Source organism: Oncorhynchus mykiss, chromosome 12 (genome assembly GCF_057628025.1).
Source record: "Oncorhynchus mykiss isolate SJ-2025 chromosome 12, ASM5762802v1, whole genome shotgun sequence".
Lineage (NCBI taxonomy): Eukaryota > Metazoa > Chordata > Actinopteri > Salmoniformes > Salmonidae > Oncorhynchus > Oncorhynchus mykiss.
Window position 1 is genome coordinate 63194325 of NC_143033.1, and position 106058 is coordinate 63300382.

At 42.7% G+C, this 106058-nt stretch overlaps 2 protein-coding genes and 1 pseudogene across 3 annotated transcripts; 2 read left to right on the forward strand and 1 right to left on the reverse strand.

Moving 5' to 3' along the window:
• Positions 1-6529: 6529 nt before the first annotated feature.
• On the reverse strand, positions 6530-29673 carry jpt2 (Jupiter microtubule associated homolog 2). Its single transcript, XM_021624348.3, has 5 exons — positions 29337-29673; positions 16937-17085; positions 8854-8999; positions 8688-8736; positions 6530-8457 (listed from the first exon to the last, which is right to left on the reverse strand). The coding sequence occupies exons 1-5, from the start codon at positions 29390-29392 to the stop codon at positions 8219-8221; spliced, it is 639 nt and encodes a 212-aa protein (XP_021480023.1). The 5' UTR covers positions 29393-29673; the 3' UTR covers positions 6530-8218.
• A 1225-nt stretch (positions 29674-30898) lies between these two features.
• Positions 30899-84953, forward strand: cramp1 (cramped chromatin regulator 1). 2 transcript variants are annotated; one of them, XM_036937925.2, is made up of 20 exons: positions 30899-31140; positions 32828-33198; positions 35373-35578; positions 50755-50908; positions 51370-51453; positions 51805-51853; positions 53499-53584; positions 53838-53961; positions 56618-56699; positions 56964-58118; positions 58592-58766; positions 61666-61829; positions 65437-65511; positions 65630-65711; positions 66011-66121; positions 72511-72677; positions 72884-73076; positions 73194-73358; positions 77572-77717; positions 83112-84953. In XM_036937925.2, the coding sequence occupies exons 2-20, from the start codon at positions 32829-32831 to the stop codon at positions 83223-83225; spliced, it is 3702 nt and encodes a 1233-aa protein (XP_036793820.2). In that variant the 5' UTR covers positions 30899-31140; position 32828; the 3' UTR covers positions 83226-84953. The 2 variants fall into 2 exon arrangements, with proteins under 2 accessions (XP_036793820.2, XP_036793819.2); XM_036937924.2 differs by lacking the exon at positions 30899-31140 and adding an exon at positions 32064-32455.
• On the forward strand, positions 41855-42601 carry LOC149979240 (uncharacterized; annotated as a pseudogene).
• Positions 84954-106058: the final 21105 nt, after the last annotated feature.

The following is a 106058-nucleotide window of genomic DNA, read 5'->3' on the forward strand; positions in this document are numbered from 1 at the left end:
AGGGACAGGGAATATGGTTAAAATTGATGGGAAGATGGATGGAGCCAAATACAGGACCATTCTGGAAGAAAACCTGATGGAGTCTGCAAAAGACCTGAGACTGGGACGGAGATTTGTCTTCCAACAAGACAATGATCCAAAACATAAAGCAAAATCTACAATGGAATGGTTCAAAAATAAACATATCCAGGTGTTAGAATGGCCAAGTCAAAGTCCAGACCTGAATCCAATCGAGAATCTGTGGAAAGAACTGAAAACTGCTGTTCACAAATGCTCTCCATCCAACCTCACTGAGCTCGAGCTGTTTTGCAAGGAGGAATGGGAAAAAATGTCAGTCTCTCGATGTGCAAAACTGATAGAGACATACCCCAAGCGACTTACAGCTGTAATCGCAGCAAAAGGTGGCGCTACAAAGTATTAACTTAAGGGGGCTGAATAATTTTGCACGCCCAATTTTTCAGTTTTTGATTTGTTAAAAAAGTTTGAAATATCCAATAAATGTCGTTCCACTTCATGATTGTGTCCCACTTGTTGTTGATTCTTCACAAAAAAATACAGTTTTATATCTTTATGTTTGAAGCCTGAAATGTGGAAAAAGGTCGCAAAGTTCAAGGGGGCCGAATACTTTCGCAAGGCACTGTATTAGAGCCTAAATTAAAGTGTGTGCCAAAATATATTATTGAAGAATACGGGTGACCTAATGTCTTATTCTAGTGTTAAACCTCAAATATCACTGTTGTTGACAACACACATTACCAAAATTATTCACTGTTGTCTTCCTATTTCCACATAATCTGTCACCGTTCCCCGCCACAACAGGGCATAAACCAACCTCTCCTTTATTGCTACTGCTAACACACAAATCATATTCAAACAATTTTCGAATATCTCCTTGCTTTTCTAACCATGAATGTGGCTCTCCTCCAGAATTTATTGGCAACCTTTTATCACCATACACATTTCCACTCACTGACAATGTTTAATCTTTAAGCAAATATTCTCAGATATCTCCTATTCCCCACCGAACTTCCTACCTTTGTCCCTCTACATGGACTTCTCTATAACCTATATTACTAGTACATGGATGCGCCAATACTACAGACACTCCAACCCCTAACCTAACCTATTAATTGTTCAGCCTACAATTCTCATCTCCCCAAGATGTCGGAATGAGTGGTAATAGGTGCAGGAACTGTGCCTACCTTGTTTTTGATGCCGGCTAGTGACACTGATTCGGACTCTCTAGTTTGACTAACTCGTGGTGAACCCTGCTCACAGCGCCAACTGTTAGGTTCTAAATAAACAAAATAAAAATTCACCTATATTTAACCAGGTAGGCCAGTTGAGAACAAGTTCCCATTTACAACTGCGACCTGGCCAAGATAAAGCAAAGCAGTGCGACAAAAACAACAGAGTTACACAAACGTACAGTCAATAACAGAATAGAAAAATCTATACACAGTGTATGCAAATGTAGTAAGATTAGTGAGGTAAGGCAATAAATAGGCCATAGTGGCGAAATAATTACAATTTAGCATTAACACTGGAGTGATAGATGTGCAAGTAGAGATACTGGGGTGCAAAGAGCAAAAGTAAATAACAATATGGGGATGAGGTAGTTGGGTGGGCTTTTTCAGATGGGCTGTGTACAGGTGCAGTGATCGGTAAGCTGCTCTGACAGCTGATGCTTAAAGTTAGTGAGGGAGATTTAAGTCTCCTGCTTTAGAGATTTTTGAAATTCATTCCAGTCATTGGTAGCAAAGAACTGGAAGGAAAGGCGGCCAAAGGAGAAAATGGCTTTGGGGATGACCAGTGAAATATACAGTTGAAGTCGGAAGTTTACATACACCTTAGCCAAATACATTTAAACTCAGTTTTTCCACAGTTCCTGTCTTAGGACAGTCAGCATCACCACTTTATTTTAAGAATGTGAAATGTCAGAATAATAGTAGAGAGAATGATTTATTTCATCTTTTATTTATTTCATCACATTCCCAGTGGGTCTGAAGTTTACATACGCTCAATTTGTATTTGGTAGCATTGCCTTTAAATTGTTTAACTTGGGTCAAATGTTTTGGGTAGCCTTCCACAAGCTTCCCACAATAAGTTGGGTGAATTTTGGCATATTCCTCCTGACATTGCTGGAGTAACGGAGTCAAGTTTGTAGACCTTGCTCGCACACGCTTTTTTCAGTTCTGCCCACACATTTTCTATAGGATTGAGGTCAGTACTTTGTGATGGCCACTCCAATACCTTGACTTTGTTGTCCTTAAGCCATGTTGCCACAACTTTGGAAGTATGCTTGGGATCGTTGTCCATTTGGAAGACCCATTTGCGACCAAGCTTTAACTTCCTGACTGATGTATTGAGATGTTGCTTCAAGATATCCACATACTTTTCCTTCTCATGATGCCATCTATTTTGTGAAGTGCACCAGTCCCTCCTGCAGCAAAGCACCCCCACAACATGATGCTGCCACCCCGTGCATCTCGGTTGGGATGGTGTTCTTTGGCTTGCAAGCCTCCCCCTTTCCCCTTCAAACATAACGATGGTCATTATGGCCAAACAGTTCTATTTTTGTTTCATCAGACCAGAGGACATTTCACCAAAAAGTACGATCTTTGTCCCCATGTGCAGTTGCAAACCGTAGTCTGGCTTTTTTATGTCGGTTTTGGAGCAGTGGCTTCTTCCTTGCTGAGCGGCCTTTCAGGTTTTGTCGATATAGGGCTCGTTTTACTGTGGATATAGATACTTTTGTACTGGTTTCCTCCAGAATCTTCACAAGGTCCTTTGCTGTTGTTCTGGGATTGATTTGCACTTTTCACACCAAAGTACGTTCATCTCTAGGAAACAGAACACGTCTCTTTCCTGGGCGGTATGACGGCTGCGTGGTCCCATGGTGTTTATACTTGCGTGCTATTGTTTGTACAGATCGTGGTACCTTCAGGCGTTTGGAAATTGCTCCCAAGAATGAACCAGACTTGTGGAGGTCTACAATTTTCATTTCTGAGGTCTTGGCTGATTTCTTTGGATTTTTCCATGATGTCAAGCAAAGAGGTACTGAGTTTGAAGGTGTGCCTTGAAATACAGCCACAGGTACACCTCCAATTGACTCAAATGATGTCAATTAGCCTATCAGGAGCTTCTAAAGCCATGACATCATTTTCTGGAATTGTCCAAGCTGTTTAAAGGAACAGTCAACTTAATGTATGTAAACTTCTGACCCACTGGAATTGTGATAGTGAAATAATCTGTCTGTAAACAGTTGAAAAAATGTATTCTGTCACAAAGTAGAAACTATAGCTTGTGAACAAGACATTTGTGGTGGTTGGAAAACTAGTTTTAATGACTCCAACCTAAGTGTATGTAAACTTCCGACTTCAACTGTACCTGCTGGAGTGCGTGCTACGGGTGTGAGTTGCGAAGGTGACTGAGTGAGCTGAGATAAGGCGGGGCCTTACCTAGCAATAACTTATAGATGCCCTGGAGCCAGTGGGTTTGGTGACGAATATGAAGTGAGGGCCAGCCAACGAGAGCATACAGGTCGCAGTTGTGGTTAGTATGTGAGGCTTTGGTGACAAAATGGATGGCACTGTGATAGCAAATTGGATGCAGTCTGAGTAGAGTGTTGGAGGATATTTTGTAAATTACATTGCCGAAGTCAAGGATCAGTAGGATAGTCAGTTTTACAAGGGTATGTTTAGCAGCATGAGTGAAGAAGGCTGTGTTGCGAAATAGGAAGCTGATTCTAGATTTAATTTTGGATTGGAGATGCTTAATGTGAGTCTGGAAGGAGAGTTTACAATCTAACCAGACACCTAGGTATTTGTAGTTGTCCACATATTCTAATTCCAAACCGCACAGAGTAGTGATGCTGGGCGGGCGGGCGGGCGTGGGCAGCGACCGGTTGAAGAGCATGCATTTAGTTTTAATGCATTTAAGAGCAGTTGGAGGCCACGGAAGGAGAGTTGTGTGGCTTAGAAGCTCATCTGGAGGTTAGTTAACAGTGTCCAAAGAAGGGCCAGAAGTATACAGAATGGTGTCGTCTGCATAGAGGTGGATCAGAGAATCACCAGCAGCAAGAGCGACATGATTGATATATACAGATAAGAGAGTCGGCCCAAGAATTGAACCCTGTGGCACCCCCATAGACTGCCAGAGGTCCAGATAACAGGCCCTCCGATTACACTCACTGAACTCTATCGGAGAAGTAGTTGGTGAACCAGGCAAGGCAGTCATTAGAGAAACCAAGGCTGTTGAGTCTGCCAATAAGAATGAGGTGATTGACATAGTCGAAAGCCGATGGTCGATGAAGACGGCTGCACAGTACTGTCTTTTATCGATGGCAGTTATATAGTTTAATACCTTGAACGTGACTGAGGTGCACCCATAACCAGCTCGGAAACCAGATTACATTGCGGAGAAGGTACAGTGGGATTCGAAATGGTAGGTGATCTGTTTGTTAACTTGGCTTTCGAAAACTTTAGAAAGGTAGGGCAAGATGGATATCGGTCTAACAGTTTGGGTCTAGAGTGAATAAACGGAGTAAAAACTCACACACGACTAGTAAAATTCAAACCAAGTTTATGCACCCACTGGGTCACAGAACTGCATTAGACAAAGACATGTCCCCACCAGCACAAGTATTTATAACCCCCTTTAGGTGGTCTCCTCCTTTTCTCTAAACATTACATATTTGTTGCTATGCAGGAAGTTAAGTGATGTGGTTAAACTGTTCCTTTTCCCTTCATGTGACCTGACCTCGGCCCCCATTGCTCACTAATCCACAGCTTTCTACCCTTATCAGTGACCTCAACCATGCGACTGTCTGTGACCAGGCGAAAAAAATCTTTCCAAGCTAAACCTTAATATCATGACTGCTACACATAACCAACATCGTTTACCCCTCAGTCAACATAGCTACTAGGACTAACGTGTTAGTAAAGCCACTACAATCAGCAAGCAGTTTAGCAATTACACCTGCGGACCCCAGTGGTAATAAACTAATAGAACCAAAAGCTTACCTTGGGAGTTCCAGTATTGGATAGCCATAGCCAGGTGTTTGAGTATGCTAAACTAGCTAGCTAAGTGAAAGTATTTTTTCTATAGCTAGCTCTCCCTCTTCTTAATTTGGATGAAATTACACCGTTCAACTCCTGTCTTTCTCAGAGTCAACTACTCACCACGTTATGCACTGCAGTGCTAACTAGCTGTAGATTATGCTTTCAGTACTAGATTCATTCTATTATATTTTGATTGGGTCCACAACATGTCAGTTCATACTGTAAGAGCTCTGATCGGTTGGAGGATGTCCTCCAACCTTCTTTGGAAGAGGGTGAGAACCAAGAGCTTCCTAGGTTTTGTATTGAAGTCAATGTACCCAGCGGACAGAAGCTAGCTGTCATCCAGCTACACCATGGAACTACCCTGCAGTGCTATTGTAAACCATAGCAAAAGTGTGTTTTAATAATTTGGTGCCATGTGAATATATTTAGTATAGTTTTATTTAAAGAAAGTATAACTTAATGTTTCACTATTTGTATTAAATTCCCTGAGGACGGAGGACCTTCCTCCTCCACTTGAGCAGCCACATTTGTTAAGTCCAAGTTTTATAAAAGCAGTGTAGTTAAGGAAAGCAGCACCCTCTGTTGGCCCGTTGGAACTATCCTCCTTGTGGCTAGCCAGGATACCTGTCTGTTTGTGCCATCATGCAACACCTTGTCATGCCAAACATGTACAATGGTACCTACAGTAAACGGAAATAAGATGTAAACTCTCTCAATTGATCTAGAAAGCAGCCCAAATTCCTAAGGCCAGGCAGATGTATTAGACTACCTCGATTCACGAGGGTGGCCGGCATAGCGCCATTTGGGTCATGTGAGAGGAACCGTCTTACTCCAACAGAAGTCAATGGCCATGAGCAGAGCCAAACAAAAGGGATCACTAAGTGTGGTGCAAATATGCATGTGATTATGTAAGTGATAAATGCCTAGTTTGTGTTTAGAATATTAAAGCATGCCCTGACACTACACACAAGGGTAAATTAGACTTTAGCAACCACCAAAGGGGGAAATTAGCATATAGCAGCCATAAACACAGCAATAAAAATCACATGTAAATTGATAAAGCACTTTAATTTTATAGTTGTTAAAGGTTGATTGAACATATCAACTGTGAAGAATAAGTGAATGGAATTTCAAATCATGACATTTCTTGCATTCAGAGTGTTGACAACGCCTACAATAAAAGGGGTGCGGTCGATATCCTATTTCAAAAAGCTAACAGAGGATGAACCCTCCCAACGTATTCGTCTGGGTTGTATTCACTAAACACCAGAAAGAAAAATGGGCCAAAACAGGAAGGGACCACCTGAACTTATCCAATAACTAGTTTTTCACTGCAAAACCTTTGCTATTGTGCACCAACACTATGCTGAAATTGCAAATTGTGATGATTCACGATTCCATGATTTAATCAATATATTGACACAGCCAATAACTAAGCCCCGGAAACAGCAAAATAGACAAAAGACAGTCAGAAAATAAGTTTTATTGCAAGACACAGGTTCTTTTTGCTTTTCCTCTGCTGTGAATTTTGCCTGCCAACACTCCAACACTCAGGGGTTAAGATGGCACCAGGAGACCTTTTGCGTTCCAGACTGCCTGCAAACCGGCCACACAACACAAATCAATTTAATACCGGGCCATCTAGTCAGTTGATGCCGTTACTAACCAGGTTTCCACCTTTTTATGCAAGTAAAGTAGGTCCCATTTAACGTATTTTTTATTCAGTACATGGGAATTTAATAGCAAAATAAATATTTATGTGCAGTACGACATCACGCACAGTCTTTTATCCACAACAAGTCAATTTGATAGAAACATCGTGGGAACATGCAAATATTGTTTTTATGCAGATTGAATTATTCGCATGAAAATCGGTTGAATCTGTTATCCGGGCTAGGCCAAAAGCTAACACCCTCCAAATATATGCTGAACCAAAGTGTTAATTAAAAGGTGTATAAGTTGACGAGAAACTAGTCATACTGGTTACTGACATTAAAAGGCTTATCCAGGCATGGTAAGATTTGGTGTGCAACTGCTACGTAGGCAGCCTGGAACGTGGTGCGGTGTGTGGTTGGCTAGGGGTGACTTAACGTCTCCAAGTCCCCACCCGTATTTTGCCCGGTCATGTACTATTCCAGAGTTCACTTGTGTACAGCAGCCGTTTTAATTTAAAACATAGAGGCCTCCGAGTGGACACCATCCTCTGATAACAGCAAGCAATGGTAACAGAGCAGGAAACAACCACAACATACAATACATTCGGCCATTTGCATGGGCGATATATAAAATCATAATGGAATTTATTCCGAACAACAAGAACTTTGGGGGTGGGCAATACATAATGGGTACTTCCTGTGGCTCTTTGCTTTGCACTCACTAGTTAGTCGATTTTTTGCTTTTTTTCTCCCTGAACAAGAGTTTGTTTCTGGCTCCAGACAGAGACTCAAGATAGGTTTGATTATTAGAGGAGAGAGAGAAAAGGAGTGGGATGAAATGGAGGACAGAATGAACATAATATGTGTTATTGTCAACAAAGTGACAGTAAAGAGTGATTGTGATCACTTAAGGGCTTACTATGACAACTGTGTGCATGGGCAACAGCGGTCTCAATGCCGACACAAATACACTGAATTCTAAATGGAATTTATAATTTAATTATAAATGTTTTTGGTATAACTTACTAAATGAACTCACCCTGCCTTTGTAATCAACACAACATTCAAAACCATGTAATAAAAAAACATTTACAGCAGGAAATAGAACCCTTGCAATGAAACAAATGTAACCATTTTGAATGATTGGACAGGAATTTAGCCTGTAAAAATGATTGTTGAGAATTTTCTTCCAGCTTCATAGCCACGGAAAATAAAATGAAAAGGGAGGGAAGGACAGAGTGAATAGGGAAAATTAAGAGAACAGAGAATAATAGTGGGCATAGGTTGTGCCCCAAATGGCACCCTGTTCCTATACAGTCCACAAATTTTGACCAGGGCCCATAAACTAGCGTCCTGTCCAGGGGATGTACTTGTACATCAAGCAGCCTCACGCAACAGAAACAAGAGATCCGTTCTGGCTCGGACATGGGTTACTTATATAGGGAATAGAGTGCCTTTTGGGATGCATACATGAATAGATGGGATGGAGGAGCTGGTTCAGTAGAAGACCACGCTAGACTTCCCTCCTGGGGGGTTAAGGACCTTGTTGTGGGAGCGGGGGCGGGGGCCGAGGTGGGGCTCGTGGTCCTTCAGTGAGAGCTCACTAAGGGAGGCCTCTGGCTCCTTGGCCAAGGGAGCAGGTACAGGTTCCACTGCTACTTTGGTGGGTGTGGGGGGAGGGGAGGCAACGTTCTCTTCCTTCACCTCCTTGGCCAGGCTCGCCTTTGGCAGAGGAGCTGAGAGCAAAACGGAAAGAGATAAAAGAAAAAAGATGAAACCAAGAGAGATTTACCTGGTACATTAGACTTGGAGTCAATGCATCTTAAAGAAACCGATGTGTAGTTAATTACTATGCAATTATTAGGTCATTATTATTAGCTCGGTCAACAAGTAATTTCTAGTAACTGCCCGGTTGACAGCGGGCTGTAAAGTGTTAGCCATAACACATTATCAGTGTCAAACTCACCTGGGGGCTCGGGTATGGGCATGGAACTTTCACCAACAGAAATATTGTCCTGGGAATAATAGGGATAACATGTCAATATAGCCTACACATCGTGTAAATTAGCAATCCATAACCATTAGTAATCTGGAATGGGAGAGACAAGGGGGATAAGGGTGGTCTGGATTACCTTTGGCTTGTTGGAATGGGCCTTGACCGAGGGAGGGGCGCTCTCTAACCCCCCGAATATGTTGCTGGTGTTGCCGCCTGAGGGTACGGGTCTCCGTTGCTCGGCTGGGGCATCTGGAGAACCAAATATCCCACTGCTTTTACCTCCTGCAGTAAGGACAGCGAGTCAAATATTATTATTATTTTTTTTACATTCACCAGGAATTTTACCTGGTGAAATGGCTCTGTCTACATCTTACATTAAAAAGTGAAGATTATTGAAGGCATTGAGGAAAAGGACGAACAAGTCAAATCTCTATACTCCAACCACTTTTTTTGCGATTAACATTTCACCTCTTATCTGACCCATTACTTGCAACATGACGACTACACCCCCTCCAACCAAATTGAACCAGGCCACAAACCTCAACATACACACAAAGCTCAGTCCTACTTTCACTATGCTACAGCTATGGTTATTGTGAAGAGCTTGTTGCACAGCCTGGACTGACATGAGGCAATACATTTCACAGTAACATTTGAATATCTGGGTGTGTGCTGTCATAATTATACCTAGAACATTCTACCACAGGGGCAGAAAGGCTGAAAGCTGGAAGCCAACCAGCTCAATGTGCAGAGAAACAATAGAAACTCATAACATTTTAAATTTAACCATCTGAACCTTGGCCTCAATTCAGACATATTGATCCAGTCATGTGATGTCATTAGATTACATGTGGTCCAAACTTCTTTTAACTAATGAAAATCTCGGTCGCGGGTTCCATCAGGAACATTTTTGCAGCAGAGATTTTAATTAACCGGATATCCATATGCATCCAGTGTGTACCGCATTAGGGCATCCACCCACTATACTCAAAATAACATTTAGATTGTAATTAATCTTAACAGAATAGAAATTAGCCTGTAACGATGTTTCGCTTCCAAGTGCTACTGAATAAGCTCGATTTAAAATACACCAACTGTGCATGATACACATCATTACTCTAGTCTATCAATCCATTCCAAATCTTTATACTATACGACAGCATATGTAGTGTATGTTGATCTTGCCTAGGGCGGCAGCAGAACTACTAAGGCCGGGCCTGAAATAATTTTTATTTATCTAATTTACTCGCATTTGCGGCGGACCTTGGCCTGCTCAAAGTTAGCCGCTGCTGTTGGAAGTCAAAACTGTCCAACTCCTTGGAGCAGCTTGCGATGAGCATCAGCCTCGTTACTTTGTCCTCAAGAAGGTGTGATCTTAAGGCCATCTATACTCTGTTTTGGAGAAATAATTCCGTCTCGGTGTGAACACTATAAACGGGGATAATCAATATTGTTTTGCAATGGATTATTTTTGAAAATTCTGACAATTTGGCTGGCAACCATTTCATTTATTGGCTTTTCACTTGTTTATTTTTTGCCAAAAGACAGCATTTACCGGCTAACGGAATCCCTGACCAGGGTGTAATCCTACACTGGGATCAACAACGAATAGGTTGGGCTGTGGCTCTTAAGCATTCAGTTATTTCACTGCATGGAATGACAATGGCCTAACACTGATCGATACTAGGCTAGAATAGTTCCTCGGCGTACACAACTGACAATTTGAAATGGTCCACCCACACAGACAGTGTGGTGAAAAAGGCGCAACAGTGCCTCTTCAACCTCAGGAGGCTGAAGAACCAGCTTGGCACCTAAAACCCTCACATTTTTCCAGATGCACAATTGAGAGCCTTCTGTGGGGCTGTATCACAGCCTGGTTTGGCAACTGCACCGTCCACAACCGCAGGGCTCTCCAGAGGGTGGCGCAGTCTGCCCAACACATCACCGGGGGCGAACTACCTGCCCCCCAGGACACCTATACCATCCGATGTCACAGGAAGGCCAAAAAGAACATCAAGGACAACCACTACCCGAGCCACTGCCTGTTCACACCACTATCATCCAGGAGGCGAGGACAGTAGGGGGCAGCATGCATCAAAGCTGGGATCGAGAGACTGAAAAACAACTTCCATCTCAAGGCCATCAGACTTAAATAACCATCACTAGGCGGCTTCCACCCGGTTACGTAACCCTGCAAATTAGAGGCTGCTGCCCCATATACATAGACTTGAAATAACTGACTACTTTAACCTCTCGGGTAGGCAGCATTCTGAATTTTGGATGAAAAGCATGCCCAAATTAACCCGCCTGCTACTCGGGCCCAGAAGATATGATATGCATATAACTGGTAGATTTGGATAGAAAACACTAAAAGTTTCCAAAACTGTTAAAATAGTGTCTGAGTATATCAGAACTGATTTGGCAGGCGAAAACCTGAGAAAAATCCATTCAGGAAGTGTTCTTTTGTTGTTGGTTTTGTAGTTTTCCATTCAATGCCATTACAGTATCCATTGACTTAGGACTCAATTTGCAGTTCCTATGCCTTCCATTAGATGTCAACAGTCTTTAGAAATTGTTTCAGGCTTGTATTCTTATAAATGAGAGAGTAAGACCAGTCTGAATGAGTGGACCCTACCGTGTCGCAGAGCTTTTTCATGCGCAATCCCGAGAGAGTGCATTTCTTGTTTACCTTTTATATTGAAGGCGTTATTGTCCGGTTGAAATATTATAGATAATTTAGGCTAAAAACAACCTGAGGATTGAATATAAACTATATGTTCTATGTTCTGGGCTAGGTATATTAAAATCAAATTTTATTTGTCACATACACATGGTTAGCAGATGTTAATGCGAGTGTAGCAAAATGCTTGTGCTTCTAGTTCCGACAATGCAGTAATAACCAACAAGTAATCTAAGTAACAATTCCAAAACTACTGTCTTGTACACAGTGTAAGGGGATAAAGAATATGTACATAAGGATATATGAATGAGTGATGGTACAGAGCAGCATAGGCAAGATACAGTAGATGGTATCGAGTACAGTATATACATATGAGATGAGTATGTAAACAAAGTGGCATAGTTAAAGTGGCTAGTGATACATGTATTACATAAGGATACAGTCGATTATATAGAGTACAGTATATACGTATGCATATGAGATGAATAATGTAGGGTAAGTAACATTATATAAGGTAGCATTGTTTAAAGTGGCTAGTGATATACAGTGCCTTGCGAAAGTATTCGGCCCCCTTGAACTTTGCGACCTTTTGCCACATTTCAGGCTTCAAACAGATATAAAACTATTTTTTTGTGAAGAATCAACAACAAGTGGGACACAATCATGAAGTGGAACGACATTTATTGGATATTTCAAACTTTTTTAACAAATGAAAAACTGAAAAATTGGGCGTGCAAAATTATTCAGCCCCCTTAAGTTAATACTTTGTAGCGCCACCTTTTGCTGCGATTACAGCTGTAAGTCGCTTGGGGTATGTCTTTATCAGTTTTGCATATCGAGAGACAAATTTTTTCCCATTCCTCCTTGCAAAACAGCTCGAGCTCAGTGAGGTTGGATGGAGAGCATTTGTGAACAGCAGTTTTCAGTTCTTTCCACAGATTCTCGATTGGATTCAGGTCTGGACTTTGACTTGGCCATTCTAACACCTGGATATGTTTATTTTTGAACCATTCCATTGTAGATTTTGCTTTGTTTTGGATCAGTGTCTTGTTGGAAGACAAATCTCCGTCCCAGTCTCAGGTCTTTTGCAGACTCCATCAGGTTCTTCCAGAATGGTCCTGTATTTGGCTCCATCCATCTTCCCATCAATTTTAACCATCTTCCCTGTCCCTGCTGAAGAAAAGCAGGCCCAAACCATGATGCTGCCACCACCATGTTTGACAGTGGGGATGGTGTGTTCAGCTGTGTTGCTTTTACGCCAAACATAACGTTTTGCATTGTTGCCAAAAAGTTCCATTTTGGTTTCATCTGACCAGAGCACCTTCTTCCACATATTTGGTGTGTCTCCCAGGTGGCTTGTGGCAAACTTTAAACGACACTTTTTATGGATATCTTTAAGAAATGGCTTTCTTCTTGCCACTCTTCCATAAAGGCCAGATTTGTGCAATATACGACTGATTGTTGTCCTATGGACAGAGTCTCCCACCTCAGCTGTAGATCTCTGCAGTTCTTCCAGAGTGATCATGGGCCTCTTGGCTGCATCTCTGATCAGTCTTCTCCTTGTATGAGCTGAAAGTTTAGAGGGACGGCCAGGTCTTGGTAGATTTGCAGTGGTCTGATACTCCTTCCATTTCAATATTATCGCTTGCACAGTGCTCCTTGGGATGTTTAGAGCTTGGGAAATCTTTTTGTATCCAAATCCGGCTTTAAACTTCTTCACAACAGTATCTCGGACCTGCCTGGTGTGTTCCTTGTTCTTCATGATGCTCTCTGCGCTTTTAACGGACCTCAGACTATCACAGTGCAGGTGCATTTATACGGAGACTTGATTACACACAGGTGGATTGTATTTATCATCATTAGTCATTTAGGTCAACATTGGATCATTCAGAGATCCTCACTGAACTTCTGGAGAGAGTTTGCTGCACTGAAAGTAAAGGGGCTGAACAATTTTGCACGCCCAATTTTTCAGTTTTTCATTTGTTAAAAAAGTTTGAAATATCCAATAAATGTCGTTCCACTTCATGATTGTGTCCCACTTGTTGATTCTTCACAAAAAAATACAGTTTTATATCTTTATGTTTGAAGCCTGAAATGTGGCAAAAGGTCGCAAAGTTCAAGGGGGCCGAATACTTTCGCAAGGCACTAAGTATTTACATCATTTCCCATCAATTCCAATTATTAAAGTGGCTGGAGTTGAGTCAGTGTCAGTGTGTTGGCAGCACCCACTCAATGTTAGTGGTGGCTGTTTAACAGTCTGATGGCCTTGAGATAGAAGCTGTTTTTCAGTCTCTCGGTCCCAGCTTTGATGCACCTGTACTGACCTCGCCTTCTGGATGATAGCGGGGTGAACAGGTAGTGGCTCGGGTGGTTGATGTCCTTGATGATCTTTATGGCCTTTCTGTAACATCGGGTGGTGTAGGTGTCCTGGAGGGCAGGTAGTTTGCCCCCGGTGATGCGTTGTGCAGACCTCACTACCCTCTGGAGAGCCTTACGGTTGAGGGCGGAGCAGTTGCCGTACCAGGCGGTGATACAGCCCGCCAGGATGCTCTCGATTGTGCATCTGTAGAAGTTTGTGAGTGCTTTTGGTGACAAGCCGAATTTCTTCTGCCTCCTGAGGTTGAAGAGGCGCTGCTGCGCCTTCTTCACAATGCTGTCTGTGTGAGTGGACCAATTCAGTTTGTCTGTGATGTGTATGCCGAGGAACTTAAAACTTGCTACCCTCTCCACTACTGTTCCATCAATGTGGATAGGGGGGTGTTCCCACGGCTGTTTCCTGAAGTCCACAATCATCTCCTTAGTTTTGTTGACGTTGAGTGTGAGGTTATTTTCCTGACACCACACTCCGAGGGCCCTCACCTCATCCCTGTAGGCCGTCTCGTCGTTGTTGGTAATCAAGCCTACCACTGTTGTCGTCCGCAAACTTGATGATTGAGTTGGAGGCGTGCGTGGCCACGTAGTCGTGGGTGAACAGAGAGTACAGGAGAGGGCTCAGAACGCACCCTTGTGGGGCCCCAGTGTTGAGGATCAGCGGGGAGGAGATGTTGTTGCCTACCCTCACCACCTGGGGGCGGCCCATCAGGAAGTCCAGTACCCAGTTGCACAGGGCGGGGTCGAGACCCAGGGTCCCGAGCTTGATGACGAGCTTGGAGGGTACTATGGTGTTGAATGCCGAGCTGTAGTCAATGAACAGCATTCTCACATAGGTATGCCTCTTGTCCAGATGGGTTAGGGCAGTGTGCAGTGTGGTTGAGATTGCATCGTCTGGACCTATTTGGGGGGTAAGCAAATTGGAGTGGGTCTAGGGTGTCAGGTAGGGTGGAGGTGATATGGTCCTTGACTAGTCTCTCAAAGCACTTCATGATGACGGAAGTGAGTGCTACGGGGCGGTAGTCATTTAGCTCAGTTACCTTAGCTTTCTTGGGAACAGGAACAATGGTGGCCCTCTTGAAGCATGTGGGAACAGCAGACTGGTATAGGGATTGATTGAATATGTCCGTAAACACAGCTGGTCTGTGCCTTTCTTCTGACGGCGCAGCTGGGGGTGCCGTCTGGGCCTGCAGCCTTGCGAGGGTTAACACGTTTAAATGTCTTACTCACCTCGGCTGCAGTGAAGGAGAGACCGCATGTTTTCGTTGCAGGCCGTGTCAGTGGCACTGTATTGTCCTCAAAGCGGGCAAAAAAGTTATTTAGTCTGCCTGGGAGCAAGACATCCTGGTCCGTGACTGGGCTGGATTTCTTCCTGTAGTCCGTGATTGACTGTAGACCCTGCCACATGCCTCTTGTGTCTGAGCCGTTGAATTGAGATTCTACTTTGTCTCTGTACTGACGCTTAGCTTGTTTGATAGCCTTGCGGAGGGAATAGCTGCACTGTTTGTATTCGGTCATGTTACCAGACACCTTGCCCTGATTAAAAAGCAGTGGTTCGCGCTTTCAGTTTCACGCGAATGGTTTCTGGTTAGGGAATGTTTTAAATCGTTGCTATGGGAACGACATCTTCAACGCACATTCTAATGAACTCGCACACCGAATCAGCGTATTCATCAATATTGTTATCTGATGCAATACGAAACATGTCCCAGTCCACGTGATGGAAGCAGTCTTGGAGTGTGGAGTCAGCTTGGTCGGACCAGCGTTGGACAGACCTCAGCGTGGGAGCCTCTTGTTTTAGTTTCTGTCTGTAGGCAGGGATCAACAAAATGGAGTCGTGGTCAGCTTTTCCGAAAGGGGGGCGGGGCAGGGCCTTATATGCGTCGCAGAAGTTAGAGTAACAATGATCCAAGGGCTTTCCACCCCTGGTTGCGCAATCGATATGCTGATAAAATTTAGGGAGTCTTGTTTTCAGATTAGCCTTGTTAAAATCCCCAGCTACAATGAATGCAGCCTCCGGATAAATGGTTTCCAGTTTGCAAAGAGTTAAATAAAGTTTGTTCAGAGCCATTGATGTGTCTGCTTGGGGGGGGATATATACGGCTGTGATTATAATCGAAGAGAATTCTCTTGGTAGATAATGCGGTCTACATTTGATTGTGAGGAATTCTAAAATCAGGTGAACAGAAGGATTTGAGTTCCTGTATGTTTCTTTCATCACACCATGTCACGTTAGCCATAAGGCATACGCCCCCGCCCCTCTTCTTACCAGAAAGATGTTTGTTTCTGTCTGCGCGATGCGTGGAGAAACCCGTTGGCTGCACCGCCTCGGATAGCGTCTCTCCAGTGAGCCATGTTTCCGTGAAGCAAAGAACGTTACGGTCTCTGATGTCCCTCTGGAATGCTACCCTTGCTCGGATTTCATCAACCTTGTTGTCAAGAGACTGGACATTGGCAAGAAAAATGCTAGGGAGTGGTGCACGGTGTGCCCGTCTCCGGAGTCTGACCAGAAGACCGCAATTCTTTTAGGTTGTGTGCATTGTTGTGAATGGTTAGATATTACTGCACTGCTGGAGCTAGAAACACAATTATTTCGCTACACCCGCAATAACATCTGGCAAACATGTGTATGTGACATATTTCAATTTTATTTGGCTGGTTGAGTCTTGTGACACAGAAGTGACCACATAAGAAATGACCTGTTGCCCTTTTCAATACACACACACACACGCCAATACAATCCAAACAGGTTTTGGGGAAGAGATTGTGAATAAGTTCACACTCAATGTCTCCTTTTCTGAACCTAAAAAAGGCTAACGTAGCACCTTAGTGGCAGTTTTCACACCACATAGACCTGAAAAGGCTCTGACAGCTCCAGGACCAGGGAGCCCTCTAGACTTGTAGGAATAATCTTCCCTTTCCACTATTGTGCTGACATGAACTGTACTTTCCTGGCTCAGATATTTTCCTTTCACATAGTCCTTTCTATCATGGTTCCAGCATCTATGGTGGATGCGTAAACTTTATTTTGTATTAATGACTTAAAGAACAGACTGCCACCCATGGTTTGGAACCATAACCAGGCCAGTGCAAAGCAGCTTTGATCAATTCAGCCCAGTAGTGTGAAAAGGGAATTTGTATGCACAGTAAGGGGCCTTTGATTTCTCACCTGGGGGGTTGGTTCGTCTGATGACACCCTGGGGCTCTGGCGGGGCGAAAAGGTTGGAGGCCATCTTGTGGGGCCGTCTCGACGCAGCTGCTTCTTCCTCGTAGCCACCGAACAGGTCGCTGGAGCCACCTCCGGGGGGACGCAAGACTCTGAAAAGAAAACATCAGAATCATGTTGGTTCACGTAGAGTAGTGGTTTCCAACCTTTTTTGGTTACTGCACCACCAAATGGATTTTGCTCTGAACGGAGTACCCCCTCATGTGTTTTATCAGTAGGCCTATGGTCTCATGAGTCTTCGCAAGAAACCCCTGTGGATAGGCCAAATACACCAGGGCTTCCTTGTACTCCTGGTTGGGAAGCACTGATGTAGACTATATAGCCTGTCGGCCAAACTCCACAGTCAGCATTCATCATACACAAAGGAAGTCAGTGCCTGGGGTTAATAAAATTAATAGAGATGTTTCAGATCCAGACATGTCATTATACATCATCAGAGCGCACAACAGGACATTGTATGGTCTACTCTCGGTTTGTTGTTTACATTAAAATCGATTTTATTCCGAACTAAAGTTCTGTTGCTAAGGATTCCACGACACGGTTAGTCTTTACGGCTGGGACTGCAAGTTTGTGTGTGGATTCTGCGAGTGCAAGCTGGCTGTACTACAGACACCTGTCATCATCGTGGGAAAGACTCATTATCTTTTCGTAAAACAACCGGTTGCAGTAAAGAGCCAATCTGGATACGAAGGAGATCCTGAGGGAAATCGACAAGTACCAACAGTTTTACGCTATGGAGGAACAACATAGTCCATCATGGAAAGATCTGACCACTTCAAAATAACTTTAAACCCAACAATAAAAAAAAATAAAAAAAGATGAATCTACAGACACGGATGATTTACTTACCATTGAGGTAGAGGCTAGTGCTCTGGCTGGAATCCATGCAACACTGAAAAAGTTGTATGAGGAGGTAGCAGGGCTGAGGGGGAGTTTGGACTTCAGCCAGAGTGAAATTCTCATGCTCCAAAGAGAAAACAAGACACTCACATCCAAGGTAAAAATTCACGATTCCAACATTCAATAAATATAACATACTGTTTACAGGAAACTCACTGTACATCAGATGAAGTTCTGTGGAAAACAGGGTGATGAAGGAGTCGCTACTAGATATACAAAGTTGTAGCATGCGTGAAAAATCATTTTTTTCCTGGGATTCCTAAAGACGCATTCAATAATCCAGAGGGCGCGATCAGAGAATTCATGCAATCCGCCTGGAAACTTCCTATAGAGACTGAACAAGGTGGTTTTCCACCAAGCACACAGACTTGGAGTGACAAGACCAAGTGTCCCCGACCGATCACAAAATTTGAACACTACCAACAAAAGGAGCTGATCAAAAGCAGAGGAATGGAGCTCAAAGGGACTAAATTCGTTCTCAATGTCCAATTTCCAAGGGAGATAAACGAACGTTGTAAGAGACTATCTGGTGCAAAGACAACAAAGGAAGGATGGTAGGCGTGCCTTTGTCATTGTGGACAAACTCTTTATAGATGGACAGCTATTCCGAGACAGCTCCATAACACCGTGGCTGTACTAAATTCTACAGGGACTTCAGGTTACGAAAAAAAAGAAGGTATGGGAACTGCAAAAATATCTGAACATTATGAAGTGGATATGAACACACGTACTCAATTACATGCTTGCTTACACATACACACACCTGATCTCGCTCTCTTCTTTCTCTCACCATTGTCAAGAACTGTTTTATAATTTAATGTGTTTATTGTTTGTCTATCTTTCTTATGTATTTGTATACAAGTTTGTGTGTTTTCAACAAGCAAGGGGAAGATATCAGAATAGGGGCATTGGGGAAAAATAACATATTGTACGGAATACATTTGTACTGTAGTGAAGCCATCTCTAGAGTAATGCAAGGTCTCTTTCATGATCATGTGAAATGTCAATTGCTATGGGAATGCTGGGATGTTTTACCAATTATGTTATAAGTAATTAATAGGCAACTATGATGGTGATACGATATGGATTACAATTATCATCATGAATATTAAGGCTATACGCACTACATGTTACATACAGACACGTAACCATACAAATTGGCAAAGTTATTATGTATTTGGATTATTATTTATCACACATTGTTATTATTTATCACACATTACAGACATCGTACACACTCACTATTTCACATCCAATATCATACACAACCTACTTAGATTTGCTACAGACAATATCTGGTCTCAATTTTCTAACATCTGTGGCATTGGCTCACAGGTAAACAGGCAAGGGAATAAAACAAATATTACTAGAACCTATTTCTTGAATTCTAAATATCAGACATTTGAAAGCTCTAGATTTGACATTCATAATACCTCTGATGGCAGTAACTTTACAAGCACTAATTATGGTCAATTTAGACTGAGAATAGTATCTAGTTATGGTAACGGGTGAAATAGATATAGCCAGTTATAATTGTAACGCTAACGGCAGATTATAAAAAATAAGATCGGTCTTTACATGGCTAAAAGAAAATGAATATAACATACTGTTTACAGGAAACTCACTCTACACCCTTAGATGAAGTTCTGTGGAAAAAGGAATGGGGTGGTGAAATAATTTTCTGTCATGGACAAAGGAACTCAAAGGGTGTGATTATATTAATTCAGAAACATTTCGATCTGAATGTGCAAATAGTCAGGATTGATTCGCAAGGAAGGTGGATCCTTTTGAATATGAAAGTGGACGAAAAAGACATTTAGCTCATTAATCTATATGGCCCAAATCAGGATGATCCACACTTCTTCGAAAACATTTATTGAACTTACAGGCAACAAATGATCTAATCATTATGGTAGGAGACTAACAGTGTTAAGTACCTCAATGGACCGTAAAGGAAATCACTCTACAAACTATCATCACCGTGCCCTTAAGGAAATCACAAATATTATGGACATTAGAAATAGTGGATATTTGGGAGACTAAAAAACCCCGACCTAGTGAGATATACGGAGGAGACTTAATCAAGCTAATCGTCTCGACTACTTCATCTCTCTCTTGCATCAAAGGATAAAACAGTTTTAATAGGAGACAGAATGAGATCAGATCATCTAATTGGCATTCACATAACTCTTATAGATTTCCCACGTGGACAGGGATATTGGAAATGTAATCAAAGTTTACCGGAGGACAACTTATTTTTAACTAACATGCTGACCAGACCGGACACATCGCGTGCGCTGCAAAATAACTGTAGAAATCCATGGTATTCAATTATTGCACACACACTGCTCGCACGCACCAACGAGCGTCTGCATTGCCACGGGCTAAAATAGAAGTCACTCCCATTTCTGACACAGATCGAGCTGCAAGTCCTGCCTCTCCCATCTCCTCATTGGTTTATAGAAGTAGGTACCCACATGGCATCTACTCTGGTTGTACCTACGTGGGTGATTGAAAGACTAACTGTTTTGACGGTTGTCGTGGTAATACTATGAAAGTGTAGATGCCAATCACCATATAAGTTCAAAGATGAAAAGGCCTGGAAGGAGGAGAGATGACTAGAAACGATTCGGTTGACCGTTTTATGTGTGGATTAATTGTCGGAGTAGAGGACCTTGTGAATTTCAGGTAAAATAACAACTCAATGTTTATATCCCAGGACAAATTAGCTCGCAACAGCAAGCTAGCTAAATAGGACAAAATAGCTAGCAAGTGCAAGCTAACTAGCTAAATTGCCATACATGTTTAATGCTTTTTGACCTGTCCCCAAATTAATGTAATTGGTTCAGAGTTTGTTTTGATATGTTAACCTGCGTGTCGTGATCGCGTTTGGTGTAGGTGGAAAAAAATACATTTATGCACGATCAAATGTACCTTCAGGGGTCATTCAATTCAACATTCATCAATAATAACAAAACAGTTTCTGGCTAAAGAGACAAGACTAACAAGGGAAATCCATGAACTAATAGCACAGGTAGATAGCAATAAAAACAATACTACAGAGATACAAAATAAGTTAGAGGAAAAACAAAAAGAACTTGAGAGAAACTTATTCAAGAATTATCTAATGTAATCTATTGCAAAAATAATGCAAACTGGATGGAATATAGAGAAAAATGCTAAATTCTACCCTACTCTCCAATACAGGAACGCTAACAAAAATAATTTGTAGAAACTAGTTACTGAAGACAGTCGCCTATGATTCTCTGAATTATATTTTAAAAGAGGAAGCTAATTATTTTAGACAGATGTTCTCTTTTCCGTCTCATCCTCTCCCACAATGAAGATTATGGTAAGGAGTTCTTTCCAAATAATATAAAAACAGGTTAACGCAGGTTAACATATCAAAACAAACTCTGAACCAATTACATTAATTTGGGGACAGGTCAAAAAGCATTAAACATGTATGGCAATTTAGCTAGTTAGCTTGCACTTGCTAGCTATTTTGTCCTAATTTTCCTAAATGGAAAATTAACAAATGTACAGAAAGATGCGAAGGCCAAATTACAGAGGAAGAACTTTGAGTCTATTAAATCCTTAGTCTGGAAAAACCCCAGGGCTTGACGGCATAGAGGTATATCAAGTATTTTTTGATATACTAAAAGCTCCGTTGTTAGATTGTTTTAACTACTCCTGTAGAAATGGTAGTCTGTCAGGTACTCAGCAGGAAGGTCTGATTTCTCTATTATTAAAACAAGACCCAGATGGCAAATATAAAGACCCAGTCTAAAAAACTGGAGGCCCCTTACACTTCAATGTTGTGATGCAAAAATACTACAACTACTAGAAATAATAGAACATCATGAAATATAAGAAGCCAAGAATGGTATTTATAGCAGATTTTGAAAAGGCATTTCATAAAGTAAGACTAGATTTTATTTAGAAATGCCTGGATTTTTTCAATTTTGGTAATTCTCTTATAAAATGGCTAAAAATTATGTATAGCAACCCCAGGTGTAAAATAGTAAATAATGGCTACTTCTCAGAGTTTTGAATCGTCAAGAGGAGTTAAACAACGGTGTCCGCTGTCACCATATCTATTCGTTATGGCCATTGAAATGCTAGCTATTAAAATCAGATCCAATAACAACATTGGGGATTACAAAGCCAAGGCTTAAAAACAAAGGTGTCCATGTATGCCGATGACTCAAGTTTTATATTAAGTCCGCAAGCTAGATCCCTGCAATGTCTCATTAAAGATCTAGATGACTTTTATGTACTCTCTGGACTAAAAACTAATTTTGATAAGTGTACAATATTACCAATAAAAATGGGCTGATGGTGAAGTAGACATTCTCTGTATTCATATCACAAAATATATAAATAAGCTCTCCACAATGAATTTCAATAGAAAACTTGTGACAATAGACAAGATCCTGCAACCATGGAGAATATGAATACCTGTCTATTTATGGAAAATTCCCCTGATTAACTCTCCTTAGTCATACAGTGGGGCAAAATAGCATTTAGTCAGCCACCAATTGTGCAAGTTCTCCCACTTAAAAAGATGAGGCCTCTAATTTTCATCATAGGTACACTTCAACTATGACAGACAAAATTAGAAAAAAAAATCCAGAAAATCACATTATTGTGGAAAATAAGTATTTGGTCACCTACAAACAAGCATGATTTCTGGCTCTCACAGACCTGTAATTTCTTTAAGAGGCTCCTCTTTCCTCCACTCGTTACCTGTATTAATGGCACCTGTTTGAACTTGTTATCAGTATAAAAAGACACCTGTCCACAACCTCAAACAGCCAAACTCCACTATGGCCAAGACCAAAGAGCTGTGGGAGCAATTATTAGGAAATGGAAGACATTCAAGACCACTGATAATCTCCCTCGATCTGGGGATCCACGCAAGATCTCACCCCGTGGAGTCAAAATGATCACAAGAACGGTGAGCAAAAATCCCAGAACCACACGGGGGGGACATAGTGAATGACCTGCAGAGAGCTGGGACCAAAGCCTACCATCAGTAACACACTACGCCGCCAGGGACTGCAGTGCCAGACGTGTCCCCCTGCTTAAGCCAGTACATGTCCAGGCCCGTCTGAAGTTTGCTAGAGAGCATTTGGATGATCCAGAAGAAGATTGGGAGAATGTCATATGGTCAGATGAAAACTCAACTCGTCATGTTTGGAGGACAAAGAATGCTGAGTTGCATCCAAAGAACACCATACCTACTGTGAAGCATGGGGGAGGAAACATCATGCTTTGGGGCTGTTTTTCTGCAAAGGGACCAGGACGACTGATCCGTGTAAAGGAAAGAATGAATGGGGCCATGTATCGTGAGATTTTGAGTGAAAACCCGCTTCCATCAGCAAGGGCATTGAGGATGAAACGTGGCTGGGTCTTTCAGCATGACAATGATCCCCAACACCCTGCCCGGGCAACGAAGGAGTGGCTTCGTAAGAAGCATTTCAAGGTCCTGGAGTGGCCTAGCCAGTCTCCAGATCTCAACCTCATAGAAAATCTTTGGAGGGAGTTGAAAGTCCGTGTTGCCCAGCAACAGCCCCAAAACATCACTGCTCTAGAGGAGATCTTCATGGAGGAATGGACCAAAATACCAGCAACAGTGTGTGAAAACCTTGTGAAGACTTACAGAAAAACATTTGAACTCTGTCATTGCCAACAAAGGGTAAATAAAGTATTGAGATAAACTTTTGTTATTGACCAAATACTTATTTTCCACCATAATATGCAAATAAATTCATTAAAAATCATACAATGTGATTTTCTGGATTTTCTCTGTCATAGTTGAAGTGTACCTATGATGAAAATGAAGTGTACCTATGATGAAAATTACAGGCCTCATCTTTTTAAGTGGGAGAACTTGCACAATTGGTGGCTGACTAAATACTTTTTTTGCCCCACTGTATCTCAGTTTACTCATTTATGGCACTGCTTAACTCTGATAATTAAGTTTTTCAAATCATGAGCAAAAAATATTTTGCTTTATCTGGGACGCTAAACCAGACAAAATAAAACGTGCCTATCTATATAATGAGTATGAATAGGGTGGGTTGAGATGATTAAATATAAAAATCACTAAACCCCCTCTCTAAAAGCTTCACTCCTTCAAAAGATTTATTTGAACCCTAAATGGTTCTCAAGTAGATTACGAAAAGCTCATCCGTTGTTTAAAAAAAAATGCCTTTTTGCAGATGGCCATGTGTCAATTACGATTAATTGAAAATAATACTTTTTCAAAGTATCTCTCTTTCAAACAAGCATTGCAGAGCTGGCTACAATTTCACCCCCCTGAAAAGATAGAAAAAATATTATGGCTGAACTCAAATGTGCTGGATGATAAAATACCTGTATTTATGGAAAATATGTTTGAAAGGGGTATTTTGTTCTTAAATTATATTGTAAATTGGAATAGTAGAGTTATGTCCTTCATGGAGTTAGCAGAATTGTACGGAAAGGTCTGCTCAATCCAAGAGTACAACCAATTGATTACAGCATTGCCCCAAAAAATGGAGGCGGGTGGCAGCGGGAGGAGGTAGGGAACTGGTCTGTCTGTCCAATATAAAGGATCAAAACTGGCAGAGGAATAAAAATAGCATAAATTGGAAAGTATTCAAGTTTCAATTGAGGACCAGGATGTTGACAACTGTGCCAAACAGATTGCAAAATAGTTGGGAAGAGATTGTTGATGTACCGATTCCATGGTATGTGTTGATATATAAAAACGCAAGATTCAAGACTCCGTGTTTTTCAGCTAAAATGATTATAGAGAATTCTTGCCACCAACAAAATGTTGAATATTTGGGGCATAAAATCATCAAAGCTCTGCAGATTTTGTGGAGAGGGAGGATACAGAATCAATAGACCATTTATTTTTGTATTGCCCTCGGGTAGCCTGTTTCTGGTCTCAGGTTAAGGAATGGCTGAAAATGCATAGCATTGATCTAAAATTGACCCTCGAAATAGTACTGTTAGGAGATCTGGAGAGACCGGGTCAGTCAATTACTAATACTCTTAGTAAAAGTATTTATCTTCAACTCACAATCTGTGGATTCTATTCGATTAGATAGATTGTACGTTAAACATCACAGCATATTTGAAAGATGTGTTGCGTAGAAACCCAAAGTGGGTGGCCAGCAGAGATAGATAGAATGGGCTGAGGGAAGCTGAGGGTTGATATATGGAATTGGAGACAAGAGGGAGTGAAGTTGCTGTGTGAGAGATTGACCATCATTCTAAGATAAAAGTACAAAAAAAAAAAACATACTAAAAAGTACATTTGAATTACACGAAGTGGCAGTGTTTTTAGAACTAATGCCAGTTTGCCTGAGGCTGATGCCGTGCAGGTGTTTGTTCACCTGCATATACACTAGAGGTCGACCGGTCGAACGCCGATGCAGATACCGATTATTGGAGGACCAAAAAAGCCGAAACCGATTAAATCGGACAATTTTTTTCACTGTATTTGTAATAATGACAATTACAACAATACTGAATGAAAACTTAATTTAACTTAATATAATACATCAAAATCAATTTAGCCTCAAGTAAATAATGAAACATGTTAAATTTGGTTTAAATAATGCAAAAACAAAGTGTTGGAGAAGAAAGTAAAAGTGCAATATGTGCCATGTAAAAAGGCTAACCTTTAAGTTCCTTGCTCAGAACATATGAAAGTTGGTGGTTCCTTTTAACATGAGTTTTCAATATTCCCAGGTGAGAAGTTTTAGGTTGTAGTTATTATAGGACTATTTCCCTCTATACCATTTGTATTTCATTAACCTTTGACTATTGGATGTTCTTATAGGCACTTTAGTATTGCCAGTGTAACAGTATAGCTTCCGTCCCTCTTTTCGCTCCTCCCTGGGCTCGAACCAGCAACACAACGACCACCATCAAAGCAGCGTTACCCATGCAGAGCAAGGGGAACAACCATTCCAAGGCTCAGAGCGAGTGACGTTTGAAACGCTATTAGCGCGCGCTAACTAGCTAGCCATTTCACTTCGGTTACACCAGCCTCATCTCGGGAGTTTGATAAGCTTGAAGTCATAAACAGCGCAATGCTTGACGCACAACGAAGAGCTGCTGGCAAAACGCCCAAAAGTGCTGTTTGAATGAATGTTTACGCGTCTGCTTCTGCCTACCACCGCTCAGTCAGATATTGTATGCTTAGTCAGAATATATGCAACGCAGGACACGCTAGATAATATCATCAACCATGTGTAGTTAACTGGTGATTATAATTGTTTTTTATAAGATATGTTTAACTAGCTAGCAACTTACCATGGCTTACTGCATTCGCGTAACAGGCAGTCAGTCTCCTTGTGGAGTGCAACGAGAGAGAGGCAGGTCGTTATTGCGTTGGACTAGTTAACTGTAAGGTTGCAAGATTGGATCCCCCGAGCTGACAAGGTGAGAATCTGTCCTTCTGCCCTTGAACGAGGCAGTTAACTTCTTCGATATAGGGGGCGCTCTTAATTTTTGGATAAAAAAATGTTCCGTTTTAAACAAGATATTTTGTCACGAAAAGATGCTCGACTATGCATATAATTGACAGCTTTGGAAAGAAAACACTGACGTTTCCAAAACTGCAAAGATATTGTCTGTGAGTGCCACAGAACTAATGCTACAGGCAAAACCAAGATGAAATTTCATACAGGAAGTACCCCAGATTTTGAATGCGCTGTGTTCCAATGTCTCCTTATATGGCTGTGAATGCGCCAGGAATGAGCCTACACTTTCTGTCGTTTCCCCAAGGTGTCTGCAGCATTGTGACGTATTTGTAGGCATATCATTGGAAGATTTACCATAAGAGACTACATTTACCAGGTGCCCTCTTGGTGTCCTCCGTCAAAATTATGCCTATCTCCAGCTGCGTGCATTTTTCCATTTGGTTCAGAGGAGAAACCAATCTGCCACAAATTATTTATCATTGAATAGATGTGTGAAAAACACCTTGAGGATTGATTCTAAACAACGTTTGCCATGTTTCTGTCGATATTATGGAGTTAATTTTGAAAAAAGTTTGGCATTGTAATGACTGAATTTTCAGGTTATTTTCTTAGCCAAACGTGATGAACAAAATTTCTCCTACACAAATAATATTTTTGGAAAAACTGAACATTTGCTATCTAATTGAGAGTCTCCTCATTGAAAACATCCGAAGTTCTTCAAAGGTAAATGATTTTATTTGAATGCTTTTCTTGTTTTTGTGAAAATGTGCACATGCAACACACACATACATGTAATAGCGCCAGACATGCACACAAATGTATAAAGTTGGCATTGCGGTTATGATTTCAGTTGTCGTTAATGTCCTTTGTTTTAAATAAAAATACAAATGTCTTCATTGTTTTCTTTTGTCTTTTCTTTTTTAGTTCATTCCCTTGGTTGTTGGTGCATTGGGAGGGGGTTATTGGGGGGGTGGGAAATGGAATTAACTGTATTTTATTTATATTTTCTTCCTGGGGGGGGTGGATCTTGGAGGGTTCGGGTTCACGTTTTTTTAGCCTGGTGGGAGATTGGTCAACATGCCCTTGAGCAGGGAATTGACCCTGGATGCGTCTGTGTGTCGCTCTGAATGGGAATCTGTTGGATGACTGGTATGATGTAGTTATTGAGCGGCTTCACTGCAAGTACATTGTATGTTTCAAATGTTCAATAAAGTGTTTTTTTTTTTTTTTTTTAAATGGAGAATGTACCATAACGAAAAGGTGCATATAGCAAAATCTAGGAATAGAATATGCTGCATGCACAACTTCTTATTTAACCCTCCTGTTGTGTTAGTTTCATGTTAAATAATTATGTGTCCCCGGTCCAAAATGACCACCTCATTATAGCTGATCATAAATCCATAAAAATCCATACATTATCACCTAATGTTGTGTTAAATCTTTATCAACTTAAGTTCTTGTGAACATTACAGGTTTTGAAGTTCTATTTGCCATGTATGGCCTTTAGGCCTCATTGACCTGAGCTCATATGACTCGTTTGAGTTTTAAAAAAGCATAATGTATGGATAGTTTTGACTATAACAAATACTCAGATGAAAGTGCTATTTATCACAGACTTCTTTGTGTCAAAGTTTAACAACCACTCTCTCCTCCTCGCCAGTGTCATGATCAAAGATATGATCAAGAGCCTCAAATACAGTATATTGTTTGGTCATTGCGCTGCCAGAATGAATTGTGAGCAAGGCCTCAATAAAGCTTTATATATCAGAGCTGCGAGAAAAGTTATAATATTGAAACAATGTTCTGATTGTTTGTGAGAAAACCAACAGGTGTGGTTCCTGTGGGGGAAAGATTCTATTGGGGAAAGGTTCACGTGGGGGTAGCCATGAAAGCCAAGAAGGAGAGTGAGGTGTGTGTGCTCAAACACGCATGCATGTGGGAGTCTGGGAGAGGAAGTGTCCATATCTGATGGGCATGTGCCTGAACTCAATTTTATACACTAATTGTAGTCTCACCCATTCATTTTTGACCAGGAACACCACAGGTGTACAAAAGTTAAATTAAACAGCTAAAATTTAATGATAAGCATCAAAATGTATTTTGTGTGTTCAGATGCCCTGTGTGGACAAAGTCATGGAACCTTATGTCAATAAGGTTTAATTAACTACATTTTTTCTGAGAGAAAACTTGTAAATCGGTCCAATTCGACCGGAACACAACAGGAGGGTTAAGACAGCAGTTAAGACAGTTAAGACATTAGCTGTGGCTAAAGACCAAATAATCGAGTTATCTACTAATTGTACCACAGTATGACTGCAGGCTACATAGGCCTACTGACTTAAGTACTGTTTAAAAGTCACATTTAGCTGTGTAGCTGATCACACAACTCAAGAGTGACAGAAGCCGTATTTAGCCAGTTAGCTAGCTGGCTGTTCTTGAAAAGTTCGCAGTGGGGCTAAACAACCATAGTTCAAAGATAAAAAAAAAAAAAAAAAGTGAAATATATCCAATTACCCAAACTGTTTAGAAATAGGTTGTTGTAAACTGGGTGTGGATGATCGTGCCCATTTTGAAAATGCAAGCAACAGAACAATGAGCGTCAAATAAATTAGCTGGCTACGCTGCAACAACAAAAAAAAAAAAGATTCCACGAGCTTCCATTTCCGCAGCCCCCAAAAAACCTCGCCCTGCTACGTCGGGACCAAAACCCATAGAAGCTAACTAACTACCTGTACCAGACTAAAAGTTAAGTACTGACAAAACGTAATATTCTATCACTAACTTGTCTTATAACTAGTTAACGTTACTCTCATCAGTGTCATCTAGCAAGCTACATTGCTTGCGGGCTCGCGGCCAATGAACATACGGTAGTTTTCAAAAACATCATAGCTAACATTAGCTAGATGCTTGAATTTTGCCTGCTGCAAATAAAACCTGTGGGCGCAATTCCATGTTACCTTGAACTTGGCTTTGCGCCATTATCGAGTCCTGAAAACATGTTCGTCGAAGTCATTGTGATGGCTGTCTTCGTGTGGGCGAGATAGATGTCGTAGCTAGCTCAATTTAAAAAAAGTTTTGTTGCCTTTCAGAAACCGGGCAAAGCCCCCTCCCATTCAATAGGATGAGCCAGCAATGGGAAGAGCCTCAATGGTCAAAAACATGATCAGTCTAAAGGTATGACTAATTTCATTGGTTAAATTACTAAGGCTATAACGCCCTCTTTCAATTGTGATTTGGCTTTCCGCATGTCTGTCAAATTGGGTGCACGAGGTTTTACTCGCCTGGAATGGCCCAGTCTTTGAGCGGCATTTCCATAACTGGAAAACGAACCAACATTAAAAGTTGAAACGGTTCCAGGTATGCAGTTTTCATTTAACTTTTGTTTATTTTATGTCTTTCACTTGCTTTGACAAGGTAAACATATGTTTCCCATGCCAATAAATCCCCTTGACTTGATAGTAAATTGGTGGCGCATGTCAAATCATCTATCTATCTAGACTAGATTATATTTATATGGCCCATTTCTATACCCAACCTTGCAGATGAAGGGGTTCGATTAATCTCACCCGGGTGCCCGTGTAGGCGTGTTATGCACTGACAAAAAGGCAAAAAGTTGATTGCATTCGATTCAAGCAACTAGCTAATGTTAGCTATGATGTTTTTGAAAACTACCGTATGTTCATTGGCCGCGAGCCCGCAAGCAATGTAGCTTGCTAGATGACACTGATGAGAGTAACGTTAACTAGTTATAAGACAAGTTAGTGATAAAATATTACGTTTTGTCAGTACTTCACGTTTAGTCTGGTAGCCTCCCGGGCTTGAACTAGTAGGTTCCGGGCTCTGTCCGGCGACAGCGAAGTCGGCTCAATTAAGCATGTGTGGTAATTTGTATAGCGCTTTGAATTACAGCAAGAATCTCAAAGTAGCTCGTAAAACAACAAAACATTTCAGTGAGCCCATTTTACATTTTTGTCTGGAAGATCTTCCACGGCCATCCACAGAGCAGAGGCAGGTGAAAGTCCCCACTGGGTCCACGTCTCTTCTGACTGAGGCCCAGATGGACGGTTGAGCAGGGGGGAAACAAGTCAGAAGCCAGTTGGTAAAATAACTGACTTTACAGTCTTGCACTGTTGTGGATCAATCAATCAAAACATAGCTGGCAAAATAAGAGTTTATTTAAAAAATATTCCGTCAAAAAACACCCAAAACGATTAAAATATGTACAATATTTAGAGCTTTCTGCCTTGGCGACCTCACGGCTCCAATGGCAACCATGGATTCTGGGTGTTCCAATGCGAAAGTGATTGCTTTTGATAAAAACGTTTAATCTGTCTTCCCTATGAAAACTAGCGAGAAAATGCAAACGTTTATTTTAGGATTTTTTGACGATGCACCTTGTTGTCAAAATGACCGAATGGCGCAGATTACTGTTCGATTTGAGAAGGGCACTCCTCCCTGCTTTCGCCCGATGACGTCACATGTTTTGGCCCGGTTTAACCCGGGCGAATGTAAAATAACTCCCTGCTCACTCAACAACGTATGTAGATTGTGATATCCAATTGGTTCATTTGCATCATGCTTCTCATCAACAATTTGAGCTCTTGGATGTCAATCATATGTCTTTCTCCCTCAACTGACCAATCAGGAGGTTTGTTTTCGAGTTGAAGTGGGCGTGCTTGTGCAAGAGAGGGACTGTCAATCGGAGTTAGTTTAGCTTGCAACGTTTTCTTATGAAGACGTGAACACTAAAGTCAAGAAAAGGTAATGTATGAATTGCTTAAATTCTATATCTCACAAAAACTGAATTCAATACTGTGCATAATGTCGTGTGAATTTGTGCTTGAGACTTTGTTTGCTAGTAAGTAACGTTAGTTGGCTGGGTTTTGGCCGCACATCGCTAGCAAACGTGGCCAAAAAAAACGTAGCTATCTAATGTTAGCTAGTAGCTAGCACCCGTGCAGCTGCTTTTTGGAGTGTGTAACCCGCTCCTCCTAAAATGTACCTATCGAAATGACACGGGTTACAAGAGGAAAGATAACAGCTGATTCTGTCTACTGATTTATCATCTGAGGAGGTGAGGATAGCAACCACAAAATAAAGCAATCAATCAATTAGCTACTGCTATACTTCTGCAGGAACATTTTAGTTTGATAAGTTTGCTCACTATTAGGTTGGACAATCATGATTAGAGAACACATCTGACAGTAATACGACATTATTGTTTGTGTCTTGTTTCCCTTAATGTGAATGTATTTCAAATAATTAAGGGTGCTTATTCTTGAATATGTGAGACGTGCCAGTTGTTTTAAAGGTGTAGGCACAGTAGTAATGTTCCTGCCCTCAAAATATTTGGAGATGGGTGAATCATAAAAAGGATGAAACACCTGTGTCCGTGCGTGTCATTATGTTAGAAGTAATATGTTACTTGCAAATTATAGAGACGTTAAATGCAGTGTTCGATCTATATGTATATGGTATGACATTATTGTAGTTGAACACTCATAATATTCTATTGATTCGAATGCTTGTGGTTAGTTTCTCCAAGTGTACTTTATTTAATATGATGTATAAGGTATCTGTTTTTGCTTTATGAAGCTGAGTTAATATCAGAAACAACTTTTTGATGCAGTTAACATAATGTCGTCGAACATCTTAATGATGAAAACAATTCTGGTGATGATGACGTAGTGATAAGCAAAGTTGAGGCTGCGAGCGTTCTCTGCTCTTTTGTGGCTGTAATAAAAACTAAAACCAGCTAGCTTGTTATTCAGATTACTTTTAGCGTTTAAAGTGTGTTATATAGTTACATTTTGGTCAAATATTTCAGCCTATACCGATAATATTCACTTTGTTTAAGGCAATAAATTGAGTAATATTGTGGTACTCCGATAGTGAACAGTTGAGCTGCGCAGAGAGTTCAATTCAGTCGAAGCTTGAGCGAGGAGAAGACAGTCGCGGCTAGACCCTGTTCGTGCTTTGAATATGCCCAATTTTATATACTGTTGCATACCAAAACCGTCGGTTCGATGGTGAAAAGAAAGAAGACATCATCTGCTGTCGAAGAGCATGAAAATGGGTAACCTTGTCTGATAAAGAAGCACTTTAAATAGAGGTCGAATGTATCGCAAGGTTTTACGTTGTCGTTTCAGCGGGCGCTAAACTCAGGGGCGCTCGTATTTGAATTTCGGATAAAAATAAAACCATGTAAACTGTTAGAAGTTTAAGATAACTAACAAAAACACACGAGCAATGTATATTCATATTTTGGCTTTCAAAATGTAAATGAAAACACAGACCAAATTTTCGTGTTTCGATGGGACGGTGAGAGGGGATTTGAAACAAACAGCGGCGGCCATGTTGAGAGAAAGAGAACGTCGTCTTTTTTAAGTTGATTTACGTTGTGATGTCTTTTAAATTTCAATCATGTGTGTTGATTGTGTTTTGCCAGGATGACAGTTGGGCTGAGAGACGGCATCGGTGTCGATGGCCCGAATAATTCGGGCAGAAAGCTTGAAGGTTGTGACGAGGAGGAGAGCGGAGATCAGGGGAGCGAGGAGCGTAGTACAAAGAGAGACGAAGTGGAAATTCTTAATCCTTCAACTACGGGTTGCTCCAGTTCAGCACCGGTTATTACCACCTCCGTATCGAACCCATCTGGACCTTGCTCGAGCCGACAGCCCCCGTCCTCGACAACACCCACCCCACCGAATCACGACCAGCATCATTTTTTGAGATCCAGCGTTCGACCGCCGAGCAAACGAATCCGGAAGGATTCCATCGCCCCAACTATCAATGGTCACAGCGGGGCAAAATCGAAAGGTATGGCGTGAAAGTGTTTGTGCTTGGGGGTCACATGTTACAGGAGTACCCCATCCCTCGTCTCCCCGTTGGTAGTGGACTTAGCTACTTTTGCTAATCCATTGATGATGGTTGAATATGGTCAGTGTTTAGAATGCAGGATATTGCAATTATGCTGGCACTATCTAAACAAAACTGAGACATTAATTGTTTCTAGGCAGGAGCCTGGAAACCATTATTAACTGCATTCAAGTTGCGAGGCCATCCCATATTATTGCTTATGAGAGGGAGCTCATATAGGATAACTCTTTATGAGTTGTCAGCATTAATTAATATTTTATTAAATGCTAATTTTGTGTTATTGGAATAGTACTCAACTCAGTACTAATTATGACTCAACATATTATTTTTAGAAGCAGTGCTCACTCTGTTGAGGATTGGGTTGTGTCTGTCCCCCCTGACCTGCACATTGTGAGGTGAAGGCCAGTGTTGCTCCAAGCCAGCCTTGAGTGTTGTTTTTGGAACTTCGCTCCACTCCTCGTTGCAGGCCTGGCAAATGGAACAGACTTGTTTTCCTGCTGCCTCACTTTGCCAGCACTTCAGCCACAAGAGGGGAGGGTCTCTGTGGTGTGTTTTTGTAGGACAATGATGTTGTATGTGACACACTGGCCTCTTTTTTTTTTTTAAAAAAAGCTATTGGTCTCATTTTATTTGTCACATGCGCCAAATACAACAGGTCTGAGTGAAATGCTTACTAGTCCTTAACCAACAATGCTTTAAGATTTTTTTAAGATGTATTATTTTTTATTAAGGGTTAAGTTAAAAACAATAAAAATAAAGTCACAAATATTTAAACAGCAGCAATAAAATAACAAGCGAGGCTATGTACATGGGGTACTGGTACAGAGTCTATGTGCTGGGGCACCGGGTAATTGAGGTAACATGTACATGTTGGTAGTGTTAGTAACTATGCATAGATAATAAACAGAGGAGCAGCAGCGTAAAAGAGGGGTCTGGGTAGCCCTTTGATTAGCTGTTCAGTAATCTTATGGTTTGGGGGTAGAAGCTGTTAAGAAGCCTTTAGAACGTATAATTGGCACTCGGGTACCGCTTGCCGTGTGGTAGTAGAGCGAACAATCTATGACTAGGGTGGCTGGAGTCTTTGGCAATTTTTAGGGCCTTCCTCTGACATGGCACACTGCCTGGTATAGAGGTCCTAGATTGCAGGATGCTTGGTCCCAGTGATGTACTGGGCCGTACGCACTACCTTCTGTAGTGCCTTGCGGTCAGAGACCGAGCAGTTGCCATACCAGGCGGTGATGCTCTCGATGGTGCAGCTGTATAAATCCTTTTGAGGATCTGATGACCCATGCCAAATCTTTTCAGTCTCCTGCGGGTAGTAGGCTTTGTCGTGTCCTCTTCATGACTCTTGGTGTGTTTTGGACCATGATAGTTTGTTGATGTGGACACCAAGGAACTTGAAGCGCTCAACCTGTTCCACTACAGCCCTGTCGATGGGAATGGGGGCGTGTTCAGTCCTCCTTTTCCTGCAGTCCACAATCATCTCCTTTCTCTTGATCACGTTGAGGGAAAGGTTGTTGTCCTTGCACCACACGGCCAGGTCTCTGACCTCCCTATAGGCTGTCTCATCGTTGTCAGTGATCAGGCCTACCACTGTTGTGTCATCGGCAAACTTAATGATGGTGTTGGAATCATACCTGGCCATGCAGTCATGAGAGAGAGGAGGGGACTGAGCACACAAACTGTCACAAACCATCTCAGGGAAGCTTGTCTTGCATACTCGTCGTTCTCACCAGGGTCTGGACATGAGTTTGGCGTCGTAACTGACTTCAGTGGGCAAATGCTCCCATTCGATTGCCACTGGCACGCTGGAGAAGTGTGCTCTAAATTGATAAATTCCTGTTTCAACTACCTGGCAGATGGCAGACAGTGTGGATGGTGTCATGTGGGTGAGCGGTTTGCTGAGTGCTCCATGGTGAGGTTATGATATGGGCAGGAATAAGCTACAGACAACGAACACAATTGTATTTTATTGAAGGCATTGTTGGTTAAGGGCTTGTAAGTCAGCATTTCACGGTAAGGTCAACATCTGTTGTATTCGGCGCATGTGATTGGTTGCATTTGTATTTATGTTAATTGTACTTTTCCTCACCTTCTTTCCCTTTTTCACACAGGGTCAGAGAATGGTCCCTCTCACCAAGTGTCAGCTGGTCACTCCGGCTCCACGTCAGGCTCTATGGGGCCCTCGGGTAAGGCGGCCCCTAGAGGCCAAGGACCCGGGGTCAAGGAGGAGCCGGTGGGCAGCCAAAAGAGACCCCGGAGACAGTGGGAGTCCTGGAGTGCAGAGGACAAGAACAGCTTCTTCGAAGGGCTCTACGAGGTAAGTCAACTTTGAGTAGTACGAAATATAAATCAACTCAGCAAAAAATAAATGTCACTTTTCAGGACCCTGTCTTAAATGGATAATTCAAAAAATCCAAGTAACTTTGCAGATCTTCATTGTAAAGGTTTTAAACACCCTTTCCCTTGCTTGTTCATTGAACCATAAACAGTTAATGAACATGTGTCTTTGGAACGGTCGTTAAGACACTAACAGCTTAGACGGTATGCTTTTAAGGTCACAGTTATGAAATCTTAGGACACTAAAGAGGCCTTTCTACTGACTCTGAAAAACACCAAAAGAAAGATGCCCAGGGTCCCTGCTCATCTGCATGAACATGCCTTGGGCATGCTGCAAGGAGGCATGAGGACTGCAGATGTTGGCCAGAGCAATAAATTGCAATGTCCGTACTGTGAGACACCTAAGAGAGCTCTACAGGGAGACAGGACGGACAGCTGATCGTCCTCGCAGTAGCAGACCACATGTAACAACACCTGCACAGGATCGGTACATCCGAACATCACACCTGCGGGACAGGTACAGGATGGCAACAACAACTGCCCGAGTTACACCAGGAATGCACAATCCCTCCATCAGTGCTCAGACTGTCCGCAATGGGCTGAGAGAGGCTGGACAGAGGGCTTGTAGGCCTGTTGTAAGGAAGGTCCTCACCAAACATCACCGGCAACAACGTCGCCTATGGGCACAAACCCATTCTCGCTGGACCAGACAGGACTGGCAAGAAGTGCTCTTCACTGACGAGTTGTGGTTTTGTCTCACCAGGGGTGATAGTCGGATTCGCATTTATCGTCGAAGGAATTGTCGTTACACCGAGGCCTATACTCTGGAGCTGGATCGAGGTGGAGGGTCTGTCATGGCCTGGGGCAGTGTGTCACAGCATCATGGGACTGAGCTTGTTGTCATTGCAGTCAATCTCAATGCTGTGCGTTACAGGGAAGACATCCTCCTCTCTCATGTGGAACCCTTCCTGCAGGCTCATCCTGACATGACCCTCCAGCATGACAATGCCACCAGCCATACTGCTTGTTCTGTGCATGATTTCCTGCAAGACAGGAATGTCAGTGTCCTGCCATGGCCAGGGAAGAGCCCGGATCTCGTCTGGGAGCCCGGATCACGTCTGGGACCTGTTGGATCGGCGGGTGAGGGCTACTTGCAGGCGCCTTGGTGGAAGAGTGGGGTAACATCTCACAGCAGGAACTGGGAAATCTGGCGCAGTCCATGAGGAGGGGATGCATTGCAGTACTTAATGCAGGTGGTAGCCACACCAGATACTGACTGTTACTTTTGATTTTGACCCCCCCTTTGTTCAGGGACACAATCAATTTGTCTTAGTCACATGTCTGTGGAACTTGTTCAGTTTGTCTCAGTTGTTGAATCTTGTTGTGTTCATACAAATATTTACACGTTAAGTTTGCTGAAAATTAACGCTGTTGACAGTGAGAGGACGTATCTTTTTTTTTTTTGCTGAGTTTATATCAACCTTATTACTTTGGTGTGTGTGTGGGGCAATTGGATCACAGAGTAATTCATCACTAAGACTACTACACTACTATGTACTCTCCTACTAGAAAACCACAGTATATGCAAACTGAAGTACTTACTCATAAGGAATTAGAACATTTTAGGCTATCACTTGGGGAGAGAAATCTGATGGTGCCTGTTAGTTTAAGTATAGACGTTTGTTAAAACCTGTTACAGTCTAAGCTGTGGGCGTTCTGCTAGCATATATGGAATTGTTTTAAGAAGGTCATACCAATGATCATTTTGCTATTTGATTTTGAATTAAAACACCTTTTAAGTATTAAAATAATTTGATACATTTTATTTGGCCTTACTGCCCATTCAAACGCATTGAATAACAGATTCACAACATGGAACAACAGTCCCCCAAAATTATCTAAGTGATGTTTGCTCTGAAGTATCTGACATATTCTGAGAGATGCATGAAAGGTCAGGAAACCGATATTTTTGCGTGTATATATACACTGCTCAAAAAAATAAAGGGAACACTTAAACAACACAATGTAACTCCAAGTCAATCACACTTCTGTGAAATCAAACTGTCCACTTAGGAAGCAACACTGATTGACAATAAATGTCATATGCTGTTGTGCAAATGGAATAGACGACAGGTGGAAATTATAGGCAATTAGCAAGACACCCCCAATATAGTAGTGGTTCTGCAGGTGGTGACCACAGACCACTTCTCAGTTCCTATTTATTTTACCTTTATTTTTTTCCTATGCTTCCTGGCTAATGTTTTGGTCACTTTTGAATGCTGGCGGTGCTTTCACTCTAGTGGTAGCATGAGACGGAATCTACAACCCACACAAGTGGCTCAGGTAGTGCAGCTCATCCAGGATGGAACATCAATGCGAGCTGTGGCAAGAAGGTTTGCTGTGTCTGTCAGCGTAGTGTTCAGAGCATGGAGGCGCTACCAGGAGACAGGCACATCAGGAGATGTGGAGGAGGCCGTAGGTGAGCAACAACCCAGCAGCAGGACCGCTACCTTTGCCTTTGTGCAAGGAGAAGCACTGCCAGAGCCCTGCAAAATGACCTCCAGCAGGCCACAAATGTGCACGTGTCTGCTCAAACGGTCAGAAACAGACTCCATGAGGGTGGTATGAGGGCCCGACGTCCACAGGTGGGAGTTGTGCTTACTGTCCAACACCGTGCAGGACGTTTGGCATTTGCCAGAGAACACCAAGATTGGCAAATTCGCCACTGGCGCCCTGTGCTCTTCACAGATGAAAGCAGGTTCACACTGAGCACGTGACAGAGTCTGGAGACTCCGTGGAGAACGTTCTGCTGCCTGCAACATCCTCCAGCATGACCGGTTTGGCAGTGGGTCAGTCATGGTGTGGGGTGGCATTTCTTTGGGGGGCCGCACAGCCCTCTGTGCTCGCCAGAGGTAGCCTGACTGCCATTAGGTACCGAGATGAGATCCTTAGACCCCTTGTGAGACCATATGCTGGTGCGATTGGCCCTGGGTTCCTCCTAATGCAAGACAATGCTAGACCTCATGTGGCTGGAGTGTGTCAGCAGTTCCTGCAAGAGGAAGGCATTGATGCTATGGACTGGCCCGCCCGTTCCCCAGACCTGAATCCAATTGAGCACATCTGGGACATCATGTCTCGCTCCATCTACCAACGCCACGTTGCACCACAGACTGTCCAGGAGTTGGCAGATGCTTTAGTCCAGGTCTGGGAGGAGATCCCTCGGGAGACCATCCGCCACCTCATCAGGAGCATGCCCAGGTGTTGTAGGGAGGTCATATACAGGCACGTGGAGGCCACACACTACTGAGCCTCATTTTGACTTGTTTTAAGGACATTACATCAAAGTTGGATCAGCCTGTAGTGTGGTTTTCCACTTTAATTTTGAGTGTGACTCCAAATCCATGGGTTGAATAATTTGATTTCCATTGTTCATTTTTATGTGATTTTGCTGTCAGCACATTCAACTATGTAAAGAAAAAAGTATTTAATACGAATATTTCATTCATTCAGATCTAGGATGTGTTATTTTGGTGTTCCCTTTATTTTTTTGAGCAGTGTATATTTAACCCATTACTTTTGCCACTTCACTTTGGGCTCGGTGTTCCGCTAGTGGGACAACTTCCAGTGAAACTAGATGGCGTGCAATCCGAATAAATAATCGTAAAAATTATGGATAGCAAAAAAAAATGTACTATCCATAATTTATACGATTATTTATATCAGTTAAAAGCTTAAATTCTTGTTAACCTGTTGGTACTAGGGGGCAGTATTTTCATTTTTGGATAAAAAAAACGTTCCCGTTTTAAACGGGATATTTTGTCAGGAAAAGATGCTAGAATATGCATATAATTGACACCTTTCGATAGAAAACACTAACGTTTCCAAAACTGTAAAGATATTGTCTGTGAGTATAACAGAACGGATGTTGCAGGCGAAAGCCTGAGAAAAATCCAATCCGGAAGTGCCCCAGGTTTTGAAGCGCTGCGTTCCAATGACTCCCTATTTGGCTGTGAATGTACCATCAACGAGCTTACGCTTTCTACGTATTCCCCAAGGTGTCTACAGCATTGTGACGTAGTTTTACGCATTTCTGTTGAAGAATAGCCGTAGGCGGCCACATTGCGTGAGTGGTCACATGGTGGCTCCGAGAGAGATTCTCGCATAAAATATTGTTGTCCCGACGGATATATTATCGAATAGATATTAGAAAAACACCTTGAGGATGGATTCTAAACGTTTGCCATGTGTCTGTCGATATTATGGAGCTAATTTGGAATCTTTTTCGGCGTTGTGGTGACCTCAATTTCCAGGCGATTTCTCAGCCAAACGTGAAGAAAAAACGGAGCTGTTTCGCCTACAAAAATAATATTTTTGGGAAAAAATTAACTTTGGCTATGTACCTATGAGTCTCGTGAGTGAAAACATCTGAAGTTCATCAAAGGTAAACGATTTAATTTGATTGTTTTTCTGATTTCCGTGACAAGGTTGCCTGCTGCTAGCGAGGCATAATGCTATGTTAGGCTATGATAAACTTACACAAATGCTTGTCTAGCATTGGCTGTAAAGCATATTTTGAAAATCTGAGATGACTGGGTGATTAACAAAAGGATAAGCTGTGTTCCAATATATTTCACTTGTGATTTTCATGAATAGGAAGATTTTCTAGGAAGATTTATGTCTGTTGTGTTATGCTAATTTGTGTCAGGCGATGATTACACTCTCGGATCCGGGTTTGAGAGTCACAATAAGTTTTAATCTAACTGCACTGTCCGATTTACAGTAGGCTTTACAGCGAAAGCAAATGCAATTGTTTGAGGACGGCACCCCACATCAAAATATTTTCCCACCGGCACAGGCTTCATAAAATCACAAATAGCGATTTAAATATTCACTTTTTGAAAATCTTCCGCTGATTTGTTATCATGGATGTATTTCAAGGCCTACCTTCAAACTCTGTGCCTCTTTGCTTGACATCATGGGAAAATCAAAAGAAATCAGCCAAGACCTCAGAAAAACAATTGTAGACCTCCACAAGTCTGGTTCATCCTTGGGAGCAATTTCCAAACGCCTCTGAAGGTACCACGTTCATCTGTACAAACAACAGCACGCAAGTATAAACACCATGGGACCACACAGCTGTCATACCGCTCAGGAAGGAGACTGTTTCCTAGAGATGAACGTACTTGGGTGCGAAAAGTGCAAATCAATCCCAGAACAACAGCAAAGGACCTTGTGAAGATGCTTGAGGAAACGGGTACAGAAGTATCTATACCCACAGTAAAACAGGTCCTATATCGATGTAACCTGAAAGGTCGCATTTCAAGGAAGAAGCCACTGCTCCAAAACCACCATTAAAAAGCCAGACTACGGTTTGCAACTGCACATGGGAACAAAGATCGTACTCTTTGGAGAAATGTCCTATGGTCTGATGAAACAAAACTAGAAATGTTTGGCCATAATGACCATTTATGTTTAGAGGAAAAAGGGGGAGGCTTGCAAGCAGAAGAGCACCATCCCAACTGTGAAGCACGGGGGTGGCAGCATCATGTTGTGGGGGTGCTTTGCTGCAGGAGGTACTGGTGCACTTCACAAAATAGGTGGCATCATGTGGGAGGAAAATTGTGTGGATATATTGAAGCAACATCTCAAGACATCAGTCAGGAAGTTAAGGCTTAGTTGCAAATGGGTATTCCAAAAGGAGAAGGACCCCAAACATATTTCCAAAGTTGCGGCAAAATGGCTTAAGGACAACAAAGTCCAGGTATTGGAGTGGCCATCACAAAGCCCTGACCCGTAGAAAATCTGTGGGCAAAACTGAAAAAGCGTGTGGGAGCAAGGAGGCCTACAAACCTGACTCAGTTACACCGGCTCTGTCAGGAGGGATGTGCCTAAATTCATCCAGCTTATTGTGGGAAACATTTGACCCAAGTTAAACAATTTAAAGGCAATACTACCAAATTCTAATTGAATGTATGTAAACTTCTGACCCACTTTGAATGAAATAAAAGCTGAAATAAATAATTATATTGTTCTGACATTTCTCATTCTAAAAATAAAGTGGTGATGCTGACTGACCTAAGACAGGACATTTTTACGAGGATTAAATGTCAGGAATTGTGCAACTGAGTTTAAATGTACTTGGCTTCGGTGTATGTAAACTTCCAACTTTAACTGTAGATGTTCTTGAGTCCATCATCCAGGCATTCACCCCACTCCTAGAATTCGCAAATGCTCTGTCCGGTGAGTCATGCCAGTGGTTCTTACCTGAAGCCAATACTACACCTGTTCAATACAGAGGTCATGAAACCTGATGATGGCGAAACAGAGCTCACCCAAATCATCAAAACGATAGTTATGGCCTCTGAATGAGAAATATGATGGCCTCGTTGGTCGACCCTCGGTTTTAAACACATTACCTCCAAGAGGAGAAGGTGGGCCACATAAAAGCAAGAGCTGTCTCTGATGGTCAATGAAGGACATGAAATCCCAAGCCCAGCACAGGGAGATGTTGCTGCTCCTTCACCACAACTGCCAGCTAAAAAGAGAGTCACTGGGCAGTTTTTTTTCAAAAAGTCATGCTCCACCACCACAGGTCTTACTGAAATCCAGCTGGTAGAAAAGGAACTCAGCTGCTACTTTCTCTTGATGCTGACCTTGAAACCAATCCACTGGACTGGTGGAAGATCCACCCCCCAAAACTTTCCCCAAGTCAGCAACCTGGCAATGCGCTACCTGTGCATTCCTGCAACCAGCTCCCCCTCAGAGCGTGTTTTTAGCACAGGTGGCAACATGGTGACCTGCCATAGGGTAGCTTTAAAGCCAGAGACCGTAGACAGACTTGTCTGTCTTGCTTCTAACTTGTAAGACAACTACTTCAACTGTGATGTGCCATTAGTCTAACAGTGCAAGTCTGTGTATTATAACTATTTGTTTTTACATTTCCTGTTCTACTTCTGTCATGGCCTACCTCTTCCAAGATGGCGTAGCAGTGGGATGTTTTGATTGTCTTGTCCTTGTATCTATTGTATATATTTTTAAAGAAAGAAACGATCTCATTTTTACATCTACGGACTGAACATACACTCCTGCAACCCGCCTCACCCAATGTGGTATGGATCTGCAAATTTTTTTTATACTTAAGAACCATAACCCCCGTCAGAAGCTAGCCAGCTAACTAGCTAGTAGTCAGTTAGCCACTCCTAACGGTCATCACCGCTAACTCTGACATTTTCCAGCTTCAGCCCGATCAACTCCTGCACAGCGCGATATCAACCCAGAGAATTTCGGACTGCTTTTCTCCACAGTATCTCCGGATTCCTACCGCAAGCTCTGAACCTTTACTCTGGATCGTCTGTTAGCTAGCTGCTATCCGAGTGGCTACTCCTTACGTGTCTGTCCCAACACAAGCACCAGTTAGCCTGGAGTTTGCCTCGAGCTAGGCCCATCTCCCGGCTAGCTGAAGAAATCCATCAGATAATCCCTGGGCTTCAATTACCGACAAAGAGCCCCGCCGATCCATCACGACTGGTCTGCCGACATTACCGTCCAAGGGGGTTTCAACAGGCTCCCCCGTTGCGACTTCCCCGAGGCCCATCTGCTAGCCCCGGCCTGCTAGTGGTCTGAATCACCCTATGATTACTTGGCAACACATGCCTCTCCCTAATGTCAATATGCCTCGTCTATTGCGGTTTTGGTTAGTAGTCTTTGTCTTATTTCACTGTAGAGCCTCCAGCCCTGCTCAATATGCCTTAGCTAGCCCTGTTGTTCTACCTCCCACAAATGCGGTGACCACACCTGGCTTAAGTGGTGCTTCTAGAGACAAAACCTCTCATCGTCTCTCAATGCCTTACCTCCACTGTACTCACAACCTACCATACCCTTGTCTGTACATTATGCCTTGAATCTATCCTTCTGTGCCCAGATACCTGCCCCCTTTTACTCTCTGTTCCGAACACACTAGACGACCAGTTCTTTGAACCTTTAGCTGTACTCTTATCCTACTCCTCCTCTGTTCCCCTGATGTAGAGGTTAACTCAGGCCCTGTGTGTCCCCAGGCGCTCTAATTAGTTGACTTCTGTAACCGTAAAAGCATTGGTTTCATGCATGTTAACATCAGAAGCCTCCTCCCTAAGTTCGTTTTATTCACTGTTTTAGCACACTCCGCCAACCCGGAAGTCCTAGCCGTGTCTGAATCCTGGCTTAGGAAGGCCACCAAAAATCCTGAAATTTCTAACTATAACATTTTCTGACAAGATAGAACTGCCAAAGGGGGCGGAGTTGCAATCACTTGTAGAGAGGGCCTGCAGAGTAATGTCATACTATCCAGGTCTGTGCCCAAACAATCCAAACAACAAAAATCCACCGTTCCAGAAACAAGTCTATCACCGTTTCTGCTTGCAATAGACCCCCTTCAGCCCCCAGTTGTGCCCTGGACACCATATGTGAATTGATCACCCCCCATCTATCTTCAGAGTAAGTACTGTTAGGTGACCTAAACTGGGACATGCTTAACACCTCAGCCGTACTATAATCTAAGATAGATGCCCTCAGTCTCACACAAATTATCAAGGAACCTATCAGGTGCAACCCTATATCCGTAACCATGGGCACCCTCATAGATATCATCCTGACCTCCTTGCCCTCTAAATACACCTCTACTGTCTTGAACCAAGATCTCAGCGATCACTGCCTCATTGCCTGGGTGCGTAATGGGTCCGCGGTCAAACGACCACCCCTCATCACTGTCAACCGCTCCCTAAAACACTTCAGCGAGCAGGCCTCTCTAACCGATCTGGCCCGGGTATCCTGGAAGGATATTGACCTCATCTCGTCAGTAGAGGATGCCTGGTTGCTCTTCAAAAGAGCTTTCCTCTCCATCTTAAATGAGCATGACCCATTAAAAAAATTTAGAATTAAGAACAGATGGTTCACTTGGTTCACCCCAGACAGGACTACCCTTGACCAGCACAAAAACATCCTGTGGCCTTCTGCATTAGCATCAAATAGCCCCTGTGATATGCAACTCTTCAGGGAAGTCAGGAACCAATATACTCAGTCAGTTAAAGCAAAGGCTAGCTTTTTCAAACCAGAATTTTGCTTCCTGTAGCACCAATTCCAAGAAGTTTTGGGACACTGAAAAGGCCATGGAGAATAAGAGCACCTCCTCCCAGCTGCCCACTGCACTGAGGATAGGAAACACTGTCATTACCTTTTTTAAATCTACCAATATCCCCCTGCTTCTCCTTCACCCAAATCCAAACAGCTGATGTTCTGAAAGAGCTGCAAAATCTGGATCCCTACAAACCAGCTGGGCTAGACAATCTGGACCCTCTCTAAGATTATCAGCCGCAACCCCTATTACTACCCTGTTCAACCTCTTTCGTATCGTCTGAGATCCCTAAAGATTGGAACGCTGCCGCTGTCATCCCCCACTTCAAAGGGGGAGACACCTTAGACCCAAACTGTTATAGACCTACAGTTGAAGTTGCAAGTTTATATACACCTGAGCCAAATACATTTTAAACTCAGTTTTTCACATTTCCTGACATTTAATCCTAGTAAAAATCCCTGTTTTTAGGTCAGTTAGGATCACTTTATTTTAATAATGTGAAATGTCAGAATAATACTAGTGTGCTTTAATTTCTTTCATCACATTCCCAGTGGGTCGGAAGTTTACATACACTCAATTCGTTTTTGGTAGCATTGCCTTTAAATTGTTTAACTTGGGTCAAACGCTTCAAGCTTCCCACAATAAGTTGGGTGAATTTTGGCACATTCCTCCTGGCAGAGCTGTTGTAACTGTGTCAGGTTTGTAGACCTTGCTCGCACATGCTTTTTCAGTTCTGCCCACAGATCTTCTATAGGATTGAGGTCAGGGCTTTGTGATGGACGCTCCAATACCTTGACTTTGTTGTCCTTAAGCCATTTTGCCACAACTTTGGAAGTATGCTTGGGGTTGTTGTCCTTTTGGAATACCCACTTGCGACCAAGCTTTAACTTCCTGACTGATGTCTTTAGATGTTGCTTCAATATATCCACATAATTTTCCTCCCACATGATGCCATCTATTTTGTGAAGTGCACCAGTCCCTCCTGCAGCAAAGCACCCCCACAACATGATGCTGCCACCCCCGTGCTTCACGTTTGGGATGGTGTGATTTGGCTTGCAAGCCTCCCCCTTTTCCTCTAAACATAACCATGGTCATTATGGGCAAACAGTTCTATTTTTGTTTGATCAGACCAGAGGAAATTCCTCCAAAAAGTATGATTTTTGTCCTCATGTACAGTTGCAAATCGTAGTCTGGCTTTTTTTTATGGCTGTTTTGGAGCCGCGGCTTCTTCCTTGCTGAGCGGCCTTTCATGATATGTCAATATAGGGCTAGTTTTACTCTGGATATAAATACTTTTATCTGTTTTCTCCAGCATCTTCACATGGTCCTTTGCTGTTCTGGGTTTGATTTGTACTTTCCACACCAAGTATGTTCATCTCTAGGAGACAGAACGTGTTTCCTTCCTGAGCGGTATGACGCCTACTTGGTCCCATGGTGTTTATACATGCATACTATTGTTTGTACAGATGAACGTGGTACCTTCAGGCGTTTGGAAATTGCTCCCAAGGATGAACCAGACTTGTGGCTGTCTACAATTTATTTTCTGAGGTCTTGTCTGATTTCTTTTGATTTTCCCATGATGTCAAGCAAAGAGGCACTGTGTTTGAAGGTAGGCCTTGAAATACATCCACATGGACATGTCCAATAGGCTAATTGACATCATTTGAGTCAATCAGAAGTTTCTAAAGCCATTACATTTTCTGTAATTTCCCAAGCTGTTTAAAGGCACAGTCAACTTGGTGTATGTAAACTTCTGACCCACTGGAATTGTGATAGTGAAATAATGTCTGTGCATCAGACAAGTCTTTTTTCCAAAAAATGTTTACAAAGTAAATGTCCTAACCAACTTGTCAAAACTGTAATTTGTTAACAACAATTTTTTGTGGAGTGGTTGAAAAAGGAATTTGAATCACTCCAACCTAAGTGTATGTAACCTTCCGACATCAACTGTATATCCATCCTGCCCTGCCTTTCTAAAATCTCCGAAAGCCAAGTTCATTAACAGATCACCGACCATTTCTAATCCCACCGTTCCTTCTCCACTATGCAATCTGGATTTAGAGCTGGTCATGGGTGCACCTCGGCCACGCTCCAGGTCCTAAACAATATAACTGCTATCGATTTAACGACAGTACTGTGCAGCTGTTTTCATCAACCTGGCCAAGGCTTTCGACTCTGTCAATCACCACATTCTCATTGGCAGACTCAATAGCCATGGCTTCTCAAATGACTGCTTCTTTCAGTTCACTAACTACTTCTCAGACAGTTCAGTGTGTCAAAACAGGCCCTCCGCCTGTTGTCCGGACCTCTGGCTGTCTCTATGGTGGTGCCACCGGGTGTAATTCCCGGGCCTACTCTTTTCTCTCTACATATCAATGATGTCATTCTTGCTGCTGATGATTCTCTGATCCACCAGACGATACTATTCTGTATACTTCTGGCCCTTCTTTGGACACTGTGCAAACAAACCTCCAAGCGTGCTTCAACGCCATACAACACCCCTTCTGTGGCCTCCGACTGCTTTTAAATGCTAGTAAAACGAAGTGCATGCTCTTCAACCGATTGCTGCCCGCACTCCCGCCCTACTAGCATCACTACCCTGGACGGTTCTGACTTAGAATATGTGGACAACTACAAATACCTAGGAGTCTGGTTAGACTGTAAACTCTTCTTCCAGACTCATATTAAGCATCTCCAATCCAAAATTAAATCTAGAATCGGCTTCCTATTTCACAACAAGGCATCCTTCACTCATGCTGCTAAACATACCCTTGTAAAACTGACTATTCTACTGATCCTTTACTTTGGCAATGTAATTTACAAAATAGCCAACACTCTACTTAGACTGCATCCAGTTCGCTATCACAGTGCCATCCGTTTTATCACGAAAGCCCCATATACTACCCACCACTGCGACCTCAATGCTCTCTTTGGCTGGCCCTCACTTCATATTTGTCGCCAAACCCACTGGCTCCAGGTCATCTACAAGTCTGCTAGGTAAAGCCCCTTATCTCAGCTCACTGGTCACCATAGCAACAACCACACGTAGCACTTGATCCAGCAGGTATATGGCACTGGTCATCCCCAAAGCCAACGCTCCCTTTGGCCGCCTCTCCTTACAGTTCTCTGCTGCCAATGACTGGAATGAATTGCGAAATTCTCTAAAGCAGGAGACTTAAATCTCCCTCACTAACTTTAAGCATCAGCTGTCAGAGCAGCTTACTGATCACTACCTGTTCACAGCCAATCTGTAAATAGCACACCCGACTACCTCATCCCCATATTATTATTACTTGCCCTCTTGCTCTTTTTGCACCCCTGTATCTCTACTTGCACATCATCATTTGCATATATATTACTCCAGTATTAATGCTAAATTGAAATTATTTGAGCTTCTATGGGCTATTTATTGCCTAACTCCCGACTCCTCTACATTTGCACACATGGTACATAGGTCTTTCTTTTGTGTTATTGACTGTACTTTTGTTTAACTTTTTTTTGTCGCACTGCTATGCTTAATCTTGGCCAGGTTGCAGTTGTAAATGAAAACTTGTTATATACTGGCCTACCTGGTTAAATAAAGGTGAATTAAAATAAACATAGCCTTTGGTTTATTCAGGCATTCTTATTCTGAAGCAGAAGTGTCTCTTGTAAACATTATTTTATTCATTTTGTGATAATTATCGTTATTGAATGAGAAATTATCTTTATTTTATTTGCCATATAGCCCCAGCCTTATTGTGGAGGCCAGGTCATCTGATACAGCACTCCATATTTCCCCCAAGCTAATGTCCATTGCTCGTGTTTCTTGACCCAAGTCACTTCTTATTGGTGTTATTAAATAGTGGTTTCTTTACAGCAGTACGACCATGAAGGCCTGATTCACGCAGTCTCCTCTGAACAATTGATGTTGATGTCTGTTACTTGATCTCTGTCAAGCATTTATTTGGGCTGCAATCTGAGGTCCAGTTAATTCTATTGAACTTATCTGCAGCAGAGAACTCTGGGTCTTCCTTTCCTGTGGCGGTCCTCATGAGAGAGAGTTTCCTCATGGCACTTGATGGTTTTTGCGACTGCACTTGAAGAAACTTTCAAAGCAATGATGCACCGTCATTTCTCTTTGCTTATTTGAGCTGTTCTTGCCATAATATGGACTTGGTCTTTTACGAAATAGGGTTGTCTTTTGAAAACCACCCCTACCTTGTCACAACACAACTGATTGGCTCAAACACATTAAGAATCGACTTTTAACAAGGCACACCTGTTGCTTGAAATGCATTCCAGGTGACTACCTCATGAAGCTGGTTGAGAGAATGCAAAGCTGTAATCATGGGAGAGGGTGGCTACTTTGAAGAATCTTAAATTATATTTTGATTTGTACATTTTTTTGGGATAATACATGATTCAATGTGTTATTTCATAGTTTTGATTTTTTTCACTATTCTACATTGTAGAAAATGGTACGAATAAAAACCCTTGAATGAGTAGGTGTTAACTTTTGACTGGTACTGTACTGCCATTCATTTTTTAAATATTCAACTCGTACCGGTGGACCTTCATTATTTTCTTGTGAGGCCTGTGGGCTTCCTAGAGCAAAATAACCGACATTTACGTGTTTGAGAGTCTTTCCATAGCGGCGTCATAACCGTTAGGACGATGCGGACTATTTTGTGAGAAGACCGGTATTTGGGATGTCTCATGGTCTGACGAACACCGCTCTTACCTTTCACCTCAGACGCATAAGTGCGACATCAACGATTTGAGACATCCAATGCAAAAAAACTCTCTTCCTTATACCTACTGATTTTAATGGGGATTTTTCTATGCTAATCTGAAGGTGCTGGTCCCTGAAGGCATTCAAAATGCAGTTTGTGCATTCACTTTTTGATGTGGCAACAGTGACGGGTAGAGGAGAGCCAAGAGTGTTGTACCAATGCGTGTGGACAGAGTTGTAACTCGTTTGAAGGCCAGTTGTGAGGGTTTGCATCCGGAGTGTACGCAGGGCAAAGAGTGGGAGATGTATAGAAACCTCCTTTCAGTGTTCGTTGTGCCTTTGCAGGATGGGTCTGTACTTTCAGAAGTTCCATGACATGCAGGCAAAATGCAAACCCTAAATTCAAACTGCACGCAGAGACATACATATGGTATCCACAAGTTCATCTGACTCTGGAGAAGAATATAAAGTGCCTCATTGCCAAAATCCAGAGGTTTCCCTTTAAACAGCTGTTAAGTTTGATCGGTAGCAGATAATTCTATTTCGATTTTAAGATTAAAAGTAGCTGATTTTTGTGTCGAGTTACATTGTTTACAGTGAATAGAATGCGATGTTTGGCGTGACTATCACAATGGAACCTTCAGAATGCTGAGAAATTCCCGTACGTGGATGGAGGACAAAAATGGCAGTTTAGTATTTTAAAAATAGCTCAAACTATTCCAGACTAGTCTACACGTTTTAAAGTTTGAACAGCGTTTCTAGCGTAAACAGTGTAAGAGGATTAGCTTTGTATAAAAATAAAAAAAATTAAGCTATAAGTCCAAAATAATTCTTAGAATATCTAGTGTTGCTGCTGTCGCAAGCCTTACAAGTCGAAGTTTGTTGGAGATTTAAAGTGGGGACTCTTTCTTTGCAAGCCCCACTATTAATAATTGATTGCATTTTATAAAGCAACTTTCCACCTACAGTAGGTGCTCAGTGCTTATCATTACAAGGGGGGAAACACCTGTTCCACCACACATGTAGCACTGCAACCATTTTGTGCCAGAACACTCAGCATAAATCAGTTATTATGGTGGAAATGCTAGGAGTGTTGTATGCCAATTGGAAATTTAAGTGGCCGTGATTTGAAAGGGGCCAGGTTGGGAATTTAGCCAGGACACCAGGGTTAACACCCCTGCTCTTACAGAAAGTGCCATGGGGTTTTTAATGACCACCGAGACTGCACTTTATGTCCTATGTTCTCCCATAGACCGGAGGGAAGAGTGCCCCCTACTCCAACACAAGTTCCATATCTCTAATAGTGTCGGTCTTTCTCTCTCGCTCTCTGTAGCATGGGAAGGACTTTGAGGCGATCCAGACGAACATAGCTTTGAAGCATAAGAAGAAGGGGAAGCCAGCCAGCATGGTGAAGAACAAAGAGCAAGTTCGACACTTCTACTACCGCACCTGGCACAAGATCTCCAAGCACATCGACTTCGCCAACGGTAAGCTAGCTTGTCTCTCTGTTTCGCTCCCTTCTCTCGTTATTTTTCAAATAGAACTCTCCACTCACCTCTTGCTTGTTTACACAGTATTTTCTTTTTTTATGCCCGTGTTTCGGTTTGTTGACTAAAACATTGACCTTCAAAATCAGTGTGAAACTTTGCCTGCGACCGTATGCAAAGTTTAATTTGCGAATGCCAACTGGTCTTCATAAAAAGTAGGTTGCTTGGTATCTGCGTTCATTTCTTCTTTTGAATCCTATCATGTTTGATACACACACACACACCCACACACACACCTGCAAGCAACTCATTAAATGTGCAAGAGCGAAACTGTCTTTTGATCTCACCATCAGTGTGAGACCTGTCTTTAAATTGGTTGTGGCGCACCCAAGATCACTGGTGTGCTGCAGTTTTCTTTTCACTTTTATCCCATAACATGCCCAGTTCCTCCTGTCCCACAGTGTACTCTCGTGTGCTGAAGAAGTCTTCTCAGGAGCTGTATGGTCTCATCTGCTACGCTGAACTCAGGAAGAAGGTTGGAGGATGTAAGTCAAACAGGGTGTGTGTGGGGTGGGGGGGCTGTATCCGTCTTGTCTTGGATGGTGTGTTTGACACTGGCCTCAGTCTGGCTCTGTTTCTGGGGCTGGTTGGCCACAATGGAGCTGATTTTAATTGTTGCGCTGGACAGGGCCGGTGTCATGAGGGACAGTTAAGTGTGGCGAAGGTCATGAAGGATGTGATGTTTCTATGTCTGTGTTAATCTTGTGTCCAAAGATAGAAAAGCTAGCTAACTCCTGTTGGAGGACATTTTTAGATATGTTAATGTTTGTGTTGTCTTCACAAAGCAAGAGCAAGGAGGTACGCACTAGCTTTTCTAACTCTGTTGTTGTTCATAGTGATGGACGATAAGAACGTGGCCAAGCTTAACGAGCTCATCCAACAGGGGTAAGACTGAGACCAAAAATGATAACAATGTAACCACAGCTTTTAGAAATATACCACCTCTTTTCTCCAAGACTTTAGGGTTAAAAGTAGTTGATTTGTTTATAAATAGTTTACACATTTGAAATGAACCATTATATACACCTGTTTTTTATGTACACCCATCTAGTACCTCGTCGGTACCCCCTTTGCCTTTAGAACAGTTTGAATTCTTCAGGGCATTAGTTTTACAAGTCGGAAACGTTCCACAGGGATGTTGGTCCATTTTGATGCGATGGCATTGCGCAGTTGCTATAAATTGGACGGCGGTACATTGCCGCCACCAATCTGTATTGTTGACACCAGGAAGAATGGGTCCATGGACTCATGCTGCTTACGCCCAATTCTTCCTGTGCCATCAGCATGATGCAACAATAATCGTGAATCGGGACTGGCACTGTCAATGTTTTTTGTCCCACCATTCTCGGGAAACCCTGGAAACAGTCTTGCATGAAAAGCCCATGAGGGTGGCTGTTTCTGAGATACTGGATCCGGCGTGCCTGGCACAGAAGATCATACCACGCTTAGTCGCTTATGTCACTCGCTTTGCCCATTCTAATGTTCAAACAGTAACTTGATGCCTGTTTGCCGGCTTTATATAGCAAAGCACGGCCACGTGACTCACTGTCTGTAGCATCGAGCCATTTTCATGAACAGGGTGGTGTAGGTAATAAACTGTAATGCGTTGGTTTCATGGGCTGAAATAAAAGATCCCAGAAATGTTAAATATACAAAAAATACGTATTTCTCTCATTTTGTGCGTAAAGTTGTTTCCCTCTGTGTTAGTGAGCATTTCTCCTTTGCCAAGATAATCCATCCACCTGACAGGTGTGGCATATCAAATAGCTGATTAAACATGATCATTACACAGGTGCACCTTGTGCTGGGGTCAAGAAAAGCTGCCTCTGACTTCGTTTTATTGAATTTGGCAGTATGTCCAACCGGCCTCTCAACTGCAGACGACATGTAATCAGAACAGCCCAGATCCTCCACATCCTGCTTCTTCACTTGCGTGATCGTCTGAGACCTACCAACAGGACAGCTGATGAAATTGAGGAGTATTTCTGTCTGTAATAAAGGCCTCTTGTGAAAAGAAAAAATACAAATTCTGATTGGCTGGGCCTGGCTCCAAATTGGGTGGGCCTATGCCATCACAGGCCCACCGATGGCTGCGCCCATGCCCAGTCATGTAAAATCTATAGATTAGGGCCTAATTTATTTATTTAAATTAACTGATTTCCTTACTGTTAAATTCGCTAATGACGGATGGTAGCTTATGGTAAAGAAATTAACATTAACATTTCTCTCTGGTGGACATTCCTGCAGTCAGCATGCCAACTGCACACTCCCTCAACTTGAGACACCTGTGGCATTTTGTTGTGACTAAACTGGACATTTTAGAGAGGCCTTTTGTTGTCCCCAGCACAAGGTGCATATGTGTAATGATCATGCTCTTTAATCAGCTTCTTGATATTTCGCACCTGTCAGGTGGATGGATTATCAACACTTTACATGTTGAGTTTTTGTTCAGTGTAGATGGTTGATATTTTGTAATTGTCATTTTTGTTGTAGTTTGTGTTTATCTCATGTTTCTGCTCTATTCTCCCAGGGCCACCACGGTGCGTTCTAAAGGCAGGAACCTACGCATCAAAGCTCCCATGTGCCGTGCGCTCAAGAGGCTATGTGACCCAGATGGTGAGTATACACACGCACAAACACACACGCACAAACACACATTGACAGACACTCACACAGCAGGGAGAGGGCGGAAGTGTATGAATGGGGACGTTGAGTCATACATGTGGGTAGGAGGGGATGGATTTCCATGGCAATAATCGGAAGGGGGCGGATGAGTAGGGGAGAGTAAGTGGTGGTGGTAATGATGCTGATCATCTTACAAATGTTATCCCTCTTTCCTTTACACCTCCCTCTCACTCACTCTCTCTAGGAGTGAGTGATGAAGAAGACCAGAAGCCTGTGCGTCTACCTCTGAAGGTTGCCGTGGAGCTGCAGCCGCGTAGCAACCACTCCTGGGCCCGTGTTCAGAGTCTTGCCCATAATCCCCGCCTCAGGTCAGTGTCAGCTAACTATAAAGACTATCATTTCAGATATTTTTTTGTGATAACTTCCTGTATATGAAAGGTGTACTGCAGGGTCAGTATTGGTACCAGTTCTCTTTTAATATTTATGTAAATAAAACTGTGTTGAAACGTGATATTAATCTGTATGCAGACGATACTGTTATGCATGCTATTGCCCCAACTGTAGATGGTGAGCTGCAATCTGACTTTGTTGCCTTACAACAAGCACTGATTGGTTTAAAACTTGTACATAATGCGGGCTAGACTAAATGCATGTTCTCTAATTCTTTCAGATGGACTACATATTTATTCATTGAGTGTTTTGCCCATAGATCGGGTTCCCGCCTATAAATGTCTGGGCATTTGGATTGATCAGCACTTAATGTTGAAGAAACATACTGATGAAATCCATGGCGTTGTTTTGTTTTATAGTATGAAGAGTACAGCTTAACGTAGCTAAATAAAATCAAAAGGATATTTTCTCCAAACGATATGAGGGTGTGTACATGCAGCTATTGTGTTGCACTGTTAAGAAAGAAACAAGTCTTGCTATATGTTTTGATTTTTAATACATTCTAAGGCTGCATGACGCGTCTAATAATTTGGGAAAAAATAGCATGAAAGGCATGAACTCTGCTTAGTTTTTTTGCGCCGGCTAAATATCCGGCTTGATCCGTCTCATTCACATTTTGACAAGTACTTGATAATGCCTCGAATTTCCCGCCGGCATCCCCTTTTTGTGGCCGTAATGCTCCCTAAAAAATTTTTTGGGCCAGTTGTGCCCCTGGCCTGAAAAATAATAATTCCCTTCTCCCGGCTTCGTGCGCCGAAGCACCTCTCGGATATCTAAATTCTTATTAGCCAATGCCAGTCACGTGATCGGGTCGTTCTCACAGGCTACAAGTGAAGACCGACACGTTGGGGACGCAACTGTGCGTGTCCTTATCGAATTCCGAGGCGCATGTTGAAGATGTTGGAAGAACTGTCCACATTAACTTTTCGTCAGCTAACAAGATGAGTAGGCCCAACAAACAGCAAAAGCACTAGCCTATGTCAATCTACTATGCCCATAGTACAAAAGTTTACCTATTCTGTGCGATAAATAAATATTTCAAACATAATCTGGGACAGTTGTGGGATGCGATAGATCCCAAATTAATACAACTACTAGCTTCAAAAAAGCAATGAGGGTGACACAACAGATCAGAACATTTAGCTTAAAATGTTGATAAACTATTAGGCTAATTCTTCACATTAAAAGTGCAGCAATGTGCACATGGCAGTAGGCTATAAGTGTGAATGTTCCAAAATGCAATCAATTAGCAGGAAACGACATTCTGAAAAATCACCACACATGCGATTTATAATAAAAGCATTACATGCATAAAGGTGCATTTTTATTTTTAAAATGATCTTCCCCAAACTTGAAACTCACGTGCTGCGTGCGTGTATGTATGCCAGTTAGGCTAAATACCCGTTGTAAAGCAGATTAATATTCTTAATTTTAAGTTACTTGTCCACTTAAATTGTGACACAAACCTTATCAAAAAATATATGCCTAATGGGCTAGGCTACATGATGTGTGCGACTATGAGTTGAAAAAGTTTTTTTTAAGGAGTGCTGTTTCTTGCTTTACTGCACACAAACTGGGCGTCATTCACAAGTGATAATATTGCCACCCATCAGACTATTCTTAATTTAATCTTGTCTTTACATATAATTTAGTATATGTGTGAAATTTGTTTTGATTTAGAATCGGCTATTATCATGCACCTGTCTTGGAACAGGGGCAGGGGGAAAAATACATGTCATCTATGCACTTAAATAGTGAATGGAGGATGCTTTTCCCGTGGTTCATTTTCATGCCATGAGGTAGGCTATACTGTTGTAAAGAGAAGAAATGTGCTTACTATTAGAACAATTAAATAAAGTAGGCCTAGCCTATAGAAAGTTGATGGTATCCTCTTTTTAATAGAGGCTATCAAAACTGTTTTCTCACTTAATTGCATAGCCTATAGAAACATGAGCATAGACTCAACAAAATTTTTGTTTTGATTTTGCATTGATGTCAGAGTGATTAGAGGGACAACTGTGCTGAATACCAGGCAGTTAGCAAGTTTGGTAGGCTACTAATGCAGCATCAGCGCTTGGAGAAGCCTAATTACCGTGACTAAACGGTCATGACCCGTGACCGCTGGTGTGGCTGTAATACGGTTACGTGACAGCGCTAAATCAATTTTTTTTCCCCAAATTCTGTGTTGTGCTATATTTTTATTTTACATTTGTATTGATTGCTTTTTCCTTTCACATTGCATTTGATTGTTGTATTACTGTGATCAGGGCACCCTTGAGAATGAGTGCCTGGTCTCAATGGGTTTTCCTTGAATAAATAATAGATTTTTAAAAAATCAAGATGGGCAGAAAAATCTTTATGCTTTTGGGACACCCAACCCTGACTGTTTGGATCCCTAAACATAGCGGCCATTACATGAAGCATATTGTCATTATCATATTGGGTTTTGCTAGGTTGTGTCGTGCTGAACATGCCCCTGTCAGTGTTTTGAGGTGTGTGTTGTCTACAGGAGTTGTCTTTGCTGAGAAATTTTGTATTTTCTAACATTGTTTGTTCTTCTGTGTGGTGATGTAGGATGGTGGTAGAGCTACATAGGAAGGTGTCCAGCCTGATTGAGTTCCTGAAACAGAAGTGGGCCGTCCAGGACCAGCGGATCGTATCCTTCCACATCACAACAGTTATGTCATGTCCGTCTTATAGCACTTAGACCACAACCTAACTGATTCTATTTTTTATCTGGACGAGTATAGAATCGCATGAAATTAGCACCAGACACAACATGCTGGTAAAAAAAAAAGTCTCAAATGAGCTGATCCATAGAACTTCAAGAGATAAACCGATAATATTTAGCCAAGTTGATGCTCAATTCTTGTTTTTGTTTGACATCTCTGCTGACCCTCCTTGACCGTACTGTGTTCAGCTGAAGAGCCTGCAGGAGCGCGAGGCGTTAGGGGGAACCCAGCAGCACAGTGGTAGCGGCAGCCCTGCTCTCCCCTGTAGAGAAGATGAGGACCTGTTCCTATACCCAGCTGAGACCAGCACCTTGACCCCCCTGCCCAGCGTAGCCCGTGTGGTTCACTCCAAGGCCTCCTGCACTGTCCACTGGCAGGAGAGTGGCAAGCCCCGGCCCGGCCCCAAGGAGTTGATCCCCACCGCCCAGATTCTGGGCATCCAGGGGGCCCCGCTCCTCCTCCCCCGGGGGGGCGTGGCCAAACCTGGACGCGGCGGTGGTGGTGGGGATGCTCGGCGTGTTGGGGTTGAGACCCCCATATCCACACCTGAAGGAGGAACGTTGGGAGGGGGAGCAGGGCCAGAGCACAAGAATCTGAACCAGATAACATCTCCTATACCTCCACTTCCTCCTCCTTCGTCTTCGCTGCTGTTGTCTATGACTCAGATACAGGAGGGTGGTGTAGCCGCGGGGCAGGTGGAACAGGAGAAGGGGCTGGGGGAAGGACCAGGGGTAGGGGAGGCCTTGGGGGCCAAGGGAGGAGATGGGGACTCCATTTCTCAGGACCAGGGGGGTAGTTCTTGCTCTGCAACTGTTCCGTACAGGCTTGAAGAGCGGACCACAGGGGTAAATGGCAGTGACGGTGCCTCTCCAGAGAGGAACTCCCTCCCCCTGTTGGACCCCCTGGTCCCCACCACACCTCCACCGGCACTGCGACAGGTGGAGGACGTCCCTCCAGACCAGGGGCAGGGGAGCGCAGCAGCCCCAGGAAAGGAAGAGTCTGGTGGGGTTGGTGGTGGAGGAGGAAGCAGCACACCAACCCTGGTGTCCTGTGGTCGGTCGGCCCAGCGGATCTGTGATGAGGGCTGGAGCTCGCGAGGGTCAGACAGCAACGTGACTCTGGCAGAGCTGTACCTGATGCTGGGGAAACCTGGGAAACTGCAGCTGGAGTACGAGTGGCAGCCGGCTGCTGTTGCAATCCCGGAGATGGGGGACGAGGGGCTACAGGGACCAGGGCAGACATGCCCACAGCTACAGTCACCACGCCCCCTGCCCCCGCCCTCCACCCACCGCGTCCTGCGCTGTCTGCTCCGGCTGGTGTCATCAGAGGTCAATCCCAAACCTGTGAGTCAACACCGCCTAGTGATGCAAATTCTTCATAGCCACTGGCCACATTTGAATTCTCTACACTTCGTCCGAAGTGTGCACTCCTGCACTCTCCCTCATGGATTTAAAAGTAATCGACTGGAAAGGGAAAGGGGGATACCTAGTCAGTTGTACAACTGAAGGCATTCAACTGAAATGTGTCTTTCGCATTTAAACCAACCCCTCTGAATCAGAGAGGTGTGGGGGGCTGCCATAATCGACATTTAAGTCTTTGGTGTGAGGATTATGGTGCAAACGCCCTCTAGCCATGCTTACACCAAACATTTAAATGCATGAGGTGGAGGGATCGAGTGCACACTTCTGGAGAAGGGTAGAGAATCGGAATGCAGACACTTTGTAGGAGACTTTGTAAACAGATTATGGGATTTAATAGCCTTAAGTCATTTTGTTTTCTTCTAATGCCCTCTCCCCTCTCCTTTCCTCTCTTTCAGGCCCCAGAGCTGTGCTCCACAGCCACGTCTCCGGTAAAGCCATCCCAGGAGGAACAGTCCCTCACCCCCCCAGGCAAGGCCCCGGCTGTGGGGGTACGGAGCCCCAACTGTGGACGACCACAGCCCCTGGGGGTCCGAGCGACAAAGCTGATGTTACCAAACACTGGGTCCTCCGGTAGCTTACCACTCTTATCACATGCAAATGCATACACACACGAACACTAGAGGTTGACCGATTATGATTTTTCAATGCCAATACCGATTATTGGAGGACCAAAAAAGCCGATACCGATTAATCGGCCAATTTATTATTATTTATATACATGCATAAATACAGGGGGGCAAAAAAGTATTGTCAGCCACCAATTGTGCAAGTTCTCCCATTTAAAAAGATGAGGCCTGTAATTTTCATCATAGATACACTTCAACTATGACAGACAAAATGAGAAAAAAAATCCAGAAAACCACATTGTAGGATTATTTTTATGAATGTATTTGCAAATTATGGTGGAAAATAAGTATTTGGTCACCTACAAACAAGCAAGATTTCTGGCTCTCACAGACCAGTAACTTCTTCTTTAAGAGGCTCCTCTTTCCTCCACTCGTTACCTGTATTAATGGCACCTGTTTGAACTTGTTATCAGTATAAAAGACACCTGTCCACAACCTCAAACAGTCACACTCCAAACTCCACTATGGCCAAGACCAAAGAGCTGTCAAAGGACACCAGAAACAAAATTGTAGACCTGCACCAGGCTGGGAAGACTGAATCTGCAATAGGTAAGCAGCTTGGTTTGAAGAAATCAACTGTGGGAGCAATTATTAGGAAATGGAAGACATACAAGACCACTGATAATCTCCCTCGATCTGGGGCTCCACGCAAGATCTCACCCCGTGGGGTCAAAATGATCACAAGAACGGTGAGCAAAAATCCCAGAACCACACGGACCTTGTGAATGACCTGCAGAGAGCTGGGACCAAAGTAACAAAGCCTACCATCAGTAACACACTACGCCGCCAGGGACTCAAATCATGCAGTGCCAGACGTGTCCCCCTGCTTAAGCCAGTACATGTCCAGGCCCGTCTGAAGTTTGCTAGAGAGCATTTGGATGATCCAGAAGAAGATTGGGAGAATGTCATATGGTTAGATGATACCAAAATATTACTTTTTGGTAAAAACTCAACTTGTCGTGTTTGGAGGACAAAGATTGCGGAGTTGCATCCAAAGAACACCATACCTACTGTGAAGCATGGGGGTGAAAACATCATGCTTTGGGACTGTTTTTCTGCAAAAGGACCAGGACGACTGATCCGTGTAAAGGAAAGAATGAATGGGGCCATGTATCGTGAGATTTTGAGTGAAAACCTCCATCCGCAAGGGCATTGAAGATGAAACGTGGCTGAGTCTTTCAGCATGACAATGATCCCAAACACACCACCCGGGCAACGAAGGAGTGGCTTTGTAAGCAGCATTTCAAGGTCCTGGATCTCAACCCCATAGAAAATCTTTGGAGGGAGTTGAAAGTCCGTGTTGCCCAGCAACAGCCCCAAAACAGCATGGAGGAATGGGCCAAAATACCAGCAACAGTGTGTGAAAACCTTGTGAAAACTTACAGAAAACGTTTGACCTCTGTCATTGCCAACAAAGGGTATATAACAAAGTATTGAGATAAACCTTTGTTATTGACCAAATACTTATTTTCCACCATTTGCAAATAAATTCATTAAAAATCCTACAATGTAATTGTCTGGATTTTTTTCTCTCATTTTGTCTGTCATAGTTGAAGTGTACCTATGAACCAAATTACAGGCCTCATCTTTTTAAGTGGGAGAACATGCACAATTGGTGGCTGACTAAATACTTTTTTGCCCCAATATTTATATAATATTTGTATTTTTAAATGTGATTATTTGTTTGTAATAATGACAATTACAACAATACAGAATGAACACTTAACTTAATATAATACATCAATAATCAATTTAGCTTCAAATAAATAATGAAATGTGTTCAATTTGGTTTAAATAATGCAAAAACAAAGTGTTGGAGAAGAAAGTTTAAGTGCAATATGTGCTATGTAAGAAAGCTAACGTTTCAGTTCCTTGCTCAGAACATATGAAAGCTGGTGGTTCCTTTTAACATGAGTCTTCAATATTCCCAGGTAAGAAGTTTTCTGTTTTAGTTATTATAGGACTATTTCCCTCTATACCATTTGTATTTCATTAACCTTTGACTATTGGATGTTCTTATAGGCACTTTAGTATTGCCAGTGTAACAGTATAGCTTCCGTCCCTCTCCTCGCTCCTCCCTGGGCTCGAAACAGGAACACAACGACAACTGCCACCCTCGAAGCAGCGTTACCCATGCAGAGCAAGGGGAACAACCACTCCAAGGCTCAGAGCGAGTGACGTTTGAAACGCTATTAGCGCGCGCTAACTAACTAGCCATTTCACTTCGGTTACACCAGCCTCATCTCGGGAGTTGAGAGGCTTGAAGTCAAAAACAGCGCAATGCTTGATGCACAACAAAGAGCTGCTGACAAAACGCACGAAAGTGCTGTTTGAATGAATGTTTACGCGCCTGCTTCTACCTACGACTGCTCAGTCAGATACTTAGATACTTGTATGCTCAGTCAGAATATATGCAACGCAAGATACGCTAGGTAATATCTAGTAATGGATCCCCTGAGCTGACAAGGTGAAAATCTCGTTCTGCCCCTGAACGAGGCAGTTAACCTGACCGTTCCTAGGTCGTCATTGAAAATAAGAATGTGTTCTTAACTGACTTGCCTAGTTAAATAAAGGTGTAAAAAAAAAAAAAATCTGCCAAATCGGTGTCCTAAAGTACCGATTGTTATGAAAACTTGAAATCGGCCATAATTAATCGGCCATTCCGATTAATCGGTCGACCTCTAACACACACAACCTACACTTATCGAATCTTCTCCAGTAACTCAAGTTTTAGGTCAGAGGACCAATTCTTGAAGTATTGTTTGTCTTTTACCTGTATCTTTGTATGACATCTCATGTACACCAATACTAATTAACTGTAACCTTTGCTTTGAACCCCTCAGGTCGTAACCTCCCGCGGTCTCTGCTGGTGTCTGGGGGGGACTTAGATGGTGGGGTGTTTGCCGTTCCCACCACCCTGCCCCCCAACAGCTCCCGACACTCCCGCATGTTCTCTCCCAACAAGGAGGCCGAGCTCGCCTTCCGACAACAGCTCGACTCAATCAACGTAAGGACGTTTTGCATACTCTCTCCATATTTTGTCTGTCTCAGAAAAATAAACTAGCTGGACTCTATCCATATTTCTTCATTCCTTCCAATATTTTTATTTTCCCTCTTCAGGGATGCAAACTCGTCACTTTTGTAGATTTTTTGATATACAGTGCATTCGGAAAGTATTCAGACCCCTTGACTTTTACCAAATTATGTTACAGCCTTATTCTAAAATGGAATACATGTACTTTTTAAAATCATCAATCTACACACAATACCCCATAATGACAAAGCAAAAACAGGCTTTTGGAAATTCTTGCAAATGTATAAAAAAATAAATAAAAACAGAAATGCCTTATTCAGACCGTTTGCTATTTGAGCTCAGGTGTGTCCTGTTTCCATTGATCGTCCTTGATGTTTCGACAACTTGATTGGAGTCAACCTGTGGTAAATTCAATTGATTGGACATGATTTGGAAAGGCACACACCTGTCTATATAAGCTCCCATAGTTGACAGTGCATGTCAGAGCAAAAACCTAGTCATGAGGTTGAAGGAGTTGTCTGTAGAGCACCGAGACAGAATTGTGGGGAAGGGTACTAAAAAATGTCTGCTGCATTGAAAGTCCCCAAGACTGGTGCGAAAGTTCACTTTCCAACAGGACAATGACCCTAAGCACACAGCCAAGACAACGTAGGAGTGGCTTCGGGACAAGTTTCTGAATGTCCTTCAGTGGCCCAGCCAGTGCCTGGACTTGAGCCTGATCGAACATCTCTGGAGAGACCTAAAAATACCTATGCAGCGATGCTCCCCATCCAACCCGACAGAGCCTCATGGTCATGCAACAATAAATGTGATCCTTAAGTGACGGGGCAGGGCTAGGTCTGTGTAGAACGCAGCATGTGGAGAGGGATGACGCAAGAAGCAGTGTAAACTATGAAATGGATGTTACACACAGCATAACACATTTAACACACTAAACATCCAAATACCGTTATAGAAGGTAAAGTTAAAAACCCAAACCGATCCGTGCATCAATACTGGAATATAGTAAAATACCGCCCAGCCCTAGGAGAGACATCTGGCTATCTCATCCAATTGGTTTTGAGGAGAGGATGCGAGGAGTGTGCAACAGATTCTCCCACTGTTATTCCAATATCACGTTGTGAGCAGCCAACTGCATCCCCTAACCAGCCATTAGCTTACTCAGCTGCTTCTCTCTATCCGTTCTTTCGGCACACCGCCATCAGTTTTCAAATGTTATTTACTGTGATGACGAGCTGGGGCTAGCAAACAGTGATGGGATTTATGTTACATTTGTTCAATCATTGGAGCAGCTCGCTGCATAAGTGAAGTGCATACGTACAGTCAGGTCCATAACTATTTGGACAGTGACACAATTTCCATCATTTTGGCTCTGTGCACCCCTAAAATGGATTTGAAAGGAAACGATCAAGATTGTGCTTTAAGTGTAGACTTTCATCTTTAATTTAAGGTTTTGTAAAAAGAAAAAAGTATCAGAATTACAACCATTTTTTTTTACGTAGCCCACCAATTAAAGGGGCTCAGAAGTAATTGGACAAATAACATGATCATGCATTTAAATTGTGTGTATTAATACTTGGTTGTAACTCCTTTGCAGTCAATGACTGCCTGAGGTCTGGAACCCATAGACATCACCAGATGCTGGGGTTCTACCCTGGTGATGCTTTGCCAGGCCTTTACTGCAGCTGTCTTCAGTTCCTGCTTGTTCTTGCGGTGTTTTACCTTCAAGTGAAATGCATGCTCAATTGGTTTCAGGTCAGGTGAATGACTTAGCCATTGCAGAACATTCCACTTCCTTGCCTTAAAATGGTATTGGGTTGCTTTCGTAGTATGCTTCAGGTCATTGTCCATCTGCACTGTGAAGTGCGTCCAATGAGTTTTGATGCATTTGGCTGAATCTGAGCAGATAATATAGCCCTAAACACTTCAGAATTCATCCTGCTGCTTTTGCCAGCAGTCACATCATCAATAAATACAAGGTAGCCAGTTCCATTGGCAACCATACATGCACACGCCATAACACTACCACCACCATGTTTCATAGATCAGGTGTTTTTTGTTTTGTTTTTTTATCTTGGCAAACTCTGATCTGGTCTTGTTTTTGAGGCATAGCAATGGTTTACATCTTGTGGTAAACCCTCTATTTACTCTGGTGAAGTCTTGGTTGTTGACTTTGACACAGATACGCCTACCTTCTAGAGGGTGTTCTTGATCTGGCCACCTGTGAATTGTTTTTTCTTCACCAGGGAAATAATTATTCTGTCATCCACTACAGTTGTTTTCCGTGGCCTTCCTGGACTTTTAGTGTTCCTAAGCTCACCAGTGTTTTCTTTTAAAGAATGTACCAAATAGTTTTCGCCACACCTAATGAGTTTTGTGGTCTTTTTTTTTTTTTTTTGCCTAATGATGGCTTGTTTCACTGGCAGTGCATGCTCTTTGGACTTCTCAATATTAACAGCAACAGATTCTAAATGCAAATGCCACACTTGAAATCAACTCTAGACCTGTTATCTGCTTCCTTGTAAATTAACTGAGGGAATAACACACACCTGGCCATGGAACAGCTGAGCAGCCAATTGTCCAATTACTTTTGGTCCCTTAAAAAGGGGATGACCACATATAAAAAGTGCTGTAATTCCTACACCATTCACCCGATTTGGATGTAAATATCGTCAAAGTAAAGCTGTAAGTCTGCACTTTAAGCTCATATTACATTTTTTATTTCAACTCATGCTGTGGTAGACAGCTAAAATAATAACTTGGTCAATGTCCAAATATTTATGGACCTGATTCTTTATTTTGCCTGTAGATGAATAACTGAGTACACTGACCCTCAAGCTTATGTCTTCAACAGTTAATGCCACAAGTTTCTAGGCCAAACCCTTTTCTACAGTGAATTGGTGCACGTTACATTTTATAAACCATGTTGCAGGCCCTTTTTAAACTACTTGTGGGCCGCAAGTGTTTGGTTTGATAACAAATTACCTTGTTTAGTAATGTTACCTGGCTAGTTAGATATCAACATGGTACCTTGGCAATGCACATGTTTGGATGGTACAGGAAAAATGTGAAAGGGATAGATAGCCTACTCAAAGAGATGCTTCAAAGGTAGGATGCATATGCCTAATCAATGTAATTCTAAGCTAAATCTGAATCATATGTTTTTCTTCTGGTGTTCCTTAAATTATTTTTGGTGCCTAACTGTTGGGAGGTGTGTGTGTGGTGTGATTGTGAGAGTGTAGGCTGTGTGTGTAAAGTTGTAAGCTAAAGATGGTTTCATTTAGGCCAAACCTGAGTGTAACCCTTACTGCCACAATGAAACTGCAGATCATTATACATGTTATATTCCTTCCTACATTCCTCCTGCCTAATCACAGGTAGGCCTTTTGGATATGTGCCTTTCAGCTATTTTCGACAGTCATGATTCTACTCTGTGTCGTGATACTTGGTTTGGTATCCTATCGTTAGTAAATGTTGGTGTTACGACAACCTCATTCTAAAAAAGGCCCATTTTTCTTGCAGTTTAGTTGTTTTTTAACCTTTTTGGGGCCTCATCAATTTGCATCACTGCCTCTTACAGATGCAGTCAGACATTTTCCTGCCGAAACAAAGGAAAAACCGAAGCCGGCCACTTAGAAAGCCCCTCGTGGTCCAGGTAAGTCTTTCATCTTAGTCCATTGTTTGGTGCACCTATTGAATTTACAGTTATTCTTAGGACAGCTTGAAATCTGAACAGAATGTTTTAATGTGAAATTGTTGTTTTTGTTCCTCAGAGAACTCTGCTCCCCCGCACCACTGGAGACACTCCTCAACACGTCTGCTCCTTCTCCATCCTATCCAACTCATCTGCCACAGGTATGCCACCCGTCAACATAACCCATACACCTAGTTTAAAAATGATAAATTAATTAGAAAACATGCTTTACTTACCTAATCACAGGAAGGAAGTAGGAATTTTTGAAGTATCGGAGAAACATTTTATTTTTTTTGTAATTATGCTGCAGGAATAAAAAGCACTGGGGAGCAGTAATATTTTGTGTTCAGGCCCAAAAATGTTTTATCCAACTATCTGAACAGGGCTAGAAGTACTCAACCACACTCACCTCCCATAGTTTGGACTTGACTGACTTTTTTCTTCTTACTGTTCCCCCCAGGAACAGGCTCCTTCCGGCCAATCCAGCCCCGTCTCTCTCCCTCCACCCGTCCCCTCCTCCCCAGAACTCCGCCTATTACCTCTGGCCCTGGGATGTCCAGTCAGCTCTCCAGTACGTACCGCTTCTCTCTACCTGTTCAGGGCCTGAAACTAACTTTTTGGTCCATCAGCCACTGTGGCAGGTAGATTTTAAAAATCTACCAGCTACTCAGATTTCTTTCTAAAATTACACAGAAATTATAAAATAAAACCGATAAGCATGCTTTGATGTTTCTAAAACAAATGTATTACTATTAAATAGCCAAGACACACGAGGACAAAGTCTCACTTGAGTAGACTTTAGACCTACCTTGATGCCTGTGCGCAGCTGTGCTGCTGCGCTATACATGATTCGTAGTTCTTTAACTTTGTGCGATTCATTTACCAGCTAAGTAACAAAACGGCAGAAATACCTTGAAACCAGCTACTGCAGCATTTACACTATTTATATATGTATTTATATATATTTAAATATATACATTTATATACAGTGCATTGCGAAAGTATTCGGCCCCCTTGAACTTTGCGACCTTTTGCCACATTTCAGGCTTCAAACATAAAGATATAAAACTGTATTTTTTTTGTGAAGAATCAACAACAAGTGGGACACAATCATGAAGTGGAACGACATTTATTGGATATTTCAAACTTTTTTTAACAAATCAAAAACTGAAAAATTGGGCGTGCAAAATTATTCAGCCCCTTTACTTTCAGTGCAGCAAACTCTCTCCAGAAGTTCAGTGAGGATCTCTGAATGATCCAATGTTGACCTAAATGACTAATGATGATAAATACAATCCACCTGTGTGTAATCAAGTCTCCGTATAAATGCACCTGCACTGTGATAGTCTCAGAGGTCCGTTAAAAGCGCAGAGAGCATCATGAAGAACAAGGAACACACCAGGCAGGTCCGAGATACTGTTGTGAAGAAGTTTAAAGCCGGATTTGGATACAAAAAGATTTCCCAAGCTTTAAACATCCCAAAGAGCACTGTGCAAGCGATAATATTGAAATGGAAGGAGTATCAGACCACTGCAAATCTACCAAGACCTGGCCGTCCCTCTAAACTTTCAGCTCATACAAGGAGAAGACTGATCAGAGATGCAGCCAAGAGGCCCATGATCACTCTGGATGAACTGCAGAGATCTACAGCTGAGGTGGGAGACTCTGTCCATAGGACAACAATCAGTCGTATATTGCACAAATCTGGCCTTTATGGAAGAGTGGCAAGAAAGCCATTTCTTAAAGATATCCATAAAAAGTGTTGTTTAAAGTTTGCCACAAGCCACCTGGGAGACACACCAAACATGTGGAAGAAGGTGCTCTGGTCAGATGAAACCAAAATTGACAACAATGCAAAACGTTATGTTTGGCGTAAAAGCAACACAGCTGAACACACCATCCCCACTGTCAAACATGGTGGTGGCAGCATCATGGTTTGGGCCTGCTTTTCTTCAGCAGGGACAGGGAAGATGGTTAAAATTGATGGGAAGATGGATGGAGCCAAATACAGGACCATTCTGGAAGAACCTGATGGAGTCTGCAAAAGACCTGAGACTGGGACAGAGATTTGTCTTCCAACAAGACAATGATCCAAAACATAAAGCAAAATCTACAATGGAATGGTTCAAAAATAAACATATCCAGGTGTTAGAATGGCCAAGTCAAAGTCCAGACCTGAATCCAATCAAGAATCTGTGGAAAGAACTGAAAATTGCTGTTCACAAATGCTCTCCATCCAACCTCACTGAGCTCAAGCTGTTTTGCAAGGAGGAATGGGAGAGAATTTCAGTCTCTCGATGTGCAAAACTGATAGAGACATACCCCAAGCGACTTACAGCTGTAATCGCAGCAAAAGGTGGCGCTACAAAGTATTAACTTAAGGGTGCTGAATAATTTTGCACGCCCAATTTTTCAGTTTTTGGTTTGTTAAAAAAGTTTGAAATATCCAATAAATGTCGTTCCACTTCATGATTGTGTCCTACTTGTTGATTCTTCACAAAAAAAAAACAGTTTTATATCTTTATGTTTGAAGCCTGAAATGTGGCAAAAGGTCGCAAAGTTCAAGGGGGCCGAATACTTTCGCAATGCACTGTATATACACACACTAGAGGTCGACCGATTACGATTTTTCAGCGCCGATACCGATTATTGGAGGACCGAAAAAGCCGATACCGATTAATCGGCCAATTAAAATTATATATATATTTTTTATTTGTAATAATGACAATTAAAACAATACTGAATTAACACTTATTTGAACTTAATATAATACATCAATAAAATCAATTTAGCCTCAAGTAAACAAAGTGTTGGAGGATAATGTAAAAGTGCAATATGTGCTATGTAAGAAAGCTAACGTTTCAGTTCCTTGCTCGCAACACAGGACACGCTAGATAATATCTAGTAATGCTCAGTCAGATTATATGCAACACAGGACACGCTAGATAATATCTAGTAATATCATCAACCATGTGTAGTTAACTAGTGATTATGATTGGGGCGGCAGGGTAGCCTAGTGGTTAGAGCGTTGGACTAGTAACCGAGCTGACAAGGTGTTTACTTGAGGCTAAATTGATTTTATTGATGCATTATAAACCCCGAGCTGACAAGGTACAAATCTGTCGTTCTGCCCCTGAACAGGCAGTTAACCCACTGTTCCTAGGCCGTCATTGAAAATAATAATTTGTTCTTAATTCACTTGCCTAGTTAAATATATATATATATATTTTTTTTAAAGATAAGTGTAATGCTAGCTAGCAACTTACCTTGGCTTACTGCATTTGCGTAACAGTCTCCTTATGGAGTGCAACGAGAGAGAGGCAGGTCGTTATTGCGTTGGACTAGTTAACTGTAAGGTTGCAAGATTGGATCCCCGAGCTGACTGAAAATCTGTCTTTCTGCCCCTGTACGAGGCAGTTAACCTACCGTTCCTAGGCCGTCATTGAAAATAAGAATGTGTTCTTAACTGACTTGCCTAGTTAAATAAAGATTAAATAAAGGTGTAAAAAAAAAAATCGGCAAATCAGCGCCCAAAAGTACCGATTTCCGATTGTTATGAAAACTTGAAATCGGCCCTAATTAATCGGCCATTCCGATTAATCGGTCGACCTCTAATATATACACGTATTATATTTTTATATATGACGTGTGCATACATGCATGCATGCATACATACATACATACATACATACATACATACATACATACATACATACAGTGTGTATACATTTATTTCAGCTTTTATTTCTTTCATCACATTCCCAGTGGGTCAGAAGTTTACATGCACTCAATTAGTATTTGGTAGCATTGCCTTTCAATTGTTTAATTGGGGTCAAACGTTTCGGGTAGCCTTCCACGAGCGTCCCACAATAAGTTGGGTGAATTTTGTCCCATTCCTCCTCGACAGTGCTGGCCTGTGCTGACTTCAACCCCATCGAACACCTTTGGGATAATTTGGACTGATTTGACTGTGAGCCAGGCCTTATCGCCCAACATCAGTTCCCAACCTTGTGGTGAAATCCTGCATGGAGCCTTCACTGTGCGCTGTCACTTTAAGAGCACATCAGCAGTAAGGAAGGAGGAAATAAAGACAGCTCTTCCGGCTCTCTGGGTGTGATCTCTTGGTTGGCGCTGCAGTTTGATTGTGTGTGCAATGCTGCAGAAGTCTTGTTTATTTTCAGCTCGTTTAGTTTGTAAAGTGTTTAACTTCTTACTGCTGAAATCCCGCTAACGGGATTGATATGACAACAGCCAGTGAAAGTGCAGGGCGCCAAATTCAAAACAGAAATCTCATAATTAAAATTCCTCAAACATACACATATTTTACACCATTTTAAAGATAAACTTGTTGTTAATCCCACCACAGTGTCAATTTCAAAAAGGCTTTACGACGAAAGCACACCAAACGATTGTTAGGTCTGCACCTAGTCACAGAAAAACCCAGCCATTTTTCCAGCCAAAGAGAGGAGTCACAAAAAGCAGAAATAGAGAGAAAATGAATCACTAACCTTTGATCTTCATCAGATGACACTCATAGGACTTCATGTTACATAATACATGTGTGTTTTGTTCGATAAAGTGCATATTTATATCCAAAAATCTACGTTTGGTAATGTTTTGTTTCCAAAACATCCGGTGATTTTGCAGAGAGCCACATCAATTTACTGAAATACTCATAATAAACATTGATAAAAGATACAAGTGTTATAGATCCACTATAATTATAGATTCACTTCTCCTTAATGCAACCGCTGTGTCAGATTTCAAAAAAGCTTTACGGAAAAAGCACACCATGCAATAATCTGAGTACGGTGCTCAGACACAAAAACAAGCCATACAGATACCCACCATGTTGTGGAGTCAACAGAAGTCAGAAATATCATTATAAATATTCACTTACCTTTGATCTTCATCAGAATGCACTCCCAGGAATCCCAGTTCCACAATAAATGTTTGATTTGTTTGATAAAGTCCATAATTTATGTCCAAATACCTCCTTTTTGTTTGCGCGTTTAGTACACAAATCCAAACTCGGGAGGTGTGGTCAAGTCCAGGGGAAAGTTCAGACAAGAAGTCATATTACAGTTCGTAGAAACATGTCAAACGATATAGAATCAATCTTTAGGATGTTTTTATCATAAATCTTCAATGTTTCAACTGGACAATTCCTTTGTCTTTAGAAATGCAATGGAACGCAGCTACCTCTGATGGGAGCACGCCTGACTGAGCTCATGGCCTTCTGGCAGACCCCTTACTCAATCAGCTCTTATTCTCTCCTCCTTCACAGTAGAAGTCTGAAACAAGGTTCTAAATACTGTTGTATACTGTAGTGGAAGCCTTAGGAAGTGCAATCGGACAAAATGTACAGTATCTTGGCTAGGCAAAGAGTTGAAAAACTACAAACCTCAGATTTCCTAATTCCTGGTTGAATTTTTTTCTCCGGTTTTTGCCTGCCATATGAGTTCTGTTTTACTCACAGACATCATTCAAACTGTTTTAGAAACTTCAGAGTGTTTTCTATCCAAATCTACTAATAATATGCATATCTTAGCTTCTGGGCCTGAGTAGCAGGCAGTTTTACTCTGGGCACCTTATTCATCCAAGCTACTCAATACTGCCCCCCAGCCATAAGAAGTTAACTCAATCATCGGTGTGACCGCTCTAGGTCGTGGTTGTTATCGTTTGGGACCGCACTGGTTATGGATCGCATAGATTAGTAGCAACATTGTTGCTAAGCTTTGACATACAAACCATCAGACGGACAGACAGTTCAACTGCAAGCCTGAAGTCAACAGCTAAGATCTCTCCTGCTCCCTCTCTTTCTCTTACCTCTATTGTTCCATTGCTTTACACTGCAGCAGACTTTCTATTTTTCCCATGCGCTTCCCGTTGATGTTCATTGTCGGACTATTATTGCCATGCCAGAAGTATTTGGGTTGACGTTTTAGTTAAAGGGGAGGTTGCTTGCAAGTCTGTGTATTGTTATTTGAACTGTATTGAAGTGGTGTGGTACTAATGATATGTGGCCGATATAAGGCCTTTGTTTTGTAAATGAACACACCCACATTCTTAGCCTCTGCACTCATCCACTGGGAAGTAATAGAGATTATTGCAAATCCTCAAATGTTGATGACTGGGTTCTTTCTTGTAAATTGTTTCTATGAAGTTGCCGTTCAATTGCTCTGCCATTTATTTTTATTATTATTATTATTGTATGAGGTATTATTGGTGGGGTTACCCCTGTGCTGTGACACGTTTTCTATTGTGTGTCTTAGCCAGTGAAGAGTAAAGATATCTGCAAACAGGCTACACTCTAGGCAGTCTCTTCTGCTGATGTGTATGGGTCTGGTAGTGTTACTTTCTCGATCCTACTCTTTTCCTTTCAGGAGGATTAATACCCGCCTGGTGCCCGAACAAAATCATTATCTTTACACGTCTCTTACAATACCGCTACAACCTCACAAATGCTCTTGTGGAAGAAAGTCCCCTCAGCAATGTTCCAATATCTAGTGGAAAGCCTTCCCTGAAGAGTGGAAGTTGTTATAGTCGCAAAGGGGGGACCAACTCCATATTAATGCCCATAAATTAGGAATGATATGTTTGACGAGCAGGTGTTCACATGCTTTGGTCATGTAGAGTATATTGCAATAAATGTGATCATACTTGGTTATTTCATTAACAAATGCGAGAGAAATTCTCGCACTGTGGAGCCCTGTCCACCCACCAACATGGCTGGTGAAATAGACCTCTTACCCGCCAATGCCAAAATCTACTCTAATTTGGCAGGTGGTGGGTGTTCGGTTTAGGCTCTGGTCATGTTTTATTTTTCTCTTGTTTTTCACCTTTTTAGTCCATCTTCTATTTTAAGGCCCATCTAGGCCAGGCCCACTGATGCTGGAAATTAGCGCCCTCAGACTCTTGACAATTTAACGGGTGATGATTCTATGTTTTTCCATCCAGGTGCCATTGACCTGGCAGCCAAGTCAGCAGGCATCATCCCAGGCAGCCCCTGTCGAGAGCTGGATGCCCCCAGTCCAGACGGAAGGCCCATCTCAACCTCTCACCCTGGAGTGGTGTATGCTGGTCCTGGTCCTCCCCAGCCACAGCTCCTCCAGCAGGCCTCTGAGGTGAGTGGAACGCTGAAAGAAGGGAAAGATAAATGGTCATATGGAGAGATCTAAAAGACAATGTACCCTATCTCTACCTGGGTTGTGTTCAAAAGGCCGGACACTGTTTTGAACAAGGGAGGTGCTACAGGAACTTGTCCAATAAGAGCACAGATTTTCGTATATTTTTACACATTAATTTCTTTCTTTCCCTAACCCTCCACCAGGTTTCGCTGCAGAACGGCCTCCCCCCTCCGTCTCCAGGAGTAGCAGGTGACTCGCTCCTCTCCCCGCCCAGCGTGGCTTCTCTGCTGGACATCTCTCTCCCGGGACCCCCAGAGGAAGCGATGGCTCCTGGAGGGCCACAAACACACATCAGTGACTCAATCATTGAGCTGGCCATCAACTCGGCACACTACGGTAAGTGAAGGGGGCGTTGTTAGAGGTGCGTGTGCTTCTAAAATAAGATTTTGTACTGTTTTTGTAGTGTAGCCTGATCTGTTTACATCGCTCTCTCGTGCTGTCGCTCTCTCTCAGGTGATGAGGCATCCCTCTCTCCTGCCAAGCTGAATGGTAGTGAGTGCTCTAAGCTCCTACCCTGTACCTCAGTCAGCCCCTCCAGAGGCTGGATCCCTTCCCCCAGCCACGACCCTCAGTGGTACCCCAACGACTCCACTGACTCTTCATTTGGCTGCCTGCTTTGTAAGACGGACACACATACTTTTATATGTACAGTGGGGCAAAAAAGTATTTAGTCAGCCACCAATTGTGCAAGTTCTCCCACTTAAAAATAGGTACACTTCAACTATGACAGACAAAATGAGGGGAAAAAATCCAGAAAATCACATTTTAGGATTTTTTATGAATTTATTTGCAAATTATGGTGGAAAATAAGTATTTGATTTCTGGCTCTCACAGACCAGTAACTTCTTCTTTAAGAGGCTCTTCTGTCCTCCACTCGTTACCTGTATTAATGGCACCTGTTTGAACTTGTTATCAGTATAAAAGACACCTGTCCACAACTTCAAACAGTCACACTCCGAACTCCACTATGGCCAAGACCAAAGAGCTGTCAAAGGACACCAGAAACAAAATTGTAGACCTGCACCAGGCTGGGAAGACTGAATCTGCAATAGGTAAGCAGCTTGGTTTGAAGAAATAGCAATTATTAGGAAATGGAAGACATACAAGACCACTGATAATCTCCCTCGATCTGGGGCTCCATGCAAGATCTCACCCCGTGGGGTCAAAATGATCACAAGAACCACACGGGGGTGAATGACCTGCAGAGAGCTGGGACCAAAGTAACAAAGCCTACCATCAGTAACACACTACGCCACCAGGGACTCAAATCCTGCAGTGCCAGACGTGTTCCTCTGCTTAAGCCAGTACATGTCCAGGCCCGTCTGAAGTTTGCTAGAGAGCATTTGGATGATCCAGAAGAAGATTGGGAGAATGTCAGATGAAACCAAAATATAACTTTTTGGTAAAAACTCAACTCGCCGTGTTTGGAGGACAAAGAATGCTGAGTGGCATCCAAAGAACACCATACCTACTGTGAAGCATGGGGGTGGAAACATGCTTTGGGGCTGTTTTTCTGCAAAGGGACCAGGACGACTGAGCCGTGTAAAGGAAAGAATGAATGGGGCCATGTATCGTGAGATTTTGAGTGAAAACCTCCTTCCATCAGCAAGGGCATTGAAGATGAAACGTGGCTGGGTCTTTTAGCATGACAATGATCCCAAACACACCGCCCGGGCAATGAAGGAGTGGCTTCGTAAGAAGCATTTCAAGGTCTTGGAGTGGCCTAGCCAGTCTCCAGATCTCAACCCCATAGAAAATCTTTGGAGGGAGTTGAAAGTCCGTGTTGCCCAGCAACAGCCCCAAAACATCACTGCTCTAGAGGAGATCTGCATGGAGGAATGGGCCAAAATACCAGCAACAGTGTGTGAAAACCTTGTGAAGACTTACAGAAAACGTTTGACCTCTGTCATTGCCAACGAAGGGTATATAACAAAGTATTGAGAAACTTTTGTTATTGACCAAATACTTATTTTCCACCATCATTTGCAAATAAATTCATTAAAAATCCTACAATGTGATTTTCAGGATTTTTTTTCTTATTTTGTCTGTCATAGTTGAAGTGTACCTATGATGATAAATGACAGGCCTCTCATCTTTTTAAGTGGGAGAACCTAAACAATTGGTGGCTGACAATGTTTTTTTGCCCCACTGTATGTATGTGTATGTATGTATATGTACAGTTGTGTTTATTTATATGAATGTACAGTTGAAGTCAGAAGTTTACATACTGTTGGAGGTTGGTCAATTTCTTGATAACAAACTATAGTTTTGGCAAGTCGGTTAGGACATCTGCTTGGTGCATGACACAAGTAATTTTCCCAACAATTGTTTAGAGACAGATAATTTCACTTATAATTCACTGTATCACAATTCCAGTGGGTTAGAAGTTTACATATACTAAAAAACAGCTTGAACATTACAGAAAATTATGTCATGGCTTTAGAAGCTTCTGATAGGCTAATTGACATCATTTGAGTCAATTGGAGGTGTACCTGTGGATGTATTTCAAGGCCTACCTTCATGCCTCTGCTTGACATCATGGGAAAATCAAAATAAATCAGTCAAGACCTCAGAAAAACAATTGTAGACCTCCACAAGTCTGGTTCATCTTTGGGAGCAATTTCCAGACTCCTGAAGGTACCTTGTTCATCTGTACAAACAACAATACGCAAGTATAAACACCATGGGATCACGCAGCCATCATACCGCTCAGGAAGGAGACACGTTCCGTCTCCTAGAGATTAATGTACTTTGGTGCGAAAAGTGCAAATCAATCGCAGAACAGCAAAGGACCTAGTGTTGTTGGACCATTTCAGTTTATCCATGATGTGTACGCCGAGGAACTTAACTTTCCACCTTCTCCACTACTGTCCCGTCAATATGGATAGGGGGGTGCTCCCTCTGCTGTTTCCTGAAGTCCACGATCATCTCCTTTGTTTTGTTGAGTGTGAGGTTGTTTTCCTGACGCCACACTCCAAGGGCCATCACCCCTCCCTGTAGGCAGTCTCGTTGTTGTTGGTAATCAAGCCTACCACTAGTGTCGTCTGCACACTTGATGATTGAGTTGGAGGTGTGCATGGCCACGCAGTCATGGGTGAACAGGGAGTACAGGAGCGGGCTGAGAACGCACCCTTTTGGGGGGTCTGCAGTGTTGAGGATCAGCGGGGTGTAGATGTTGTTTCCTACCCTCACCACCTGGGGGTGGCCCGTCAAAGTCCAGGACCCAGTTGCACAGGGCGGGTTGAGACCCAGGGTGTCAAGTATAATGACAAGTTTGGAGGGCACTAAATGCTGAGCTGTAGTCGATGAACAGCATTCTTACATAGGTATTCCTCTTGTCCAGATGGGTTCGGGCAGTGTGACTACGTCGTCTGGACCTATTGGGGCATTAAGTAAATTGGAGTGGGTCTAGAGTGTCAGGTAGGGTGGAGGTGATATGATCCTTGACTAATTTCTCAAAGCACTTCATGATGATGGAAGTGAGTGCTACGGGGCGGTAGTCGTTTAGCTCAGTTAGCGTAGCTTTCTTGGGAACAGGAACAATGGTGGCCCTCTTGAAGCATGTGGGACCAGCAGACTGGGATATGGATTGATTGAATATGTCCGTAAACACACCAGCCAGCTGGTCTGTGCATGCTCTGTGGACACGGCTAGGGATGCCGTCTGGGCTGGTTTCCCTGCGAGGGTTAACACGTTTTAAATGTTTTACTCATGTTGGCTCTGGTGAAGGAGAGTACGCAGGTTTTGGTTATGGGCCGTGTCGGTGGCACTGTATTGTTCTCAAAGCGAGCAAAGAAGTTTAGTTTGTTTGGGAGCAAGACATTGGGGTCCGCGACAGGGGCTGGTTTTCGTTTTGTAGTCCGTGATTGACTGTAGACCTTGCCACATTCCTCTCGTGTCTGAGCCGTTGAATTGCGACTACTTTTGTCTCTATACTGACGCTTAGCTTGTTTGATTGCCTTGCAGAGGGAATAGCTACACTGTTTGTATTCGGTCATGTTTCCGGTCATCTTGCCCTGATTTAAAAGCAGTGGATCACTCTTTAAATTTTGTGCGAATGCTGCCATCAATCCACGGTTTCCGGTTGGGGAAGGTTTTAATAGTTGCTGTTGGTACAACATCACCGATGCACTTGCTAGTAAACTCAATCACCGAATCAGTGTATACATCGTTGTTCGACGCTATCCGGAACATACCCCAGTCCACGTGATCGAAACGTGGAATCAGATTGGTCGGACCAGCGTTGAACAGACCTGAGCATGGGCGTTTCCTGTTTTAGTTTCTGTCTATAGGCTTGGAGCAACAAAATGGAGTCGTGGTCAGATTTGCCGAAAGGAGGGCGGCTGATGGCTTTGTATGTGTCGCAGAAGTTGGTAACAATCAATGATCCAGAATTTTCCCAGTCCGGGTCGCGCATTCAGTATGCTGATAAAATTTAGGGAGTCTTGTTTTCAGATTAAACTTGTTAAAATCCCCAGCTACAATAAACGCAGCCCCAGGATATGTGGTTTCCAGTCTTCATAGAGTCCAATGTTCTTTCTGGGCCGTCGAGGTGTCTGCTTGGGGGGGGGGGGGGGGGGGTGTGTATGTATAAACTTTCAACTTCAACTGCATGAATCCAGACACACGTACAGTATATACGCACACGCAGCCATTATCACCAGTCTCTGGCAATGATGATTTTCTATTGAACTGAACCTGATGATGAAGCCAATTGAAGCAGGATTACTCTGAGCCCAGAAGCATTAGCTCAACTGAGATTGTCTTGAATTGTATTGTCTCAATTTCAAACAATTTTAACTCACTACCCCCCCCCCCCCCCCTCCAACAGCGAGCCTGGTGTCCCCTGATAAGGGCAGACGAAGCTCCCTGACTCCCTCTGGCCCCTCCAGTGGAACAGCCCTCCTCGGACCCAGATTTCTGGACTGCAACTCCCATGATTCCTTTCAGTCCCGCGGCCTGCCAGACGTAGCGGAGGTAAGACCACCCCAGTAGGAAGCATATTACTACATCCCTCCCTTGCACGATTTTTTTGTCACATGCGCCAAATACAACAGGTGTAGATCTTATTGTGAAATGCTTACTTACAAGCCCTTAACCAACACTAGTTTTAAGAAAAATATTTACTAAATAAACTAAAGTAAAAAAATAAAAGAACAACAAAATTACAAGAATGAGGCTTTATACAAGGGGTACCAAGTCAACGTGAGGGGGTACAGGTTAGTCGAAGACACACCTACTCAGGACACACCTCATTCCAGGGTTTTTCTTTATTTTTACTATTTTCTACATTGTAGAATAATAGTGAAGACATCAAAACTTGATATAACACATATTGAATCATGTAGAAAACAAAAGTATTAAACAAATCAAAATATATTTCAGGTTCTTCAAATAGCCACCCTTTGCCTTGATGACAGCTTTGAACTCTCTTGGCATTCTTTCAACCAGCTTCACCTGGAATGCTTTTCCAACCATCTTGAAGGAGTTCCCACATGCTGAGCACTTGTTGGCTGCTTTTCCTTCACTCTGCGGTCCAACTCACCCAAATCATCTCAGTTGCGTTGAGGTCCGGTGATTGTGGTGGCCAGGTCATCTGATGCAGGACTCCATCACTCTCCTTGGTCAAATAGCCCTTACACAGCCTGGAGGTGTGTTGCGTCAGTGTCCTGTTGAAAAACAAATGATAGTCCCACTAAGCGCAAACCAGTTGGGATGGCGTATCGCTGCAGAATGCTGTGGTAGCCTTGCTGGTTAAGTGTGCCTTGAATTCTAAATAAATGACAAGACAGTGTCACCAGCAAAGCACCATCACACAACCTCCTCTATGCTTCACAGTGGGATCCGCACATCCGGAGATCATCCGTTCACCTACTCTGCGTCTAACAAAGACTTGGTGGTTGGAACGAAAAATCTCAAATTTAGACTCCTCAGACCAAAGGACAGATTTCCACTGGTCTAATGTCCATTGTGTTTCTTGGCCCAAGCAAGTCTCTAATTCTTATTGGTGTTGTTCAGTAGTGGTTTCTTTGTGGGAATTTGACAATGAAGGCCTGATTCATGCATTCTCCTCTGAACAGTTGATGTTTGTGACTTGAACTCGGAAGCATTTATTTGGACTGCAATTTCTGAGGCTGGGTTATCTCTAATGAACTTGTCCTCTGCAGCAGAGGTAACTCTGGCTGCTCCTTTCATGTGGTGGTCCTCATGAGAGCCAGTTTCCTCAGCGCATGATGGTTTTTGCTTCTGCACTTGAAGAAACTTTCAAAGTTCCTGAATTTTTCCACATTGACTGACCTTTGTCTTAAAGTAATGATGGACTGTCAATTCTTGCCATAATATGGACTTGGTCTTTTACCAAGGCTATCTTCTATACACCACCCCTACCTTGTCACAACACAACTGATTGGCTCAAACACATTAAGAAGTAAAGAAATTCCACAAAATAACTTTTAACAAGGCACACCTGTTAATTGAAATGCATTCCAGGTAACTACCTCATAAAGCTGGTTGAGAGAATGCCAAGAGTGTGCAAAGCTGTCATCACACAAAGGGTGGCTGTTTTTGAAGAATCTCAAATATAAAATGTGTTTTGATTTAACACTTTGGGTTATTACATGATTCCATATGTGTCATTGTTTTGATGTATTCACTATTATTCTACAATGTAGAAAAGAGTAATAAAATAAAGAACCCTGGAATGAGTAGGCATGTCCAAACCTTTGACTGGTGCTGTACATGTAGGTAGGGGTAAAGTGACTAGTTAATAGATCATAAATATAGAGTAGTGGCAACGTAAACAAAAAAAAGTGGGGTCAATGCAAATAGTCCAGGAAACCATTTGAGTAGCTGTTCAGTAGTCTTATGGCTTGGGGGTAGAAGCTGTTAATGTTTTTGGACCCAGACTTGGTGCTCCGGTACCGCTTGCAGTGCAGGAGTAGAGAGAACAGTCTGACTGGGGTGGCTGGAGTGTTTGGCAATTTTTATGGCCGTCCTCTGACACCTCCTGGTATAGAGTTCCTAGATGGCAGGAAACTTTGCCCCAGAGATGTATTGGGTCGTACGCACTACCCTTTGTAGCGCCGAGCACTTACCGGGGATGCAACCGGTCAGGATGCTCTCAATGGTGCAGCTGAATAACTTTTTGAGGATCTGAGGACCCATTTCTAATCTTTGAAGTCTCCTGAGGGGGAATAGGCGTTGCCGTGCCCTCTTCACAACTGTCTTGTTGTGTTTGGACAAGGGCTGGGCTATATTGCCAAAATATATCGTATGGTATTTTTCTAATTTGACAGTATGTTTTTGATTTAATAAAAGTGTGGCCACACACACACATTTATTTCAGTGGGGCTTTCTCCATTCTGATTGTTTTATACTGCTCAATTCAACCTAAAATTTCCTGCATTTCCATCAATTTCTGAATTTCTTGCACTCAATTGAGGTCATTGCCATGATATATGGGCAAAAAAACTAGGCCTTAATTTTACCAAATGTTGCAATTGCGATTTTAGATAAACACTTGGGTGAACTTTTGGAATCATGGAAATGTTTATTCTAATTCTATAGTTAAAATAAAAATAATAGGGGGCACTTTGAATGCAGTGTTTGACATGACAACGAATGAAAATGCCATGGACGAGTTAATGTGACAGGGTAGGATCCGAAGTGATGTTCCGTGGACCCTATAATCTTTGGCTACATTAAATATTTATTCATGTAGCCAACATATTCATGTTTTGCCTATTCCTCATTGATTTAGAAGATACTGTTACACAAACATGCTGATTTAGGCCTCCACCAACACTGGTATCAGGCTGTATTAGCCAGCTACATTTGCTCTGACTCAGTACATTTATTAGCTTAGCTAGCCAGCTAACTAGCGATTAGCATTAGTGGCTAACACAAACTAATATTGGAATTATAGAACACTTGTGGATTTATATTAAGATTAAATTGAAAACAATGTGCATGTGCTGCATTGACCATGCAGACTGAACGAATGTGTCTCGTTGTCAAGCGACAACAAATGCGCTGTTTGAGTGACGGGTTGTGACTAGGTCTGTGTGGAAAGCAGCTTGGAAAGAGAGCGGAGAGGGATGACTCAAGTTGCGGCATAAACCTATACAAATGGACGTTACACACGCCGTATCACATTTAACAAACCAAACATTCAAATACCGTTATAGTCGGTAAAGTAAAAACCCAAACCGGTCTGTGCATCAATAACGGTATATAGAAAAATACAGTATACTGCCCAGCCCTAGTTTGGACCATGATAGTTTTATTGGTGATGTGGACAGAAGCTCTCAACCTGCTCCACTACAGCCCCATTGATGAGAATGGGGGCATGCTCGGCCTCCTTTTCCTGTAGTCCATGATCATCTCCTTTTGTCTTGATCACGTTGAGGGAGAGGTTTTTGCCACACTACCAGGTCTCTGACCACCTCCCTATAGGCTGTTTCATTATTGTCGGTGATCAGGCAAGCTTAATGATGGTGTTGGAGTTGTGCTTGGCCACGCAGTCATGGGTGAACAGGGAGTGCAGGAGGGGACTAAGCACCACCCCTGAGGGGCCCACGTGTTAAGGATCGGCATGGCAGATGTTGTTGCCTACCCTTACCACGGCCCTTCAGGAAGTCCAGGATCCAGTTCCAGAGGGAGGTGTTTAGTGGAGAGGTCGGCCGATTATGATTTTTCAGTGCCGATACCGATTATTGGAGGACCAAAAAAAGCGATACCGATTAATCGGTATAATAATAATGTTGTAATAATGACAATTACAACAATACTGAATGAAGACTTATTTTAACTTAATATAATACATCAATAAAATCAATTTAGCCTCAAATAAATAATGAAACATGTTCAATTTGGTTTAAATAATGCAAAAACAAAAGTGTTGGAGAAGAAAGTAAAAGTGCATGTGCCATGTTAAAATGCTAATGTTTAAGTTCCTTGCTCAGAACATGAGAACATATGAAAGCTGGTGGTTCCTTTTAACATGAGTCTTCAATATTCCCAGGTAAGAAGTTTTAGGTTGTAGGAATTATAGGACAATTTCTCTCTACCATTTGTATTTCATATACCTTTGACTATTGGATGTTCTTATAGGCACTTTAGTATTGCCAGTGTAACAGTATTGCCAGTGTAACTCCTACCTGGGCTCGAACCAGGAACACATCGACAACTGGATTTCTTTTAGCTAAATATGCAGGTTAAAAAATATATACGTCTGTGTATTGATTTTAAGAAAGGCATTGATGTTTATGGTTAGGTACACATTGGAGCAAGGACAGTCCTTTTTTGTGAATACGCACCGCATCGATTATATGCAACGCAGGACATGCTAGATAAACTAGTAACCATGTGTAGTTAACTAGTGATTATGATTGGTTTTTATAACATAAGTTTAATGCTAGCTAGAAACTTACCTTGGCTTACTACATTCGCATAACAGGCAGGCTCCTCGTGGAGTGCAATGAGGCAGGTGGTTAGCGCGTTGGACTAGTTAACTGTAAGGTTGCAAGATTGAATCCCCGAGCTGTCGTTCTGCCCCTGAAAGAGGCAGTTAACCCACTGTTACTAGGCCGTCATTGAAAATAAGAATGTGTTAACTGACTTGCCTAGTTAAATAAAGATTTAAGGTGTAAAAAAAAATTGGCAGAGTCGGTGTCCAAAAATACAGATTTACAATTGTTTTGAAAACTTGAAATCGGCCCTAATTAATCGGCCATTCCGATTAATCGGCCGACCTCTAGTTTAGTCCCAGGGTCCTTAGCTTATTGATGAGCTTTGAGGGCACTGATGTTGAACGCTGAGCTGCAGTCAATGAACAGCGTTTTCTGTTGTGAGCCATGACCAGCCTTTCATAGCATTTCATGGCTACGGGTCAGTAGTCATTTAGGCAGGTTACCCTGGTGTTCTTGAGCGCAGGGACTGCTTGAAACACAGGTTGAAAATGTCAGTGAAGACACTTGCCAGTTGGTCAGCGCATGCTCGGGGTACACATCCTGGCAAGCCGTCTGGCCTTGCGAATGTTGACCTGTTTAAAGGTCTTACTCACATCGGCTACGGCGAGTGTGATCAGTCGTCCGGATCAGCGGGTGCTCTCATGCATGCTTCAGTGTTTGTTGCTTGCCTCAGAGTGCAAGTCACTTATCTCGTCTGGTAGGCTTGTGTCACTGGGCATCTTGTTTAGAGTTTGAATCCATTATATTGTAGTATTTTTTTTATAACAATAAATTAATTATTTTTGGGCATGTTTATCAAAAACAAGATTCAAATGTTGGTCACTCCCTTGTCACTACTCTGGAAGCATGTTCTTCAGCCATTCAGTGACTATCTAATATGTGGTTATCTTTATCCCTGCAGGTAGACACCCAGCTGGCCTGCATGATGAGTGAGAGCAGCGTGGATTACATCGCCCGCTTCAACGATTTGGCACAGGAGCTGGCTGTCACAGAGCCGCACCTCACACCCTCATAAATTTGAAATAATCTGGGGCAGGGTTTAGGATCTGTCTGTCACAGAGTTGCCCCTCCCACTCCTTCAGAAGTGCAAGGATTTTGGGGGTGGAGAGACACTCCTTCACCTATATAGTTTGTGAAAGAAAGTGCAATAACCAAGGCCATTGGCCTGAACAGAAGAAGCACTCAGATCTACCTTGGCACAGTCCAACTGGAACAGGTTTAAACTCTTTGATGGTTTCTAATGGGTTCCGAAATGGTTTATTCTGGTTCTGAAGGCCTGTGGACCGGTTTTAACTGGTTCTGATTGGTTTGGAATCGATTTCAACTGATTCTGATGGGTTCCATCTGGCTTGTTTGTTTGGACCATTCTGTCTGTTCTGCCTAGCGAGCCACCCTTTAAAAAAAAATAAAAAAAACTTAAAATATGAATCCCGTTTACAAAACACAACCTCATGTAAAGAAAAAAACAATGCCATATATGAACAAAAGACGGGGTCTGTCCTTGTCCTCTTGTCTCCCTCTTCCCTCTGAGAAATATCAAACCGAAGACATTTGAATGCAAAATGTAAATGTCAGACAAACTTGAAAATAACTACTGATGAACTTCTGAACTGCTGGTAGCGTGTCCTTCTCCGTCTTGTCAGTTTAATACGTCCACGTGAACTAACACCACTTAATAATTTAATCTGTTGAAACTGAACAAGCCATATGAGTGGAACTGATATGCATTTGTATCCCAGGCCAAGCATTCGTGTCCCTCCCTCCATATCAATGCAAAAAAGTTTGACTCCACTTGAACATCTACTCCAACTCACCCTGTGTTTTCTTCTCAACCAATGCTTTGAAACTTCCTAAAAGCTCATTTCAGTTTTCTGTAGCAAAGTGTTTTGTAACTTTGCGCCCTACTGAATGCAACCCTTGTGTGCTTTTGTTTAACACCACACGGCACTCTATCCTATGATGCCTGGTTGGTTGTCAGTCGAGGGGTGTGTTTGAGGTCCCCAGCTGACTAAAGGATCAATCGTATTATGAGGGTTTTTAGACACAGAAATATGGTCACGCTCCAGGATGACTAAATTGGAGATGTTGCATTGCATCAACCAATGTTTGTATCATCAACTATGCAGTCCGGCATCAGATTACTACGCTCGAGTTCCTGCCTGACTACATTGCAGCAAATGCCAGAAATTATGAAGCTTGTTTCCAGGACTATCTGTGTCCAAAATGGCACCCTATTTCCTATATAGTGCGCTGCTTTTGACCAGAGCCTATAGGGCCCAGGTCAAAATAAGTATGCTATGTAGGGAATAGGTTGCCAATTCGGACACACCCAATGCCTAGATGTCAGCTAAGCATTTTGATATGAGTAATCACATTGACACAATGTTCAAATACTAAATGTCATTTTTATTTTTTAACACACTAAAATGTTCAAGCTACAAATGTGGATTATGTCTAAAGACTTCTGTAGCAGATGTCTTTTAAATTGGGGCATGGAGTCCTTTCTCTTTGTGTAACTTTAATCTATAACAATTCCAGATTTCACTGCGCTTTTGTAACATAATACTGTAAATTATTCTTATTTGGACTATTTATTGTAAACAGGTTGAGAAACAATTGTTTTAAAATGAGCTATGTAATATTTTTACATTGTAATTTCAGAAATACCATAATATATCAGCAGTAATATTGGAGTGTTTAACAATGTTTAATAAAAAATGTTAAAAATTGGGCCCATACAAAATTGGTCGTCATTAGTTACTCTAGCCACAAAGTCAGAGTTAGTGTGATATTGTGCAGTTTATGGTTCGCGGGCAATAACCAATCAGATGAGGTGGTGTGCGTATGCCATCCGGCTTGCGGGGGAGACGAGAGCCATGCATTTATTTTATCTAGTGTTCCATCAATGATTCGTAAATTATTCATAAAACCAACAAAATGAAAAGGGTAATTCAAAGTCCGCTTGCAAGCTTATGTTTTCTCGTACTCCTGGTTACTTTTCTTAACCCAAAATAGGTTTACTTCAATATCTGTATTTTTAAAATGGCATGTAGACCAAACAAATTGACATCTTGATTTTAGATTTATTTTAGCCACTTAACGTTGCCTTGCAGTCCACTTTTTTGGTATTTTGTACCAGTTTCCATTTGAATAAAGGCATGGAATATGGCAAAACACTTTCATAATTAGACTTACATGGCACTTTTCTAGACACCAAAGCTCTTTACAGTGTAAGGGGTACGGCGGAGCTCAGGTCCTCACTAGTATATACAACCTTATGTTATATGAGAGAAATTGTATTTACGTAGCTAGGGCTGATGGTGAGGACTTGTGAAGAGCAGAATCAACAACCTCTGCATAATCGAAGGTGTTTAGTTCACAGTTAGCTATTGTTATCTGAAAAGAACAAGTGGTCTGGCTTTGGCCCTAAGTGAGAGCAGGTCCGCCGGAGCCAGTGAGACAGATGCCGGTCTGCATAGCTGAAAACAGAAAAATCTGAGCCTTTTGGGTGAAACACTGGGGTAAATGCTGTATGGAAATGTGCAGTTACAAAAATAATAGTAATTATTAGTCCATCCATGCTCTTCAGAGGACAAGTGTTTTTTTTGTTTTTTTTTACGCTCTTTTCTATTCCATCAGTGTTACTCAGAGGTGTGGTTATTTCACAAGCAGAATCAATGGCAGAAATTGCCCTGACATTACCTAGTTGCTAAAACGCGGTAAGTTGTTTATATTCACTTAGCTTCCACATGGGTGAGACATTCTACACATACAGTGCATTTGGAAAGTATTCAGACCCCTTCCCTTTTTCCACATTTTGTTACATTACAGCCTTATTCTAATGTGTATTAAATTGTTTTTTTGCTCAATCTACACAATACCCCATAATGACAAAGCAAAAACAGGTTTAGACATTTTTGCAAATTACACAAGTATTCACACCCTTTGCTATGAGACTCAATTGAGCTCAGGTGCATCCTGTTTCAATTGATCATCCTTAAGATGTTTCCACAACTTGATTGGAGTCCAGCTGTGTTAAATTTAACTGATTGGAAATTATTTGGAAAGGCACACACCTGTCTATACAAGGTCCCACAGTTGACAATGCATGTCAGAGCAAAAACCAAGCCATGAGGTCAAAGGAATTGTCCGTAGAGCTCCAAGACAGGATTGTGTCGAGGTGACCAAGAACCCAAGGGTCTCTGACAGAGCTCCAGAGTTCCTCTGTGGAGATGGTTGTCCTTTTGGAAGGTTCTCCCATCTCTGCTGCACTCCACCAATAATGCTCTTATGGTAGAGTGGCCAGACAAAAGCCACTACTCAGTAAAAGGCACATGATAGCCCGCTTGGAGTTTGCCAAAGGGCACCTAAAGGCCTCTGTCTATGAGAAACAAAATTCTCTGGTCTGCAAAACCAAGATTGAACTCTGGCCTGAATGCCAAGCGTCACTTTCTGGAGGAAATCTTGCACCATCCCCACGGTGAATCGTGGTGGCAGCATCCTGCTGTGGGGATGTTTTTCAGCAGCAGGGACTGGGAGACTAGTCAGAATCGAGGAATAGATGAACGGCGCAAAGAACAGAGATCCTTGATGAAAACTTGCTCAGGACCTCAGACTGGGGTGAAGGTTCACCTTCCAACAGGTCAAGTCTCTGAATGTCCTTGAGTGGCCCGGACTTGAATCCAATCGACCACCTCTGGAGAGACCTGAAAAAAGCTGTGCAGCGACGTTCCCCATCCAACTTGACAGAGCTTGAGAGGCTCTGCAGAGAAGAATGGGAGAAGCTCCCCAAATACAGGTGTGCCATGCTTGTAGAGTCATACCCAAGACTCTAGGCTGTAATCGCTGCCGAAGGTGATTCAACAAAGTACTGCGTAAAGGGTCTGAATACTTAAGTAAATGTGATATCAGTTTAAATGTGCAAATATTTCAAAACTATTTTTCCCTTGTCGTTATGGGGTGATGTGTGTCGATTGAGAGAAAAAAACATTCAATCCATTTTAGAGAATGGTGATGCTGGAGTGACCGATGAGTAATAGGAAATTCTAGTGCGGGGTGAGTTGGGCTAGCAACTCTGCGAGGCGGCAAGCCAAAAGGAACCATACCCCCAGGGCCTCCTGAGATGGGTTTAGGTGGACAGATAACACTAACGACAAGGCTTGTAGAAAGTGTAACAAGATGCCCCTGCATAAAACTGTAGGAACAAAAGAACTACAAATCCACCAAACAAAGGCGAAGTGCTGACCTGAGCCAACAAAGCAGCAGTGCACAGACTTGGTATCTGGTGAGACACAGGAGGTTTCCAGTCAGGAAACGCACCACAGTGCTGAAGACCTCTCCGCAGCTGAAAAACTTGGAGGCTGCCACGCCTTCAGAGGAGGAAGAGAAAGTCAGAGACCCCAGAGGATGTGGAACCCAGAGCAAGGAATGTCAAGTGGCCACAGATTAACAACAAAGCAGTCTGGCAACAGCTAGATGATGACATGGACAACATCTTCGAAATAACACTTTTGGGAAATGTGGAGAAGACACTCACTTCCCTGTCCAAGCTTGTGCAGTGAAAGATCTGACAATGAAGAGGCCAAGAGAGCAACGGGCAACCCAACAGACAGAAAGTGGAGGTTAAGGCTTTGCAAAGAACTGCAGTCACTCGTAAAGCGCTTCAGGGAGGCAGATGCCACACAACGCAAAGTGCGAAAGGAACTGCAGGACACAGAGTAACCGTGAAGTCACTCCTGAATGCAGAAAGGGCAAGAAGAAGGAGACGGGAGACAGCAAAGGAGAGGGCAAAGTTTATCTCCAACCCCTTCCGCTTAATTTCATTTACACTGGAAGGGGAGAGATCTGGCAGTCTTCAGGCAATTAAGGTGGAGATAGAAGGAACTAACCTTTTGGACCGTGCCTGAGAATCGACCAACCCGAGTTCCAACATGGAAGGAAGTCGTGGTGAAAAAGGCCAGAGCAAGATCGGTGCCTAGTCCAAATGGATTTCCGTACAAGGTCTACAAAATGTACCCTAAACTCCTATGCAGGCTATGGAAGAAATTAAACTCACTTGCCTAGTTAAAGGTTAAAAAACAGATGGAGGCATGACCAAGTTGAGGTAACTGGCCGATATCCTCGAAGGAGAGGAGGAAAAAGATTGACTCCCACCAACAAAGGCCACCACATCAACTTTGTCAGGCTTGGAGAACTGGGAGCAGGCAGAGCCAAGAAAGATGGCATCCTAGAACAAGTCAGGACGTGGGAAATGCGTGCTGACCTGGACAGACTGCTAAGCTTCCCCCTGACATTGTCACTACTCTCCGTCCACACCATGATATTGGCAGAGAAGGCAAAAAAGCTGCGAGTACAGGTGCGAAGAGGTATACCAGCGCAAGATGGCAAAGTATGCAATCCTGGCAAATGAGGTGCAAGGAAAGGGATGGAGTGTCTGCGTTTACCCAGTTGAAGTCGGCTGCCGCTGTGTCCGAATACCCGTGCTTGCGTTCTAAATAGTAGGCATTTTAGGCATGTAAAAAATCAAATGTATTTATAAAGCCCTTTTTACATCAGTAGTTGTCAAAGTGCTTATACAGAAAACCAGCCTAAAACCCTAAGAGCAAGCAATGCAGTAGTAGAAGCACAGTGCCTAGGAAAACCTCCCTAGAAAGGATGAAACCTAGAGAGAAACCTGGTTCTGAAGGGTGGCCAGTCCTCTTCTGGCTGTGCTGGTTGGAGATAAGAGTACATGAACGTTAAGCCAAGATTTTTCTTCAAGATGTTCAGATGTTCATAAATGACCACCAGTGTCAGTGGTTATAGAGAGTGCAACGGGTCTACTGGAGACTGGGAGGGGGGTGGCACTGTGGCCCAGTCTGAAGTTACCTCCGGACAGGGCAAACCAGGCAGGATATAACCCCACCCACTTTGCCAAAGCACAGCCACCACACCAAAGGGGTAATCAACAGACCACTAACGTACTACTGAGACATGGCCAAGTTTGGCCCACGAAGATCTCCCCCCACTGCACGAGCCACAAAACCGGACAAGAAGTTCCCGCCAGTAACTCAACCCATTCAAGTATTGTGAAAAAAGCCTGGCACGATCTGATGCACCCCTTCTAGAGACGGCATGGGAGAGCAGGAGCGAGCATGTGACTCAGCCTTCGTAATAGGATCAGAGGCAGAGAATCCCAATGGAGAGAGGGGAGCGGGCCTGGCAGAGAGAGCAAGGGTGGTTCGTCACTGCAGTGCCTTGCTGTTCACCTTCGTACCCCTGGGCCAGACTACACTCAACCATAGGACCTACTGAAGAGATGAGTCTTCAGTAAATACTTAAAAGGTTGAGACAGTCTACGTCTCTGACATGGATCAGCAGACCATTCCATAAAAATTGAGCTCCAAAGTAGAAAGCCCTACCTCCAGCTGTTTGCTTAGAAATTCTAAGAACAATAAAGAGGACTGCGTCATGAGCGTAGGTGTAGGTATGTACGGCAGAACCAAATCGGAGATATACTGTAGGTAGGAGCCATGTAATGCTTTGTCCATGTAATGCTTTGTCGGTTAGCAGTAAACCCTTGAAATCAGCCCTACCCTTAACAGGAAGCCAGTTTAGAGAGGCCAGCACTGGAGTAATATGTTCAAATTTGTAGGTTTCAGTCAAGATTCTAGCAGCCCTATTTAGCACTAGTTTAAGTTTTATTTAGTGTCTTATCTGGGTAACCTGAAGAGTAGAGCATTGCAGTAGTCTAATTTTTGAAGTGACAAAAGCTTTTCTGTATCATTTTTTGACAAACAGTTTCAGATTTTTGCAATGTTACAAAGATGGGGGAAAAAATGCTCTTTAAATATTTTTTGATGTGTTCGTCAAAAGAGAGTTCAGGGTCCAGAGTAACGCCGAGGTCCTACAGTTTTATTTGAGACCAGTGTATTATAATTGAGATTAATTGTCAGATCTGACAACGGATCTTTGTTTTTTTGGGACCAAGAGCTAGCATCTCTGTTTTGTCTGAGTTTAAAAGAAAAACCTTTGCCGCCTTCCACTTCCTTGTCTGAAACATAGGCTTCCAGGATAGGCAATTTTGGGGCTTCACCATGTTCCATAGAAATGTACAGCTGTGTGTCGTCTAGATAGCAGTAAAAGTTGACATTGTGTTTCCGAATGACATAACCAAGAGGTAGCATAGTGTATATTGAAAACAATAGTGGTCCTAAAACGAAACTGTGAGGAACACAGAAACTGACCAATGATTTGTCAGAGGATAAACCAAAACAGAGATGAACTGATATCTTTCCGACAGATCTAAACCATGCAAGAAAACTAGACCAGTTTAGGGTTTGCCATCTCCAAAAGAATGTGGCAATCGATGGCGTCAAGTGGCACTAAGGTCTAGGAGCAGGAGGACAGATGCAGAGCCTTGACGTCATTAAAAGGTAATTTACCACCTTCACGAGTGAGGTCTCAGTACTATGATGGCGTACATAACCAGACTGGAGCATTCCGTATACATTATTTGTCTTCAGGAAGGTAGTGAGTTGCTGAGCAACAGCTTTTTCAATTTTTACACATCTGGAGGATAGGGAAACGTTTAATATTGGCCAAGCACTGGAAGTGGCTCTTTCAGTAGTTTAGTTGGAATAGTGTCCAGTAGACAGCTGGAAGGTTTAGAGGCCAGGACTATTTTTGTGAATGTATCGAGAGAATAAAAAAAAACTTGAGTGTCTTCATTGGTCGGAGTTCTGTGCAAACTCAGGACAACTAAAGTATGTGTGAAATTTCTAAAACTTATGTTTTAAATGCTAGGGTGTCATACTAATTTCGTCTTTTCATCTAGTAGAATTGCTGCACACTATTGAGGAAGAGAATTGTCTTGAGACCCATGTGTGTTTGACAACAGCTGATAATCAGCTGAGGGGACGCGCTTTACCAAAAAGATGAGCCTAGTATGCTAATTTTTGTTGCTTACTGCATTAGTTTTTAGTATGCAGTTTGAGTAGTAGGCAAAGATTTTGGACACAGCCATTGACTTGACACACTGACTTGGGTCTTATTTATACTGAGCAAAAATATAAATGCAACATGTAAAGTGTTGGTCACATGTTTCATGAGCTGAAATAAAAGATCACGAAAATGTTCGCTATGCACAAAAAGCTTATTTCTCTCAAATGTTGTGAGCATTGTCCCCTGTTAATGAGCATTTCTAATTTGCCAAGATAATCCATCCACCTGACAAGTGTGGCATATCAATAAGCTGATTAAACAGCATGATCATTACACAGGTGCACCTTGTGCTGGGGACAATAAAAGGCCACTCTAAAATGTGAAGTTTTGTCACACAACACAATGCCACAGATGTCAAGTTTTGAGGGAACTGGCCGACATCCTCGAAGGATTGGAGCAAAAAAAGAACTTCCACCAACAAAGGCCAACACATCAACTTCGTCAGACCTGGAGAAGCGGGCAATTGTCATACTGACTGCAGGAATACCCACCAGAGCTGTTGCCAGAGAATTTAATGTAAATGTTTATCATAAGCCGCCTCCAACCTCGTTTAAGAGAATTTGGCAGTACATCCAACCGTCCTCACAACCACAGACCATGAGTAACCACACCAGCCCAGGACCTCCACATCCAGGTTCTTCACCTGTGGGATAGTCTGTGACCAGGCACTCGGACAGCTGATGAAACTAGGTTTGCACAACCCAAGATTTTCTGCATAAACAGTCAGAAACCACCTCAGGGAAGCTAATCTGTGTGCTTGTCATCCTCACCAGGGTCTTGACCTGACTGCAGTTCGGCGTCGTAACCGACTTCGGTGGGTAAATGTTCACCTTTGATGGCCATTGGCACGCTGGATAAGTACGCTCTTCATGGATAAATCCTGGTTTCAACTGTACCGGGCAGATAGTATGGCATCGTGTGGGCGAGTGGTTTGCTGAAGCCAACGTTGTGAACAGAGTGCCGCATGGTGGCGGTGGGGTTATGGTATGGGCAGGCATAAGCTACGGACAACGAACACAATTGCATTTTATCGATGGCAATTTGAATGCACAGAGATACCGTGACTGGATCCTGAGGCCCATTGTCATGCCATTCATCCACTGCCATCACCTCATGTTTCAGCATGATAATGCACGTCCCCATGTCGCAAGGATCTGTACACAATTCTTGGAAGCTGAAAATGTCCCAGTTCTTCCATGGCCTGTATACTCAAGACATGTCACCCGTTGAGCATGTTTGGGATGCTCTGAATCGACGTGTACCAGTTCCCGCCAATATCCAGCAGTGGGACAACATTCCACAATCAACAAGCTGGTCAATTCTATGCGAAGGAGATGTGTCGCGCTGCATGAGGCAAATGGTGGTCACACCAGATACTAACAGTTTAAGATATGTGACCAACAGATGCATATCTGTATTCCCAGTCATGCGAAATCCATAGATTAGGGCCTAATGAATTTATTTTAATTGACTGATTTCTTTATATTAACAGTAACTCAGTATTATCTTTATAAATTGTTACATGTTGCATTTATATATTTGTTCAGTGTAGAATGACAGGTTGAGCTGGTTGGACCAAACAGCACTATTGACAAACAAAATAATGAAAATGTATACAAAATGATTAACATTAAACACAATGTTGACAGGAAAATAAATACCTACACAACATTATACAAATGTAAGTATAGATTATTAATTACCACACAGCTGTAGTTTCAAAATATAAAAACAAGGACATGCTAACATTAACATAGTAACACCAGCGGTGCATCTTTGCAGAACGCTTGGAATGAACATAGTGGTCAGAAAACGTCTTCAACATCTTCATTCAAAAAGTCGGAGTTTCCTGAAACATACGAAAAGTAGTCTATACTAGCATCGGCGCGTCATTATCTAGGGATGCAAATAAACAAAAATTTGTTTATATGAGAGTAGGTTGTGGAACTACCGAAATTAACGTACCTTTATAGTTAATCTCCATACAGATCTAGGTTGCGCTGTGAAGCAACCATTAGTGCTTATGAACACCTTTTGTATGCTATATAATATAAATATAAAGCCTACAGTTGCTGTAGTCGTAAGTCGACATGTCAGTCCAGCACCAAGTAACTTCCTGTACAGGACAGATCACCAAGACTCAAATGTTCACCTAAACAAGTTTATTTAACTCATTCACATGGCAGAGTACCATTGAACTGAATGCCGTGATGAATTTTAAAAAATACATTTACATTTTAGTAATTTAGACCCTCCTATCCAGAGCGACTTAGTTAGTGCATTCAGCTTAAGATAGCTAGGTGGGACAGCCACATATCACAGTCATGGTAAGTACATCTTTCCATAAAGTAGCTATCAGCAAAGTCAGAGCTAGTAAGGGTGGAAGAAAGTAAAGTGTGAGTGTTCATGAAGGGCATTATTTTTGTCAGGGTGAAAAGGGGGGCTCCTGTAGGATTATTTAAGATACTCTTTGAAGAGGTAGGGTTTCAGATGTTTGAGAAAGATGGGCTTGGACTGGGCTGAGTGGGAGCTGTCCACCCATAGGGGTGGGAGGACCAAGAGACCAGAGGTGGCAGAATGGAGTGCTCAGGGTTGGGGTGTTGGGTTTGAGTATAGCCTGAACTAAACAAAGAAACTAGGAAGGCTATTGTGAGCCTATTTACATGCAACAATTAAATATTAGACTTAACATGGTGAAATTGCAGATGAAATAATATTTTATATCTTTGCTTGCTACTTACAGCACTAGAGGGGGATCAACTCCCTAGCTCTGCTACTGCTAGCATTAGGGCTCAGAACTGACATGGGCACACTTTTTTAAATACATTTGATTTGATTTGATCTGTTGGCGAACTCCGCCGTGGTTCGTTGTACAATGCCTGTCCTGGCAGTGGCTCCTCAGGAACCTCCCCAGCTCCTGGTTCATCCTCTCCACATGCTCATTAGACTGAGGCATATACCTGGAAGTGAGGCTGACAGTGACCCCGAGCTACTCCATGAAGGATCTCCATACCCTTGATGTAAATTTGGGGACACGGTCGGAGACTGTCCTCCGGAAGGCCATAATGCCAAAGACCTGCTGGAACAGTGCCTCAGCGACCTGGAGAGCAGTAGAGAGACCAGAGAGAGGGATTAAACGACAGGATTTGGAGAATCTATCCACAACCACCAAAATCCTTGAGAGGAAGGAATGATAGGTGTATTGAGGACAGGAACCTTTCCCGAATCGTAGAGATGGTGTTCTTTCAACCTGGGCGATAGGTCAGCGTGAAGTCAAATCTAGCAAAGAAAAAGGGCCAAACTTGCTTGCCGCGGGTTCAGCTACCTCGCTGTCCTGTCCATATATTCTCCAGGTTCCGATGATCGGTGAGGATGACGAATGGGTCCTTGGCACCCTCCAGCCAGTGTCTCCACTCCTAATGCCAACTTCACCGCCAGGAGCTCTCGATCGCCGACGTAATAATTGCTCTGCAGGAGACATTACTTTAAGAAACTAATACACACAAGGATACAATTTGTGGATTACCTTGTCGTTGAGACAGGACAGCTCCACACCCACCTCTGAAGCATCCACCTCCACCACAAAGGGTAGTGTAGGATCTGGGTGTTTTGAGCATTGGGGCGAAGGTGAAACATCCCTTCTGTAGGCGGAAGGCCTTGTCAGCTGCTGGACTCCAGCCCAACCTACAGGGACCACCCTTGATGAGAGAGGAGAGGCAAATCCCAAAAACCGTTGTAAGCCCTTAATGGTAGTTGGGACTGGCCATGATCTGACCGCATCTACCTTAATGTCCATCACTCCTTGCAGGCTGATCTGGTAGCCTAGAAAGGACACAGCTTCCTGATGAAATTGTCACTTCTCTGCCTTGACAATGTGGTGGTTAATTTCTTTATTATCAAATGAGGAGCGAACATATTACACAAGTCAGAGTTATACTGAATCTTTATTAGTGAGAGCTTTGCAATAGCGATGGCTGGTCGAAGAATCACCCTCAGATGATTCGTTGAGAGCGACAACAAAGGCTACTGAGATCTTTTATAGCAAAGAGCCACCCCTAAGTCAACATAACAAACCAGATGTTTGGAACGAGTCACAAGGTGAGACTTTTTAAATGAGAAAGGATTATCCCGTAGCATTCGCTATAAATTATCAGTTTGGCCCCTAAGACAAGGTTCCGATCTCGTTCCTGATACTTCATAGCACAGCAATACCAACTCATCCACTGGCATAAATCTATTGTCAACTCCAGATACTCCCATCTCAAGTAAAAACCCTTCTTGACCACACACCTGGACATGCTCACTGAGGGGAGTGAGCATCTAGGTCATACACTATCCCAGGATAAGTGCAACATCAGTGATGACATACAATGGTTCCAGACACTATCACACACATCTGTTGTCTCAAACCTTATCTCCCCCAACGCCAAAGGAGGGAGTGACTGGCACACAGACATGAAGACAAGTAATTGGTTCCCCATTAATCACATCATCCCTTCACATTTAAAGAATAGGTAAAGACATTCACATATGAAGACAATGTTCCCTCCTGTCCTCTTCCCTTTCTGATATTCTGCATAGCACCAGGGACATGTGAAAGACAAGCCTGACCTCCCCTCTCTCTGAGACCCAGCTGAGGGAAGAAGTGCAACTGCCAACACCAGAGTCCGAAGGGATACATTCTAATAAAAAGTATATTATATGGTGCAGCTAAGACATCTTATCTATATTACCCAAATAATTTCAGTTCTGCCACAACTTACAGTACAGTGTAAAAAAGTATGTTAAACCCTTTGGAATTACCCTGATTTCTGCATAAATTTGTCAGCAAATTTGATCTAATCTTCATCTAAGTCACAACAATAGACGGTGTACTTGAACTAAACACAAATTATTGAATTTGTCTTGTCTATATTAAATACATATTTTAAACATTCACAGTGTAGGTTGGAAAAAGTATGTGAACTTCTCCAAAAGCTAATAGGAGTCAGCAAACCTGGAGTCCAATCAATGATATGAAATTGGAGCTGTTGGTTAGAGCTTCCTTGCCCTGTAAAAAAAAAAACTCACAACATGCGAGTTTGCTATTCAGAAGAAGCATTGCGTGATGTGAACCTTGCCTCGAACGAAAGAGATGAGAGGACCTAAGATTAAGAATTGTTGACTTGCATAAAGCTGGAAAGGGTTACAAAAGTATCAATCCACGGTAAGACAAATTGTCTAAATGGAGAAAGTTCAGCACTGTTGCTACTCACTAGGACTGGCCGTCCTGCAAAGATGACTGCAAGAGCACAGAGCAGAATGCTCAATGAGGTTAAGAAGAAGCCTAGCTAAAGACTTACAGAAATCTCTGGAACATGCCAACATCTCTGACGAGTCTACGATACGTAAAACACTAAACAAGAATGGTGTTCATGGGAGGACACAATGGAAGAAGCCACTGCTGTCCAATAAAACCCATTGCTGAAAGTCTGAAGTTTGCAGAAGTGCACCTGGATGTTCCACAGAGCTACTGGCAAAATATTATGTGGACAGATGGAATTACAGTTGAGTTATTTGGAAGGAACTGTGTGTGGAGAAAAAAAACTTCAAAACCTCATCCCAACTGTAAAGTATGGTGGAGGGAGCATAACGGTTTGGGGCTGTTTTGCTGCCTCAGGGCCTGGACAGCTTGCTATCAGACAGAAAAATGAATTCCCATGTTTATCAAGACATTTTGCAGCAGAATGTAAGGCTGTCTGCCAAATGAAGCTCAGCAGAAGTTGGGTGATGCAACAGGGCAACAACCCAAAACTAAATCAACAGAATGGCTTCAACAGAAGAAAATACGCCTTTGGAGTGACCCAGTCAGAGTCCTGACCTCAACCCGATTTGAGATGCTGTAACATGACCTCAAGAGAGCAGTTCACACCAGACATCCCAAGAATATTTCTGAACTGAAACAGTTTTGTAAAGAGGAATGGTCAAAAATGTATCCTGGCCGTTGTGCAGGTCTGATCTGCAACTACAGAAAATGTTTGGTTGAGGTTATTGCTGCCAAAGGAGGGTCAACCCGTTATTAAATCCAAGGGTTCACATACTTTTCCCACCCTACACTGTGAATGTTTACACAGTGTGTTCAATAAATACATGAACACATAATTGTTTGTTTAGTTAAGCAGACTGTCTATTGTTGTGACCTAGATGAATATCATAAAATGATGATCAATTTATGCAGAAATCCAGGTATTTCCAAAGGGTTCACATACCTTTTCTTTCCACTGTATAGTTGGTTGGCCAGAAGGCGTTCCAGGACTACTCGGACATGAGCGATGCTTCAAGGAAGCCGAGTAGACCAGGATGTCGTCGATATACACGACCACCTGGCATCCGAGCATGTCCCGGAACACCTCGTTGGCGAATGCCTGGAATACTGACGGAGCATTTGCTAAGCCGAAAGGTATCACCAAGTACTCGTAGTGACCAGACATTATGCTGAAAGCTGTCTTCCAGTCATCTCCCTCCCGGATGCGGATGAGATTGTATGTACACCGCAGGTCCAATTTGGTAAAGAGTCGGGCTCCGCAGAGCTGTTCGATAGCTGCCGGCACCAACGTGAGAGGGTATCGGTACTTGGTGGTCATCTCATTCAGTCCTCTGTAATCAATACACAAGGTGTAATTCTCCATCCTTCGCCACGAAGAAGAAGCCTGCAGACGCAGGCGAGGTGGACGTGCGGATGAAACCTTGTTGGAGCGCCTCATGGATGTACTCCCCCATGGCATTGGTTTCGGCCACCAACAGAGGGTAGATGCATCTGCACGGGGCGCAGAGCCTGCAAGCAGGTCGATGTCCCAGTCCCAGGGGCGACGAGGAGGGAGACAGGGTTTTGGAAAATAGCTCCCGCAGGTCCAGGTATACCTCCGGTATGTTGGGCTGAGGGGCAACCACAGGACTCTCAATTGACATGGAACCACAGGGGACGGGAAAGCAGGTCCTCCGGCATTCGGGTGCCCAGTCTGATTTTCATCCTCGACCATGAGATGGTGGGAGTTGGAGCCATGGGAGGCCGAGGATGATCATGTGAGCTGGTGCACTAATGATGAAGGGAATGTTCTCCTGATGGATGGACTGCACGGTGTGGGTGAGTGGTGTGGTGATGTGTGTGTGATGGTCCCGAATCCTAGTGGCCGATTTATCAAGGGCTTGAACCAGAAAACGGAGAGGAGAGCAGGTATGAGGTGATGTTAAGAGAGGAGCCAAGGGTCTGGTCAATAAAGTTCCCCGCGACACCAGAATTCACTAGCGCTGTAGAAACAGTACCCGAAGGACAGTCTAGTCTGCTAGTGTGATCGACACTAAAAAGGGTTCGGCAGAAAGTGATGAAGATGGGATACTCACACCTGCCCCAGGAGGTGTAAGGTCACATGACCGTTCCTCTGCTCTTGTGGATCCTGAGTTGGCATGTATCAGACACTGCTGAAGCTGGTGCCCTCCTCGACCACAATAGAGACCCAGCTGTTTCCATCTGCTTCGCTCCGCCACGGGGAGGCGTGTGACCCCTACCTCCATGGGTTCAGGCTCTGATACAGAGTGTTCACTGAGGGAGAGAAGAGATGAGGGTACCGACGCTTCCGAAATAGGTTATCCAGACGGATGGCCATCGCAATGTGTGCGACCATAGAGAGGTTGTCGCCTCGACATGCCAGTTTCGTCTGGACCTCCTCGCCCAGTCTTCTGAATAGTATACGGAGCGCAGTCTCATTCCATCCGCAGGATGCTGCTACTGTCTGGAAGGTGAGCGCGTACTCGGCAGTGGTCTGGTCATCCTGCTGTAGTTGGAGTAGGCGCTCACCCCCCTCTCTGCCCTTCAGTGGATGATCAAAGATACCTCTGAACAGAGCCATGAACCCCTCATACGAAGCCAGCTCCTACTCTCCCAGACTTCCGTTGCCAACTCCAACGCCCGCCCAGTCAGCAGAGAAATAACCATAGCAACTCTGTACCTCTCGGTGGTGGGGACTCCCATCTGGTGTGCAAAATAGAGGGAGCACTGGAGTAGGAAGCCATGGCATTTAGATGGGGTTCTGTCATATTTATCCGGGAGGGACAAAACAGGCATTGCTGAACCTGGGCGGACTGCTGAATGGACTGGTGTGCTGGCTCGCTGGGTCGACTGGTGGCAGAGTATCCTCCGCTAGTTGAAGGCAACACCTCTTGGGTATGTTTGAGATGTTGAAGACTGAAGAACCTCTTCCATAGCCGTCCCCAGTTGCTCCAGCTGGTCGTGGTGTTGACAAAGTAGGTATCCCTGTTCGTTGACCGTCTGGGAGATGTCCTGATTTCCTGCTGTTTAATAATACAATGAACATGGACCAAAACAAGAGTAGCGTCTGGACATGAAACATATTCAATACTGCCTGGGGAATGAACCTAATGGAGTGACAAATATACAAGAGTTAATCAGTGAAGTGATGAAGTCCAGGTGAGTCTCATAATGATGCGCAGGTGTGCTTAACGATGGTGCCAGGTGTGCATTATGATGGTTGTCAGAGCCAGTGATTAGTAAACCGGTGACGTCGAGCGCCAGAGAGGGAGCGGGAGTAGACATGACATAGCCGATACAGCCTGAAAAAATACACCACATTACTGGCTTGCTGATGTGCCTGGACCTTGTACGCTTAATTGCAGAGAAAAAAAACGTAACTGATGTAAGTGGTTGCCCAATCAGGCAGGCTAGATGCAGTTATTTCAAAATGAATATACATTCAAAAACGCCAGGCTTTTGAGCAGTTATTCAAACGACATCGGTTATTCACTGCAGTTTACAGCCTATACTAGAGTTTTGTACTCAATTGAAAACAATAACATTCATTACATTGTGTTGTTGTAGCCTAGGTGCAGGCTCCATTTCTTGTCCCTAAAAAACTGAAACAATAAGGTTGCTTTTCGAACTGGTACACAGGGCTTGGTAGGGAGCACACTCAGCCTACACTGTGCACTCCTGAGGCTGCCCTAACTATGATTTCGTTATCTGATAAACTTGTTTTCTTTCGTTGTGTAAATTGACTGGATATATTCGCTGCAGTATTAAGCCTAACATTGACCTTATGAATTATGGGCTAATATGTATATGCTTCTAACTTAGGCTGTAGGCTACATCTCGAGCCTGACTGTATTTGTTCCGTTGTGCAAATACGCACCTGGAGCCTCATTTATTAATCATGCTTAGGCACAAATCTGTGCATAAAGTAATTGTGAGATTTATCACTATGAACGTTGGCTTGAGAGTGTGCATAAATTGACGCACAGCCATGACCATGCGTATGTACACTGCCAAGTGGTGGAATAAGGGAACTGCTTGTGAAGTGTAGAATGGGGAAAATACACAGAATAAAAAAACATCAAGAACACCTGCTCTTTGCATGACAGACTAACTAGGTTAATCCAGGTGAACACTATGATCCTTTATTGATGTCAGTTAAATCCACTTCGATCAGTGTAGATGAAGGGTAGGAGACAGGTTTTTTAAGCCTTGAGACAATTGAGTCATGGATTGTGTATGTGTGCCATTCAGAGGGTGAATGGGCAAGACAAAAGATTTAAGTGCCTTGGAACATGGTATGGTAGTAGGTGCCAGGCACACCGGTTTGTGTCAGGAACTGCAACACTGCTGGAATTTTCATGCTCAACAGTTTCATCTATCGCCACCCAAAGGACATTCAGCCAATTTGACACAACTGTGGGAAGCATTAGTGAACATAGGCCAGCATTCCCATGGAACACTTTCCACACCTTGCAGAATCCATGCCCCGAGGAATATTGGGACTACTCCGTATATGTTGAAAATATATGAAATTGTTTGAGTAATAATTTTTAACATTTCATTATCTCCATTGTGAATTCATGCAATTGACCACATCGGTGCATTTCTTACGATAACAATCCATATAAAGTATAGGTAATTTGTTACATTTGAGGTAGGCCTAAGTGTGAAGGTGAAACCATTGTTGAAATACTATAAAAGCCTGAGATAATGGGAATTTTAATGAGTGATGGCTGATCTTACTCTGTTGGAAGATTTGGCATGTGCTGCATTATACAGAGTGAGATTTTAGAGAAAGGTGGGACTTTGTCTGCAGAAAGTACAGATTGGCTCATCATATAACGTTTCCCAAAACCAATCATATAGTATTTTTGTGAGGATTTAAGACCTAGTTTAAAAAGGCAAATGCATGCCATTACAGTGCACGTCTTAGTGCTATCCACTCTCAGGTTTTTGTCAATGGACACTTTTCAGCAGGAGCTTGCCAATCTGCATCTCACAGCACTTGATAAGACAATATTTTGGATGCAATCATCAGCAAAATGAACAGTAACACAATTTCCATACACCATCACGCAACAGGTTGAACTTGAGGGGTTTTTCCTTTGCCATGATGCCATCAATTGGTTCCCAAATACGAACGGAGCAATAGACAGCACCAACCACATTGCCATAACCATCCCAAAACGATTTCAACTATGTGAACAGAAAAGGCTTCACTCCTTATGTGCAGGTGATACTGTAGTTTGTGATCCGTAAAATACGCTGCTGAATGTGGTTTCAAGGTGGCCTGGTGGAATGCACAACTTGTTCACTCTGCAGAACAGCAACGTTGGCCTATACAGGCCAGAGCTGTTGAGGATGAATGGCTTATTGGTCAGTGTTGCCTACTCATCTGTAGTATATTTTCCATTGCTAAAGCAATTTGAATTGTCCTAATGGTCCTCTCTTTGTAGCTATGTTTATTTTTTATTTTTACTGGGCAAGCCAAAACAGAGAGAGCCAAAAAACATGTTTTGGTTGTACTCAATCTCTGACACTAGCACCTATTTCAGTTTCGGGAAAGTATTTTTTTTCATAGCTTTTTTTGGTTGATCCGTTGTATTTTATGGTACGGCGTTATATATTCCCCACAGGTTAAAGGGATAATATATACCATATATGGTTATTTAGGGGTGTTTCGAAATGCAAACAGCTAAGGTTGTGCACAAGCTCTGAGGCTGAGCACAATTGGTTGGATATTTATCAGTGGTTGTCTCCCAACAGGCACACAACGTCCTTTTGACGTCTTATTAAGCAATAAGGCCAGAGGAGGTGCGCAGAGTGCCTGGACACAGCCCTTAGCTGTGGTATATTGGCCATATCACAAACCCCTGAGGAGCCTTATTGCTATTATAAACTGGTTACCAACAGGCCGGAGCCAACAGGCCAGAGACTGCATGTATTGAAGCTGGGAATTTTAACAAAGCTAAACCTGAGAACAAGACTTCCTAAATTCTATCAGCATATCGAATGCGCGACATGAGCTGGTAGCATTCTGGATCATTGCTACTCTAACTTCCGCGATGCATACAAAGCCCTCTCCCGCCATGCCTTTGGCAAGTATGACCATGACTTAATTTTGTTGCTCCCAGCCTAGAGAAAGAAAGTAAAACAGGAAACGCTCGTGCTCAGGTCTATCCAATGCTGATCTGACCAATCGGATTCCACGCTTCAAGATTGATTCGATCACGTAGACTGGGATATGTTCCGGATAGCCTCAGACAATAACATTGATGTATACGCTGACCCGGTTAGCGAGTTCATTAGCAAGTGTATCAGAGATGTCGTACCTGTGACTATTAAAACCTTTCCTAACCAGAAACCGTGGATTGATGGCAGCATTCGCACAAAACTGTAAAAAAACTGAAAGTGCGAACCACCGCTTTTAATCATGGCAAGGTGACTGGAAACATAGATTACAAACCGTGCAGCTATTCCCCCCACAAGGCAATCAAACAAGCAAAACGTAAAAAGTAAAAGCCGGTTTTCGCTTTGTCATTATGGCGTATTGTGTGTAGATTGCTGAGGATTATTTTTTATGTAATCCATTTTAAAATAAGGCTGTGAAGTAACAAAATGTGACCCAATTCAGGAAAAATCTAGGCATATGTTGCAAGTCATGACTTCACAGGAGAGCCATTTGAACGTTAACTCATTTCGATTTAAAAAAAAAAAGAGTTTTCTTTTTGGCAGAAATGCCTTCTCGAACATGTGAACTTTCATGTGCCTTAATATCAAATGTGTATGTCATCTGTAAATACGAATAAAATCGTTAAATTATGTGCCTAGTTGGTTTAGCCAGAGAAAAGGACAGCAACCTTCCCGCTAGCCATGATTGGCTAAGACAACGAGTGGGCTGGACATGCCTAAAAAAAGAGTTTGGATTGGTCTGCCATATACAGTGCCTTGCGAAAGTATTCGGCCCCCTTGAACTTTGCGACCTTTTGCCACATTTCAGGCTTCAAACATAAAGATATAAAACTGTATTTTTTTGTGAAGAATCAACAACAAGTGGGACACAATCATGAAGTGGAACGACATTTATTGGATATTTCAAACTTTTATATTTCATACTTTGTAGCGCCACCTTTTGCTGCGAGTACAGCTGTAAGTCGCTTGGGGTATGTCTATCAGTTTTGCACATCGAGAGTGACATTTTTTCCCATTCGACCTTGCAAAACAGCTCGAGCTCAGTGAGGTTGGATGGAGAGCATTTGTGAACAGCAGTTTTCAGTTCTTTCCACGGATTCTCGATTGGATTCAGGTCTGGACTTTGACTTGGCCATTCTAACACCTGGATATGTTTATTTTTGAACCATTCCATTGTAGATTTTGCTTTATGTTTTGGATCATTGTCTTGTTGGAAGACAAATCTCCGTCCCAGTCTCAGGTCTTTTGCAGACTCCATCAGGTTTTCTTCCAGAATGGTCCTGTATTTGGCTCCATCCATCTTCCCATCAATTTTAACCATCTTCCCTGTCCCTGCTGAAGAAAAGCAGGCCCAAACCATGATGCTGCCACCACCATGTTTGACAGTGGGGATGGTGTGTTCAGCTGTGTTGCTTTTACGCCAAACATAACGTTTTGCATTGTTGCCAAAAAGTTCAATTTTGGTTTCATCTGACCAGAGCACCTTCTTCCACATGTTTGGTGTGACTCCCAGGTGGCTTGTGGCAAACTTTAAACGACACTTTTTATGGATATCTTTAAGAAATGGCTTTCTTCTTGCCACTCTTCCATAAAAGGCCAGATTTGTGCAATATACGACTGATTGTTGTCCTATGGACAGAGTCTCCCACCTCAGCTGTAGATCTCTGCAGTTCATCCAGAGTGATCATGGGCCTCTTGGCTGCATCTCTGATCAGTCTTCTCCTTGTATGAGCTGAAAGTTTAGAGGGACGGCCAGGTCGTGGTAGATTTGCAGTGGTCTGATACTCCTTCCATTTCAATATTATCGCTTGCACAGTGCTCCTTGGGATGTTTAAAGCTTGGGAAATCTTTTTGTATCCAAATCCGGCTTTAAACTTCTTCACAACAGTATCTCGGACCTGCCTGGTGTGTTCCTTGTTCTTCATGATGCTCTCTGCGCTTTTAACGGACCTCTGAGACTATCACAGTGCAGGTGCATTTATACGGAGACTTGATTACACACAGGTGGATTGTATTTATCATCATTAGTCATTTAGGTCAACATTGGATCATTCAGAGATCCTCACTGAACTTCTGGAGAGAGTTTGCTGCACTGAAAGTAAAGGGGCTGAATAATTTTGCACGCCCAATTTTTCAGTTTTTGATTTGTTAAAAAAAGTTTGAAATATCCAATAAATGTCGTTCCACTTCATGATTGTGTCCCACTTGTTGTTGATTCTTCACAAAAAAATGCAGTTTTATATCTTTATGTTTGAAGCCTGAAATGTGGCAAAAGGTCGCAAAGTTCAAGGGGGCCGAATACTTTCGCAAGGCACTGTATAATAATAAGAATTCCCTTCTCCCAGCAGCCTTGCTCCGAAGCACCTCTCACTCACATGGCTCTCTCAGATATCTCAATTCTTATTAGCCAATGCCCTTCATGTGATCGGGTCCTTCTCACAGCCATCTCAACTCTGAAGTAGGCTACAAGTGAATACAGACACATTGGGGATGCAACAGCGTGCGTCCTTCATCGAATTCCGAGGAGTGTTTTGAAGATGTTAGAACGGTCCACATAAGATGAGTAGGCCTAACAAACAGCAAAAGCACTAGCCTATGTCAATCTACTATCGCCCATAGTACAAAGGTTGACCTATTCTGTGCAAGAACATGTGATAGATCCCAAATTAATACCACTCCTATCAAACCTAAAAGCAATTAGGCTGATGCAACCTATCAGAACGTTTGGCTTAAAATGTTGATAAACTATTAGGCTATTTCTTCACATAAGCACAGCAATGCGCTATAAGAGCGAATGTTCCAAAATGCAATCAATTAGCTGTTCTCAAAAGTGACCGCAAATGTGACTATAATAAAGCATGACATGCATAAAGGTGCATATTTTTTCTTTCTTCCCCAAACTTGAAACTCACGTGCTGCCTATGTATGCCAGTTAAGCTCTACATCGATTGTAAAGAGGCTTAATTTAAGTTATTTGGACACTTTTTAGTTGTGATCCAAACCTTATCAGAACATATAGGCCTATGGGCCTACGTGTGCAACTATGATTTCAAAAAGTCGCAAAAAAGGCATGTGCTGTTTCTTGCGTGAGGTGTGCAACTATGATTTCAAAAAGCCGCAAAAAAGGCATGTGCTGTTTCTTGCGTGAGGTGTGCAACTATGATTTCAAAAAGCCGCAAAAAAGGCATGTGCTGCTTCTTGCGTTACTGCACACGCTGGGCATCATTCACAAGTGATATTCTCACCCATCATTTAATATTGTCTTTGCATATAATAAATAATTTGTGAAATTAGTTTTGATTTAGAATGGCCCATTATCATGCACCTGTCTCGGGGCAGTGAAAAAAAAGACATGTCATCTATGCACTT

Bases quoted from the DNA above. Each gene is read 5' to 3' on its own strand.
- jpt2 (XM_021624348.3), bottom strand. From the start codon at position 29,392: ATGACTTCGACGAACATGTTTTCAGGACTCGATAATGGCGCAAAGCCA. The intron at 9,000-16,936 runs GTGAGAAATCAA...TCCTTACTGCAG, and splicing joins CAGACGAACCAACCCCCCAG to GAGGTAAAAGCAGTGGGATA. The intron at 8,458-8,687 runs GTGAGTTTGACA...TTTTGCTCTCAG, and splicing joins GCCCATACCCGAGCCCCCAG to CTCCTCTGCCAAAGGCGAGC.
- cramp1 (XM_036937924.2), top strand. From the start codon at position 32,406: ATGGTGAAAAGAAAGAAGACATCATCTGCTGTCGAAGAGCATGAAAAT. The intron at 56,700-56,963 runs GTATCCTTCCAC...TACTGTGTTCAG, and splicing joins CCGTCCAGGACCAGCGGATC to CTGAAGAGCCTGCAGGAGCG. The intron at 72,678-72,883 runs GTGAGTGGAACG...ACCCTCCACCAG, and splicing joins TCCTCCAGCAGGCCTCTGAG to GTTTCGCTGCAGAACGGCCT.